This window comes from Pyrgilauda ruficollis, unplaced genomic scaffold (genome assembly GCF_017590135.1).
Source record: "Pyrgilauda ruficollis isolate IOZ18807 unplaced genomic scaffold, ASM1759013v1 scaffold8, whole genome shotgun sequence".
Classification (NCBI taxonomy): Eukaryota; Metazoa; Chordata; class Aves; order Passeriformes; family Passeridae; genus Pyrgilauda; species Pyrgilauda ruficollis.
Window position 1 is genome coordinate 3873004 of NW_024529932.1, and position 122214 is coordinate 3995217.

Consider the following 122214-nt stretch of genomic DNA (forward strand, 5'->3'; position numbering starts at 1 on the left):
CCTCCTCCTCCTCCTGCCTTCATCCATCCTTCCTCCGAGCCGCCGGGGGACAGCCCAGGTGATCCGCCGCTGGGGGTGCGTGGGGGATCTGTGTGTGTCTGTGTGTGTGCGTGGTGTCCGCGTCGAGTTTGTAAGTTCTCAGAGGATATCGCCCTACTCTCCCCCCAGCCCGGGCGGGGTTTCCTCACTGGGGGTCGGTGAAAGATATTCCGCCTCCCCTCCTCCTTCCCCATCCTGCCCGCTCCCTCCGTGGCCAGCGGAGCCCCGCGGCTGCAGGCTGGCGGGGTTCACACCGCCCCGCAGCCCCCACCCCGAACCGCGGCGCTTGGAGGGGCTGCAGCTGCTCCATGGCTTGCCTCCCGCGCCCGTGCCCCCTCCCTGGACAGGTTACCCTAAGGATCACCCAGCCTCCGTGCATCCGTCCCTTGGAGGATAATCTCGGGCAGTTTTAAATAGCCCCCCCCCCCCTCCCCCCCGGTTTTTTGGGTTTTGTTTTTATTTTCTATTGTCACATTTATGTAACAAGTGCCTGCCTGCACATCAGGCTGGTGTTGCTGTCTAGGGCGTTGCATGCTCCGGGGGGGCGATGTATCCAGTGCTGTGGCTGAACATTAAAAACAATGTCTTTCTGTTGAAGAAGACAGGGGTTAAAATGAATGAAGATCTGAAGGTTAATTTGAGCTGGCTGCCTCAGGATCATGTAGAAGCCAGCTCTACAGAGAATGCCTCATCTGCAGGCTCCTCCCTGGTTCCTGCCGTAGACCCTGAGCCAGAGCTTTTGGTAAACCCCTGGGACATTGTCTTGTGTACTTCAGGGACCCTTATCTCCTGCGAAAATGCCATTGTGGTTCTGATCATTTTCCATAATCCCAGTCTTCGCGCCCCCATGTTCCTCCTGATAGGCAGCCTGGCGCTGGCAGATCTCTTAGCAGGCATTGGATTGATCATCAATTTTGTTTTTGCCTACCTTCTGCAGTCAGAAGCTACGAAACTGGTTACGATTGGACTGATTGTTGCCTCTTTCTCAGCATCTGTTGGCAGCTTGCTGGCTATCACTGTTGATCGTTACCTCTCCCTGTATTATGCTCTGACTTACAATTCAGAGAGGACTGTCACTTTTACCTATGTCATGCTTATATTGCTCTGGGGAGCATCTATCTGTATTGGACTGCTGCCTGTAATGGGCTGGAACTGCCTCAGAGATGAATCCACCTGCAGTGTTATCAGACCACTCACTAAAAATAATGCAGCTGTCCTTTCGGTCTCTTTCTTGCTTATGTTTGCCCTCATGCTGCAGCTCTACATTCAGATCTGTAAAATCGTGATGCGCCATGCCCATCAGATTGCCTTGCAACACCATTTCCTGGCCACTTCCCACTATGTGACCACCCGAAAAGGAGTCTCTACTTTGGCCATTATTTTGGGGACTTTTGCTGCTTGCTGGATGCCTTTTACGCTCTATTCTTTAATAGCAGATTACACCTATCCTTCTATATACACCTATGCCACCCTCCTGCCAGCTACCTACAATTCCATCATCAATCCTGTCATATATGCTTTTAGAAACCAGGAGATACAGAAAGCACTTTGGCTCGTCTGCTGTGGCTGTATTCCTTCTAACCTGTCTCAGAGGGCAAGATCACCCAGTGATGTCTGACTGGCAGCCACGAGGACGCTCCTTAACATGTTACTTTCCAGACATTCTGTCTTTGGTTTAGATGCATTCATTAAATGGTGTGGGATGGGTTCACATAAAAACCACAGGATGGACTGACCTTTTTGTAAACAGAGAAAACCCCAGCGACCGAAATCAATCGAGTGGTTTAAGGAAGATTTCCAAAATCAAAATAATCAGTGTTCTTAACAGATTTATAATGTTGCTCAGGGTCTTTTTGTCATATAACCCAGACTTTGCCATGTTTGCCATGATTTTACGTTAAGTTTTCTAATTAAAATTAGATTGAAACAGAATAATTCTTTAAAATTGTTTTATGTGATTGAGTTTAGTCATACTGCATGTTACAATCTGTTGTTTGGATATTTTTTTCCTCTTTATTTTTCTTTTTAAACAGAAAAAAACCCCAAACCAAGTCCTGTAACCCCATCTGTATATCATCAGAATACTCTTCAAAATAATGGCCAATTGATTTATATGGAATTTATTGTAATAATATCAGTGCAACGAATTTGCTCGAAGTGAGAAAGTACTTGTGCAGCTTTTTATTTTACATCTCAGCATGAATTAGGCTGACAATTGTTTTCAAGAGTTACCTGTTCTCTCATGTGTTCTGGCTGGATGCTAAAGCAAGAGATAGGCGTTGCTTTCCTTTTCAAAACTCAGACATACGTTTTCACTTGCATGTGGGACATTGGAGCTGTGCTGTTGATTTTAGAACTGACGGGGGTATCTTTGAAATTGACGAAACAATATGGCCTCTTTCAGCTATGCATTTGTAATAGATTGAAAACTAGGTTTCTCAGACAAGTTTATCTTTTCAGAACAGTATGAGAAAAACAATCTGTAGATTGCTCACAGCACATATTTAGCACTACATGAAATGGTTCCCCTACATTTTTTACCAAGTCAATACTATTACCATTTGTTTTCGCTGTTCTCGGATGTAATTTTAAATACCGACATTTATAAATTCTCAAAGCATATCTGGTTCATAATTATATGCAACCAGGACTGCAAGATGAAACAGTGTTTTCTCCTTTTCTGGCAGTTTCATTTTTTGCACTGTACACATGTCTGTTCACTTCATTATAGGACTTCATTATAGTTCTGGTCTAGAAAGCAGAGCTTCCTCTCGTGAATGGTTAAATTTCAAACTGCTTCTAACCTTCCACTGAAGCCACATTAAAATGCACTAGAAATAAAGCATTGTTTTCTGATTGGAAGCCTACTCGATTGTCAGAGAGAAAATCTTCCCTGGCACCTGTCTGCATGAAACTTGTGTACCCTCATGTCAGCACATGGGAGGTTAGAGCACCGCTTCCATTGGTGCTGATGGGAGCTCAAAGTGTTCATGCCCTGGCATCAGCAGGAGGCTATACTCCCTCGAAGTCAAAGTCAGCATATTGTATTGTTGCTTCAATACCTTCCATTTGAAAAAAAAGATAAAAATCCAAAACTCAAGTGTAAAAATAGCAATATTTACAGTTCGATGAAAAAATATACCTGTGTAGTAGAGATAGTAGAGACAACTGCGCTGCTGGTCTGGATTTTTCCAAATGGAATCTGTCCTTTCCACATGGACGTTTGGATGACTGTAGCTTTTTGTGGCAAAGTTTCTGTGATGTTAAGAATCATATGCTATACACAAAGCTGAATCTCAGATGTGAGTTGTCTGTAAACAAGGCTCTGTAGAGATTTTTATGAGCAATAATTAATTTTGGTTGCAATGCTGGGTTTAAATTCCATTATTTATTTGGTTCATGATATTTGGTTCTTAGTTGGTAATCTGATTAGTTTAATAATAATTGCATGGCATGACCCAGTAGAGCTGTGAATTTGATGCTCCCCTGGCTTCCCTGTGATTTACAGATGCTCAGCAAGTTAGACTATGACCTCTGCTCTGTGTAGGATATCGGTGTTCTTTATCTACTTATGAATGTTACTGAAACGCTAGTCATTGAATTTTCTTACAATTTTTGTATAGGAAATACTCACTTCATAAATATCCATGATACATATGTGTGCAGATTTCCAAGTATGCAAATTATTGGGAAATAATGGCAGTAAAAGTCATGAGATGAATAATGTAGAGAGGTTGAATCATGTAGGATGGCACTTAAAAAAAAAAAAAAAGTTAAAGTAATGCAAACTTTGCTCCCCCTGCTTTTTCTCTTGTTTCTTCTTCTGTATCAAATTCCTAAAAGTATGATGTAGATGAGCAGCTACAACTGTGACCAAAATTCAGTCCTGAGGGCAACTGTTGTTTTCCTTATGCAGATGTGTTCTCATCCTCTTGGATAACCTCATAGGTATTAGTGCTTTTCTCTAGGCAGCACCTGTGTGGTAGGGAAGCCAGAGAAAAACAGCACAGAGGGAGATAATGTCATTCCCTCTTCTCATGCAGTTTCACCTCGTGTCCTCGTCATCTTCCTCACTCCACAGACTGCTCAATTCTGCAGAGGCTCTCCAGAGTGCCGGGGGAGCCGACCTCTTCCTTGTGCCAGAGCAGAGAGATTTGTAATTGGAAGCTTCTCTCCTGAGGAGCAGAGCAAGTCAAACGGAGGAAAGAAGGATTAATTATAGCAATCCCACAAAGCTGGCTCGTAGGGATGTGATTTGCCCTTGTTTGAGGAGTTGTGCATGGTTACCTTCCACCACAAACAGATGAGAAACATGATTCTGCCTCCAAAGATACTGCTGTGACCTCCAGTAAAGATTTTGCCTCTTCTAGAAATATGTTCCAAAACTGAGGCTGTGCAGCATAGGCTGGAAAATCTTACTGGATTTAGGTTTGCCTGCAGCTGCCAGGCCAAACTTTACTATAGTCTGCAGCACCGGGATGGGTGCTACATAACACACCTCTGAGTGAGCTCTGGGAAATGGGGCAGAGCTGTGGTGCAGAGCTGCCTACCTGGCTCACACAGAAGAATTGCTTGACAGCCAGCCACCTTTCAGACCCTGCAGAACTAAGCAAGTCTCTGCTGTCCCCTCAGAGTGACAGTGGAGGCCCCCGTGCTGTATGGTCAGGTGCCAGCATCCATCCAAGGTCCTCCTGGAACTGGCAGAAATCCAGCCAGCTTGCAGTTTCTGATATTTTGTTGTCCCATTAAACAACAGCCATGCATGAGACCAGAGGGGTTAGATTCACCATTCTGTGTACAGTGAAGTAGCTTTCATATCTCCATTGTAATGACAAAAGGTGTGGGTTTTTTTTTTTCTTTAAGATGTAATTTAGTTTAAAGAATTGAAGTTCATGTTTATTTATTAACACACTTGGCCCAAAGTTAGTAACAGGTTGTATCCTGATGGGAAAAATTTATTGTGGTCAGTTTTTTTCATATATTCATCCTCAAAGCTTAGGAGAAGATTTTTTAAATTGTCTTCTTTTTTCTTTTTTTTTTTTTTTTTTTTTTTTTTTTTAACCATTTCCCCCAATAGTAGTATTTCAGCAATAAGGAGAAATATGTTTTTAGGACAAGAGCAATAAAAATCCTCCATGATGTGGATACTATAAACTGCTGAGTAAACTCAGAGCAATAGAGAGGAAGCAATATGTACTTTAGACAAAAAAAGCAACTTGCATAAGGACTTTTAGTAAGCATAAGTCTTCCTTTGTTAAGCAGATCCTATCAGAACAATGTGAGACATTATTTCTGGTTGATTTGTTTTATAAGCATTGAATTCCTGAATACAATTACACAGCAATAACATTTTACCTAAATTCTTGGATCCTGAATTTGTGCTATTTGCTGGAATAATTATGTACTGCATTGGGGAGTTTTATTCTTCTCATTTTTTGGCATTTAGTTGTACAGCATTCTGTGGATAAATTAATGGTGTTCAAGATTTCCAGTTATAACTTGATCCTGAGAATACCTGAATTGGTCATGCTCATCAGGGTGACTGAGAAATGGTGCTAGCCTGTTCTGCAGCGAGCTTGATTATGATACCAGTGAAGAAAACCCCTGCCAATACCCAGGCTCTTTGGAAGCAAGCTCTGATATTGCTTCTGTATCTTCCTACCATGGACATTCAGTGACATAAGCAGTTGCATCCGTCCTTTAGTGTTCAGGGACCAGCCTTGAGGCATCTTGGAGTCGCTAAAACTCCTCCATGGACAGCAGTGAACTTTGGCAGAGACCTGTGCTCATGCTGCCCCCAAAGAGCTATTATTCTCTTGCCTTGTTTTCTTAGGGATTTTTTAGCTTTTAAAAATAAAATACATGTGACTTCATTTCCCCAAGGTGATAAGCAACCTTATAAGCAAGTGTGACTGGAAGTTGGGGTAAAATAGCTTTGCTACAAATCAAGCCCATGAAGCATAACTACACACTCATTACTTTAAAAAAAAAAAGGAAAAGAAAAGAAAAAAATGATTCTGTAACATTCAGAATAATGTTTCCAAAATGTTGGCCCTGACTTTTATGATGAGAAACTATGTAGGGTCTGTTTTTTCTATGTACAATAAATAAATAAAAATAAGAATTGGACAGAGCAGTTGCTATTTAAAAACCCAGCAGCAATCCTGTCACTTCATCTGGGATACTGAATGGTTCTAGATGGGTTTAGTGGTAGTCTGTGGAGAAAAAAAAGGTGGCCATAGGAATACAGGTTGGGTTATTTTTCTTTTTCTCCTTCACCTCCACACCACCCCAGCCCCAGCAATAAGATGTCTGATACAGGTCCTTTTGTTTCAAGGCAAACATTGGTTTGCAGTTGGACTCTATGATCCTAAAGTTTTTTTTCAACATAAATTATTCTGTGATTCTAAGTACCTGCCTCTCATAAGTACAGTGGTGCATTCCCAGGTAAAAGCTGATTTACAAAGTTTTTAATAGTTTGTTAAAACCCTTTCAAACATATCAGCAGCCCTTTTTCATTGAACAGTTCAGTGAGCATTTCCCTTACACAGGAAATGTCTGATTCACCTGTGATAAGGGAAGGCAAGTGTCCTGCTGTTGTTTTCTTTACACTGGTAATATTCTTTTTCCTCTAACCACTTGATCCCAACCGTATGATCTACCATGATGCCTGAGTACAGGCTCCTGTTTCTCAAGCACAGCCTTCTTGGTTTCTCAAGGAAAACGCAAGCCAATACCAACTGCACATGCTGAAGACTGCATCCTGCAATGATTTACCTTAGAAAATGGAGAGGGCTTTCCCTTTTAAGAAACAGATGCCAACAAAATAAATTTTTAAATTTTTTTCTTTTAAGTGTAAACTCATTCTTAAAAGGAAATAACATACTAGTTATATTACATGCTCAGTAGAAAAACAGTTTCTTGGAGTATTTTAGTATGCCATTAACTTGATTAAGTATGATGAGCTATCACTTTTAAATAGCATAATTACATATTTAGATATATATATATTTATACATAATTATGATTATTTAATTTAGTTTCTATATGTATGACATGCCATATATCATGCTCTATACCTTCATTGTGGATGTGGTTAAACTGTAACTTCTCTGCTTGGCAGTTTCTTATGATCAAACAAAAATATTGCCCAATTTGTATAAGTCTTGCAAACACTGAAAGATTCAGCAGTAATTGATATTTCAGCAAACAAAGACAGGCAAGAGCTTTTGGAAGGGAAGCAAATTCTTATGTCTTTAATTTGGACAAATCCCACTGCCATCTTTGAGATTACAGGAATGTTTTCCATGACCACGGATGGTACAGAATGCAGGAAGGATACCTGCATGGGCCTCACAAGCATGAGCCCATAAAGCAGTTATAACTTTTTCCACACGCTGTTCCCTTTTCTCTCTTGCTCTTTTTCTGTCTTCCATAGGTGCTTTGCTAACAGGACTGCACAGATCATGATTCCACACAGTTGTGGGACACAGGTGGACATTTTACACTGGCTGATGCTAGCCTGAGGAATGTTAGAATACCTAAAAAAATTTATGCATTCATTTTTTAAAGGGCGCACAAATTACGTATATGCTTCAGGGGTTTTCTGGGAAAAAGGCCTAGGACCTCTAAGATTTAGGGCTGAGGTATATAGCTCTAATGCATTGATTACTTATGGCCACCATAGAATTTTCCTCTTACTTCAGTGTTCACTAAGAATAAACCCATCAAAATAATGAGGAATTTGGCTTCCCCTGCTTTCAAGGGAGAGATATTTTATAGCATGCAATTAAAAGCAGCATGACCTGGCCTTTCGAAAATGGAAATACCCACATCCAGAAAAGGGCAAAAGGGTTGTGTCCCCGTGGAGTGTGGGCAGTTGTGCTCCATCCGGGGGGTTTTGTGTTGCCGCTCTTTGGTTGCCCTCTGACAGTGTAGTCCCTCAGTATATGATCAACACTCAGTCGTCCTTGTGGTGCCTCTGCCCCAGAGGGTTCAGGAGAAAAGAGCACAGAGGTGAGGCTTTTCTGATGGGTTTGGAAGGGAGCTCTGCTCTCAGCACAGGGCTTTCTGAAGACATGATAGAAATCAGGGAGCCTTCTTCAATCACATTCCAGCCAAATCTTTTCTTTTGTATAGCCCTCTCAGTGTAAGCAGAGACTTTCCTTAGTCCAGGAGGAGGAGGGTGAGTGGTTGCTGGGAGTTAGCACGCTCCAGCACTCAGCTTATGACACGGCAGCTATCCCAGAGCTGAGCAGCTGAAGGTACAGTAATGTGGTGCTGAACTCAGGCTGGTCCCTCTAGGAAGAAAATGCACTTTTCCAGAATGCAGGAACAGTGCGTGTGATTTGTGCCAAAAGTGTGGAATGAGTATTGCAGCTGAAGAGGCAGGTAAATTGCCTGGATTACACAAACAGCAAAATAGTCAGGCAGTCTCTAGGGTTACTTGCATGTGCTCAGATATATTTTTTGTTGAAGCTGATAGCAGTCCCATATATGTATGAAGGAGAAGAATATGGACTTTCCTGTTGGGCCTCAGCCAGAGCCAGCCAAAGGAAATGGGCATTCTTGGTTTTGTCGTTGTTTCTGGAGAGACACATTACACCTCTGTCCATTTTGATATCTATAGCTTTTTACTCTCTGGGGCTAAAGCCCTCCTTTGTTTGGTCTGAGCTTTACTGTCACAGCCAAAATCTACAAAAGTTGATTGTAAATGTGTTTACAAATGGAATTTCATAGGAAAAGTGCTATAAGTGTACCTCTGAAATACAGCTGTAAACTCTGTCTTTCATTTTGGGCCATTAAATTTGGAATAGCTGCGCTAGTAGAACCACTTGTAATTTTCTAGACTTACTAACTAGACCCCCACATTTTTTGTTGCCAAATGCTATTAAAAATAACCTGTAGTTTACCATGTTCATGTCATCAAATCCTCAGAGGGAACTTTTCCTAGGAAGCATTGTATGTTTCAGGTAGACACCTGATACTGCAGTGTAGTTCCATGCTGAATTCTAAAAGCTTTAGCAAAAGCATCTGCATGGAGGATGGTTCTCATGCTGTACATCTCACTAGGAGCCAGGTGGATTGAAATCCTGCATGTTGTGCTTTTCATGTGAGAACCAGTTACTGGTTTCGTACATAAAGGCCTGTGGTTATTTTTTATACTAATTTAGGTTTTTGGTCTGGTTTGGTTTTGTTTTGTTTTTTTTTTAATTTAACTGTGGTTGAAGTTTGAACCATGGCTTGCCAGTGTATGAAGTGATTTTTAAAGGAAGTGAAACATCTTTGCCTCAGTTTCCCTTAAGCTTAAAGCTTTGAATTGCAACTACAGAGCTTCTTGTTGTATACAAGATAGTAATTTAATGCACTTTATTTAAAAAAGGCACAAATTATTTTCTTTATAAAATGTTACAATTGCACTATGCTGTAAGAATTGGTTATTAAATATAAATTGTACAGTTTTGTAGTCAACATTGTGTTTAGTCATAAATGATTGAAACAATTACATGTTTCAGTTAAATGTTAATTTTATATGTGGTGTGTGTAGCCATAAATAAATTTTCCTTTTTAAAAAAAGAATGGTTGTTTGTTTAATTTCATTGAATTCCCCATTCTGTTTCAAATAACAAAATTATATCCTTCTACAAATATAAGATTTAAGTGTGTTCCAGTGCAAAGAGATGACAGATGACACTGACTAAACTTGGGGGATTAAATTCAGATGTTCAAACTTTAGTTGAATTTCTGTAGATCTCCTGCATTTACAACACTGTAGAAGGAAATACCAGGCACTACAGACAAAAACTCTGAAAGAAGAGCTGACAGGAGTTCTTGAACATAGAGTTTCAAGAAGCCAGAGTAACCTTCCACGTCTACCCTTCTTATCCAAGTTAATTTATCTATACTGCACTCTCTTCTGACACACTGCCTTTTATTATCATTGTATGCACTCAGTTTTGGGGAACAAAATGCAGTATGGGTTATAAGAGGATCTGCATTTGGTCATGCTGAATGGATGTAAATACTTAATATTTGTGTTAGCAGCCATTAACTGGGAGAGGTAAAAGTTCCTATGGAAGTAAGAAACTGTGTTAGCCTAGATGTTTTTCAAAAGTTTAGTCCTAGTCCTTGAATTAAGTAACTGAAAAATCAGATGCATGATCACAGTTCTCTATTTCCACTTTGACTGTTTTAGACAGGCTAAAAGAAAACGGCAGACTGTCTCCTTTTCCAAATTAAATTTTTGTATAAAATGTATAACTTGATTCCTCTGAATGGTTTTCTTGCATACCCATCTTATTTCCCAGGCACATAAATTGATGGAATGAGTTACATCTCTGACCATAGGAGATTGTCATGCACCATAGCCACTGAAATGTGGCTTCTGAAAGAAATGGGACAGTGACTGACAGATATCCAGGTTAATCAACAGTGAGACTGCTTCCTTTATACTGTGTAGGACTACAGTCCCACATGTCAGATGGATCCTGGAGGAGATCTTAGGGATGTTTACTTCTACCAGACCTGTCCTCTCCACCTCTTACATCAGCATTAGGCACCACCTGTTTTGTCCAGAGAAGAAGAAGCTGGTACCATGGTGCAGGAGTAGAGACCCAGTTTGTTTCTCTGAGGTTAAACAGTATCCCAAAGGACTGCAGCACAGTGGTGACCAGAACGTATTTGATAAAGGTAACAGAATTATGAGTAATGGGTTTGCCACTTATGTGGCCAATAATAAATGGCCACTGTACTTAGAAGGATTAAACAGTTGAAAGCTGTCAGGACATGGAATAATTTCCATGCTACAGTAAGCAAAACAAAGTTTTGTTGTATGAGGCCCACAAGTGGAAATGAAAAAGTGTAGTTTCAGTGTTCTTTAGTTCAAGGATGCTTGACTGCGTCATTCCAGATGTGCATGCCTGTGCTTGGGTTCATTTAAGCGTCTGTGAGTCACACCAGAGATGAGATGCTGAGTTGGATGGACTTTTGGACATGGTGCAGCACATCTTACCTTCTTACTAAATTCGTATGAGTTGTCTTAGTTATAGCAGGATGTCAGAGTGTCTACTACCTCACCACTGTCCTATACCATGAATCTTTGATGTCCATGCAAAGTGTGAGGCCAGTGCAGTTAATGGAGATTTTACATTCATTGCTGAAAACATTATAGGAGAAATAACCAATCTGGCATATATGACAAAGAACAACTCCATTTGCAGATATTTAAAAAATCCTCCATTTTAAAGTTATTTTGAAATTATCTATAATCATACACATCCAATTTTTTTTCTCTAAATTTGCTTTTAAAATTAGCAGCTCAAATCTATTTTTTCTTTTAAGTTTTTTTTTTTTTTAATTGAAATGTCATCCTCATAACAAAACTGCTCCATGGGGTTGGTACTACTTTGGATTCCTCTAATGTGGATGTGAGCTGAGCAACCCCACTGCTGTACAGCACGTTACACCCAACACTTGGTTACTGCATGCAGATCAGCTCTTACCTGAGCACATTCTGCTTGTGAATTTTATTGGGATTTTCTTTCATATCTGCAAAAGCCTTTCATCCCCATATTTTGCACTAATTGTGAAGCTGGTGGCCCTTCAATGCAGACATTCTTTATCTGACAACAAAAGATATTTTAATGTAACCAGGACACTGCCTTCCCACCAGTGGCCTAGCAGAGTTGCTTTCACCTTCATTTTTATCATGATGTATGGCATTTAAATGGTGCTTGACTGAAAGCCTATATAAACACATTTTCTAAGATACATTGAGTTTGCCATCATCATCATTTTGAGCTGTCAAGCTCAAAAACACAGTTTCCAGAACAAGGATCAACACATTCCAAATCATTCAGCTTACAGGGGGAATACAGAGGATATGGCAAACTAAGGCGGGAGAGAGCCCTCACAGCTCCAGTTTCAGGCATTAGACAGGTCTAAATGGCGGCAGAAGATTCCAAAATCTCAAACTAACCTCAAGATTTCCTTCAATCCCTGGCTATTCCTACTCTTTCACCTTTACATGAGGGGTGAAAAAGAGGGGGCTGGTTCTTGTTTCCCCTACCCCCCTCCCCCCCCTCACTTGGCATCAGTGGCTGCAGCCTCCAGCTCCACTTTTGTTTTTTACAAGAGCTGGAATTCCTCAATGGTGCCACTGGTGATGCAGTGCAAGGACCTACATGGAAATTAGCATGGCAAACCATGAATCTGTAAGGGCGTGAGGCTGGAGAAGGAAGTATTTGCTATTTGTTGGTATAGCCCAACCAAAAAAACATTCCCTGACATCCAGGCAGGTCAGATAGCGCCACTGCTTCCAGTGTTTTTCCCACTGGCCCTGGCCTAGAGGCAGGGACTGTTGGGGTGGAGGGGCTGGTCCCTGCCCAGCCTGCAGACACTCGCTTTGCTCTGTAACTCTGCTGATATGGTTGAGTTCCCTGCCTGGCAAGACAGCATATGTTACACTGAGCCAGGGCCACACGGCAGCAGCTCATCCCTCCCTTGATGCTTTGGATCTTTCTGCACCTTTGTTTCTTGCTCAGATGGGCTCCAGGACTTACTGTCAATGCTGGATTCCCAATCCCTCCACAGCATTTTGTGAGAACTAATGAAACAGTTTTTGTTGTTTAATTAACCAGCCTATATTAGTGTCCCTGGAGCTCTCTGTGCTGATGTCAGTTTTGGTTTGGGTTTTTACCCTCTCCTAGAAAGATGTCACAGAAAAATAGTTTCTTAATGTTTGGTCCGTTTCATTCATCACACCTTTTCTGGAAAGTGTTTGTTTGCCTTCCACCCAGCCACAGCTTGTGCACAGCCTTTACAAAAACACAGTCAGCCTTGCCAATAGATGACTGTGGTGTTAGATCTGCAGACCCCCGTGTCTGCCATCACAGGGTCATTCAGGCTGGCTCCCGTTCAGCAGCTGCGTGTCAGTTGTGGAATCACGCTCAGAAGCTGCCCCTTCCCCAGGAGCAGCAGCATTTGCTAAGATCAGGTGTTTCTGCTGGCAGAAGGGGTAGCCAAGAGAGTGTTCCTTGGTGTGCTGTTTGCTGGTGCTGTGGTCACCACATCCCTGGCGTCTGGGGAGGGTGGGTGTGCAGGACAGAGAGCAGCAGGCAGTGTTCAGGGAGGCTGATTTCCTTCCCTTGTGATCCCAGGTTGTAGGAACAGACATTTTACCTGTCCAGGATATGTTTGCTGCTCAGCCATCCGTGGTGCATCTTCTCTCTAAGATTCACCTGGCTAGCTGGGTGCTGATAGACACCAGCCCTGCCCTGTAGACATGCAGCGAGGCTGTGCTGTAGGAGTGTGTGCACAGAGCTTGTTGGCTTCCCGTTCATTTCAATTCAGGGTATTTCCTTGCCTTACCAAGGAATGTTGTATTCTTCTTCAGAGATGAGATAACGCATTCCTCAGAGCTCGGTAGTTTCCCTTCAGTGTTTTTCTGCTGCTCCTTGATTCTATTAGAGGCTGTTTTAATGAGCAGTCGTTGATCACATACATCTGTCTCCAGAGATCTAAACAGCAGAATCTCCATAATTTCCTCTGCTTCACAAAATGATACAGTGTTTCATTAAAGACAAGTTAAAAACAGAACAAAATGCTGCTCTATGTCCCTTTCAATCACCTCACCTTCAGCAGTCATTTGCAAAAAGACTGTTTCTTTTTCCTCTGCTTAGAAGTTATTTTTTACACCATTTAAATGACAGCTTAATCATATGATAAAAGGACTTCCCCGAGCACAGGTCTTCCCCTTGTGTCAAAATATCAGTGGATTCCATACTTAACATCAGACACAGCTGCATTGCAGCCGTAGGTAAATTTTCCCTGTGAATAGCTTGCATGATATTGCATCGCTGTGGAGTGCGCTTCCTCTTGGAAAGCTGTTCAGAGACAAAAGTCAGCAGGGCTCCAGCCCCCATAGTGGAAATCAGCAGCAAAAATCCTGAGCAGCAGCTAAGTACCTGTAAAGATGTCAGTGTTCCTGGAAAGGTGAGGCGTGTATAGAATAATTCAGACCTTTTATGATAAAGTAGCAATCTTGTTTTGAAAGATACAGAAGGCTTGACAAACACCCATAAAGTGCTTCACAACAGATAGCAACTTGAGCACAGAGGTCATATCAAACATGTGGCAAACACAAATATCTGCTGCTCTTCCTTCTTGCTTCCCTAAGTGTTTGCTGTGAGAATGTGGCAGATAAGACTAGTGCTCTCTGTCACTGTGCATTTGTGGGATTAATGTATAAAAGAAATTATTACAGTGAATTTAACATTTACTTAAAAGTTCTGAACAATTTCCACTCCTCAGCTAGGCTACATCACATTACATCACCTGTATGTCTCCCTATCAGTAGCTTTTATCACCTGGAAGAGCACACCACCACACAGCAGTTGTAAAGCTTAACATAATATTGTCTTGTTTCAGTCTTGGAGTGTAAAACAGGCTGCCATCAGCCTTCTGCTGATGCAGAAGCAAATAGCAGTGTAAAAAAAGAGACGGCAATTTGAAAGGCTTCCAGTAATGGGGCAGGGGAGAGATAGGGATACTTCACAGATTCTGTAGAGCTTTGGGCACTGTGCCTCCCCTTGCACGCTGCAGACATGCCTCCAGTCTGAGGCAGGGAAAACCCAAGGGGAGAGACAGCAACTGAGAGTTTCTGGGCAGTGCATCAGGTTAGAACCTATGAGGCCTAAGGTTTATTTGACCCATTAAAAGTTACTAAAAGCCTCGCTTCTAAGAGGGTTTTACCAGATGCTTTTCTTTCCTGGTGAAGCTGGAGCCCTAGAGATATTTTGCAACCAGCATCCACTGGTTCAACTGCAGCAGAGGTACAATTTCCTGCAGAAAGGTCACAGGCCATTTGCAGCTTTCCGAGTCAAAAGCAGTCCTTAAAACTCCATCTAAAAACCACCTGGCAGCAGTTGTCAAGCACTGTAATTGCCCCTGTGTTGTAGCAGCTGACTGTGAGAACCAGAACTCGAAACAGAATCCTGCCCAGGAGAGATTATGGGTTTGTCACTGATGGTAAAAGCAGAGCAAACGTGTAAGTGGAAGAGCAGGATGTTGCTTTTGAGTGCACTGCATCACGGCTGGAATAAGGTGTTCCAGAAATAAGTGGGGTAATGAGCTGGTGTTATGTGAGAGCTCATCTTATGTACAGTGAGCATTGCAAAAGAATTCAGGAAGCAATGCAGAAACTTTTTGATAGCTCTGCTTTCCCTCTGTTTCTGCATCAGGAGAAAGAGAGGTCTGGGTAGCCAGTGAGGTACAGAGATGGTATTTCAGATCACTGTGAGACAAAAAAAGCTTGGAAGCCAGCAGGGCAGCTGAGAGGGATGCAGCTTGGACCAGCCTGGAGGAAAGGATTTTAATGTTGATGCCTGAGATTTGATATAAAATCAAATTTAGCAGATGAAATCACTAGAGAGGAACTGATGGGAAGCTCTGACATTTATGCAAAGCATACAGACATCTGTCCTTTAACCTGCCAAGGGTTTATAATACCTAAATTGTCATCAAGGCAACAGAGGTCAGACTGCTCAACAAATTGACACCATCTTGTGCTGCATTTGGGTGTTTAGAGGTTTGTTTTATAAACACACACCCCTACAGGTAAGTCAGAGGTTGCACAACAGTCTGTGAGGAGACACTGGGGGAGCTTGGCTCATTGAGCCTGGAGAAGATCTGGCTTCACAAACACCCAACAAAGCTTGTGAGGGAGTTATCAAGGCAACAGATCCAGGATCTTCACATGGTGCATGCTGAGAGCCTGCAGGCCCAAGTGAAACAGTGAGGAGGAGACTGGATATAAGGAGAAACTATTTCCCCATCCCGACAGGAGGCAGTGGCACAGGTTGGCCAGAGAGGTGGTGCAATCTCTCTTGAAGGTTTTCAAGACTCACTGGATAAAACCTTGAACAACCTGGTTTGACCCTGCTTTGAGACAGAGGTTGGACCAGAGACCTCCCGAGGTTCCTGCCAACCTGAACTATCCTGTGGTTCTCATGGACAGTGAGAGATGCCTGTGGGTGTCCACACCATGATCTGGAAGGTTTGAACCTTGACAGATCATTATCATAGAATTGTAGAATGTTAAGGTTTGGAATGGGCCTTAAAGATGATCCAATCCCAACTCCCTGCCATGGACAGGGACACATCCCACTCAGCCAGGTTGCTCAAGGCCTTATCCAACCTGGCCTTGAACACTGTCAGGGTTGGGGCATTCACAGCTTCTCTGGGCAACCTGTGCCAGTGTCTCACCACCCCCACTGTGAAAATTTTCTCCCTAATGTCTAACCTAAATTTCCCATCTTTCAATTTGTACCCATTACTCCTTGTCTTATTTTTAGTTCATAACAAGGAGGTAGATAGAGATCAAGCTTTGGAAGATACTCCCTAGGAAATGGGGGATCTCCATCTCCTGCCATGTAGATCAGCTACTGAAATGGCTTGAGCCAAGCACAAACCACTGGATTTAGTAGAAGAATAAATGACTAGCAGATTAAAAGAGCCTACAAAATACTGGTGGTCTGGCTCAAAGATCTAGTGGACATTTCTGGAGTTAAACAATAGGAGTCAATGACCATGGTCACAGCAGAGGCCTTGACACAGCCTCCACAAGTTACATATTGGATCTTCTTCCTGTACCTCTTGGTATCTGCTGCCTTGAGCAGTGACAGACAACTTTGGTGCCTTCCAAAGAGGAAGGGCAGAGAAAGAACAGGCCCCCAGCCTTTTCTCTTTTTTTTTTTCACCTTTTTACACTATGCCCTTCGTAATTTTAAGGATTTCCCCTATTACTGATAACATTGGGTGCTCACAGAAGGTAACACATTTTAAAATTTCAGACATTACAAAAAGATCTGCCTTGGGGCATGAGCATTGAAAATAAAATTAATTAAAATTATACCAAAATCTTCACTGGCCCACAGTGGGTTTATGTCATATCAGAGACAGTATTTAAAAGAAAAAGTTAACACTTGTGTGTCAGTCTACTCAACAGATAAACCAAAACAGCAGAAAGATCAGAGTTACAGCACGAGGCAGCATTGGATTCTGAGTGGGAAAAATTTCCTAACACCATTAAAACATCTTCTTTGTCAAACCAAACAGCTCACAGTCACTCAATTCCAGCCCAAGCTGTAGGCAGATTTCAAGTCTGCAGGGCCATATCATCTGGAAGAGTTAAAGCAGAACCTTGTGTCTGCAGGGTACCTGGCACAACATACCTTGGTCCTCACCTTAGAATAATAGATAACCTGTGTTTAATGCAGATTAAAAAATACAACTTTCATTTATGAGTTCACTGTGATTTATTTATCTACTCTAAAATAATTTGAGGGTATCAGTCTAGTTGGTGGTGACTGATCCATTATTCCTTTGATGTTTGACTCTTGACGGACTGGAAAAGAACCATGAACACAAAACTTAAAGACATCCTGTCCTTCACAGGACTGAGGTACAAGGAAAAGCTTGCACAATTTCTGGATGGAGTGAGCCTTCCAGTCACCAAGACTACCAATGCTGAAGTCACAAGGGGGAAAAAAAGGGAGGAAAAAATCTGCTTCTTCCAGCATTACTAATCAAGTACTAATGGTTATGACATGAACATTTTCTATGGCAGCTGGTGCATTGCTAAATTAATATATATTCCTTAATATATTTTCTGTATGTCTGGCATTATCTCTCTAGATATAATACAATTTTGCTGCTATAACAGAATAAAATACTACACATCCACTGTTTATAGAAATTCCTGTTCCTGCTCTGTCTTTACAGTGGACCGTACCACCTGAGTAAAGGAAGTAACAGCTTGTTTGTCAGTGTCCCAGCCACCTGTAAAACCCCTTGCTAGGAATCCTGGTCAAGCTGCTTTTAGGCTTTTGTCCTGTTGAAAAGATTCATTGAAAGTCTTGAATCAGCAAGAGGAACTTTTCCCTGATTTATACTGCATGAATATTTAAGAAACGTTCACACACAAAAAATATCTGATGGAAGTCTCCAGCTGGACCAATTACAATGGGCCCGCCAGCATCCTGCCCAGCCAAAACCTGCTCACCTGGCAGCTTCCATCTCCATCAGCCACAGAGAAACTTGTCCCCAGTTCATTTGCAGCTGGTCACTGAAAACCCCAAGTACTGACTCCTGAGTGACATTCAGGGAGCCCACCCTGAAAGAGAGCAGAAGGTGCCCTACAAATCCTCAGCAACTCAGCCTTGGAGGGTGTGAGGCTGCCAGGGAGAGTCATCACTTAGCCTGAGGATGAGGGAGGATGGGGGAAGGCTTGTCTTTAGGAGAATGTGGGTTATAAACTGTGCCAGGTTTCACCTTAAAAGAAAAGCATTATTTCTTAATTTTTCATAGAAGGGGGAAGAAAATACACCCACACAGAACTGGGTGAAAAAAAATGTCCCTCCTTGCCATATAAACCTGGGCTCTCTGACCTGGCTTACTCTACTGACCACCAAAGGCCACCATTTGGGTAGGAGGGAAGTTCTCAGGAAGAAAGTGAGACTTGTGGGACCCATGCTCACATCATTCCCTGAACACTGTTGGAAATGAAGGTGTGTGGACAATCTCTTCCACATGAAGTGCATTCCACAATGGAGACTAGCAACACAGAGATCATGAAACTTCAGATGTACCAAAAATAATAGTGTCACACATTTACACCCATCCACAAGGTAAAGCCTGTCCATCATCACTCTGCTCCCTGACAGGAGAAGGAGCAGCTGAGGCAAGTTCCTGGGGGAACCTGCTTGGCATTGGTGTTTTCTCAAGTGGGGTCTGAGCCACAAAATGAAGTGGAGCTTCCAGAGCCCAGCAGAGCTGCACACAGCTGTGCAGGGTACCTGCCCCCTACCTCTGCTACAGCACAGAATCGTGCGTGAGCCCTGCCAAGAAGCTGATCTGAGGTGCACCAGAGCACATTCTCACTTGAAAGACAAAGAAACTGAAATAAACAAAGAAAGAAGTTTTGTCTTTATGCGTACAACTCCCCGGACAGCAGTGCTTTCCCTCAGCTCTATATAACCAATAAAATAGAATTACAGAAACCACATTACTAAAATTTTCTTAGGCCCATGCATATTCCTGCAAGCATTAGGAACAGATTAAAACCAGAGCAACTAGTAACAGTGCTATCTCATCCAAAAGATTTGCCTACTAATGAGAGACTGCTTGTGCAATGCTCTGCCTTCTGAGGAGAAGCCAAGCACCAGGAGCTGCTGCAAGGCAGCCCTGGTGTGAGCAGTGGGGCAGAGGTGGTCTGACTGAAGCCCAGGGGGAGCTGCAGTGCCACCTCCCTTTTTGTCCTGTTATTTTTCCCTGCCCCATTCTAGCAAGGTATGCTCTTCTCCCTTTCTGCTTCCTCTCTGCCTCCTGCCAAAGTAGTTCAGGAATTAGCAGGGGATGCTCTTTGGCCTCCTTGTCATTACATTTAATTAGAAGACACCCTCATTTGCTTTGCTTTTGCTCTCCTACCTGGCAGAGTAATTTGCATTTCACAGGCCATTCTTGAGTCTTGTTCTTCCTCTGCCTGAAGTGAGCAGCACAGAGGGTCACACTGAGAGGCGCAGCAGCAGCAGCTGTGGCACAGGCAGAGTCGACAGCTGAAAGAACACCTGGGAAGTCTACAGGACTGGTTAAAAATTAATGAAAAGGGAAAAATGCTGAACATGCAGTAGGCCTGGGCTGTCTAAGGTCAGTGCAGACATAGAGAGCATCACAACTAGGTGGCACACGGAGAGCAAACTGAACCCTAAGCACCTCTCCAACACAGAGTGATAAGAAATTCGTAGCAGTTGTATGATCTACGCCCTTTGCATGTGCCTGGAATATCTGGACAGCAAATATAGCTCTGGAATGCCCATCTCCTCCTCGAATGGCACTGCAGGGAGACAGCAGTTCTGTTTCCAGGTCCCTTTGTTGTCAAGTTGTGCCAGTGCTGCTACCAAGAGCAGTAACTCATACCAGATCCAGTGCTGAGTCATTTTTTGGCTTCATTGCATAATTTGCATCAGCGGTATCATAACAAACCATCTGCTTTCAGAGACCAGACATCTTTGCAACACCATGCCCCATACCATAAGTTAGTAATACGGCAACTCTCATGGGTGCCCAGATGAAGATAATCACAAACACTTCCATAATGTTTGAAATAAATCAAATCTTTCAGGAACAGTCACCTTCTCAGTGAATGCTAAGAGCTTTTCAGATCTCTGCTATAACAGCACAGATTCAATTGAACCATTTCAGATTGCTCTTGACCTTGCTTTTGTCCCAGCCATGCTTCCATGGCTGAAGCTTCCAGCCTTCAATACTTACAAGTGAAATTTGAAACTCTGGATGTGCATAAGCTTTTCCTCAGGCCCACTCTTAAACTAACTTGGAATTATTAAAAATACTAGTGGGCCAGGAAAAATACGTATGTTGCTACATCGAATCCTAAAAGCGATTCACTGCTGAGGAGGCAATCTAGGAACAGAATGATGAGAAGAATCCTGTCTGCTCTGTTTCTTGCCACCTGTTCACATGAGGCTTTTTTAGTCTGGCTCACTTAAAGAAACAGCAGTCATCTGGCAGAGCTGAAATGCAAACACAAATCAAAATGCCAGCCTTGGAATTTGTTTTGCCTAGAGATCTACAGAGATAGGAAAATATGATAACTGTACAATTCACAAATTCTAGGAATTTCAATAGAATTATCTATAAGCCATGCTAATTACCTTGAAAGAAATAATTCAGAATCTGCTCTCTTTCCTAGAAAATATCACTAGGTTTAATAAAATTTGCAGTATCTAAAGTTTTCTTCCATATTTTTTTGCCTAGATAGGGCACAAGCAAAGAAATCAAATTAATCCCTCATGACAGCATGGGAAATAAGGAATGCATAGTAGATATAGGCTTTAAATGCTGCAGTAGAGAGGCAGTTTTATAGGAAAAAAATTGTCTGTCTGTACATGGTTTTGCTGTACACACAAAAGCAGCTGCATTACAGAAGGTTATTAATCAAATAGGCTCAGCACTTTAATTTCTAATCCCCAAGAAATTCTAAGAAAACCTCAGTCTAAAGAAGTCACAGTTTTGAGTAAACTACTTGGAAGCCATTACATGTTCTCTGAAAAAGGTAATTTTTCAAGCTATTAAATCAGCCCATCTGAAAAGCCACCTATTTTCCTCTCACTCCCACAATTTTGTCATCCTCCTCCCCCTACTTCAGTCCTTGTGCACCTGCTGGTTCTTCTTGCACCTTTGTAAGCACAGAAAAATTAAGACAGACCTAACTTGGTTGTGCAAGCTGATTAAAACCAGAGGAGGAGAAGTGATGTAAAGAACCTGAATAAAGTTAATCTTGGACTAATGGCTGTATTCATCATACAGAAGAAGAGAGAGCATTTATGGGCGGGCAAAGGGGGTGAAAGAAAACTAGCACAACTTGGAGAAGGTGCAGAGAAACAGCCAGGGAGTATCAACACTCCAGCACATCGTGTTCACCGTGCTCTGCTACTGTGAATCACTGCACAAGGTTTTATGTACCAACCATGGCCATTCAGCCAATTTAAATTGTATTTCCTGTAGTGACATGCCTTTGAAAAGAGACATTGTTCTGACTGAAATGTTTTCTTTCACTCTCACTTCTCCCATCTATTCAGAGTCAAAGCAAATTATAGCAAAATAGAGCCTTCAGAATGGCTGAAGCAGATTGTTATATGGCTCCAGTTAGCTCAAAGAAAAGAACAAAAAATATATAGTGGCAGCACTGCCTTTCCAAGACACAGCAGAGATGGATGCTGGACTGGGAATTACACCATTGCTGTATGTATGGAATGCACTGGCAAGGGGTTCTTTGCAGAGAAGACTGGCTTTAATCTGAATCCACCCCCTGCTTGGTATCAGTATAGTGTTAAATTGAGTATGGCTGGGTCCATAGCAAATGGGTGGGCTTTGAATCAGGAAAAAGCCAAGGTTCCTGTTCAGATAATGTGGCTGCCCACCAACTACCCCTCAAATTCAGATTAGACTGCAGGGACCACTTTTTCTTTCTGTGTTTATGCTCTACCTGCATTGCAAGCTTCTGGCTGTAACCTCAAACAGTAATAAAAAAAAAGAAAGAACAAAAACCCCATCTGGAAACATGACGAAGACTGCAACACATTTCTCATTCTGAAAGAACAAAAACCCCATCTGGAAACAGCAGATATGTCAAATTAAGAGAGGATAAAATGATAAAACCTTTTATGCTATTAGTACTATTGACTTGTAATCTCTTGATGCAGTTTAGATATTATGGAATTTCAGACTTAATATTCTACCCAGAGGATGATATAAAAGCCATTATTGATTTCCACTCCCTATAAGCAGACTTCATCTCTATGTAAATTAAAGACTGTATAATATATTTCACAATATAGATTAGTTGTCATTCAAGGGTTGATCAATTCTCATACCAACAGGCAAGTTCCAGGCAATAACCAGTGAACACCCAGCTCTTTCTTCTTTCTAACACCCAGTGAAATCTGGTTAGGCCTTTGCCCATTAACACTCACATCTACAGGCTCATCATCAAACACCATAAGGAAAATTTGGGATGTATTTCTTGTGAGAGGAGTGGTGTACACAGCAGTGCTGCAAAAAGCATCACTCACCATCATTGTCCCGGGGGAATAATTACCCCCCTTTCTATTCCCCTGAGGAGGACAGGGGAAGACAGCAATGTCTTTCACCTACCAACTACACAAATTCTTCAAATATTTGGAGAACTTTCAGAAGAGGGAAAGTAAAGCAGCAGCATCCACATGATAAGTTCTCCCACGCAGCACCCCAGCCAGCTTCTCCCCTAGCACACACGTGGGGAGCAGGGAACGTGGGCACTGCCAACCGCTCTCCCTGTACCACAGCGAAGTGTTTCCTATGTGCTCTTCCCTTAGTGACCAGGAAGAATTTGTTTTCTCCTCCTCAGAGCGATGAAGACTGTGGTCTCAATCATTTGGCAGGGGAAAGCTTAAACCCACCATGAATGTCCTTGTCACACACTGGAGGGAAAAAGCCAAATGTTACTGTAGGCATCGGGGGCCACATCAAGCCTGGAGCAGCTTGGTTTGACCCTGCTGCGAGCAGGACACTGCACAGGAGAGATCCTGAGGCATCCTCCTGCCTGAACTACCCTGTGATCCTATGAAAGAGCAGTGGAAAGGCTTTCTGTAAGAGTGGCTTCCACCACACAAAGAAGCAGCACTGGAGTCTAAGGAAACAGCATTAGCTCTTGTTGCTGAACATGTTTCCCTTCCTGACTAGGGGATGGGTTTCAAATCACCTCCCCATCCAAACCCGTGCTGCACACAACAGAATGTGGGGAAACTTAAGTCTGCCCCCTTCTGACCCTCCAGTCCTTTGCTAAAAGGCAGCCACAAAACTCTCACCTCTTTGAAAAACAGCCTTACCAAAACCAGCAAGGCCCTCAGATTATTTCTCATTAGGCTGCTGATAGGCTTTAGAAAACCTCGCTGCATGGTGAAATTCAAAGCACATCACCCAAGTAAAGTTGGAGAATAATCAAGGTTTTCTAGTTTCGTATTAGGCTCAGCTCCAGCCATTGGAAGCCTGATGAAACTTGCTGTGCAACTTTTTCTTTAGTGATTTCTATGACCTTGCCACTCAGAAGCTGAACAGCACATCCACTTCTAATCACACATCATTTTCCCTGTAAAAAGACTCATGATTTTTAACTCAAGCACTGCATTCACAGCAACACAGTTATTAAGCATTGATGGGCAGTATCTGTAGAGCTCAAGCACCCAACTGAAAGCAGTGGGCACAAAATGACACACAAGAGGATCCCTCTGAACATCAGGAAATGCTCTTTCACTGTGACCCTGGCTGGGCACTAGCACAGGTACCCAGAGATGCTGTGGAGTCTCACTCCTCGGAGACAATCAAAAGCCATCTGGACATGGCCCTGGGCAAACAGCTCCTGCTTCAGCATGACCTCCAGAGATTCCTTCTCACCTCAAGCCCCCTGTGCTTCTGGGAATGAAAAGTTTAATACATCCAACATTAAGCAATTCATATCCCTCTCCCAACTTCCTTGGAGGCCTCCTCTTCATCACCTCACAACCAGGGCAGGCTCAGGGAACTTGTGACGACATTTAGAGGAATGTCTCTCCCTCTCTCTAACTCAGACTTCTTCATCTTCTCTCTGTCTTCATACAGTTAAATTTTAATTCGAACAAGCTCTTAAGATTGCCCCGTTTGTCCACTGGAGGTCAGTCTCTTGCTACGAAAGACTGTCCCTCTTACCTGGTGGGCCTGCAGGGGACAAATCTTACAGCAGCACCTCATTTTCCTGTCACATGATCTTAAGGCTTTGGGTACAAGATGAGAAGTCCAGTGCAGTCCATAGTGGAAGGTTGCTCCTGGCATGTCCTTTCCCTGTCAAAGTGACACAAAGAATTGCAGGAAGCTCAAACATAGTGTTTTCCCAGCTATTGAGTAGATTCGATCCAAAAGCTGCAAGTGCCCTCCTGCAGCTCTCCCACCACCACTGCAGCATTGCAGGAGCCAAGTGCCAGACTCCTCTCTTGGGTAAAAAAAGCATCTCGTTGGGCAGGGAATTCCTAACTGACAAATGAGCATTTTGAAACATTTTCACGCTTTCTGCATTACCTGGCTTTGTATGTAAATCAAACACTAAAGTGCAATTACCAGCCAACAGATCTTTACTATCTAGTAAATCCGACTTGGCTCGTGTGCCAGGATGAGCTCCAGAGAAGGCGGCTGTTTCGGCTGCTGCTCAGGCTGCGTAGGAGAGGTGCTGCACCACGCTGCTTTCAGCAACAGCCGCTCATTAGCAAGGCTTCCTCAGCTACTGCCAACACTTTGCCAGACATTCAGCACAAAGATAGGGATGTTTGCCTCTCCCAGGCTGAGCAACAGATGATGTTGAAGGATGGCAACAGCAGCGAGCGGGAGGCAGGGAGTGTGGCAAGGAAGGGTGAACAGCCACGAGAACGGGGCTGTTTGGCAGTCACACGCAGAGCACACGCACTGGAGCCCATACCAGTACTTTAGCTTGGATCAGAAGCACTTTGGAAGCAAATCTGCTCACTGCATCTCTCCATGCTGTAATTCCCATCATGGAACAGCACGTGAATTCAATTCCTGCCAGATGCAGGCAGGCACAAGACCTGCTCTCACTACAGCTCCAGGCATTCAGTTTGCATGAAGCAGAACTGAAGCCCAGCACCTGCCGTGCCCTGGTCTATAGAGTGGCTCCCTTTGAGCCCCACTTCTGAGTCACCTGCACATGATCTCACTGGCCAGCTGACAGCAGGGCTGTCTAGGCTGCACTTTCAGCCATCAAGACTGATCAGATGAGACAGTCCCCAAGCTGTGGATTGCAAGACCTGGAGCTTTCAAGCTCTATTTTCTTTAACTGCCATGCTAAGAAATGAATGGTGCCTGCTGTATCTTCAGTTCTGTTCTGTCCTGCCAAGAGCACTGATGTTCTCAGAGCGAAATTTTGTTTTTTCCATCCCACTAGCTCTCCATTTCATTCCATATCATGTTTCCTAAGGCAACAACATTTTTCTGCATCCTTTCGACAGCTGATACCCCTGTTAGCATTCAAGCAGTCGGGTGAGAATAAATGGTTGCAGCCCAAACCCAGAAAGAAGCAATACCTGCAGCAGGCTGGTAATTGCAGCAATTGTGCAAAGCTCACATCTGGAAGCCTTAAAACAGAGCAGCACTTTAGAGATGTCCTTTAGCCACACATTCTTTTTTATATATCCTACCACCCTGAGTATAGTATGTTTTGCTTTCTGAGCAGAACACATTATCAGCTCACTAGACTACTTAAGCAATTTTTGTATTCATGAATTTTAAAAAAGACCTATTTACTATTTAAAATGTCAGCTTAAGTCTATTCATCCTAATCAGGTACCGAGACCAGCAGTGCTGCCAGTGCCATTTGTACCCTCATGTCTCATCTGATCAGTGAAGGAAATAAAAGCTGAGGCAGGCAGATGGCTGAATCAAAGAGAAAGGTCATTGCATACTGCAGCTGATAAGGTGAAGAGAATAAAATTGGGAAGGTGATCTTCAGGGAAAAGGTTAAAATGTAGCCTCACCATTTGGAGGCTTCTGTACGGAGATAAAACAAAGAGAAGTATCATCAATTTCACTGAAGCACTTTCTCCTCTTGTTTAGAACAGAAAAAAATCTGGACCTTTCTCTTCTTCCCCATCTCTGTTATAAAAATCTTTATTTTCTACCTCCCATTTAAGAGACAAAAGAATGCCACAGATCTGTGCTGTTATTCTCCCCATGTAAGTGAGGCATCCATGCTTAAATGCTTTTTCCTGGCTAAAACAGTAAATAAGCATCAATGTTATAGACAACTCCCACATCTCTTCTCAAATAATTCCAGCTGTTGGCAGCTGCCTCACCATTTGGTGTATTTTAACTAGGTTTGAAAATCCCTAAAGTAAAGATTTATTATCTCTTTCAGTTAAGTATGAAGTAAATCTATCAAGCCATATAAATTATTCACATAAATTCTAGATACATAGCAAATAATATAGGACAGGAAGGGCACCACAGAGAGGGATGCAGCATTCTTTACTTAAAAGCCTGTGGTAGACTTAAATTCAGTTTTCTAAGCAGACCATGTCAACTTATAGAATAAAGATAGCTCTTAAAAATTTTTAAAAGCATGGGTTGTCATGATAGTCACTGGGGGTTTTGAAGAGAATACAGGAGATGATCAAAAATGGGAGACTCTTTCAGGTGAGCATTTGGCTGATGGCAGTCGGTTGGGTTTTAACCCAACTTTAAGTTTTAACTTTCATATTTTTCAGATTCTGTACCTCCTTAGTGTGTGACTCTGAACTTCATATAAAGTGTTAGCAAGTTCTCACAGTTTAGTTAGACAAAATTATACTTTTCCAGCCCAAAAACCAAGGACACCATTGCAGCTTCAGGCCAAAAAGGTATAAACAACAGCAAATTGAGGAGAGCAATCTGGGAGGATGGGACTTCATAACCTGAAGCTGTAATTGGACAATGAACCCCAATATGTAAATGGACCAAAACTTATAAAAGTGTGAAGACTTGTGACTTGGGGTCCATCTTGGGCAGAGCCTTGGCCTGCTCTTGTACTGCCCAAGGTGTATCCTTTGAAGGCCTTTCAATAAATACCTACTTGATTTCTTTAACACTGTCCAGCCTCTGCTCCAGGTCAGCCTCTCAAGGCATGAGTACAAGGCAGCAGTCTGGCTTATCTTTCTGTAAACATTTGTAAAATGTCACAGTGGTGCTTTGCATCACTTATGCCAAATCAGTGACTGGTACTGGGAGGAGCAGTGAGCCGGCAGAACCCAAGTATTTTAAGGTAAACCCCACATGCCCCAAGGAACTGCAGACATTTATAACTAATCAAGCTCACATCAAGCACTGCACACATTATACATCTTAACAGTCTCAACACAGTCAGATTAAATATTCTTATGAACCTAGACAAAAGTATATAAAAAAGTATATATAAAAGCATAAAACCTATACAGCAATACAAAAACTTTACCATCTGCTGTAAGGAAAGCTTCTAAACCTTTGTTACAGCAAAATGTGCCGTAAATACAAATTATATAGAAATAAATTTGTGGGGAAACTTTAACAGCCATCCTTGAAAGCATTACTTTGGTTGTCATTCTGAGCATATGAAGCAAACAAAAATCCTTCTTCCTCAAAGACAGAAATAATGATTACAACATAATGGCAACCATAAGCAGTGTACCCAGCTGTGTGAAGACAACTTAAGGAGAGTTTTGGGAAGCATAGTAAATTTGGAATGAAACACAAACAGAACAGAAAAACAAACCACTCCAGGTGATGCCTTGTGAAGGCTGACCTAGTACAGAGGCTAGACAGAGTTAAATAATAAAGTAGGGATTTATTAAAAGGCCTCAATGGATACACCTTGGGCAGTACAAGAGCCCAGCCAGGACTACATCGAAGATGAATCAAAAATGGTCACAAAATGGACAACTGGTCATGGGATCCCTCACTTTTGTAAGTTCTGGTCCATTAGGAAATTGTCTAATTATAGCTTTAGGTTATGAAGTCCCATCCTTCTTGGTTTTCTTTCTTCAGTCCACCATTGTTTATGCTTTTGGGCCTGAGATTTGGATTAGTTGTCCTTGGTCCCAAGCTAGGAAAGGAAATTGTTTTGTCTACCTACTCTGTGAAGAGAGTTTACCATCCCCTAATATGAAGTTCATAACTACACACTAAAGCAGTACAGAATCTGAAAAATACAAAAGCTAAAACCTAAGGCATCACAGGTATAGCTGAAAACACCCCAAAACCAGACCGAGAAAATAAATACAAACAAACATGAAGGAGCGTCTCAAGTGAGAATAAGGTGAGGCCTCACATGGTTCGGATAAGCAGCAACTTTAGAAAGGCTTAGCTTAGTGATAAAGTGTTACTCTATAATAAATCCTACTTCCGTCATGCTCCTACTACCGTCATGCTCCCCCATGGAGAGGAAAAGCCCTGTGCCTTGAATCAGCACCCTTTCTAACACCCATTTGTACCAGTACACTCACAGAACGAGGATCTACCCAAGGGAAAGACACCATGGCCATCCAACCAAACCCAGGTCCTGCTGAAACAGGGAAGGGGAATATCCTTGGCTGGTAACGTGCAAACCATCTACTGAAAATCAGGAGGACGAGACTCACAAGAAGAGGCGGCAGAGGGACAGGCTGCAGGTGACAGCCCATGCTGGGCTGTGGAGTTCAGGAGAGCAAGGACACTGCCTCCATGGCTGGTGACTGCATCCAGTTTGTGAAGGGTGACCGGCCATGGTGGGCATGGGCCGCTCAGAAAGGAGAGAAGGTGACTGGTAAGGGTCTAGAAAGCTAAACTCACTAGAGAAATCAAATATTAACAGCAGGATGACTCAGGAAAACGTCACTAAAAAATTCATCAGCACTGGCAGATACTAAGAGAGCACCTGATTTCCAGGAAGAGAGGAAAGAGATGAGTTCTGCCACCCCCCTCAGTGTAGTTGACAGGACTTCTGTTTAGAGTTGCTGCCCCAGACAGAGAGGACAGGCTGTCCAGTATGAACTGGCATTAGGGTAACTCAGGCAGATTCCCAGGCCCCTCTTCCCTCCTCTACCTTACACTTGACTGGCAACAAGTGACTGCTGAACAGAGCCGTTTTCACGTGGTGCAACAGCACAGAGAGACTGAAATGCGAGTGACTCAGAAAGGCAACAGCTTGAGACAAGCTGCTGAGACATCTGAGAACAGTGGCCCTCACCTGTAATCTCCAAATCACTCTGCACATAACCCCTTGACAAGAGAAAAGCACAGAACTCCACCCTACTCTGGCTAATCAGATAAGAAGTTCTCTATTTATCTGCAGCAGTAGGAATAATCTCCAAGAGACTACTATATTTAGCTAAGAATCTTAGGGGCAACTTGTCTTCTTACGTAGCTGAAAAGCTCAGCCCAGCAAAAACCTGAGAGCACTTTCCTCTTGTAGGAGTGCACATCTATGTCACCCGCAGATGAGAACACATTTCTGCAGAAAAACTCACACAGACTTGACAGCACATGAAAAGAGATTCTTTGCATTTTAGTAGACAAAGCAAGATACGAAATTCCATCTCCCTGCTTTATACCTAAAGGACTTCTTTTTCTCAGGGTTCTTGTTCCTTCTCTTCATCTTTTTAACAAAAGATGGGCAATTGGGAACCCACAGTCCTTCTGGAGTAGCCTAAATTCTTTTCAAGTCCAAGGAAACTGGGAAGGGTGTTCAGTGATAAGCTCAAGTCTCTCATGACTGTTCTGCAGCAGACACCAGGGCCTGAGGGATTCTAGCAGGGATCATAATTTATTTTTATTCCCTATGTATCACCTGCATTCAGGTTTTAGCACCTGAATGCAGATCTGCCTCAATATGCTAAAAATCCTTGGACTTGAGTTCATGTATGTATGGACTCACTCTTAGCAGGAATGTTTCAGACTCAGAAGTAAAAATCCACACCCCCACAGGGCAAGCATTTTTTCCCAAAGCAGACTACAGCAGGCTGAATTTCTGTGTGTTTTTTCAGAAGGAAAAGGTGTAATGTCACCTTGAAGAAAATTCACTGTAAAAAAACATCTCTGGATAAGCTGTTCCAATATTTATTTTACTTCTTGGTTAGGAACTAATACCTCAGCTCAAAATTTAATTTGTACAACTTCAGCTTCCAGCCACAGGATTCTAATGAAGTCTTCATTATTATCAGGTTTACACTCAGTTCAGTTCACAGTGAGATTTTAAACACTTTTAGAAATTACATCTTTGCTGTACCCTTATGTTGTTCCAAGGGGAAAAGAACACCTCTTCATTATTAAAACAGTGCCCAGCACAGGAGAAAGAACACAGCTGAAAAATACATCAAACACCAATGTTCCAAGGAGACATTTCCTTTCCTCCCAACTCCATCTGCATACTGCAAATGAGCTCAGTTTGGAGCTTCTTCTCAACACCATGCATCCCCTGTTACAATAAGGTGTTTTTCTCCTCCCTTCATCTTGGTAAAGAGAAATCTCAAATACCCAAAAATCCATTTCAGTTTAGTTCCATGAAAATTCTTTAAAATTGAAAGAACAACCACAAAAGCTGTAGAAGCAGCATGCTGAGCATCAGTCCTAACTCAAACCAAGCTACAACAAGCACTTAAAATGCTTTATTAAGAGAACCTTTGAACCAAAAAATTTCAAGTTTGCATATTCAGTTTCTATGTAGAATTGCTGTCTAAGAATTCTAGTCTAAATTATTTGAATTAAGTTCAAATCAAAAAGTGGGAAATTTGAGAGAAGGAAGAACTGAGAACCAGAGGTACTGGGGTTTTTAGTTGAACAGAATAAAGATTAATTTATTTTCCCAAGAAACAACCAAGTCTAAGATGCATAAACAAATCTGTTTAATTTACAATTAACCTACTATATTGCACAATTGGTTTATGTAAGTTCTTCCCAGCAGGATGAAAAGCCTCTCCTGGCTTTAATCTGATCACAATTAAAAGATTAAATTTAAAGTATTTTTCTAGTAGGCCTACATGGGTTTGTATTTTAAAGTATTGTGCTGGGCGTCACTAACCTACAAAGACAACTTCTTATTAAAATAGTGGGCAAGAAGATTTGCTGATGTAACCTGTGTTTTCTGCCTTATTCTTTCTGGAAGCAGAGCTGGCCTTTAACACATTTCACTGGGGAAAAAAAATCCCTAAAGCTACCTGTAGGGAAATTCATACCTGCTTAGACCAGCCACGAACTTGGAGCCTGAATCAAGTCTGCAAAAGAACCAAGTATGGATGTTAGCAGGAGCAGCAGTACCTCAAGGGAATCTGGTTTTGTAGACTCCATCCCTCATCCCAGGAACATCATGCTTTGGGATCAGAAATAGCATTTGGAAGTCTAACATTTTCACTTCTGTTACTGGTAAGTTAAAATAAAGATTAACAGCAAAATCTTACTAATCTAAGGAAAGAAACACAGGCTCAAAAGTGAGATTTTATTCATATTTGTTACTTATTCACAACCCAAAGTATGATAAAACTGATAAAAACAGCCTAGAATAGTGTTTACATCACTAAATTCAATTCACATTTCTTCCATAAAATACCAAAAGGAAAATGACAACATTGCAGGTTCAGAAAAACAGGTTGGCTACTATGACTGAAAAATCTACACTATCTTCACTGGTCACAACTGATCGCTTGTTTAATGCTTATTATTTAAAATAAGCACAAATTACAAAATTTCAGACACACCCAACTTCTGTGCTCATAAAATATATCTTCTGTCATATCAAATTTCAGTAGATTGGAAAGAACTTTCTGCTGAAACATTTCATTTCAGCATGTATCAAAAGAACATCGAGAGTGCTCTCACCACCTAGGCAGTGACGTAACACTGAGGTCCCAGTTGCACCTTCAGCTTCCTCTCCCAAGAATCATTTTGCAGGGCCACTGTGCAAGCACACCGTGATGGTAAGGACAAGCCATGTCCCACACAGTGCTGAAAGCCACCATCAGGCTACAGACTAAATTCTGTCTTCCCTGGTGGACACACAGACCTCAGACGCCAGGACACAAAATAAAGCACACTTCAGCTCTGCATTTTAAGGCAAAGACAAAACCAGCTGCAACTGGGACAGAGATTATCAAGTACCTTCAGCTGCCCCTGGTTACCAAGAGCAGTGGTTGCTCACCACTATGCAGAGATTGGTCATACTTTGTGTGATAAATTTTAACACCAGCCCTGAGGCAGCACGTTATCCCTCTACCACAAAGGCAGCCACCAAGGATTGAAAAATCATATGCAGATTAAACAGCAATGCAGTAGCCAACAGTTTGCATGCAAACATCGTGTTAGACTGTTACATTCTCAGGACTAAAACTGTTAATGGTGTAAACACAGGTTAGATAATCACCTTCCATTTCTCTTTTTATTTTACGTACTTCTTTTAAGAACAGATGGGGTTGCCTCACAGAACAAAGGAGGTTTACCAAATGTTAGACCTGGAATTACACAGACTTCTGTTACAAAGATTAAAACTCTAATCTGGTAAGGAAAGAAATCTTCCCCCGCTATGAATAAAATTTAAAAGCCTCATTAGGCAGAGCAGCAGCCTGACTCTTGGTCCAGAAAAGAAAAAAAACCAAAAAACCCAAAACAAACCAAACCATTTTAATACCATACAGCTGATAAAAAAATGGAAAACAAGGAAAACAGAGACAGTCAAAGCAGGCTTTATGGCAACAACTATGCCTAGGAAAGGACAAAGAAAGTGATTGTAAATATATATATATATATATATGGCACAGTACCTCAACAGCCATCAAAACTGATTTAACTGCCCCTGTTTTATCCATGGGATGTACTGGGAAAGAAATACATTCAAAATAAGAGTTCTGAGTCAATGTGCTACACAACTACACATGTACAAATCAACAACAACAGAACTTATTTACACACATTTATACCTACAGGCGTAAAGACCAAGTTTAATACTTGTGAAATGTATCTGATTGCTAGATCCAGACTGTTCCAATCTTTAGTAATAGCAGTAGCATTTCTGCACTGCAACAGCCACAGGGTTTCCATCAGGTCTATTCTGCATCCAGTTGATCTTACATTAAGACTGAAAAGCTTTACAGGTATTTTCATTTCCATTTATAACACAGACATGCATCTGCTACCCAGCAGAGATCCCCCAACACTCTTCCCAACAAGCAGCCAGCAATTTAGAGCTGGTACTGTTACAGACATATCTGTCTGCTCACCAAATGTTCTTTTTGGATCATGTGGGGTCATTCTTCAAAGTATACATTTCATCATCTGCTACATTTTTAAGATAAAAAGGAAGATAGTATAAAATCAATTCTGTATGCATAAAAACTTAAGCCCAAAAGTGGTTAAAAATAGACTAAGGTGGGCATAATTAGTACCTAATAAAAAAGCTAGAAGTCACATTTATGAAACTCAACACTTCACTCAGCCATACAGGTAGCTGCCCTCAAAGACTAACAACCAGACCAATTCACAAGTATCTAAGTTGCTTACATAATTAAAAGAGTAAGATGTAAAGTCAAAAAAATATATTTTATCCCTTCAAGAACAGGAAAGTAAAATAAAATGCTGGTTCTGTAACAGTGCAACAACTGCATCATATTTTGCACGCAGCACAAGAGTTGCTACATTTAGTGGCACTTAAGTATTATGCAGTAAATACTGAAAGTAAGACAAGTTTCTGATCTGCATAAGCATAATCACATCATTATTACCAGAGTTGCTAAGCTACAGCATTCTGAATAATACCAATTCAATTTTAGTACTTCCCTCACTAGCCTTAACACATGTCAACGTCCTGCTTTACATCTTGCTAACAAAGCAATCACTGAAGCCAAGTATTTAATGTAGTTGCCAGCAGGCTTGGACCACGTTCAGTCTGACCAGTCGTTCTCATCAAACTCGGAGTCGTCGTCGGAATCGCTGTACTCCACGGCAATGCGCCTCGACAGGATGGTGGCCACGTCATTGCCAACGGGCTCGCGCTTCGCCTCCTGCTCACGCTGCTCCTGCACCTTTTTCAGCTGAATTCCTGCAGAGACAATTACTCTCAGACAAAGCTTTCCAGGCAAGAGATTTTATATTTGACACCGTTATTGGTTTGTTGTATCCTTACAAAATACTCAGGAAGAAGGAGGGGGAAAAAGAAAGCAAGCATTGAGAGAAGAGAGCCTCCTTGAGTAAGGAAGAGGGAAAGACAAAAAAGGCAGATTGGAAATAATTCTCAGAGACTGAATACTTTTGGACTTCTAAAACTGTCAACAATATGCTGAAGCTAAATATTCCAAGACTGCAGAGGTCATTTTGATCTGAAGATGAAAGTTTTCAAAACTGTATTTGGAAATACTGTTAGACCTATAGCTCCATATTGTAAGCAAGGTCAGGAAGAGCTCTGGTTAAGAGTAAGTCACTGGTTAAAAAAATCAGTGGGCTGAAGCCTGGTGTTGGGTAATTCAGTTCTTCTGAACAGAAGCAAAAATCCATGTACATGTACTGGCACTCTACATAATGAACACAAGTGCTGCGTTCATTAGATTATGTCCACACAAATACTAGAACACGCTTGACAAAGCTGTGCAGCTTTAGGTGCTAGAAAATGATCCAACCTCATGGCTGACAAGCGTCAGAATAGGTGTGTGGTACCTGTGGTTAATGAAATCTTCCCAGCTGGAAAAAGAAGCCATAAACTCATTTCAGTGGAAAACACTGTGCTCTCACTGAAAAAAAAGGAATACCTCAAACTCAGTGTGCACCTACCCATCCTGATGGCAGCCAGCAGATCGCTCCGTGCATCGCTCATCGGTGCCTGCTTCGCCTCCGACACCGGAGGAGCGTGCATGGGGGAGGAAGAGAGGGATGCACCTGCAGCAGGAGGGCCTGGAGGGGGAGGAGGTGGGCCAGGAGGAGGAGGAGCAGTGACAACAAGCCCACCAGAAGGAGGAGGATGAGTAGCTGCATATGTAGAGCCAGTCACCAGTCCGGAATGGGAAGGTGGCACAGGAAGCTGAAGGGGACTAACAAATGCAGTTTGTGCTGAAGGAATCATAGGAGGGGGAGGAGGAGGGGGAGGACCTGTAGGATTGTAGTAATCCACCATCTGAGCTGGGAGCATCCTATACAAAACAGAACAAAAACATTTAATGCATTCAAAGTTAGAACTTACAAAATTATTGCCCCTTAAACTGCACTCATCCAACCTCAGGTAAAACAAAAATCAAAAGCAATTTAAACTGGTGACTTAAATATGCAAGTGATTATACACGTAAGAATAGTCAAATATTGCTGATATATTGAGATTTAAGCCAAATATTGAAGTTAAAAGCAATGTCCTTTCAGCACTCTACGAAGTGAGCTTCTTTATCTTTATTCTCCTGCCCAGTTAAGTATGAAGCTTCATTTCTTATTAAACATCTACTCTGTGGGACTGTTAAGCACAAAGTCTTTGAAGAAGAAGGGACCAAGAAAACTGCAGACTATATCCTTCAATTCCATAGAAGGTCAAGAGGTAATAGAGGACACAGACATGGAGAACAGTGCAAAGTATGAAAGGAAATATTTACCCAAAGGTAAATGTATCTCATGTGCTTCTTCGGTCAAATTTAATGAGTTTAAATACCATTTAATTAAATTGATACATTTGATTGGCTCTTTAAATAGGAGGCACAGGGAAGAGCTCATTTCTTTGTTAAAATGTCATTGAAAGAAATCTTAATCAGAAAAAAAAAAAAAGAAAAGAGAATTGATAAGCGTTATGAAGTAGGTAAAGAACTAGATACAGGAGACAGGAGCTGAAGCAAAGTGACTGAAGACATTGAGTGGCACATGCCAGTGTATGACAACTGCAAGACCCCGACAACAGTCATGGACCTGAGGACTAAGCACCGGGATGTCTTACACACTGTAAACAACAGAGAAAGGGCAGGCTGGAGCAGTCCCTCCTAATTGAGTCATCTGCAGCACGATAGCCATGAATCAGGCAAAGGCTATCCCAGAATCAAGCAAGGATAACAAACCTTGGCTTGAATAGCAAAAAACAACACAGGCAAGAATGACTACAACTTTCCTGGGGTTACAACTTGAAAGTTTAAGCTATTTACACAAAAGAACAGACACAGATTTATTAGAAAACAGATGTTTTCTTGCAACAGGAGAACCAGAACTCTGGAGCAAGACCTCCTTCAGAATGCATTCAGGCAAAATATCTACACGGGCATCTCATAAATCTCTGTCTTGAATTAAGAAGCAGCATTCCTCCTGTGGCAGTACGGAATTTGTGTCTGAGGAGACTCCTTCCAATTCTGTCACTAGCTTCTCTAAAAACGCCTTTCAGGGATTTCAGGGATGCAACAAAGACTGCCAGATTAATCACAATCAACAATGCTCCTTCTGCACATTTCCTGAAGTTTAAAATATTATCCAAATTATCCTGTAACTGCTTCCTACTTTAAAGGAAAATTATCCCTTCTTCGATATTGTATTAGGCACCCTTAATATTTTACAATCATACTGACTTCACCAATACATGCTTCATTTAATACAAACTTGGTTATTTCTGCTTTCACTATTTCTTCACTTAAATTCAGTTAATACACAGAAACTAAACCAATTTTCTTCTGTCCTCCCCAAGGAGGTAACTAACGTATTTGGGGTCTCTTTCTTTGATGCATTACACGTTACAATGGTTATGAAAAACATACATTCCTCTGCTTTTGCCAAGAATCCACTAGAATAAATCAGACTTACCCATATTCTGCTGGTACCACAGGTACTGAGCTGTGCTGGCCATCTGAAGGCTGGGGTGGAGGTGGAGGTGGTTGCTGAGGTCTGTTTAAAGTGGCGTGTCGTACAGTGGTGGAGGGTGGTCTGTATTCATGCTCGTGGCTTTGGGATGCTGCCATGTACTGTGGACCATCTCCTGCTCCATAGGAAGGCATTGCTATCTGCTGATGGAGGGAATGATTCGGAGTAGCAGGATAAGAATAATCTGTAACATCGGATGCGTGGGACCTAAAATTAAAGTAAATTGATGCAGAAGAACAGATTATGTGAGTGTAACAGGACATTACCTAAATAACTGACAAAACAAGCAAAAAAGAATATAATCAGCATTATTTTTCTTGCAAGAGGATTCCCCGATATATCAAGTAAATTTATGACGTTTTCCCTTTTAAGTCCACAGAAAGCACAAGAATTTTAGTAGCCATAATGAAGCTTATGGTTTTTGTCAATGATTTTGACAGTCCACTGTTTGAAATAGCAATACTTACCAGCCTGCCTCAAGTTAACAGTGGCAGCAGAAAAAGAAAAGCAATACTACAAGCACTTGCAATTATGCAGAAGAACATATTTTACCAATGCAGAGAAAAACAATTTTGAAAGTTAGAAAATGCTTTTTATTTTGTTCACACAATTAATTTTGTTGGAAAGGCTTAAAGAAACTGGGAAATGTAAGTATTAGTTGAGCAGGGAGTTCATAAAGATACAAAGTCTAGGATGTTCTGTCAAATAAGCCCAAGAGAGGGAGCAAAAGGATCTTTTCATCCCATTACTGTGAAGACTTGTTTTAGTAATGAACAATGGTGCAGCCTGGCTTTTAGTGAACACAGTGAACTGATGCACTTATCTGTGAGACTGGAAGCAAGGTAAGCAACAAAAAGCCAGGGCTTTGAGCAAAACAAAATAACAAACCCTTTGGGCATTTTGTCCTCTTTCATGCTTCCTGCCTGTTCCATTTTCTTTGCGTCACTCATGAACTCAATGCCCATTTTCCTTCTCTCCCACTCTTCTTTTCTTGTTCTTACTTTTCTCACATTAATTTGCTGGTTTCTGTTTGGATTCAGCTTGTGTTTCTCTCTCTAAAGTACAATAAGTATAACAAATACATTGTAAATTGCCACAGTCCAAACACGGGGATGTCAACATTTAATGCTTAAGTCTTACAATTAGTAAACTAGAAGATATACTACCAATTTTATTTTTTTTTTTTACTTTAGCAGTAGAAAAAAATGACAGTAAAACCAAATGCACTTCTTTGGAACCTGACTTACAGAACACTGCTCATGCAGCAGCTGGCAGCATGAAAATGTCTCTCAAACCATTACATATTTCTGTATGTGTGGATTTTTTATAGCTTAAGACTACTCCAAGGTGAAAAAATAGAAAGCCCTCCCTCCACCTCACTACCACTCTCAGAATTAACACTTCATGGATGTAAAACAGATTTCAGGATTCCATCTCAAATGTTTGATTCACTGAAATGTAAAATACTCCATAATTTATAAAATATAAAAGGCATAATATAAGTACAAGGTATCTGTCACACAAACAACATCAAAACCCAAGAGACGCATCCTACAATTTCTGCTTAAAAAATTCCCACAGATTGCAAATACCACATATCTGCAAACAGCCAAATACATGTTGACATTGCTGGAAGATAAAAACAAATAATTGCAATATGATAATTTAAACTCGGGAATCTGGAGGCAAAGTGTTAAACCTGAAAAAAAGACTCAAAAAGTGTGAAACAGAACTCCTGATGAAAAAATCCACAGCTTTTGCTAGATCAACCTATGTAAAGCTTAGTCAGTCTGCAGTGTTTCATTAAGACTAACAGGAGACAAACTTTTGCATTAGAAACTGTAAAATAAAACTAAACAAACAACAGTTTTTAGACAGTGAGGGAGTCTGAATACATTACTGAAAGACCAATAGCAATATCAAATACTGTGTTTCAATTACAAGTTCATTACTTTTCACAAAGACCACAATACTGCAAAGTTCTGAGCAGATTTTTATCTTTTAATCTCCACTGTACAGTGGACTAAAGGCATCATTCCACACTCTTGCGGTAGCTGCCTCCTCAACTTAGCCATTCAACAATTTAAACACTTTTTCCAGCAGACCCTATTTATTTCTATGCTTACCGCTAGTACTTAATCACAACAGACAGAGGAAATAAGTGGGAAAATCCTCTGGTGAGACCAGCTTAGTGCAAAAACTAAGACTTGCACATCAGGTAGCTCCCACTGAGCTCAAAGGGAATCTCAGTCAATGAAGACAAATGCTGCTGCGTTATCTCCAAGCAGAGATTTTTGTTATTTCAAGCAGTAGCATCTCATCTGGTTTTGTAGCTTGGTTTTCAGACTAATATAACATCAAAAAGCTGAACTCTTCTTCCACTGAAGTATTCCTTACAGGCAAAAGTATTCTCGACTGAGTAGATCACAGAAAAATATTTATTAAGCTACCAGCAGGGCACCAAACAACAAACTAGACACTAAGGAAGAGCTACTGACATTATCTAGTAGAGGCTCAAATGCTTTGTAACTACAGCTACTGAAGATGAAACACAAAGCATGCAGCAAACACTTCTTTCCCTGCAATACATAACATTAAGAGGACAAAATGCTCATGTGAAGCTGAGGAAGAAAAAAAAATCATTACAGAATTTGTTATGTCGTTTACACTTCAAAATAAATTTGAAAAGAGTGTTTTAAACATGCATTGTATGTTTTGTCTAACTATTCCCATCCTGTAAAAACACCTAATTCTACTCAGTATTGCTGAACATACAACTGTGGTATAACAAACAGCTTTGCTGTAAACAGACCTAGTATCTGGGGACAGTGATCCCTCGGAAGATGCTCCATGGTACACACTTTGAGACAACCTGTTGTCAGGTCTAAGCTCTTTGTCATATGCCATCATATTCCACTCCTGGCGTCTGTTCCTGGCTTTTCTAACCTTTTTCACCTCACGGGTGGTGCCATCTATACGCTTTTGCTCCTAATGTCCAAACAAAAGAAATAAAGCATGCAAAGAGAGAGAAAAAAGGAAAGGAAAAAAGCTGGTTAAAATGCAGTTAGAGTGCATGAAAATAAGACCAGATTTACAGATGAAGCCAAGTCTTCGTAAAATTTCTCCGCACTAAAATAAGAGTATGCCCTTATGCTATGAACCTCATTAGTAGCAAGACTTTTGATTTGCCTTTGTTCTGTAAGGATGCATGTGCCACTGTCATGCTAATCTCCTGGTTTTCCTAATACAGAAATGGGACCAATTTCAAAAGCCAGAAAGTTGAACTTCTTTTGACATCATGTCTTTTATTTAGACGACAATGAAGCACTTTTAATTTTCATCTCCTGAAAATCAAGCTTCTGAGAATGTTAAATAAACACAGGGCTATTCTGGTTATTCATTATGGTCACAATCAACAGGGTCAGGGGAAGTATGGAGAAATTGGACACACTTTCCTATTCCATAGTCTATGTGAAATTATTTTTGTTTGTCTTAACTTCCTCTCTCTTCTTAGATTTAATTAACTACTGAAATTCCTCCTAGTTTCTCCTCATCATTGATATAAAAATGAATTACACTAATTCTGTCTGCAGTGAGTAGGCAATACTCAGGCCAGCAGAATATTACAGCTTGATAGGTTCATGACAAACTTGGCTGCTTTTATCCTTCAATATAACATCAGGCTCAACCAACATCAGTGTTTATCATTCCTGTTTATCTCTACCTCACTGATAGCAAGATCTCCTCATATTGGGACCTAATGCTTTCAAACCTTGGAAATGTTGTACTCACCTACTTCTGACTACTCAGTATGAATATAAAACTCCTACTGGTGGTTCTACAGAAAAAAATGAACAAGATTGCTCAATTCAGACTGAGAAGGGTCTGCTACTCCTTTTCACAGTATTCATGGGAGCATAGGGGTTTTTTTCAATCAGCTCTGGATCCTACACCTTTGATCTATTAGTAGATTGGTGTTAGGCTTTTGGCTGCTAGAAAAATAGTTTCTCAGGAAAGAATTATATTGGTATTCTGAGAATGCAGTCAGTGAATTGTATTAAGAGAAAAGCTTGGTCAAATTCTGGTAGGCAAGCCTTTTACTGGGGAATCTAGACCCATGAAATAAGGGATAATAGTTGGAAAGCCAGCTCAAGAAAAAGTTAATCACAGATGAACACAGGTTTTTTTACTCTGTCAAAGAGCACTGAGCAAATAATTCTGAAATAATGTGTTTGGCATCATGTAACTAACAAAAAAACTAACAAATGGCTTCCTTGTCCTTGTTTTGGATCTCTTGCTCGTTCATGCATATTTGCATGAGGGACCTGCTGACCCTCCTAACATTTAGAATGTCAGAAAAGACTTCTTGAAGTTCAACACCCAAATGTTTTGACAACTCTTGCTCATTTCTACGGTAAACAGATTTTTGGTCTGATTTATGTTTAATACCAATGATCATCTTGGTTCTTAATCAGTTCTCCCAAAATATTTTTCCTCCACAAACTTTTTAGAATCACACCCTTTTTATTTCTGATAACCACTTTTTCACATCAAATTCTGCCAACAGAAGATTTGGAGCAGAAAGGACACAAGATTTAGTCACGCTTTATTTTAAATATATATAGTTTTGCTAATTGCCATGGCTGAATATATGCTTGTTAAAAGATTTTCATCTGTCTTTTTCAATTATTTGCTGCAAATATTTTGGGTTTCTTTTAATTTTTGACTTTTATCCTGATTCCTGAGTCATGTTATATTTCAGAAGAAAGCTCAAGTAAGCATTTTCACTGAAAACACTTCATTTTGTCTTCTTTCAGAACAACAATTTGTCATCTGGGGATCACAACTATCTATTTCTTGCAAGATTTTAAATAAAATTAATATTCACCTTTTGACCAATATATGATGCTACTGGGAAGACAATCATTTTGATACAACTCCTGTACAGTCATGAATGTTTACATGACTGCTTACAGTTGTTGCTTATTATTTAGAAGTTTAGTTTTAAAGAGATCAGCTTTTTTTATGAAAAAAAGTATATAAAAAGTTTTAAAAAGTTTAAAAAATGTTTATACATGTGGATGTATAAACAACGAAAAATAAGCACAAAGCTTAGCTGGTTTTAATTGGATCAGATTTCAGCTGGACAGGTTGTTCCAGATCAGCATCTGTAAGCAGGCTAATGAATGCACTTGAATCCTTTTTACTCAAGCAGTACTAAACCCTACTGGTAGCAATATTTTGATTAAATATTATATCAGTACATCTCTAAAACATTAAATGTCTCCAGATCAGTGGGGCAGCCCTATTACTAGCAGCTGACAAAGCTACATGTACCTCCAAGAGTAGTTTTAGGTTGTTCCAGTAGCAGTTTAATTCCCTTGACAATGGTGACAGCTCTAGCTTTACAACCCAGGGCAAAGAGACAGAGTTGTAGGGGAGCTGAAGCCTTTCTAGATAATTACAGCTGGAAATATTTCTCAGAAAATTAAAGTAATATTAAGAGGAGTTACTTTTTTTAAACTAACTGAAATAGAAGCTGTGGCAGACAAGTGGGTGCTGTAGATTAGGCCAGAAAACAAGTCATTCATGTTGGCAGGAGATTATTTCAGCGAACACAAAACATATTAGAGCCTTCAAACAGGGATGAGTTAATTGTAAGTTTGATATTTGCATCAAGAATTAGCAAACAATATTTCAAGCATCTTAATAAAGAATTAAGAGCTAGTAATAAAAAGCAGCTTTAGAAAGTATTTGCAATACTTTCAAAAAACTGGAAGCACGACACTGGAGTATTTTCCTGACCACAAATTTATATAAGCCTATCAAAACACAAGTCATCAAGAATGATTTCTGAAATACAAGACTTCCAATTTAGAAATTTTTACTTGCTAGAATAGCTAGTTATTCTCAGATAAAAAGCCAGCACAATAAGAGCAAATCAGAACAGCTTATCCTTTGTTTATCACAACTGCCCTACCTACAGTCATTCAATTTAGAATACTACTGGTAAATACCAAGTCAAAACTACACTGAACTCTCAGACACTGATCTACAGAAAGAAAAAAATAGACTACACTAGATTTTAAACTTAAAGGATTAAAATTATTTTTTCTTCAGAAAAAGATTGCCTGAAAGAGTCAAATCAGAGGATCCCTGTCAGATATTTTCAATTAAACTGTATACAGAAACAAAAAGCATGATATTTGAGGCAAGAAAATTAAACAGCTCATAAACCTCCCGCTGCAACAGCTCAAGCACTTAGGGCAAATTATCAAAATAATACTGGAAAACTGATTCTCTGGTGCAGGGACTACTCTCAGATTTCACCAAGCACATAAAAAGTTGAGGTTAAAAACTAGCTGTATTTGGTCAGCTGAGTAAGATGGCATTTGGATATCTAGCTTGTACTTTGCTTGAACTATACACATTTATTTCATCTGCACAGTTTCTCAACAACTATCAAGTTTTGTGCTTCTGTAGAGCACAAATTGAGTAAAGAATTCTCATTTAATAGATTGAAAATTTAAATTCAGCTATCATATTGTTAATAAATGCTCTGGATTCATTTCTGGTTACTGCTACCACAAGGACAAGAATAAAAGAAAAAGGGCATTTGGTTCAGCAACTTGTGGAACAAAGTGCCTGGGACACATTTCACCCAAACCATCTTGCTCTCCAAAGGACACAGGACATGAAATGCTTGAAAACCATCTTCTGGAAATCTAAACCTGAGATTTCTTCCCATCACAAAGTGAAGTTTATCCAGGCAAACTCAAGTCTATGCTGCTTTTTTCTTAGTTGGACTTGGCATATATTTAATCAAATCAAATAGTACTCCAGCTAGAATTTATCAAGGGGTATTTCTGTGATGTATGGCTATAATACTACATGATTGGAATTGAGCATATTTGCATTTGTAGACTGTAATAAGACAATTAAAATCTACAAAAAATATACCATGGATAGAAATAAGCAGGATGTGTTGCCTAAGTTAAAGTCTAAAAGTAACTTATAAAAATATAAACTTATAAAAATATAAACTACTTATAAAGTAGTTTTGTAGAAATCATTCTATAGGAATAAAGAAATGCTCAAGTGATTTTTAAAATTCTTATAAAGGCATCTGTATTTTTTCCTTTTAAATCAGAATGGAAAAAATGGGACACTGGAATGGAAAAAACTCTAATTCCAACTCCTTTCCTCTCTCCATTACAATGTCTTTTTCTGGAGCATAAGAGGGCCATTTCTCTGGGTACCAATAAACAGATACTGGCAAAGGAGTCAAAACAGCGTCTTGGAAGATAACCACAGCACTCCTAAAATTCAATTTGCTGCCTTCTTAAAATAGACAGGACAAGCTATAAAAATGGAATGTACTGAATCTACAGCCACACAAGAGGAACAATCTTTCCATGCACACAAACTAAGTATGACCTGGAAATTTTTACGCTTGGACAACTGCACATAAAATTGTAATGTACAAATGTGTTATTATGTTTCTGCTTTTACCTTTTGTCTCCTCTTTTCTTTTCGCTTATCTTCAGTATCTTGTAACATTTTTTCTTTCCAAAGATCAAAAAAATAGGAAGGATCAGTATAGAACTTCAATCCATCTTTCTTATCATCCCTGGAAAAGCAGCAGAAGAAAAGCTAAAAATACATGAACTAGTATCTTTTAAATCCAGAAAACGTACCTTTGATGATCATCTGAGCCTCAAGCTGATCAATAACAACCCTTACTAACTGAAGGTCCACAAACAAATACCACCACTGTCTGTAGCAGCAGCAAAAACACGTCCTTTGGTCATAAATCCTACACATTTACCTTGCACTTAAAAATTCTTATTCTTAAAAATAAAGTACACTGAAAATGCTGTGCTATACCATTCTTAAGAAAGAAATAAATTGTTTATTGCAGATTGAGTTTTATCAATCTTGAAAAATCAAATCTCAATAATCAATATAGCTTTTCCCCTCCGTTATAATTATTAGGAAATACACTTTGGAAATAAAGGGTAAAGCACAAGAAGGTAAACAATCAATATTTCCTTACCTATAAGGTGAAAGAATATTCAGAGGTGGTGGTTTGTCACTTTGATTATAAATATCAGCCACGGGGTTCGGAATGCTGTTCTTTGAAACTACCTGCTGGTCTTGAACTGTTGAGCTCTTGAATGCTTTTTTCATGTTGATGTCCTGTAAGGATACTATTAGAAACAGAAATACATTTACCATACATCTGAAAGGAGTGAAAGTGGATACACAACATCCTTTTTTCACTAATTATTTGAAATATTTTCAGCAAGTTATCAAAAAGACAGGTTTTTCCTTAGTGGATAATCCTGATATTTAAGTGCAAAGGCATATAAGAATTGCCATAATGAAACAAATTTAAGTTTCACTTGGTCCAGAACCTCACTTAAAATAATGGGACCACTGACTGTATCTTGGAAGATGATATAAGAATACTGTTGCATACAGATGTCCAACCATTTCCCATTTTTATAAGGTTTATCCTGGAGTTCTAACAGCAGAAACACTGGCTTCAAGACTGACACAGAAGGCCTGGTATTCCTCTGGCACAGTGTGTTTTATAATTGCACATGCTACCTATACACATATTCCAGCCCATTCTAAGTATAATTAAATTACAGCAGCAGCAACCTCCTGTGAGAGACAGAGTTCCTCTTATCTCACTCTCTTTCAACTCCTATGTCTTTCCATATAACTAAACACTCCTTGCTCTTAAGTTTTGATCAAATCTTTACAGAGAGAAATACTTGCACTCTCATACTTTCAATTTATATTTTCACATACACAGCTCTGGGGAAAATGACACCAGGCTTTTCATTCTTTCTTTTCAAATGAAAGGTTGAAGTTGGTTTTAATTGTTCCTGTCACTTTTATCAAGGCCAATCACAATTTAAAAGCGGCAGTAAGCGTTTGATGTCGTCTTTCACCCCTAAGCACACTGAAATACAGCTTTTAGACTGCAGTTGAAGAGGATGTTGAAGTCTTCACTGGGTTGTCTACAATGACACTGACCACCCCTGGATTCAATCCAAGTGTTTTATAAGAATGTAAGCTGTAGGACTGGTGCAAACAAAATGCACCAGCTTAGTCTCCTTTTATTCCCATTGGCATTTCATCTAATACTTCTTCCCATACATCCAATTTATTGAGTCTCAAGGACAAACTGTGAGAAATTTCACAAGGTAAATGAACAGTCACAGCCAAAAATGTAGTATACTGATGACCTGAAAAAAGACAAAGGGATGAAATTTTACACTGTTATTGTCTGTCATAGTGGACACCAAATCCCACTCAGACTTCTCTGCCCAAATATTTTTGTTATCTGTGCTGAGGTCTTGCTTCTCATTCCAAGAATTAATTAGTTTCTTCTGTAACTTCTACAATAACAAAAAATTAAAAACAGAATATTTAATGTCTAATACTCATTCCCCCATTCACATCATCTGAAGTATCAAAACATCTGGAGTATCACTTCTGGAAGTACTTTCCATTTAAATCTGCCTGTAAGTAGAAGGTATTTCAAACAGATTTTTTAGATGTATATATCTGAATTGTTTCATTCTTGTTTGATGGAAGACACTCAAAAGAACAAAAAAAATTCTGGAGATTTTTTGAATGAGTTATTTCTATAGTTTTGAAAACTTAACCTCATTCATTTTAAAATACACTGCATTAGTTATAGCTAAGAATATAAGAAATCACTGATGCAATCAAATCTGAAGGGCTTTTTAAAACAACCTTGCAATTGACATTTTGCTTAAATGCTGAAGCTATCCAGAAACATTCTATTTCTGACAGTACAATAAATTATTATAAAGACTTCAACTTCTACAGTGAAACAGCTAATAAAACTTACTACTGACACTAAGGTGACAGCAGTTTGTATATACAGCTTATTAATATGAAGCATGATTAGTAATGCAAGAGTAACAACTGCTGTCAATTTAAAATAAACACTGATTAAATTCTCAGTCCATACACTAGTTTCCCCTTCCAAAATATTGCTTTTAATTATTCTCTAAACTCTGAAAACTAGCTGGGTGGTACTGCATAACACTAATGAGACATTAATGAGGCATTTAAAAAAAAAGGGGGGGGCGGGGGGGAAGCCCCAGCAAAACCAAAATGAGAATTAACATCATCTAGTTTGCTTATAGTACCAACATAATATGCCTCAAAAACTAAGCTGAATAGTGATCCCATAGGAGGTTAGTTTATGTTCCCATATAGCTCTTGACTCCTAAGACAGCAAAATGCAGGTGCTTGTACCAAAAAATCAGAGTGGTTTGCTTTGGAGGGGATCTTAAAGATTATCTCATTCCAATCCCCCTGCCATGGACAAGGACACATTTCACTTAATCAGGTCTCTTTGGAGACAGGGCATCTACAGCTTCTCTGGGCAACTGTGATAGTCTAACAGTTAACATGTTCCACAACCATAAAAATGACAACATGTAATAATTTCCAGACAGTGAGCAGCTAAAAAAGGAAGGCTAAATATTACACCATTATACTATTAAATATCAACACTAAAATTTAATGTTGGCACTAATAATTTGCACTATAAATATATAAACTACAAAAATCTGAATGGCACATGAAATATATAAGCCATATAAATAGCACTATTAAATATATCACAAGCAGTATTAACTACTACTAAGTCAATATTACACTACTGTACTGATATAAAAAGCTTCGACATTTTAGTAAATGTCAGGAATCATCTAAACAGGAAGTACAGGCATTGCCTGGCTCAGACATATAGCATGGAGGCCAAGATGCACGCTAACAGCTTTTAAAGCTAGACAGAGAAATGCTTTATCTACCCAAATAAGTGCTTTCAAACAGTACAATGAGGTTACTTAAATCCTTTGTTTTTACTGACTATTTATGAAGTGAATGACCAAGCTCATAAGTAGAAAATATTTTTAAAGGAAATACAGTTTCTAGTGAGTAGAACCCCCTAAAGAATTTCACCTAGCTGATCCAAACACAGTGCCTTGTTTAGATAGAGTATTACACGATCTCTGATGACCACAGAACAGACTAATGCACTAAGGCAGTTTGCGATTACCCTACTCTGAAACTGACAGGGACACCCAGTCCAAACTTTTTCCAGTATTCTGACTTACTCCCAGTAAGGTCTATATTTATTCATTTATGATTTACTACACTCACAAACTCAAAGTTTTCCTCATGAAAAAGGCAGCTTAATGACTCCGTTACTACAGGGCTTCTTGACTCAAGAATACTTTCACTTGCTCTGCTAAAGTGATTACTCCCAGCTTGCCTTACTGAGACAACGAGATGAAATATCGTTACAGGATTACTTTGAAAAGACAGAGGTTATTGTGCAATTAAATACTGTGCTCTTGTCAACATCACTTCTGGCTCAATGCTTTCATGCAATTACCTACCCTCTTCCACTGTTGAATCCAGCTGGGTGACTTTGACAGCAAGGCGATCAATTCTGTCTTGGAGGGAATTTGCTCTGATGTAGAAGCTGTTGGCCTCATTAAACAATTCACCAAATATGTCTTCAGCATGTTTGCCTGTGTAAGAAATAGACAAGGAAATCCTTCTGCTAGTGACTTACAAAACACAAGACAAAAGGCTTCAGTATCATGAAATATAATAAAACACAGTAGCTGTAGGATTAGAACAGCGCAGTTTGTCATTCAGCAAAATTTGAGGCATAAGATTTGTACAAAAAAGTCAAAATATACCATAAATTCTGCCTGAAGTCTATTCTTCTGGACATTCTGGTTAGCAGTCTTCTTAAAAACACAGGGAGACTTACAAATTCTAATCCTTATGTAGCTGAGCTAGTGCCAACTGACAGACAACTGAGCAATAAAACCTGCCTCTGTGATGAAAAGGCCTGAAGTTACTGCAGTCAATAAAAGCTTCTGAAGTAGATTTTGAAATTAAAATCTTGCAATCCACAGTAGCACAGGCCAACATCAAAATTAAAACACCATTATTGAACAGATAAAAACAGCAGCCCACTTACCTCTACAAATGCCAACTGCAAACGCTGCGGTCCCTGGAATCATTTGAGAGAGGGTCAGAGGCCACTGACCACATTTACCCATGGCCACACTGGACTTGGTGCACAACCTTTTCAGCCTCCCTTTCACCTGCTGTATGTTCTCAATCACTGTGACAGTGGACAATGCAGTCCAGATCACCAAATCACTGAACCGATTAGGTTGGAAAAGACCTCTGAGATCACTGAGTCCAACCTATGTTCAAACACTATCACATCAACTAGACCACGGCACCAAGTGCAACATCCAGTCTTTCCTTAAACACCTCCAAGGGATGGTGACTCCATAATCTCCTGGGCAGCCCATTCCAATTTCTAATCGCACTTTCTGAGAAGAAATTCTTCCTCGCATCCGACCTAAACTTCTCCTGAAGCAGCTTAAGACTTTGTCCTTTCATTCTGTCACTTGTCACCTGGGAAAAGAGGCCAACCCCCACCTGCCTACACCCTCCTTTCAGGCACTTGTAGAGAACAAGAAGAACTCTTTTTCTCCAGGCACAACACCCCCAGCTCCCTCAGCTACTCCTCAGACTTGTGCTCCAGACCCTTAACCAGCTCTGTTGTCCTCTGAATCCATTCCAGCACCTCAATGTCATTCCTGAACTGAGGGGCCCAGAACTGGACACTGTACTCAAAGTGTGGCCTCACCAGTGCTTGGTACAGATTTGCAGCTTCAGGCCCTTCCCTGAAAGTGCTACAGTATACAGATTTGGTTTATCATGTGGACAGAAGGTGCCACATGATAAACCAAATCCCCCCCTGATGCACACAACATTGTCCTTGGCCATTCTTCTCCCAGTCCTCCCACAGGACTAGGCATACTCATCTTTGACTCTCTTCGTGCCCTATTCCACCACTTTCATCCAGTCCAGATCAGTGGCTCCGGATCACCAGTTTAATAGTTCGCCTGTCCCAGAACTTCCCTACAAATTTCAGATTTCACCCAAACTCATTGCTCCCACTTACTGAACTGATGGTCCCTCCTACCCAGATACTGATATTTCATTTAAGATGTCTCCCTCTACTATTTCAGCAGCCCAACCCACTCAAGAAATCCTTGTAGAAAGAAAAGTCCTGCCTCCTGCATTTAACCATGCTTTTTAAACAAAGACAAATTTTAAAACCCTACTTCTGAATTAAGCTCATCTTGTTGTGACCTGTATCAAGAGTCTGAAGAGCAGAAATGGAAGGGGATGGGGTGGGGGGTGAGTAAAACTTTCCAATTAGTTGAAAGAATATGGACTATGCCTAAAGGACAGGGACTTCCGAAGCAGCCATTATTGATATTTTAAGTCGGTCCAATAAGCAACCTTAATACTTGACAAAGAAAAGTAAAAATACAATGAAAATTTCAGTTAAGATCCCATTCTGTGAACATCTGGAGATAATAACTAATTGTAAAAAAATGGCCACACTGAGGAAATCAACAAGACAATCTGGCCTTTTCTTGGTCACTTACCTGGGAGGGAGAGGAAACAACTAGACTAAAACGTTATCTGAAAACACTGTGAATCAATCACAAGAAAAAAAAAGTGATGGCCTTTGAATGAAGAACTTTACCAGTAATAGTTTTCATTACTACGTGTAAGATCAGCCAATAACTAACCCAAAATGTTAAGATATGTCAGTGTATGCAAGCTCTGCTTAATATATATATTTGGAAGGTGGATAAGAAAGGTATGCTATCTACCTGCGCCTAATCTCCTACCCCTCCAAAACAGAAGTCACACACAGCCACAGAAGAGCTGAAGTTCAAAATCATCTGGTCCAATTCCAGGCTCAAAGCACAATGAGACAGGACTCTGACCAGCTGGGTTTTAAACATTTTCAATGATGGAGGCTCCACAACTCCTCCAGGCTACCCGTGCCAGTGAACTGCCTTCACACTAGAAGTGTTCTCTAAGTGTTCCCAGCAGCTAGTTGAAATTTACTTATAATCCCCACTTGATTTAGTTGCTTCAAATGAAGATGTTATTCCAGGCTATGGAAAAAATAAGCTTTTCAATTCTACCGCTAAATAAAGCAGTTATTACATTCTTCAGCCACCAGTATTCAGAGCTCAATCAATTTTAATAGATGTTAGTTTATGTTAATATATTGAAATCAGCCTGCTGAGAGAGGACTGCCACATCCTAGAATTAAACACATCACCCCTAGAGAAGTCAAGGAGATGGATGTTTGTCAGTTATCTTTCAGAAGGCAAAGTGGGATCATACTTCTTTTAATATTTGATTTTTTTTCAACACTTGCTAGCCCAGAACATGTGAAAGACAGATTGTCAATCTCCTGTCTGTGAAAACAGTGACATGGTAAAGCAGTATTGGACACGCTGTTGTGATTAACATGATGCAGGAAGTTTTAGAAATAAAATAATACTTCAAGTGTTTTCTGTGTTGCCATTGTTTAAATTAGATCGTTAACGAAACAAAAATAAGCAGGAAAAAATATGTCTTTCAATTTAAGAGCTGATTTTGGTACTGTAAGACAATAATTTAAAAACAATAGGTGTTGGCCAACCTATACATTAATTTAAAAACCCATCTAAGAAATTATGCAGTCTTTCCTTCTAAGTTTCCCTCCAACTACATAACACAGTGATTCCACGAGTGGGTGGAATCACTGTAACTGGATTAACTAGCAACATAAGAATCATGCTTTACCCCTCCTCTTTTTTTAAAGATGCAGAAATGGTAGGGTGTTACTGACTAGGTCTTGATTCCCATCTCCTTTCTCACAGCACCTCTAGCATGATACTTAATGGCAAAAAAGCAGCCTTTCCAACCCAGCCTGGTTCAGCAGCACTACAGAGGAAAGTGACACAGGAGGATGTAGTGTACTCAGGTCTGCACGAAAACTAGTGAAAACAGCCAATGGCCAATCTACCCAAGGAAATACTAGGAGGCAAGTTGGTGAATATTGTTCTCTGCATGAAAAAAAATGTCTTCCAAGTCTCCACAGATTACACTTCCTCCATGCCACTTAGAGGTACTGGCTGCAAATGCTCCCTGTCCTTCCCCTCCAGCAGATTCTCTCTTCCCAAGTGGAGGTGAATCCCCTAGACAAGATTCTGCCTTACATAAAAGTGCACAGCGTCATACAAAATGCTGCTCACTCTGCCTGTGCTCTGAGCCAGCTGGCTGGAAATGAACCCAAATCTGAAAACATAATACAGAAAAAGCTCTCCTGAGAGCACATTCCCTTTGGATAGGAACTTGTTCACGTCTCCCAAACAGAACAGAGGCAGAAGCAAGCCAAGTTTGTATGCAACAGTACAGACCTGCCAGTTTTTAAAATCCACACTCAACTCACAGTGCAACACTAAAAAAACGAGTGTGACTGCAAGATAGACCTGAACTTGCTTGCTCTACGCCTCAAGCTGTGGGAACACCAACCAGCTCTGATGCAGCCAGCAGGACATACTACTTCAGCTCCAGCACAGCATTTTTCTGTGATCATTTCCTTGCTCCCAGTTGGCTCAAAAGACAGGCAAAGCAAATGCTGTCTGCAGAAAAAAACCTCTGCAAACATGACATATTTCAGACTGTGGATGAGAACAGTGGTACATTTCACTTGTTAAATACCACATAGTCATCTGTTAAGACTAAGGACACATCATTTATTTGCACAGATCTTTAACTTGACACTAACAGAACTTTAGGGGCTGTCTACAAAGACTTCAGATGACCCTAGAAATCCGCTAAGGGAAAACTGCCGGATTTGAATATAAGTAGTCAGTTCCTCGGCAACAATCATAAGAGGATCTAAATACACTGTATAACAGATTAGCCCCAAGACCAAATCTGGATAAATGAAAGCTGTACACATTCATAGCAAGTCAGACAAGTAAAAAGTGTATTTTCCACATCTGGACAATCATAGCACAATACCAAAATGAGGCCTTATCATTCAAAATGAGGTCTCCTTCACTATAATTAGAACATCAGCCATTCTCACTTTTCTGAAACTTAAGGATGGCACTACTGAGCAACTGTCTGAGAAAACAGTAAATGAAACCCAATGACAATGCAAACACAAAGTAACTCTACATAACATTAGACATTAAATTATAAGGTGCTGTTCAAGACAGATCAGAGGATCACTTGCAAGCTTATCTGAAAATAATAATTCAATGCTTAGAAACAATCAAAATTCTACAAATTCCTAGGGCAATAATGATAAAACAGAAGTCTCTTTTGAATATGATTTGAAGTCCTCAACACTCCACCTTAAAAACCCACAGCATACTCTAACTTACATATTCAAAGCAGAAATAACAGTGATCAGAAATACAAAATGGTTTTTATTCAAAAAGATCACTTATCGATCAGGATACTTCAACCTGGAAAAGATATCACCAGGAGAACAGGATAAAGACTTAACAAAATCACAAATTATTATGAAAATGCACAAGATGAAAGCACCTTTCATTATTTTTCATCACACTAGAATGAGAAGGTATCAAAAGGAAGAAACAGGTCAATTTCCATTGTGGGATATTCTGCCAAAGGTCATTGGTCAAGAAGAAGGTGTAATCCCTATTTCAACAGATCTAAGCAATACACAGTTTTACAAATACTCATTACATAGGATGATTCAGATGGACTTCCAGCTCAGAAAAATCCCTAAATCCCTGACTACTGCAAAGAGGAAATGCTGTGTCTCTTGTCCTCTTTCCCTAAGCAAAGGCTTTTTCCTATCATCATGAACTAGACACCAGTGGGCCCCATAGTCTGAGCTCCATACAGACTCTCAGTTTTAAAACCACGTCTATTTACAAAGAGAAGCAACTGATGAAGCAGTAATTTCTTTTCTAGGAGCAGCGTTATCAGCACAAACAACAGCTGCTGATTGTTAAAGACTGTCTGAAAAACATCTCTTATCCCTTTCATCAAAAATATTGTTCATCTTGCAAACGCTCCAGTCACGCTTCTAGAATTGCTAGTGGTGGTGTCACCTGACAGGTGTGGTGTGTAGGCTACTCTGAACAGAGCTGATGTTAGCCTGCCTCAAGAGTAGCCTGCTCAGCAAACGGCATCCTTTCAATGTGCTTAATTTCATTCATATGAATTGAGCACACATATCTATAAAGGAGAAGGCTTAAGAAATACTAGCACACTACGAAAAACTAAAATTTCAGTCAAATGTGTCATTTGATGCCAAGAGGCAGAAGAGTTTTCTGGCTCAATCCTGTAGAACTCAAGTGCTGGTCTTGTTTCTTGCACTAATTTCTCTCACTTAGAAAAATTCCTGGTCTTCTATGTTCTGGTCTTTTGGTTGGGGCTTTTCTTGGTAGTTGTTTTTTTTCTGCTTGTTTTTTTGTTAATTTGTTTTTTAGAGTGGGGTTTGGGGGTGGGGGGAGGGTTGGGTTTTTAATAAACTTCAAAATATAGAAGAACATAAAGGCAATTACTATTACAGCATATTATTACAATATATAAATGGTAATGTCCCATACAATATTTTTGCTATTTAAAACAATCCATCTCAAAGCTTTTCATCATGAATCAAATACTTGCAGGAAGTTACAGATACTTACTTAAGCTGCTTAGCTGGCGTATGATAGCAGCAAGGGTGCTATTTGTTACACATTCCAGTTCACTTGTAATTCCCTCTGGCAGAGCTCCTCGGCAGAGATGCCGTGGTTCAATGTTCCTTTTCACCAAAGGCATGGCTCACAATCTGGAATTTACAAACAAATACGTATGACATTTACAAAAATGAAATTAAGAGCTCTGAACCAGTGTAGCACACATTCAGGCTTTTTTCTCCAAAAAGTACTTCACCTTTCTTGTTTTAAAGCCTTGCTCCAGCCTTCCCACTGTAAGATACTGTACAATTCCTACCAGGGCATCGGAGTTGTGCACTCCTGCCAGAATATGACAAGAGTGCTGCAGAGCAGCAGAGAGTAAAGGCAATATAGGCAATGTAGGCTTTCTGCCTTAGATTCGGTGTAAGATTTACTGTATGCACAGACTTGTGCTGCAGTTCCAGAATCACTGGACTTCAGTGCACATTTGCATTTAGAAAAAACTGGCAGTCCCCACAGGAGTGGCAGGAAAGGTCACTGTCTGGAGCAGGCTGGCATCCTGCCTTGGCAAGCTGGCCACCAACAGACCGACCAAGCACTACAGCCCCCAATTACGTCAGACACCGACCTACCCCAGCTCTGACAGTTTTCAGTAAAAATGATAAATTCATCTGACACGTAAGGGCAAGTGCCTCTCAGAATCAGGCTGCATGAGGAAGAAGATGGTTTTCCACAGGTGGAGCTGTATGGCATTCTAAATGGGATAAGGGCATTCACTGAAAAGCTTTTGAGAACATGCCAGATGCAGGAAGACATTCATCTGAGAAAACTAAGGTTGTCAGAACTGGTTTTCTTGGAAAAATGAAATAAATGAGGATGATGTCTTGCTCCCAGCCCAGACCAAGGGGAGGGACCAAGACATTTTGTTATTTGATACCATCTCACATCATTGACAGAGGCAGGGAAAAGGGATTCCTCTCCAAGAGCCAGTTTCCAAGAGTCAGTGCATTCCTCTACAGTCAGGAACAACCTGGCTTCTGTCAAGTCAGGCTCTGCATTTTTTGAGCATTTTTGCACGTGAATAATTATCTTTTTATACATTTTTCTTATTAATATTGTTGCTGCTACTGTTTGTTTTCTTATCTCATTGCTGTTTCCAGTAAATTGTTCTAATCTCAAGCTATGATCTTTGCCTTTTGTGCATACCCGGGGCTGGGGGGCAGAAGAGGGGGAGAAGGGGAGTGAGCGAATGACAGTGTGCTTTGGAAAGTCTCTCTTGGGAGGAGAACTAAATTGTGGAGCACCATTCCTAAACCACGGCAGATGGGGAAAACAAACACAAAAAGAGATCTCAAAGCATCACAAAAAGGGCACAATGGCATGGAAAACACTGTCCTGCAGAGAGCAGCTTTGAGAGCAAGGATGCTCAAGACAGAATTATCCTAAAAGGGAAGCAATATATAACAAAAACATCTAAAGCAGTTCTTTAAAACTATACAAACACAATAGTCAACTTGATTACATTTTTTAACAGCAACAATTCAATCTCCATGTACTACTCATGAATAATATTCTGTTTAAAAGCATGTGGCATAGAAATTTTCTGGAACAAGAAGTTACATTATTACCAAGGACATAGTCATCTGGGAAAGACTTAGCTGAAAATTTCTTCTTTGCTGTATTAAAGCAATTAAAGTAGCCTTTCAATTTCTCTAATTAAAATCACATTAGTAAATTAAAAAATCCTTTTGTCTTTCAAATGTTGCACAGTAATTTTTGTAATGACTTCCGCCTGAAATTTAAAATATTTTATTCTCAAGAACATTTCTAAAAGCTTAACAGCCTTAATGAACAAAAAGAAACTATTTAACTGTAAGACTATTTCATAACAGTTCAGGAAGGAACAAGCTCCTGACTTCTAAGCAGTAGTCTTGAATTATATTGCACTTCTTTCTTAATATGAGACAATTTGAATATATTAGAATTTAAGGTTAGCTGGGTTTGCTAAATTTTACACAACACATCAGAGGTAACAGATGAACAACTTCTGTATTTGATAAAAAACCTTCCTGTTTCTGTTCTATGTTTTTGTATTCCTCTACAAACACATATATTTCAAAATACTACTTCATATCCATTGCAGACACTTTTCTGAACAATAAGTCAAAACTGGAAATTCACTATTACTGAAGAGCAACATCTAGCACCAACACTCTGCAAACATGCTAGCGCAGTGGAGCTGTGAAATAGGAATCATTATGAGGAATTCTTCCACTGTAATGTGAATGTTACAGTGAAAATGCATTTCATATAAACACAATTTGTAAGAAATAAAAGGAGCACAAATCAGTGCTAAATTAATTATATGACAAGGCTGGTTTTCCCATGGCTTTCTGTCTAGCACTCTCAGAGCTGCCCCCTGCCCTTAGCTCTTGCAGTTCACCCAACTCCTTCACTAGCCCACTGGAAGCACCCTGGGCCCAGCTGGAAGCTGGCTGCGCACTGCCCAGCTCATCGTCTGCTCCCTCCTGAAACACCTACCACACTGGGTACAATCAGAATGCCTTCCACCAGGAGCTCTTATTTCAGTCCCTTCTCCACACAGTGTTCTTTCTTGCCTGTAAAAGCTAATTTGAAGAAAACATACAACTGCAGTTTGAGCTTTTTGTTTTCTTGTCACTTACTGACGAAATGGTCCAGAGTATGCTCAAGAGCTACCAGGGGAGCGACAGACCAACACAAGAAATCCCATTTCTCTAAAGAGCAGGCTAAAGCACACACCACGGCTGAGGGCAAGGGAAAATAAACAACTTTCATATTTGAATGCATGATTTAAATTATCATGTAGCAACCTCATTTCAGTTTGACGTTTAATTCCAAAAGGTAAACTGAACACCAATGAGTAAATATATTCAACAAATTAAGCAATCCACTACCTACTCCTAATCAGAGAAAAAGAAAAAAGAACTCTGCAACTGCATTAAGTTTATTCTAATTTAAACCCTTTACCTAACTGAATTAAACACTTACAGACCACCTATTCAGATATTAACCTATTACTAAGTAAAAAGCTTGTGTCCTTACTACTAAAGCACAACCACCTTTTTCTTCACCACACACAACTCAGATGAACTTAATCCTTTTTAAAGAAGTGAGGCTAAATTAATTTCAAAATCTAGGTAGCAAGAAGTCAGACAAGGAATCAAGACAAAACAGCCTCTGAATTACAGGGTCCTCATGAGAGACATGAGAGACTGATGGGAGTGTGTTACCAGGAGCAGAAATCAAGAATTTGCAATGGCAATTCCACTGCCTTCCACATTCATCTTCCACCTGTTTTGAGTCACACTCAGTCCCAGTTTCTTTCTAGACAAGAGATACACTGTGATGTCACTATATTAAATACACTGGCATTTAGAAATCATATTCAATTTGGCAGTACAGAGGTTTAATAACTTCCCTTCTGCCATGGTTTAACCCCAGCCAAGAGCCAAGCCCCCCAGAGAGTTGCTCTCTCTGTCCCCCACCAGCTGGATTAGGGAGAGAATCAAGAGAGTAAAAGATAGAAAACTTATAGGTTGACATAAAGACAGTTTAATAGGGAAAGCAAAAGCTGCCCACACAAGAAAAGCACACCAAGGAATTAATTCAATGGGCAGGCAGCTTTTCAGCCATCTCCACTAGAGCAGGGCTCCATCACACATAATGGTGACCTGGGTAGCCGAAGTACTGCACCATCACTCCAAACATCCCCCCTTCTTCCTCCTTTTTCTCCTCACTTTATACACTGAGCATGATGTCACATGGTCTGGAATACTCCCATGGTCATTTTGGGTCGCCTGTCCCAGCTGTGTCTCTTCCCAAATCTCCCAAGCACCCCAGTATTCTCCTTGACAATGTCTAAGTACAATAAGCAGAAAAGGCTATGGCTCTGTGTAAGCCCTGCTCAGCAATAGCACCTCTTAATTTATCAACCCTGGGTTGAGCACAAATCTGAAACACAGTTCCCTACTAGCCACCGTAAAAAAAAAAAAAATAACAACTCCACTCCAGCCCAAAACAGAAAAACTTCCATCCACAAATAACTGAAAAATCTAATGCAAATAAATTATTATTTTCAGAAATTATGTCAGTGCAATAGATTGGTCCCAATCCTAAGTTTGTAATTTTTTTACTCATTTTACGCCATCTAAGTACACAATGAAACCAAAAACTTATAGTTTGGATAAAGGGGTTCATCTCCACTGTGAGGCCACCTACACCTGACAGCTGCCTTTAAACCATCAGCTGCATCAAGTACAAGACTCTGGAAAGATGCTATATTGCACATATACAACTGGCTGAAATGGAAATGTATGAAACATTAGTATCAGACCAGAAAAATTAGAGGAGTCAAAAGGGGGGGAAAGAAAAACTACGAGGGTGAGATGTTGCTTAACAACTCACTAAACCCATGAGTGCCTCACTGGACATGGATCAGATTCGACATCTGGCTGGACTGAACTGTGACTGGAGTACAAATGGACACTGCCCTCCAAAGCCTCCAGGCATCAGCAACTCAATTTCCACACACATTCTGAAAGGACAGGGCATCAAAAGCTTGAATTAGCTTAGATCAACCCATTAAAATTCAGATTTTGCACACTTCCTCAGTATTCTCACCTCTCTTTCTCTTCTTTCTTGTAACAACTCCATAACAACTTGCCTTTTGTCCTAAAATTAGAAGGCACTTATCCCAGTACTCATTGCTGTAGAGGCAAGTGTGCTATGGGAAGACTTAATCAAAGCATTTTTGCTTTTCTTTGCATGCTTCCCCCACAGCCACAGAAGTACCACTCCAGGTCAACTCAGTCTGCCTTGCCCTGGACAGCAGCTGTTAAACTGCTTGCAAGAAGTCTGACACTGCCTTGGCAAGTCAGATTCTTAAAACATCATGTAGAGAGCAGATGTACAGTAACAAACTTGAAAGATGAAAAACACCATGTGCAATCTTTCCAAACAACAGCAGAGCACAGCTATTACAAGAGACAAGATGGATTTTTCAAATATTTGAGCTACTGGCAAAAACTTGAAGTACCAGCTGTTCCCCAAACCTGCCTTTTGTCCTTTCACATCCCCAAAAAGGCACTGCAATTTACATGAGTGCTAAAAATAACGTACCTGAATTCCATGGTTCTTTATTTTAAGTTCATTAAGTTCATTACATATTCACTAATACCACAAAACAAATTCCAATTAATTAAACAGCCTCCATACTTGTGAATGTTTACTTATTACATTTTCTCAAAGACACTGTTCAATCCATTTCTTAAACTCTTCAGAGATTTCTTCTTATATCCTCTAGTAAAATATGACAAAGCTGAACATTTTACCATCAAAAAGAGCTTACTATACATCAATTCTAAATTCTCCCTGAATATAGTCTATTCTTTTCAGAGAGCTCTGGAGTTTTGCATTGATGAATCTCCCAGCTCTCTATAAAAAGAGAACATACCATAATTCTCTTTCTATGGAGAAGAAAAACGAGACAGACTGAATACACAGCTTGCCATGAGTAATGTACCAGATGGGAATCCATTCAGAATTAAGCACCTCAATTTGTATGACTACATATATATGAGCTCAGCAGAAGCCCAGAGAGCAACCAAATCCCTGCATCTCTTGACAGATTCAAGAATGACACAGTGTGCTCAAACACCTCATGTGTAAGCTCTGATAGGCACTCACCTAAATTTCAGTGTCTCAATCTAGAACTGCATTTCACCTCATCAAAACCAGAGAAATACCAATGGTTTGCTCACATCAAGCCACACAATCAAGTTACACTACCTCCTAATCACAGTCTCCATGTCTAGGGCATTTCAACATTTAGAACCTTTATAGACAGTTAAGTTTTCCCATTTCTGGTGTCCTAACAGTCAAATCAACACACAATTTCCATCTCTGAATGATACCCAATTTAGTAATACTGCCCATTTTCCTGTTCAGGTTTGTAATTCTAGATAGCCTGCCATCACCCACCTTCAAGATTCACGTTATGTGCTAAATTGGAATAGAAGAGAAAGCAGAAAGGTGAAAGACCCCAAGCACCAGCTTTCAAGATGCTCTCCCATTCCCTTTTTTTCCCCCCAAGGAGGTGCCATTATCACAGATCTCCATGTCCTCCAAAGGCCCTTCATCCTTCATGAGATGAAAGAAAAGGGCTACATGGAGAATAAACACTGCTATCCCTCCTATTCCAATGGAAGGAAAGGAATAAATATGCCTGTAATGCATGCTCCTTTCTGGTTTTTCCTTATCCTAAGCGACCGAGAAACTGATGTTTGTGAACATTTCCTACTTGTCATCTCTGAATGTCATTTACTACCTGATCAGTAATAACAAGTTAAAAACAAACCATAACTAGAATATATTATGGAAATTATTGAATTCAAGATTCCTGTAAAGGCATTTTTCTGTACTTTTTAAAGTTTTGTGTTTTTTCTTTTTTTTTTTTTTAACTGGCTTCATTCTAACAAGAATCTGAATCCACATTTTGTGTACTGCAAAACAATGCAGAATATTTAGCCATCAGTTATTGTCTCACAGTGCTCTCTAATACCACAGAATTATTTTTATCAAAAGGCATCCAAACAAGACTAATTTTTAATAGTCTCTTCTAGCTATTCGAATTCTATCAAGTATGCAATTCCTCTCTCAGCCACATTACTATGCAATTAGTATCAAAACAAAATATTGTTTTACTAAACCACCATCATTCTTTAAGTACCAAGTACTTTACTTTTATTAGACCTAACCCAATCTAAGGGACATTGTATTTTTTAGTTAATATACATATTTTTTCACATTTCACATAATTTTTAATGCAACTCTCTTGATTTTGATAGGAGTTTGGTGATGCAAGGGCAGACTTTTGATATAACTATGCACAATATCTAATAAAATTCTATTTCCTAAGGACAATCAAAAATCAAGAACATTTCTTATCCACAATAAACCACATCTTTCAACAATATATGTAAAGTGAAGTGCCTAGAAAATGTCCTCCTCACTGCAATTTAATATACAGCCAATTCTATCACCATCGTTTTCACAGATATTCCTCGTGATTGCCAGGTCTGCGTGAAAGGGACAAGAGGCGAAGCTGGAATGAAAGCAGGTTTTTTCCTCTCAGCATCAGACCACCGCTTCTCATCTTCCTCGCGCATCATACCAATCTAAGTACTAGCAATGATGAAAAGGGCACAGAAATTCCTAAAGCTATTTTGTTTCTTTAATAGAGCTCTTCAATGTCCGTTGCAATGAGCTGTTTCTGAAGGTTCACCAACTTGGACGGTTGTTCTGTTTTCTTTTCTTTTTTTGGCAGAATTTTTGTCTGTGCTGAGATCTTCAGGGCAGATTTTATGGTCCAGTGATATTATGAAGGAAATCAAGACATTACTTAATGACAAGAGAAAGGACAACAGGAAAAGGATGGTAATTAGTTTTGCTTATCTGCAATCTAACATTGTATGGATGTACATTTTCCTAGTCATCCCTTCATATCTCCAAAAGACTTGTAAGAAGCACAACAATAGCTACCTCTATTAACAGAGTGGGCCTGCAACACGAAAGTTTGCAGAACCATTAAATGGTGAAGGCATTAATTCAGGAACTTCCATTAATTAAAAAGTTGGGAGAGAAAAAAGTGAACAGATCTTCACAGTAGTGAACATTTACAGGTACTTTACATTTATTCTCAATATTTCAGATTAACTATAAACATGCATAGAACAGATAACATTCACAAATGCAGGAAAAGAGGCCCTGAGGATTATTCAACCTAAAATTTTTAAGTAGCTATTCTTTCTTTGACACTACAGACTGTAATATAAAAGGCTTTAAAATAATATCAACACCTATGATGTCAGAATTTGACTTATTTTCTCTACAGCTTCCAGGATGAGTATTTTGGGGTCTTTTCCCATTTGTTCTACAACCCATGTTTGCATTACCTGCCCACTGTAGCTCAAGATGATCTTTGGTCACCTGACATCTTTGATAGTGTCAAAATCTCATCAGCTCCTACTTAAATACTTGTGTCTACAGTTTACTGCCAAGTAAGAGTCCCCCAATAAGACTGAAGGACCACTTCAAAGTTATTGCATTAACTTTTTCCTCTCAACAGAACTGTAATATTTCAAAACCACAATCCCAAGAATAATTCTTCCAATTCACAGCACTTTTCACAGCAGTTTTTAAGAAAATAAAAAGCTTATCATCAGGAAGTACAGATTATGATGAAGTTTCATCTCCTGCTCCAAAATAAGGGATCACATACATCTCACCCAATTAAATGGCTTCATCCTTGTTCAAGGAAGAAATAAAGGTATTTCTCACTCTGCTAATGAAGTCACTTAATGAAAAGTTAACACTTCTTTATCTCAATTTCCAAGTAGGCAACTTTTCAAGCCCAACTGCAAAATAACTATGGAATACAGAATGCATCTCCTGTATTAAGTTCTCACTGTTCAAATTACTGGACTTTGCCATTATACTCACAGCATTTTTTCCACTGTCCAATATGCAATTATCTTTGCCAGTAAATTGCATTGGATTTTTTAACTCCTGTCACTTAAATCTTTATACTTTTTAAACATGCCTTATCATTTCCATAAAAATACAGGAGAAGCATATACACAGTATATTTGTCATACTGAAGTACTTTTTTTAAAACATGAATATTTACTCAATTCCATCACCCCATTTCTTCATAGAATAAGCTTTCCCCAGAACATCTATGCATAACCCTTAACTAGTTTTACCGTCTTACTTTTCTCATGCTTATCTTTATGCTGAAAACAGATCTGAAAGCTGGTATCTTGAATTGTGTCACTTTCTTCTGATTATCTTCTCCCTTAGAATAGCTTACAGCACTACAGTAGTAGTTTCAGATTTTAAGCATCTCATTTTGAAATAGCCTTCCTGAATCTGATTTCAGATTTCCATTCCTTAATATTCTCTTCTTTGAAAGAAACACAAAACAATGCAAGAAATACACTGTGGTACCACTGAACCTACGTAGTAAGCTTTGAAATCCAATTTCTCCTTCACTAACACATTTTAGTCTTCCTTGACACTCAGTGTTACTCAGATATCTATTCAGAAACAAATCTGCTTACCTGAAATCTAACAGAAGTTCACAGAGTGCACAAGACAATAGCTTGCTGCACTGAATCCAATCACTCTGTCAGCATCAGATCCACCCACCCTTTTCTACTCATTCTGTTTCAGAATACAGATGATCCAGGGCACCTTCACACATGACTACAGTCCCTTGCTTCTAAACCACAAGCTGTCTTTTCTCCAACCAAAACTTTGTTCATTAAGCCAGAACATTTACACTTTGCCTCAAAAGATGTAAGGCTAAAGGGTACTAAAGAAATCCAACTGAGTAAACCGAAAGACATCCACACGTTATACTTATTTCTGTAAAAAAGAAAAATTCAGGGTAAAAAAATAAAGTTCATTAAGAGCATGAACTGAAACACATGTACAGAGTCTTTTCCCAAATAAGTAAATTTGAATCTGTTTTAACAGAATGCTATTACTTGACACTGAGCTTAATGGTAAAAAGTGGCCATCAATACATCAATACAGCTGAATGGGAGAAAAGTTGGTTTCTGCCTGTATGGGTCTAAGTCCAGCCTGACTACCATTAAATTTATTAATTGTTCAATATAAATGACATTTTCTCTTCTGCCTTCTTTCCATAGCCACGTGAATGATCTTAGCACACAGGGAGTCATGAGACCTCCCATTGTTTCTTTCCGCTGAACAAACAGTGACCAGTTTAAAGTATCAACAAAAGATGCCGACACGTTAATCTTGTTCTTAGCATGATGGCTGCTCATCCTGCTCCTAGTCCCTTCCAGATGGCTCAGTGTGAAAGAGATGGTGGGATGGGGAACAAGGAATATTCCATGCTGTTCTGAACATCTGCTCCACTGCATTCATACATTTAAAAAAAATAATAAAAACCTTACCACCACTATCAATTTTACAATTTCAACCTAACACTGCTAAACTAACACCAAATACAGTGTAAATGTTATGCATGCACTTGAGAAAAGAAAAAAACCTCTTTTCAAATCATGTAAGAGCATTTGTTTCATTCTTGCTATCTTAAGAACGGACTTGTTTCAATCACAAAGTACTTATGCCGCACCGAAAACACGGTTTTCATTCATATGACCTTTCTGTCTTGAACTGAGTCACCATTTGTTTCCCTTTAATTTTATTATTTGTCTTTACAGCAAAGATGCACACTATGCATTTGCTGGAGCTTGTTTAAATTTCATTTGTCCAGTTTGGTACAGCAACTAAAAAATACTTTCCTTGTGCATATAAAGAAACAGTAGTAGCCTTTTGTTTTTTAATCAGGGTTGGAAGAAATGAAAATATAAAATACCTTACTACACTATACTGTCTACCTCTCAAGTGGCATTTACCCTTTAAAAATACCAGCTCTTTCTTGAAAAGAAGCACCCAGCCAGAGCTAGGAGAAACAGAACAGAAAGAGGAGGAAGCTGTGCTTTGTCCTACAGAACAGGAAAGAAGACTTAGATTGATCACCCCCCCTTTTGTATCATCTTGACATGTGCGAGCCATACGGCTGCTGAATTATTCAGCTCTTTGTACTTGGAATACCTAATGATTACATGTATGAAAATTTAGAAGTACCGAAACGCTGACTGGAAGAGCAGCAGATTGTAAAATCTAATTTTATTTTGACCTTTAGTACCCTACATGGTAACATTCAGTGAGTAGTGTAAACCAGATGAAGTCAAAAGGAACAAAATCACAAAGCAGCAGAGAGCTAGTTATACCACCAAGCTAATTAGGTCAGGAACAGCCCTCCACTAGCAGGTCGAAATGTTTCCAGATGTCATCTGTAAACAGGCTTGGATCTTAATCAGATGTGAGCAGAGTTTGCTATGCAGACAGAGCCACACCGTTCTCACTTTCCACAGCAAAACTCAGCAGCCCAGACAGTTGAGAATATGTCTACAGGCCACTATCTCAAACCCCAGAAGTATTCCCATGAACTAGCTAACATAAATTAAGCCTTAAAAGTAAATAATGGTTGAAGTAACTTGCTGTGTACTGCCACACTATTGATTCCCACCTGTTTAGTACCTCTTAATTTTTCTAGCATAGTAATACCACAAAGCAACAAATAATAATTTAAAAAGAATATGACAAAACCAAGAGAATGGCTATTGAATAAACATTGGTACTTAATTAACAATCCCACCACCTGAAGAAAATTTCTTTGCTCCTACCCATCTACTGCAGTCCAAAAAGCATCATTACAAATGAACACCTTCTTCAGCTGACAATTAATAAGACAAAGCGTGGCTTTTCATGTCTCAGTTTAGGATACACCACTAAGAAACTACTCTAAGTATTACTCTTTCAACAGTCTCTTGAATGATGGCATTAAACTCCTTGCAATGCTTACTTTAAGCCTGTTTTGGCTATCTGATGCACATTCTTTTAGGAGTTTAGAGTTATATACAGTTGCATTCTATCTACACTATAGAAATGGAAAAATTCTGTGACAAGAACCATTACCCTATAATTCCTTTACACTGCTTCAGACAATTTGATGCTGGAAGAACTCAGAATATTGAAACAATTGTAAACAAACCTTTTCTTAGTGTTTCAGACTACAATAACATACAAATAACTCCTGCAGACCATTTAAAGTACATTTGTCCCAGCCTTCCTCCTTCACAAACAGCAAGGGTTATCAGAAGCAAATGCCTTGACTTATATGAGGAAAACCTAAGTTGCAGCTAGGCTTGCTGACTTACATTGATCCCATTTAGCAGAGCCTTACTGGATTTAAAGTGCTCGAAATAACTGTCTGGGTCACAGTCCATGTGATAAAGGCCACCTGGTGAGGCCTCAGCAGCCCTCCTGCAGGGACAACATGCCATGCAGATCCTCCAATGACCTCAAGCTAAACCAGAAGCACATTCAGTAATTTGTTTCTCAGAACTCCAATTAACCTTAAATTGGAAGGGAAAGTAAAAAAGGGATCAAGGATTCAATTTTTTGTAAAACAACATCCATTTTATGGCAATACACAGTGTTCCCCATTTCCCATATCTAATATTCACCATGAAAAACCTTTTAAAACAGGATTTTTCCAGAAAAAAAAATTATGTTCTTAAACTCTTTTATTCTCAGCAGTTGCTCTAAAATGTCACATGGAAGGAGGTGTTACATTTTCACATAATTCAGTTAATCCAAAATTTAAAATATCACAGAGAAGTGTCAAGTTTTCTTATAGTCCTTTTCTGTACAAGAAACCCTCTGGATGTCATATATGCATATACACAGAAGTACACTTTGTGTACATTTATGTTCTATATACACACACAATTTATACACATTTATTATACATATGACACACAGAGATGATGAAAGAGACCAATAATGTAGGTCAAACAGCAAAAGAAAAAGCACTTAAGATTAATGTTGAATTGCCATTATACTTTCTCCACCTCTACTCCTAACAAACCTCCTCCACTCCCAGTTCTCAGCAGGCAGGAAAGACTTTACCACTGGGAAACACCTGCAATGATGCTTTTCCAGGCTACCACACTATGTATCACAATCCTTAAAATATTTTGCAGTCAAAGCAACTTTAATATCCATCTGAACAGCCACACAACAGCAGCAGAAACTTCCTGGTATGTGTCAGGAAACACATGGACAGCCCATGAACGTTTAAATTTTTACAAAATAAAGCAACATCCCTGGAGTTCCTCCAGGTGAAGCTTTACACCCACACCAAAATTTTTCATGATTTTGACACTCCTACCAACACCTGACTTTACCTATATACCAGAAACCTAGAAATGGCAACTAACCTGTGTGAGGGAAAGCCAGATTTATTGTGGGTGCTTTCGTGGAAAAACTGAACTAAATATTTTGTGTCTGTATTCAACAGCTGAGTCTAAGTGAATTGAAAATTCCCAACTATTTTTATCCTGAGCCAAGTGTGCCATCTGTTCCCACAAAGTCCATCTTCTGGTAGCTACTGTACTACAGCATTATCACAAAGTGCTATGTGATCAAGGACTGGTATATAAATCAAGAAAGATACTATGAGTGACAGAAAGCAACACTCAAGACAGTCAAAAAAACAATTAAAAAAAATAACAAAGAGAAACAACACAAAAAAGCCAACCCACCACCTCCCAAAAAATCACCACAAAGCTCAAGCAGCCTTATCAAGGTCCCCTGTTAAGACAGGGGTTTTTGTGTTAATACAAGGGGTTTTGTGTTGTGGTTATTTCACTCTGATGCCTAAAGAAGGCTGAGCTCTAGTCAGAGATTTTCCCAGGGTGTGGACATATTTTATGTCTTTCTCACATATTATCTGCCTGTGCACAGTAACCTGAGCACTAAGGATGATATTTCCCTCTCCCAGCTAATCTTCCTCGCTCTCCTCCACACAGTTAACATCTTCAAGTTAATCACAGAAACCATTCCTGCTTGACACGTGAGAAATAAGCAATGTGTAATTTTTCAGTTCATAAAATGAAATAGTAACAGTTACAGATGATAGCAGAACATCCAGTTACCAGAAGTACAGGAGCTCCCTGTACCCCAACAACTGAACCACAAGCGAGTAACACGGGGTCCAGCAGAATTCAAGACAGACCATACTCTTTTTTTCTGCCCTTATCAGTACTGAAGACATTTTCTCAAAACTAATTTACATGGGCAGATATCTATTTATACCTCTCAGCAGAAAGAGAATACTAAGAGAAATAAAACCACAGTAAAAAACTTAAATCTAAATACACTTGATATATTTGTTATTAATATGTAAGGCACACTAAGATTGTAAGCAGGTACAAAACATCACATCCTCTCTTGGTGTTTCTGCCTCTTCTATGACAGATCCTCTCTTCTGCTAGAACCACAAATTGAGTCAAGGTTCTGCCCACCATTACCTTCTTAATAATTCAACACATAATGTTTGCCTCGGATTTTTCTTTTTCTGCTGTTTTGAGGTTTTAATAGCATTTTGTGTTGGAGTTTTGTGGGTTTTTTGGTTTTGCTTTTTTTTGTTGGCGTTTTCTTGGGGGGGTGTTAAAGCCAAAATCAGTGTCAGGCAGTACTACAAGTAACATGCTTTGATACAGTAACACTGGCATACAAAACCTCGTTTTCAGCATTAAAGAGATTTCCTCCTTACACATACAGTAACTCCCATTGTGAGACAAATAAGCTACTGTAAAACCATAGTGAGTCTCAGACAGAATTCAGCAGTTAGTATTCGGTAAAAATCCCCTTTCAACACTTGAAGGCTGGAAAGAAAGTTGTGTTCCATGAAATCTGGCATTGTATCAACACATCTCCATGGAGCTGGCAGGATAGAAGTGCTCCAGAAAACAGCTTGAAAAAAAAAAAGGCATTCTTAAAACGTACAAATAATCACTAAGAAGAGGCTTATGCAACTTTTTCTCCTAGCTAAAAATCATCAAATCACAGCTAAGATTACTGGGGATGCAGAGGTTATCAATGACAACACTAAATTCTTTAAGTCTGCTTTATTCCTGTATTTCAAATCAGCACATTAAAATACCCCTTGTGGAAACTTTTGTCTGTCTTTCTTCAAGACATATATATATATATATATATATATATATATATATATATATATGGCTTGAAAATGTAAACTTAGCTTTATAAGGAACTATGAAATTTATTTCAGAACCTAACACTGAGTACTTGAAAGCATCACACTAATTTATAGTTATGTCTGTAATTCTCTTCTTTTAGTCAATGCCAAGTGTGGGTGAATGCTAAGTGTGAACTTGGAGGAAAACAGTCTTACATAGAATAATAAAAGCACAAACCATCAAAATACATGGAGTCCACAATAAAGAACAACAAGAGCCATCAGTTTTTTCATCTGTGAGCCTCTGGGGATGTTCAAAGACTTCACAGAGACTGCATTTGCATTAGCAAGTTGTGTGGTACAATAGGAGCATAAGCACCTTCAGAGCAGAATAGCTGCTGGTGATGATCCTGAGTCCATCTTGCATACACTCTTTTTTGTAGGGAAACAGGAATATTTGTCCCAATCTAGTGCTCTCCCAGTCCTTGGACCATCAGATGCTGACACTGTCACATATGTCCACACATACAGACGTTTTTTGTTTTACACGCATCTGAAAGAGTTCATATACTTCACATCTGGGGAATTTGCATCATAAATATAATCCTGGATCCAAACCAAACCTACAGCATAATACATCCTACAATGTTGTTTCAGCATGCTTTAATTTACTATATAAAGGCTGAAAAAGATTAGTTTTATTTTGTTTTAATTTTGTCAGGACAGGATGTAAGAAGAGAGACAAATACAGGTTAGAAAGAAAAAGAATCATCTTAGGGCTGAAACTATGTCACAGTATTTTTTAATTATGCTTCCCTCCAATACTTACAAATGAACATTCCATAGAAAAGGGAGGAATAAAAAAAATATACACAGGAGTCAGAGTTACCTTGATCCTCTCACTCCCCATAATGCACTCAGCCTCCCAATCCTTTGGGAAGGATCTCATCTTCCTCACTAACTGTCAGTCAAACACACAGCAAAATCCTGGCCATAGAGCCAACTAAAACCCACTGAAAGAGGAACACACTGCCTAAATCTAGCAAGGCTGCAACTGCCAAGGAGTGTCACCAAGCCTATTACAGTAAGGTTACCCAACACCTGCACTCCTACAGTATCTGTACACCCTGGCATTAAACTTACTCTCCAAACATGAGAAAGGCAAGAAAGCAGCATCTCATTTATACTGCTGAGAGGCACTAGAGCCACTTGTGTGCTGGTCAGCATCATCAAGAGCTGTAGAAGGATCAGAAATTGGACCTAGATCACATCAATACTTAGCAACAAATGTTTCAACCACAAGATGAATCATGTTTCCTTCTCAGAAGAAAAACCCAGTCATTGCCTGAAGATCTGCTCCATTTAAAGTTGTGCTTTTGAAGACAGCTGTACGCCAACCGCTCCTTGATTTAATTAAATGGATTCCTTTTCCCATTCCTGTTTCAAGATTTGTGCTGTTATAGCTGCTGCTCCTGGCTGAGCTGCTTCTCACGCTGGAGTCAGATTGGAAGTCAGCAAAAATCTAATCCAGGGGAAAGAAGTCAAAGCAGTTTATGGAATTACTACCCTTATATCTGAGAGCATGGAAGTGATAGTGAAAGCACACAATCTACTTCAGGAAAAAAGAAAAAAAGAAAACCAAAAAACAAAGCAATTCAAGCTGAACTCCCATTTCATACCCAGTTACAGTGTTTAGTTGTGTAGGGGAACAGCAAGCTAAGCACTAGCTAACTAGTGACTAGCTAACAAAACTGAAAGACTAGCAACTGCTTCCTACAAGAAATGGCACCAATATTGTCACATTAAAAGAATTTTGCTTGAGTCATAGAATATGCTGAGTTGGAAAGGAACCATGAGGATAGTCCAGTCCAGCTCCTGACCATACAGGGCAACCCCAAAGTTAATCCAGCTACTTAAACTGTTGTCCAAATGCTTCTTGAACTCTTGAAGGGTTTGGGGTCACAACCACTTTTCTGCAGAGCTGGTTCCAGTGCTTGACCACAACTCTCAGTGAACAACTTTTCCCTAACATTCAATCTAGACCTCCCTAATGCAGCTTTTTATGTCATCCCCAGGCGTCACTGGACACCTGACACAGGCTGGATCAGCACCTCCCTTTCCACCCCCCTCACAAGGAAGTTGTAGACAGAATAATAAGGTACCTTCTTCCCGAAGATTACACGTAGTACCCTCACAGCTGGTTCCTCAGAAGTCATTCTCTCTAGTCCCAGTCCGTCTTATTAGTAGGAACACAAACCAATGACACTAAAGAGCTCGGAACTCTTGCAATTTTCAGGAACTTTCTGCTGACACATTTCCCAAAACCACGTAGGCATCTCAGCAAACTCAGAGTAGGTCAACAAAAAATTTACTGAACAGAAGAAAAACAGATATCCCATGTGTGCATTACAAATTCTGCTTATCATGTTAGCCACATAAGTCATTTATGTCTGTATCCTTTCCATCTATTTCTGAAAAACATGCTTTTCATGAATGCTAACCTGGTACACATTGGTTTCTGTGGTTTGTTTATAAAAAGAAACAAGGAGCATATACTTATAAATATTTAAAACCAAATTTATTTTTAAAGAATGAAATATTAAATATGTACTTTTTAAATAAATACACAGTTCTCTGAAACAGAAGCATGGATAGCAACTCAAGACAAAAATTAGTATCCTCTTCTCAGGAACAAGAAGTCTCTCATCTAATGAAAGGTACCATCACATCTCAAGTAAAGTAGCTGCCCTTAGCTCCTGGTAAATTGTGAAGGTCCCTTTTTTCTTTCCAAGAGACTAAGATAGAATCAAGGACAAACCATTAAAAAAATTTAAGGAACCGTTCTCCCTATGTTTTCAATCCAAAATCCAAATTAAATCCAAATTGAGTTTATAATTCACAGAGAACAGAATATTTCTTTACCTGTTCACCATTAATCACTAGTCATAAAATGCAAACAGGTAGATTGCATGTTGAACTGATCACTTCCATATTTCCCAATTGCATCGATCAGCATCCCACAGCCAAACACCTGAAGCCACTCAGTTTTATACTGATGATAAGATGCCCTGCCCAAATCTTTGAGCCACAGTCCAACCGTCTCCTTCTTTACAGAAGTCCTGCTGCTAGTGCTTTATCTCCTCCTCCACATCCAGCATCGCTGCTTTGTGCATAGTTGCTGACACAGCAATCAAGATTTGTGTCCTTCACACGCCCTACAGCCACTTTACTCACATGGACTCTGCTCTCCACACCTCACTTCTGCCATGCCATGTCTCACTGTTTCTTTGGAAGTTGCCAGCTGGTGCAACAAGAGTTGGAGGCATTGGTAGCTAAGAGGAGAGATACAAACTAATCCTTTTGACTATCCTTTCACCCCTGCAGTTTTACAATCCAGTGTTTGCCCTATTTGGTACAAAACATTTTTTTTTTTTTAACTACAGAAACTTTTTACTATTCAGAGAAAGATTTTAAAGACTGTTTCTTATTCTTGGAAGAAAGAGTCCAGTAACTAAAAGAATGGGATGGGATATCTACTCCTCCCCCTTTACCATCTACTCCCGAGACACATTCCAAACTCCCCTCCCACTGTCACTGTTCAAAGGCTGTGTTCTTATTTGACTATCAAAACTCTTCCAACACACCCCATAACATGTCAACTCTTTCCACAAACCCTCAGAAGTAAATGCTGCTTCTCCCCACACAATAAGGAAAATGCACCTAGCTTACTAAATGCTGACAGATTACAGACCAGGTAGCTACCTGCAAAGACTCAGTGCTCTATTTTTGAAGAGTAAGGAGCCATTAATGCCTCATTTTACTGTTTTAATGCAAAGCTGAGGCTACCTTGTAGGTGCAACCAGATAATTTCAGGGCAGTCTGTTTTATCTTGAAGGCTCTTCTCAGTGGCACCAAACAATGAGACAAGAGGCAATGGGCAGAAACTGATGCACAGAAAGTTTCACCTGAACATGAGGAAGGACTCCTTCAGTGTGCAGTGACTGCACACTGGAACAGGCTGCCCAGAGAGGGTGTGGACTCTCCCTCACTGGAGATGTTCAAGAACCATTTGGACACAACCCTGTGCCATGTGCTCTGGGATGACCTTGCTTGAGCATTTTCATGAAATGACCATTTCATGAAATACACAAACCGAATAATAAACGAGGAAGCTTTAAATGTTAATGTTTTATTTACAAGTAAAAGTATAACACTGCAATGAGTATTGATGAAGTATGTTTTAATTTTATTCCTGAATTTAAAAAAGAAAGGGCAGCCATCTAGATTCCGATGATCACAGCAGTCTCTTGTAAACTTAAAGAAAGCAGTTGGAAATCAATTAGGGCACCTATTTCCAAAGAAATTAAAAGCCAACTGATGTTTTTCACCCCTCCAGTTCCACAAAGGTTAGTAGTGAACCTTGCCTCAAAATATTTTGCATAGTGGATCAAAACACTTTCAGTATTTCCTATCATTAAATTGCTTTGAACCAAAAGACTTCCTAGATGTTCATTCTTAACACTAGTAAGTAGATTTTGAACCTAAACATGCTGAAGTGAAAACAATGCAGGGGGGTGGAGGGGAATTAAATCCTGGCATGTTAATGTTCAGGAAGCTTTTGTTTCTCTTTAAATATACAACAGAAACAAAGAAGGATGCTGAATTCTGAAGTGAACCTACTCCAAACTTGCCCCCCTCACAGCAGTGCTGTTTCTGTTATATTGGTGATAAAATCTTCTCCTGTGAAATGCAATTATTAGTTTAAAACCCACTGAGCTGATGAGATCCCCCAATCCAAGAGGAATAGATTTCTTAACTACAGCTGTGACCAACTGGCTGCTAAACAGAAAAAGGACTGCTATTGCCATCTCTGTGATGAGGCTCCAGGGAAAATGTTGTTGGCACCCTTCCTGAGGCTGAGAATCCCATCAAACCAAGCAAAACGCATTGTGACTGGAGACCAGTTTGTTTTTATGGACTGACAGGGTGACTGTAGGCACAAACACATTGACTCCAGCTCTCAAAGACTGTAATTTAAAGTTATCTGTGATTACATGGATCTTCCATACACCTCACCAAATTATGTAACAAACCTACCAATACTTACATTGCTCTTAACTACGCTTCAAAATAATCAGTGTAATCTACATAGACTACAAGCACATATGGAAAAAATGAAGCCATTAGAGATTAATCTACACACAGTTCAAGAAGTAATTTAACTACATCAGTTAAATTTAGAAGCTGATTTATTTAATCATTGCACAGGCAACCAAGATTTAAACCTCATCTTCAAGCAGATCCCTGTGCACTAGCTGCATAATTCAGAGGGAAGTTATTATGATGCCAATCACAGAAAAGTTCAGAGAAGAGGCCAATGACTGCATTTATTTGCAGAAATGAAAATTTCCCAGTCTCAGACAGTGATAACAAAGAATATTTCTATATGTGATGAGCATGCTAAGGCTCTCACAGTGCAGACACCAGTTTTAATACACAGAAGAAATTTGCTAACATCACACCCATTTTGCCAGGCTGCAATTTAATTCAACTCCATGCAGTCAAGTCCAAAATGTAAATAAGTGCATAATGAAAAGAGTTTAACCCCAGATAGGCAAGAGCTAAGCCAAAATATTCAGCCTCTCCTAACAACAAAATCTGATAGAAACCAAGAAAAGCCTCATCAAAAATGCATGTACCTGAAGATCAAAATCTGTGATCACTTCTCTATCCTGTTTTAAGTTAGTCTCTCCCAAAACCAGTTCCACCTCATTTTGGCTTTACCGTTTGCAAGGCAAGAATTCTGCAGTACTTTTGCCTTTCTCATAGGTTTTTTCTCACCCCTGGGAGGCCACTGGGAAAACACTGTCCTGCTACTCCCCCCATCCACCACTACACAATTAGTGATCCGCAGTTTTTGGCTGGTCAAGTAGTCCAAAAACCCTCCACCATTCTCCAGAGAATATTTCTCTCCTGCCCAACCTACTTTTCACACTCAGTCTGCCCCATTCTGAAACGCTTCTTGCTTTCAGGGGACTATTTTAATGGTTTGTTTTAAATCAAACATTTAAGTTACTAAATAATTGTATAATTTAGCAGCCAGATTATATGACTGAAAAGTCAGACAGTACAGGCAAAAGTCTTGGCACATAAATTTGGTTTAACCCTGACTGAAAATATCCAAGCTGCTTTCCCAATAAAAGTATTTCTAAAGACTGGAGTATTATCCACACAGCAATCACAAACATAATTTTAACTTTTTTTTTTCCAAAAAACGTAACTGAATACACAGTATTTTTATCTGCCAAAATAAGTGTAAAGGTGTATTTCTTAGAATTGCTTGTATGTGATGACAAAAGAATCCTTCTGGTAATCTATTGAATTGACAGCTGGGGCTAGTAAGCATCAGAGGCTGTTTTCAAGCCTTGCATCTGGTATTTCATTCCTCACTGCATGCTCTTTAACTTTCTTTGTGGAAACTACTTTTGTACCGTAGTGTTGTAGGTTTATAATGGACGTTTAGAAAAGCCAGTGCATGCTACTCACACACTATGGCATTTTAAGCAATCTGCAACTTTTACAAACATTTAATATAGTGTTTTTATCAACCTGACAACCTTTGGGGGCATTTACGTTAGCAAAACACAGTAGGAAATCCAGAGAAGCAAGACAAGGCACAACTATAATCCAAGAGATAAAATGAGTGACTTAATTTCAAACTCAAATGCCTTACTACACATGCAGGTGAATTAAGCTGTTTAATATTTTTATTATGATTTGCAAGTGAAATTCTTTGAATAGAAATTTAAAAAGAAAATATATTACATTTCTGTAGAAATCAACCATTTTTTTAAGTGTCACGTTTTATTGATCAGGTAGTTTCCAAGTTGTATGTCCAATCCAAACGTTTGTGATACATGAATCATCAATGTTCAAGCAAAAATTAGAATTTGTTTACTAGAATTAAGTTTTAATATTTTTTTAAAAACTTAAAGGTTGATAATATTTTCAAGTATGTTCAGCATTGTCCTTATAAACCCATCAGTTACATTAAACTCCAGACTAGTTAAACACTTGACACTTCAATTAAACTCTACATGAAAGCTGGGTTTAAACTGCACAAAGAAACAGAAAACACTTGATAAAACTGCACTAAAAATAAACAGCAAACAGCTCAAAATAATTTTTGAAGTTTTATTATTATATATAACCTAGGTAAAATACTCCAAAACCAAGAGTCTTATTCCTGTAGTAACTAATTTCTATAGCTCCCTGTAAATAAAAGAGATGATGTTCCCATGCAGCATCAAACGCAACTGAAATGTAACAGTGCTGTAACATTCACTGCTTCATTAAATAATAAGTAATATGCTAATCTAATAATCTAGTAGTGAAGCATAATTTCCATTTTGGATACGTCCATTTGATTTACCCTTTTTTATTTTCTACAGACTACTTACTTTCCCTGACACACTTCCTCCACTTTTGACATTTACAGCAAGAGATCTTTTTTCCAAACAATTTCAGGATCTGAGTGTGGCAGCTGAGACAGACGTAACCTTTGATTTACCTTTCCATTTAATGGGTAATGCAAGAGGGGTAAAGAGGGAAAGAGTGAGTTTTCTTTCACCCTTCTCCTTCAAAAGCTATTGCTGTATCTCTCCACTGCAGTGTGCACCATATTGCTTCCTTATTCTCTCATTACTCAAAATAGTTTCCTACTTGAAATTGTGAATGCACACATTTTCCAGAATTCTTCTTTTTCCTAACTTAAAGTACAATATCTTTCAGAACATATATGCTGAAAAGCACCTTGAGTATCATCAAGCATATCCCCAGAACTCAAAACTGAAACAAGCATAAGTGAATTTCAGCTGAGTGGGAAAGTGTTGCAAAGGATCATAGCCAGGGATATAGACAGAATCAGCTCTAGGACACAGGAGAACAGTATGCTAAACAACAGTGTCCTAAAGCACTGCTGCATACTTTGCTGTTTCTCAGAGACCTTGAAGCAAGGCTGGCCATGGTTTCTGGCCAAGGCAGCACTGTAGCATGCAATGCAGGAAGTCTCTCCTACAGGCAGCTAATACTACTTTTAACCTCACCCTTTCAGGTGAGGAAGAACAACAAATCTGCTCTTCAGCTTCTTCCCCTGCTCTCTCCCGCTGCAGATACCAATAAGCTGCAGCTCCCTGTAAATACAGACATGCACACACTTATCAGCTTTACTCATTGTAACAAAATTGTCTGCACTTTGCCCACAGTCTTTCATTAGCACCCCCAGGTGTGTCCCACCTCTTATGTCACAGTGAGGGAAGTGCTACTCTTCCAGCAACACCAACAGATAATCCTTATCTAAAGGTCCCTGGTGTTGAGTGTGGCAGCTGAGACAGACTGGGGGCAGGGAAATATTTCCCCACACAGCTAGTTTAATATCAATAAATACAAATCTTTTATTATCCGTTGCACTTTGATGCCAACAAACATTCAACTTCAGCAGATTTAGTTTAAATCTCTTAGAAAATACATCAACAAAATACAGATTATACAGGGTAAAAGTAATTAACAGATGCAAATTTATAAATCCAGTAGCCCATGAACAACCATGAATAAAGTAAATTTATTTTGCTTTCTACACAATAAGATTAGTATTTAAACGCTACCAGTCTCCTGGGTGAACAATGCTTTTGACATGTTTTTCAGGGCCTAATACAGCACATCTTCAATATCACAAAAATATCAACCTCCTTCCAAAGGCTAACTCAAAACCTTCTGGACAAGTTTCTAAAATTCATCACTGGTCTTCAGTTTGAGGGACTTATCACAGTCATCCAAGCTATTTGTAATAGATTTACACAAATGCAAAGGAAGTGACAAGGAACGTTCAGCAAGAGCTCTCTTGAACAACTTACCATTTAAAAAGGAGCGTGGAATATCCGTACTGTCTATGCCTCTGAGAAGACAGCTGTTCTCTAACTTCCTGGCACACTCAGGTGGCTTTTTCTGCAAACAAGGAGAAATCTAACTCAGCCTTTCAGGACCAGAATAATTAAAAATATGCATTAAAAGTGGGGCTCGGTTCAGTGATCAGCTAAAAAAAACTTAGTAAAATATGCATGAGTAGAATCCAGCCAGTTTTAACCATTTTGTGCTAAATATTTCATGATACAGCTTAGTTTTTTTCAAGGTAACAAAATAGCTTGTGTTATTTCATAATCAATTTTTAAATAGAACTATCAGCAGAGAAAGTAACATTTACCCACTTGAAGACTGTGGAGATGGAAAAATGATGTAACAGACTACAGTAAGGCACAATAAACAGCAGTCTTAAATCCCTCTGAGATTTTTCACAGCAAATTAAATACTACTGATCAGAAACCCACTAAAACAGACTAAAAAAAAGCAATGAGAATCTCTTGCAAAAATTAAGTAGCGAGATGATTCCATGAAAATATTCCAGTTCCTAGCACCAAGAGAACACTGTGACTTACAGATTAGCATTTAGTCATACAGTAATTTTTTATAAATCAAGGGGGTTTGCATAAATGCCCTTTCTGCAAGAACTATATAAAAATGATCTCTAAAACAGATCACTTGCTTAGTGGATGCTGATACTATAGCCAGAATTTTAAAGAGGCGCTACTATGCATTTTTTTTGCCAAAATATTTTAGACAATTAAAATTTACAGGAAGAAAAATACTTCTTTATCTCAAGGACACAATTATAAACCGTGATGTATAAGAAAAACAAAGCATCTAGAAGAGCAAGACACTGTTAAAGTCACCACACAGATTTCTCAAAGGCAAGACAGCAGTGTCCTGCTTGTTCACTGTCACCACCTGCCTTGCTCACATCCCTTCATTCTCCCTCAAAATACCACAGCTTTAAGGTGCCCAGACCTTGATTCCACTAACCACTGGTGCAGTAACCACCTAGCCCAAAAAAAAATACTGGCCTCTAGTTAACCTGCTCGCAAAATCTACCAGTTGGCCAAGGTTTTGGTCCTCACTTAAGCGTTTATATGCTTAGAGACAAATTAAAGAGATACATTATAAAGGCTCACCTACATACAATTCATTCATGGTCTCGTTACCAGGACAGGTGTACTATATGGGGAAAGCTATTTGCCTAAGTTAGCATAAGATGGACATGGACCTGCTGAAGGGTTGCCAGGAGGGCCACAAAGATTATTAGAGGGGCTAAAGCACCTTGTCCTATGAAGACAGGATCCTGGACAAGAGAAGGCTCCAGGGAGATCTTACAGCAACTTCCAGTACCAAGAGGAGACCAACAAGAGAGCTAGAGATGGACTTTTCACAAGGACATGTAACGAAAAGACAAGAGGGAATGGCTTTAAACTGAAAGAGGGTATGTTTAGGTTATATATTGGAAAGAAATTCTTCACTGTGAGGATAATGAGACACTGGAATGGGTTGCCCAGAGAAGTTATGGAAGTGTTCAAGGGCAGCCTGACCCAGTGGAAAGTGCTGCGTCCATGGCAATGGCATTGGAACTAAATGTTCTTTACAATTCCTTCCAACCCAGGCCACTCTGTGATTCTGTAAGTGACTTCAACCAGCAGTGATGTAAGCATGCCTGTGGCTCAGGAACAGTAAATCTGCTTTAGAGCAAACAGCACTACATTAACGACATGGAACAGACATCATAGAGCACTTATAGCACAAGGTGACTGGAACTTTACACAGATCTCAAACCCTCTAGTACTACCAGGGTTTCTGACAATGTATTTACACATTACGTTATCCTCAGCAGCAAAGGCACTTTAGGAAGTTCTCAGTTCCCCACACGAGCGGCACGTTTTCGTCCACATGCTGCAGTTTACTGCCATCATTTACATTTACACACTGTCTGCATTGCTGCACTACATAAATAGGAGCCCTGAATTTGTGATGACAGAACTCCTCACTCAGATCAACAATATAGAACCTATAAAGTGATGGAAAGAAAGCTGAGAACTACCATGCTGTGAAGACAAATCTCAGCTTTCACAGTGAAAATCAAATCAACTATCTTGACATGTATTTCAGTATAAATCCTTACCTGGCTAAATAAAAACATCAAGACATGGTCGATGTCAAGAAGTTTTAGATCTTTTCTTTGCGATCAGATTTTTGATTTTTTTTTTCATAGTATATTCAAAAAGGCCTAGGATAAACCAAAGACAAAGACCAGAGACAAAGTGTTGGACTCTCTTATGTGTTCCACATTTAAGATACATAGCTATGATGAAAACACAAGATAGAGGAAGGAAAATATATTTTGGTACACTGTTAACAGTAGTATCTACTACCCAACTGTGAAAATACACACATTCCCTTTTGAATGGATTCTTTCTTTCCCATGAAATCCCCAAGAGGGACTTCCAGTACCAAGAGGAGACCAACAAGAGAGCTAGAGATGGACTTTTCACAAGGACATGTAATGAAAAGACAAGAGGGAATGGCTTTAAACTGAAAGAGGGTATGTTTAGGTTATATATTGGAAAGAAATTCTTCACTGTGAGGATAATGAGACACTGGAATGGGTTGCCCAGAGAAGTTATGGAAGTGTTCAAGGGCAGCCTGACCCAGTGGAAAGTGCTGCGTCCATGGCAATGGCATTGGAACTAAATGTTCTTTACAATTCCTTCCAACCCAGGCCACTCTGTGATTCTGTAAGTGACTTCAACCAGCAGTGATGTAAGCATGCCTGTGGCTCAGGAACAGTAAATCTGCTTTAGAGCAAACAGCACTACATTAACAACAGTATGGAACAGACATCATAGAGCACTTATAGCACAAGGTGACTGGAACTTTACACAGATCTCAAACCCTCTAGTACTACCAGGGTTTCTGACAATGTATTTACACATTACGTTATCCTCAGCAGCAAAGGCACTTTAGGAAGTTCTCAGTTCCCCACACGAGCGGCACATTTTCGTCCACGTGCTGCAGTTTACTGCCATCATTTACATTTACACACTGTCTGCAGTGCTGCACTACATAAATAGGAGCCCTGAATTTGTGATGACAGAACTCCTCACTCAGATCAACAATATAGAACCTATAAAGTGATGGAAAGAAAGCTGAGAACTACCATGCTGTGAAGACAAATCTCAGCTTTCACAGTGAAAATCAAATCAACTATCTTGACATGTATTTCAGTATAAATCCTTACCTGGCTAAATAAAAACATCAAGACATGGTCGATGTCAAGAAGTTTTAGATCTTTTCTTTGCAATCAGATTTTTGATTTTTTTTTTTTTTCATAGTATATTCAAAAAGGCCTAGGATAAACCAAAGACAAAGACCAGAGACAAAGTGTTGGACTCTCTTATGTGTTCCACATTTAAGATACATAGCTATGATGAAAACACAAGATACAGGAAGGAAAATATATTTTGGTACACTGTTAACAGTAGTATCTACTACCCAACTGTGAAAATACACACATTCCCTTTTGAATGGATTCTTTCTTTCCCATGAAATCCCCAAGAGGGGAAAAAAAAAAGCCAACAAAAGCATTATAAAAAGATTCTTGCTCATTATCAAGAACATCACTGACTCCTCTGCCAAGTGCCCCATTTGACGCATTCACTGACTAAATTACAGAAAGTACTAAACAGTTTCAACAGGATAAGAATTTAGACACACAGAATGTGGAACGCTGACTTCTAGTAAGAAATTTATATCCAGCTGAATTTTGTTTAAAGTCAATGTTTTAAAGCTTTCTAAACAAAACTCCTAGAAATGAGGATATTATAGGCAAGCAATTTGAAGAACAAGCTATATGGCACACAGAGGATTACTTCAGAAATCCACAGGAAAAAACCATAAAGGATTTAATGCAAGACATAACTTTTACACAGATTGAGGATTAAAAGTATCCAAATGGCAGGTCATCATGAAAATGGTGAAAAGGGGATTTTATTTTGAAGTCTGCTTTCTGGGGTAGGGGGAGGGTTTTTTAATATGTTTTCATATATGGAGAACCAAAGCTTACCACTATAGTTTGAATTCAAGTAACAGCATTACCAATGCACGCATACAAAAAAGGAAGTGATTTAAAACTTCAGTACTAGTTTGCCGTGTTAAATTTGTGCATGTATTCAATCTTAAAAGCATGAAATTCAATCTTAGAAACTACTGTAACTCTGCAACACACATTTGGAAAACCCAGACAGGTTCTGAAATCTTCAAAGAGTAGAACCCCACATCAGTTAGTGGTTAGATCCCCCTTGATCTTATGTACTTCTAGAGTGGCATGGGGGCTTTTCTGTACAAGAGCCATACAATCAGTTACTTAAAAGTGAGGGGCCTCTCAGTAGCACATCTAAGCAGCTTTCATAAGATTGATCAAGACAAGTCAAAAGTTTCTTATCTTTAAATCTCTAAACTAGATTGTTCCATATCCCAGTCTTAAATTTGAGCACAGAACAGGAGCAGCATAAAGACATGGCAACTCATGTTTTCCAGGTGGTCTTTAATTAAAGATTCACTTGCTGTTGTCTAATCCATGACCCTCTGCAGCATCCAGAAATGCAAAATTACTTGGGATAAACACTGTACTTGGAGTGCAGAGAGCAGTCTGCCCTTTGACAAGCCCTCAAGGGATACTTTCCCACTCTGCATCTTCTTGAGAACCACTCTGACAGTCAGACTTAGTCACCACACCCAGTGTGTCCTTTGCCACCAATTCCTTCCAAGGAACAAACAAGTTAAAGTTCTTTAAATTTTTCTTCAGAGCACAGGCAGATAAAGTAAAAAAATCCAACCTGTGTGGAGTACCTGGTGACTCTTTTATTCCATTTCACACACTGGATTATGGTACAAATATTCACTACTTGACTGCGTATAGAAATCCTTCAGTACTGGACAGAGGAAACCCATCTAAACAGCAGGCTTGCAAAATCCTACACATCCTGTGGAATTTATCTGAGGTTAAACACTTGGTCTTCAGAGATTTTGCAATCTACAAAAGCCAACCCATCAAGCCTACAAGCCAGCCAGTAACAGCAGTGGTTTGTCAGACATTCTTTGCTGGTAAGAAGCATGACCATCCCTACATCTATCACCTCTTTGGCATCTCAACAAGAGGCCTGTCCAGGACTACAACACTCTTCTATGGTCAGCACTGACTCTTTACTGCAAATGAAGCCAAACAAAGATTATACCACAAATCACTAGTACCAACCACAAGACACAGGAAGTAGCTCTCTTGTCTTTGATCCAAAAAGAGAGGGTTCTTTCACCACCAGGAAAGACAAAAGGCCAATACCTCTGAAAAGGAACAGATTTCAGATGGGATATCAATATCAAAATGTTTTCAAACATTTGAAAAGGTTTGCTGGCAGCATTCACCATCCCTACATTCTTCACAGATAACAACCCTAATATCACAGTACAAGTCTTCCGTGTATCAGCCTGCTCCATCTCCAGCACAGTCCTGCACTCTTCTCCAGAAAGTGAGAGTACACATCTTTACAGAATAGCAAAGAGCTCCCTCCTAGCCTGTAGAGATTGTCTCTCTGAAGCCTCACAAAAGGAATGCTGATGGCTTTACTCAAGTGGATCCCCACTCTCATGTAACAACTCTAAAAATGGGTCATCCTCAGCAGACAGCTTCTCTAATTTCAGTTGTTACCCACCCAGCATTACATAGCACAGTTTTTCAATTACTAATATTTAAGAATATGTTTCCTGAAATAGAAAGGTCCCTCAAATTGTACTTTCTGAAGCATTCAACCTCACTTCTTGTTGTTACAAGGCACTGCTAAAAAGCACGAACATCTAGACAGATGCTTTGTGTAAGTACTCCAGACAGAAAACCTGTAGGTTCATTAAGGGGATTAGTCCAAGGCTAGGTGATGTGACTTTCAAGCTAAATGCTTCATTAAAGTACCTGAATTAGGTGACAAAATCAATCCAAAAATGTTGTCAGGTCATTAACAGCCAACATTCAAATCAAATAGCAGATTTCACCTTGTGCTGAACAAAATATTTTCTTCACTTTTACATCTCCAGAAATAGTAGAAGGTCATGCAGGTTGTACTCTACAGTTTCATAATGTTAGAGAGAAGTGGCAGAGTAAGAGAAATATGAATCAGCACAGGCCACAGAACCCTGCTGAAAAGCATTAGCCAAAAATACCATATATACACACACATAAACCACAAATGAGACACCTCAAGATTGAGAAATAAAATCTAGTAGGTTTCAGAATGTCCAGAAAAAAAAGAGAAATTAAACAGAACTGATGTGGTTTTTAAAAAGGGGAAAAAACACCACACCAATAAAGAAGTTCAACAGGGAAGGAAGCAGCACCAAGGTCCTACTAAACGACTCAGCACTGCTGTAGCTGACAGCCAACTTGAATTCCATGAAATCAGAATTATGCAAATGGTCACAGCCTGGATCAAGCAAGCAGCTGCTCTCTCTAGCACATCCCATTCATGGCCAAGACATATTTTTACATCTGGATCTAGCTGAAAGCAACAACTCACACCACTCCATGGCTAATTTCCCCACAGCTTGGTGGTGAAAGAGAAATGAAAAAACATAAGTGCACTCAGATTTAATGTTTGGAGACTAGAAAGCACATCCTTTACCCTAGCAGAAAGAATAATGCTTTGTAATGTAGAGCTGGGTATAGAAAAAATTTCACCTTCCCTGTTATTATGTTCTCCTAAGAGGCCACATCCTTTGTTTAAAAACCATAACTGAGATATGAAGCTTGCTTCCATTGGGAACTGCTTTATGATCCCTTAAAATGGCTTTTTAAAGTACATAAATAGCAAGAGGTCTAAAACAAAACATTGGACTTGCGGGAGATGATTAAGCGACTGCTAGGGGTGAATTAAAAACAATGGCGTTCAGTGGTTTTTTCCATTACAGAATGGCTTAGGTTGGAAGTGACTTTAATGATCTTGTCCCAACCCCCTGCCATGGGCAGACACCTTCCACTATCCCAGGCTGCTCAAAGCCACCTGGCCTTGAACACTTCCAGGGATGGGGAATCCACAACACTTCTGGGCAACTTGTTCCAGTGCCTCACCACCCTTGAGTAAAGAACTTCTTCCTATCTACTCTCTGCCAGTATAAAGCCCTTACCTCTTGTGCTGTCTCAAAAAAGCCTTCTCTTCCCCAGGCTAAACAACACCAGCTCTCCAAGCCTGTGTTCACAGGAGATGTGGTACAGCCCTCTGAATATTTTCATGGCCTTCCTCTGGACTTGTTCCAACATGTCCACATCCTTCTTAGGTTGGGGGCCTCAGAGCTGGATGCAGCACTGCAGGTGGGATCTCACAATAGTGAAGTAGAAGTTGAAAATCACCTCCCTCAACCTGCTGGTCAGGTTGCCTCAGCCACAATACTGATGGATCTGGGGCTGCCCAGTCCCAAACTGGAAGACCAAGAGTGTGGCAACAGCGAGTTTCTATTTGTGGACACTGAAATTCTAAGGGACCAGCTGTATCAGCTGAATATTTCCAATTCCATGGGGAATGATAGGATTCACCCCAGAGTTCTGAAGGAGCCAGTGGATGCTTCAGCAGCACCCTTGTCCATCACTTACCAAAAGTCTTCAGAGTTGATAGAGGTCCCTGCTGGTCCAGATCTAGTTTTACTCCAATTTACAAGAAGGGTATGAAGGAAGATTCAAGAAACTACAGACCTATTAATGTAGCTTCAGCTTTTGGAAAAATTATGGAAGAAAAATTATACTGGGTAATACTGAAAGGCATTTAAAGAATAATGCAATTATCAGGCACAGTCAATATGGGTTCACAAAAGGAAAGTCATAACTAATAAACTAATTTGGTAACCTTTTCCAATAAAGTCACACATCTAGTAGGCAAAGGGAAGGCAGTAGATGTCTTTTTCTGGGTTTTTAGGAAAACTTGATACTCTCACAGCATCCTTCTGGACAAGTTGTCCAGCTGCAGGACGAGTGGGTTCATGATGTGCTGGGTGAAGGACTGGCTCAGGGACAGAGCTCAAAGGGTTGTAAAGTGAAGGGGGCTACATCCAGCTGGTGACCGGTCCCCAGCAGTGCTCCTCAGGGATCAGTTCCAGGGCCAGTCCTGTTCCTGTACTTCCCAATGATCTGGATGCAGGAGTGCAGTGCACCTTTACTGAGTTTGCTGGTGATACCAAACTGGGAGGTGCTTTTGGCTTTTTGAGGAACAGGGAGCTTTGCGGGGGGTGGGGGATCTACAGAGATTGGAACACTGGGCTATGATTTATAGCATGAAACTTAACAAGTCCAAATACCAGATTGTGTTATAAACAAAGTAATGCCAGACACAAGTATAAACTGGGAGAGAGTGGAATCTGGATTACACGGTGGGCACAAGCTCAGTCTGAGTCAGCAGCAAGACCTGGCAGACCAGAGGGCAAACCCCATCCCAGGATGCATCAAACGACATCACCAGGCAGGCAAAAGAGGAGATTGTCCTTTTGCATTCAGTGTTGCTGTGGCCTCATCTCAAGGACTGTCTACTGCTCTCGGCTGCACAATTTATGAAGGTTGTGAAAGTGCTTGAATGTGTCCAGAGAGGTTCAACAAAGCTGGAGAAGGGCCTGTGAGGAAAAGTCCTGTAATGAGTGGCTGAGGACTTGGGGTTTGTCTAGTTTGGAGAAACAAAGGCTGAGTGGTGACCTTATTGCTCTCCACAGCTTCCCAAGGAAGGGATGTGAAAAGAGAAGTATTGAGCTCTGCGCCTTGGGACCCAGTGACAGGATACCTGGGAATGGTTCAAAACTGCACCAGGGGAGGTTCAGTCTGGACAGCAGGAAGTGTTTCATCACCAAGGGAGGGGTCACACACTCAAACAGGCTTTCTAGAGAGGTGGTTGAGGCCTCAACCCCTGACAGTGTTTAAGAGGCATTTGAACAATGTCCTTAAGGACATGCTTTAACTTCTGGTCAGCCCTGAAGCAGTCAGGCAGATGGACTGGACAAGGGCTGTAGGTTCCTTCCAACTGAAACATTCTGTTCCCATGAACAGCTCTCTCACATGCACATACTTACATATGCATGTAGCTAATGCTGTAGTTATTTCATTTATAAAGCCCTGTGTACCTACAGATACAGATCTCTCTATATTCATAAAACCAGTATGTTTTATCATTAGGAAGATATTTGTGAAAACCATGGGGTTTGGGTTTTCCCGCAATTTTAAAGTCTTAAAAACCATATAAATTGTTTTCAGATATGTATCATACAGATTAATCATTAAAGAGCCACCATTTATAAAATTAAAACACAATGCAATTCAACAGTTAATGACTCCTTACAGCTGACCTATGGGGTTCAATCAAGGACATTGTTATGTAAAGAAATAAGGTGGGTGAGAAGGGAGGGACAGAAATGAAAGCATTTTAACAGGTGAAACTTATGTATTGAATTACTCCTTATTTCATCCCAGCTGGAAAGCTGTTCTTGAAAGAAACTGGCATATTTTAGCATTAGCTACATGTTTCAAGTCTGTCCCAGTTTCTCGAGGGTTTTTTTCCCTCCCTCCTCCTGTTTTTAAAGGGCCAGATGCAACAGACAGTTTTGTTTGTTTCTTTTGGGTCTTTTTTGTTATAAACATTTTTATTTACAAGCCAGTTAAACTAAAGCAGTTTTGCATGGATCTGTGACCTCAAATCTCACTCAATGTAGAGGAGCTTAGCAGTTTAGGAAGATCAAACAAATCACCAGAAATCCAGAAGTATGTGAAATAAAGTCCACTTTTTCTTTTGAAAAGAAGGCTGAAGTGGCTTAAAACAATCATGCCTGCTGTTACCATGGGATTTTTATGGTTTTAATTAAGACCTGTTTTCATAAAAAGGAATTTTAAAACACTTTTTTTAACATGGGTAATGAAAAATATCTACTCCATTATCCTAATCACATAACCCATCCAGGTCTGCCTTACCATCAGATTCAACACCACACAGTTGATACTAACTAAAGAGACTAGTTTACCTGTTCATACTACACATTCCCATAAATTCAATAAATCTTATCCTTCAGATTACTTCACTATGACATTCACAGCCATGTTTAGTATTTTCTACTGGGGGGGAGAAAGAAGAGACAGTCAGCTGCCACAAACCCAGCATCTTACAAAGTAATTTCTATTAACAGATTTCAAAACAATAACTAAGATATGATGTGACCACAAAGAAAACCTAAATTACTTAATGCATACAAGTAATCTCAGATACATCTCGGATATCTCCATAATAATGTGATTGCAGGTAAATTATCCTGTTCTGGATTGGTTTCTTGTCTGCATCCCTTCCTCAGTCTTCTAAAAACCCATTTCAATTTTGCTTTCCTCTATTAACATTTTGAAAACTATAAATAATTTAGATTTCCAATAGTTAAATACAGATTTACATAATGTAAGATGCAAAATATCTTGACTTTTGGGAAAAAAAATAAACATTTAATGTGGAAACTGGTGTCTGAAAGACATGGGCTGCCAATAAACATGCAAGAATTTTTTTCATTTGAAGAGCAGCTATTCTGTTTAATCCTATGTAGGCAGGAGTGGAGGCAGAGGATGTGCCAGAGGAAAGAAGGGATGCCATGTCCCAGGGCAATGTCATGCCTGCCCAGGCAGCAGCTGACAGCTCCAGAGCAATATGTGGCTTACATTTGGAAATGGAAGCAACAACATTCTGGATATTACTGACCACTTCCTTCTGGGATGGGAAGAGAGAAAAGACACAAGAAACCCGGCACAGCTTCAAATCCACCTCTTCCCACCTCCATATAAAATACAGAAACCACACAATGCTTTAAAGAGTAACAGCTCCACTTCCCAAAGGGCAGGACCAGAGCTGCCCAGCTGTGACACATGGCTTCCTCTTTCCCTCTTTATTTAACAGCTGCTTGGTGCTGGCCAGAGAGCAGTGCAGGAATAAAATACAACCAAACAGGGAGGCTCAGTTACAACTCCTGATATGCCGTGCATTAAGCTTTTGTTCAAAGAGCACCAGCACATGCACTGCAGATGGGTGGAAGGTTGCAAGTAAAGCCACAGCAGATGCAGAACTTGATGCCTTTACTCTTCTACCACACCTGACCTTGGTTTGAAATGCTCATGTAGCTCTTCAGATGTGACCTCTATGACCAAGGAGTGCTCAGGAGGTGTAAGCACCACAATCATTTGAGCTGACCATTCATGTTATTACAGGTTATAAAACCTCTGACAAACTCTGCATCAAGTAAAATGAACTATAACAGCTCATCCAAGAAGACACGGAACCTTGTTTGTTTGGAGGTTTTGTTGATGTTTGGGGTTTGTTGTTTTTTTTTTTTTCAAAGCCTCCTTTATGAAGTACCACTTAAAGCTATCATCTGATCCCAAATGATACAGTGTTTCCTTCTGCACAGTGCAGATGAATACTGGCTTTGTTATTTTAGAAAACCTTGCGGCAGATTATCATGGGAATCACACTTTTTTTAAAGAGATGAGTGCCCTCAACACTTTCAAGAGTCGATGTTTTCACAACTACCTCATTTTCAAGTATAACAACGGCACAGAGATATTTTGCCCTTGAGAAAGACATTTATTTAGGCGTAGCCTATTACCAAGTTAACATGTAAATAAGTCTGTTCTGCAACAAAACTACTTCTTATAGGCCAGCTGTTCCACAGGTCACAATCTCTTATATGCAAAATCACCAAAAGTTGTTTCAAGCCTACAAAAAAACATACTGCTTAAGGTTCCCACTTTGGCCAAGTTTGTTCTTCTTTTAATATCCAATAAGAATCTGATTTATATCATCAAGTCCTATATGCTTTGAACAAGAAAAGAGGATGAACACTTCATTATACACCTGCAGAAATGAGCAAAATAAGTATGGAAGGTGTATTCAGAGAACACTACTAATATAATGCAAATTAACTAATCCACAGTAGAATTAAATTATTTCTACAGTCTTATCTTCCTACAGTTACATTTATTTTAGTATTTTGTTCAAAGTGGATTTAGAAGCCTCAAAAATACACTTCTGACAAAAGAACTCTTGTCCTTCAAGCTTCATATTTCAGACAAGCTTTTGTTTGAAGGTTTCCACTATATTTTAGCTCTAAAATATCAGGTTAAACATTTTGAAGAGATTATAACAACTCTCAGTAACCTAAATTAAATTCACTAGTTTTATTCCTCTAGATTGAACATCCATACTTCTCACCCTAACAGTTCAATCTCCTGATGTTTCCCCACCCAGTGCTAAAACACGTCATTCTTCTCCTTTCTTAGCCTATCCCTATAAGTGAATGAACCTACACAAACTCATTTGAGTAACCCAGACTGCTCTATGCTGTGCTTATTGTTCTGAGGCATGAACAAAGTGATCTTTGACCAACAAATCAAAGCTGTTCACTATTTAGACTGTCATCCCTTAGGTTCACAAAACCTAATTCAGTATACTTTCTAATGCTTCATATTCAAAAACACTAACAGCAATAATTCCACCAAGATGAATAATAGTGGGGATACTCAAACTACAGATTTGGAGTCACAGGTCTTGCAGTCAACATCATCATTACCAAAAGTATAAAATAAGGCTGTATTTTTAACAACTGAACCTCAAAATTTAAGTTCACTTTAAAAAACTTGATTATTACAAGCTGCCTATGTGCCTCTCCCACTTCCTCAGCTCAGTTGGCTGAGAAAAACACTTGCCAAACTTGGATTAGCATTTAGCAGCTTTGGGGCTAACTGTGCTTGTTGTTTCAACCTTGACAACCCACTGTATGGACACACTATTATATTTAAGCTTCCAGAAGCATTTAACATTTGATTCTGCTGAAAATACAGTTCTACTACATGTTTTAAAAATAAAATCACTTTTTCCTCTTTTAGAAGTCTATGATGATGCCAAACATATGCTTGTTTTCCAAACAACAACTGTTTAAAAGAAAGAAAACTCTTTCTGATGTTCCTGCCAAAACCAACATTCTGTGGCTTAAAGAAATTTGATAGTAAGCAGTTCACTCAGCTAAGGGAAGAAGGATTTACACTTGGCAAGGATTTACACTTCATGTCTTGCATCTACTTCCCTCCATTTTAAATTTTTTCGGGGATGCATGTGGCAACTGGGAAGGGTTTTTGTTGTGGTTTTTGCTGGAGATTTTTTACATCTCCAAGTATTTCACTATCTAAAAATAAGACATCAGTGGGTTTCACTAGAAATGACACAAAACAGAAGCTCATCATAATGTTTGTCTTTTTTACGGGGAATACTAGGATATAGGAGTGAGTTTCGAAGGGAAGTAAAAGACTTCAGAAAAAATGCATCAGCGAGCGTTTGCAGCAAGAGGAAATGGAACAGAAAATGCAAACGAGGAAGTGGCACACAAAACATTTAACAGCTTCATTTTAAAGCATGGAATAGGGAGAGAAGGAAACAAATTTGGGGTTTCAGCAGTCGCTGTCACAGGCAGCAGTAATACATACCACCCAGTAAAGGTGGTTATTTCACTGCTGCCCCATAGTTTCAGATTAAGAGACAAAATGGCTAACAGAAACATGCAGATTGGACTATATACTATGTAAGATTTATTTCTGTACATTTCAGAAAGCCAGAGGTTTAAGATGAGAGTTCAGTCTGTTACAATATTTGACTCTGTCCTTCATTAATAACGCACAGAAATAGTAACTGGACCAATTTACTAAATAATGTAAAATATTTAGTCCATTCCAAGCAGTTAAGACAACAGAAGTTCTGAAATTTTCCCCAACTGTGGAGTATTACCTCCCTCTCCCCAGTTTTTGCAAATAGAGTTCTAAATCCCATTGAACAGAAACTTGCCATCACCCTCCAAGACACAGAAATTACTGAAGATTGCTAAACCCGCTCCAGCATCAAGCCAAGCAGTCACAGTGCTTCAGCCAGCTGTGTGACCAAGCATGACAGCAAGCTGCAGATCCAAGAACCTCAGAACTGTTAGTACAGCAACCAGAACAGCACTTCACAAAACACACACCTTCTCCCCTAAGATGGTAAGTATGCTAGAAAAAAAAAAATCAGAATCCCAATGATGTTACATGAGTATTTCAGATGCAGCTATTTCAGGATGACAAAAATCCTTAAAGCTAAAAACTTAACCACCTACTTAACTTAGTCCACCAACACAGAAGCTTCTCTTGTCAATACCAGTGCAAATCCAGTACAGAAATTCAGCAACTAGACATGCACATCTGTCTTTACAGCATAAATAGCTTGAGCTATAACTAGGTGTAGCTCCTAATATTCACTATGTGCTTGTGTGGAGCTACCCACCCTGAATCAAAGGACACCTGAAATTTCAGCATAGTCTACAAGAGCATGAGCAGTGCTTGGAGACAGATGCAAATGTTATAAATGCTACACTTCATGCGAGGGCTGAAAGATTATACCTCGGTGTGTTCTCAGGCATTCCTCTGGAAGGCACTTGCACCTCCTCCTTTCAACCTTCAGATATATCACACTTACCATGCCCAAGCTTCACAACTCTTTACTAGTTATAAACATAGTGACTGCTACAGTGAACATGCACAAGACCTGCAGGATTGGAAGGGAAAACTTCAAGAGAAGCAAGCTGGCTGAGCAGAAGGAGACAGGATCTCCTCAAACTAGGGACAAAAAAAAAAAAAAAAAAAAAAAAAGCTGCTGAAATGCTAGTTCCTGGTTCCTTCTGCCAAAAGAAGAATGGATAGAAAGCACATGGCTTGCACATCTGCTTGTCTAGTAATGCAAATACCCTTCTCCTACTATTCAGTTAAATAACCTGACACTGTAACCAAACCACTTGTATAACTGTACCAAGACGTCCTCTTTAAATATGACCTAAGATTTAACTGCAGCTCCTCTCCAGCTCAAGCTGGCAGGCAGAGGTGAGAAGAAACTTCAATATTCCATGTGCAAAAAACATTGATACAAGAGTGTCTTCAAATTCAGCATGAAATCAAAGCCTTCATTTGAAGTGATGCATTCTTGTCCATGTTTGCAGCTGTTTAAGCATTCAAAGCAGCAGCCAAGCTTTATAAAGAAAAACACTACTTTCCCAGGAAATAACTCTGCAGTAAATCTGTGCTGATATAAGTTCCAGAGAACTTCAACATTCTATAGAAAACTCATCAGCAAGACCTAACTGCTGCAGAAAAACAAACTAAAAAGCCACATTGCCACTAATGCCCCCCTTCTAATTCACAAGTTCAAACTTCATTTATCCATTCACATGTAATGAGGCAGAAGAACTTCTTGAAGAAGTGTTTCCAAAGGCTGTTTGAAGTTTCAAAATAAAACAAGCTTTGCAGGCCTTGTCTTCTAGCACATTAGTCTCCACAGCTGCCTGTTGCTCTGTTACAACAACACCAAGTCCATAGTAAATGAATGGCTTTCCTCAGCATCACTCAATATCAACCTTTTCAACTATGGGATTTCAAAACCAACATCAAGAAATTAATTCCAATGTTCACTGGATACTATTAGCATGTTTTGATGTATTATGCATCACTCATTACATACACAAGCTCTCCAACTATTACTTGTTACAAGCAAAGTAGCTTGCCACTGTGAATATGCCCAAGAAACCTGGGATCCATCAGCTGAAGTACTGAATAACACTTAATTTTTTCTGCTTCCAAAACATATACTTGAAAATGTAAATCAGTTCAAGCATGCAAGTGACATGAGTATAACGAATACTCAAAACCAATATATTTAATAAATGTGGCATGCTATGCTTTATACTCAGTAGAAACTCATGCTGTTCCCTATCACTGAATTTGGCTACCAAACCTCTGTTAGAATAAAGAGATGATATTTGTTAGATGGGAAGGAGCTCCAAGAATCTTGAAGGAGTAACTAAAATTCTGCTGAATTGGGAGGTCCACAAAAAAAAAAAAAATCTTCATACATTCTGGGTCATTTCTTGATGCAGAAAACACCATCAGTTCAATAGCAGAATATTTCAGTACGTGAAAAGAAAAACTAATTCACAATATGTTGAAATTCCAGACACTTATAAATCCTTAACACAAACAAAAACCAGCAAATCCAACAAATATTTACCAGTGTACTTAGAAGTCTTCAAAATAATTCTCCAGCTACCTCACCTGCCAGAAATGAAGAAATCAAAGATAAGCTCCAAGTTTGCAGCTTAAATCAGCACAAAGGCTGCCATTTTGATCTCCAGCTGTTTGTACAAATTTCTTAATTTCTTCCCAAGAAAGAAGAAATTGTGGCAGAAGAAATCACATCCATCAGTAGCTAAAAATATTTCAGTTATTTGAATTTCCAAAAGAGGGGTAAAAACCAACTGTGCTTTACAGTTAAGAAAAGAACCCAATGCAACATTTCAACAACTTTTATTAAAGGTTGGCTTAGATCTAAACAATACTTAAATGTGAAGGAAAACATTTGGTTAAAATGTAACAAATAATTCTGGTGTAACTCGAGGTTATTGTCATTATTACCTCTAAAGGCAGACTAAGCTCTCCGGAGAGAATGTAAGTGCTGTGGCAGTTCTGCTACAGAGCAAAGGCTTGAGATGCTTCAATTTAATTCTCAGCCGACACACTAATTTTTCTTAGATTACAGGTATTCTGTATGTGAGCCTTCCATAGGGAGAAGTTAATAGCCACCCTCCACCTCCACCTTTTCTTTTAAGAGAAGAAGCAGTGACAGCCTGTGACTCATCATGCTCCTTGTACAGGGAAGCTTCCAAAGGCGAAGTACAGTTACATCCTACACTGGAAGACATTTGTAATCTGATCTTATCAATGATCTCCACACACTGCATGCCATTAAGATTAGAGAACTAAGAAATTAGCCTGACAAAACCAATTGCTCCCCATCAGTACTGTATACTAATGTATTTCTGCTATTGAGATAATTAACAAAACTTAGTATCATAACCCACTGGGCACGCACAGCCTGGTCAGTATCTTACACCAGCAGTGCAATTCATGTGATACACTGCCTGTGGCTCAGGATCCTATGCAAGCAAAAATAAAATAAAAACAATTCAAAAGTAATGACCACAACTTGTCTAATAATTTTAACTGGAGCCACACATGAACCAGGAAGTAATAACACATTCCATTTGAATGGAAAAGTCCAAGCAGAGTTGTATTATACAAGACTGCAGTGCAGTTACAAGACAACATTAAGTACACATCAGCTAAAGACAGGCCTGCCTGCAAGAGCAGACTGAAATTACCTGCAGCAGTATTTTTTGCTTCTTCCTCACACAAAGCACTCAAGAGAACTCTGGAAGACAGTGCTCTGAGACTGCTCAAAAGAACAAAGAGTACACGAATATGTGACTGCTCATGCAGGAAGTTTAATCAAAAAACAAAGACTTGCAAAGGCATGAAAGCTAATTCATGTCCAGGTCACACTGATACAGTGATGGAAACACTCAACTACCATCAGCTCTTCTGGAATTCTTCACCAAAGTATCTGCTCTGGTTTGGTTAGCTTTCCAGAAACCCTGTCCTTCTCATCACTTTATAAGACACTTCAAAACACTATCATCTGTCAAATGATGGCTTTTCTTTCTCCTTCCTCCATGCAGCAATAATGCCCACAGACAGTGTTATTCTTGGTTCAGAAAAATAAATGGCATGTACCTTCTCATTGAAGAATAAAGTAAATAAACCTGAGCTAAAGTAGGCACACTAAAGAGTAGCTGACATACTAGGAGTTTATATTGCTACTCCTAAAATCATGATCCCTTGAGGCATGTTTTGCACATAAGGTATATACTGAAAGACAAAACAGGTTTATGCTGTTATTAACTATGACATGTCATATGTTATACCATATAAATAAAACATGAAGCCACAGTAACTCATTCCTGTTATGAAAATACCTTTTTAAAGCACAAGCAATTCTATTTCTGGCATGTAAAGTAATTTTTAATACTTCCATGGAAAAATAGGAAGATTAACAAAGACTATTCAATTTCTGTAACTATTGAGTATAATCAGGACTATTGTTTCAGTATCTGATAAAAAAAATGTTTTCTATTTTCTCTTTATTTGAGGAAAATAGCCATGGAAAACGAGAAGAGGACTGGCTCAATTATACATTATTTCATGTACAACAAAACCTCTGTGTTCACTGCCTAATAACTCCATTCATACTGCCGCTAGCTATATAAACACAAGACTAATCTTCCAGCAAGGGACAGAAAAAGTTTGCTTTGCACAACTCATCCCTAGAATTCAGCTGGAAACAAGTCAAGTTTCCACATCACTTAAGGGAAACATAGTATGGTCCTAGTCTCAAATGAATAGCTACAGATAAAACATCCTAATTCTTACTAAGAATGACTTGGGGCCCGTGGGCAGATAACTGTCCTTCCATCTTAGCATATTTTCTTCTGATGAGAACTTAAAAGGCAAAAAGCCGTAGCATAACAACTGACAAAGCTCAGTTCCACGGCTCAAACACAGAGTTTAATCTTCAATCACTGAAGTTTGCAAGCACTGTAACCACGTAACTTTCAAAGATTTCCAGCTTGAGCACTACTGCATCGTAATTATTTTGTATCAAGTCAGCCTCCATGTATTAGAGGCCACATAACTTCGTATCTGACTACAGAGCACTGTAGTGTGGGACAGCCTACCGGAGGATAAGAACTGCAGCCTTATTCCATTACTTCATTCCTCCCTTCAAGTACACTCGCTATTAGTTTATGGAAAATACTGTATCAGCCAAAGTCAAAACAACAGTCTGTCTCCTCTAAATGTAATATTTTTTGATTCCCTAAGTCAAGTTTTAAAAAAAAGGCCAGTCTTGCATGATAGGCAAGAAAAAACAACCTCCTCATCCCCAGATTTGAAGTTTCATGAAGTTCCTGGCTGCTTTCATCATTTGCCCCCATCTTTTTCTAATAGGAATACTATCCCCTCATTCTCTGCAGTTTACAAAAGAGGCACAAAGAACTACAGCTTTTTCCTATTCCTGCACAAACAGCACACACACTACACCATTTGTGCTTTGAAGTGTTTTCTATCAAGGAATCTCACAACTGCATCCAATCACTCAAGTACTGGCCCCACTTCACAGATTACTGCTCAGCCTAAAACTATCAGCCCTTCTCCTGTTATCTGCAGCGAATACTGAACTATATCAGAAAGAAAGAGAATAAACAAAGCATTTTTAACTGGTTTTAGGTCAGTGCTAGACATTGAGCAGTTCAGATAAATCCCTGTCTTCGCAAGCCTGCACTCACTCAGACTCCAGGCTTCTTCTCAGCGACACATTTACTTAAGAGCCAAGTAGGAAAAAAAAAAAAAAAAAAAAAAATTAAAAAAAAAAAATTAAAAAAACCCCAAACGTGGTACACACAGGAAGGGTTTAAAACTTACCGAGCTGTCAAGGACTCCCAGCGCCCTTCAAAGCCAAAGACGATTATTTCTTAAACACTTGAAGAGCGCTGGACACCAGAAAGCGCCGGCGGTGCCGCGGGGCCGCTCTGGGGGCGAGCACGAGCGGGGAACGAGCCCCGGCGCGGGCGGCTGAGGCAAAGGGCGCCGCGCTGCCGCTGCCCGAGCGGAGCGCTGCGGGCAACACGGGCAACACTTCGGGGGCCCGTCCCCGACCCCACGCACGGAGGGCTCCGCAGCCTCCCCCCGAGAGCGCGGGGGGAAGGGGAACGCGCCCGCGGCTCCGGGGACCGGCGAGGGGCCGAGGCCGGCGGAGGACTCGGAACAAAGCTGAGGCGAGCGGGCCCGAGAACGGGCAGCTCAGCTCTGGCCAGCGGAGCACAGACAGCAGCTCCCGAGTGACCCACCGGCGCCCCCGCCGTGGCCGGGAGGAGAAAGGGGGCTCCCGCAGGGCAGCGCCGGGATTATCCCCGCGGGCTGGAGACCGCTAAAAAGCGGCTGCTCCCTCTCCGCGCTCCTCGCAGGCGGGGAAAGGACCCTGTGAGAGCCGCCGCCCGCCCTCCTGCCCTCCCTGCACAGTGGCTACGAGGGGCTGGAGCGGAGCCCCGCACCCACCTGGCGCCGCGTTCCGTCCCATCCCGCTCCAGCCGCCGCCGTTCCAGCGCTCCAGCCGCCGCCGCCTTCGCGGGCTAAGCCGCTGCAACCCCGCCCCTCAGCCGCGGGCCCCGCCCCCTCGCCGCCCTTATGATTCCTGCCCGGGGGGGGGCGGAGCCCGCCAATGGGAAGCAGGTCCCGGCGGCGCTGAGCGCTGATCGGCGTGGGGAGCGACTAATGAGAGTGCCGGGGGGGCGGTGTCAGCTGTCAATCAGCGACCCCTACCTGGGGCTGGCGAGTGGCCGGGCGCGAGGGATGGCGATTCTGTCCCTCCTCCCTCCCTCATCCATCCCTCCTTCCCTGCATCCTTTCATCTCTCTCCCGGCCGGCGGGCCGATGCCCGCCGCTTCGGCCCCTGCCCGGCCCGGTCTGGATCCCGCCTGGCCCCGTGAGGCCGCCCAAGCGCCCAGGGTGTGGCGGCGGCCCTGGGGCTCCCTGACAGCCCCCGAGACCCACGTGCCCCTCGGGAGCAGCTGCCTTTCCCCTCAGTGCCCGAGCCGCCCCTTCCCCGCCCGGCCCCGGCTGCGGGACAGCGGTGCCCAGTCCCTCGCAGTCCCCGAGGCCATCTGGCGCCTCCCCCACGTCTCCCGCGGGGTCTGTGCTGTCATCCACGCACCGCCCCGGCCCCTTTTCTGCCCGCAAGAGGCCTCTGCGGCGCTTCTGCCCTCGTTCCCGACTGCCACAAGCACGCCCACCCCCGCTGCCCTTTTCTTGCCCTTGCGACCCAATTCCGCTGAATCCAGCTCCTGGGCATCCGGGCCCCCACGGGATCCATGTTTATCCAGACGGGCTCTCGCCCCGCTGGGCAGGTGCACTGCGGGCGCTGCAGCTGCCGACCGGGCCCCAGCGATGTGCCCCTTCCAGCCGGGCCTGAGTTGCCGGCCTTTGTGGTTATCCCTGTCGCGGGGGCTTTTGTTAGGCGCCGCAAAGCCTTTAGGAAAAAAGTAGTATCACGTGAATCAGATTTTGGAGGGGCAGGGTGGGTAGAACAACTTAAATGGCCGGGCGGCTTCAATAACTAATGATAGCAAGCACAGGGCACCCAAAACCAGCGAGCTCATGAAGGTGACGACCAGCTGCTCTGCCCCTTTCAGCAGGCTATCCAGATCGACAGAGTCTCTGCTTGGCCTTTATATGGGACAAAAAGGTCAGGAAGACCCCCGTGATCATGGAATAAAGCTCTGCAGAGGAGGAGCAGGCGATGATGGGTAGCAGCCGATGTAAGCAGCTCAGCAGCCTGCCCTCATCCATGGGGGCTCGGGCTGCAGGCACTTGGACCCCGAGGAGCGGCAAGGCAGTGGTGTCTCAGGCTGTGGAAAGCTGAAGGGGCAGCCACTCTCTCTGGAGTCATATTAAATAAATACTGTTTAGTCAATAAAAATAATCACAGCTGAAAGTAGAGTTTTTTAAACACCATCTCCAGTCAATTAGCAACCAAAAGTTTACTGAACTCAACTCAGTTGAACCACTTCACTTACCCACATCTTGCCTTACAGCAAAGTTGCACGTTCAGAAACACCTCCTTTTCACAAAAAAAAAAAAAAAAAAAAAAAAACAACACACACACACACAAGGCAAAAAAACCAACCAAACAAACAAAAAACACACAAAAAACCCACAAAACCTCAATATGTGGGATTCCTATAATTCTCAGAAAAAAATATTTGTATTTGAGGTATTTGTGTCAGTCGTGGTAAGAAGCAACAGCTGAGAACCACTGCTGTGCTGTAATCACTCCAGGTTGCACGGCAAAAAGCAGCAAGCCAGCTTTGAACTGCTGATGGTGACAGTTTTATGATCACTAGCAAAGTAAACAGAAAAGAAATCTTTAAGTAACATAACCCTAAAAGAAGGAAGCAGCAGGCTTTTTACTCAGCATAAGGGCTTTGTGGGACAAAAATCCTAAAAGCAAAATAGTCTCAAGGTTTTCAGAAAAATTCATTCTCTATCCAAAAAAAGAGTATTTTTCCTGAAACACATATGCAGCAAGTGGAAACTCTTCAAAGACTGTAAAACAAAACAGAAGGAAAATTACTTGCTATTGTTAAAATACAGCTGCACTCATGCTCATTCAGTGGTTCTTTTTTCATGCTGAAAATGGGATCTTGAGGTTTTAAAAATATTAATTTCAAACAGACCTATCTCTACCAGTACTTTTTTTCTACTCCATCAATACAAGTAAGTAGCCTGTGAGATGCAAGGTATTAATTAACATTTATTTCTTTCTGGCTGCTTCCCAGTCTCCTGGATTACTTCTTAGCTTTCATTTTTCTCCTCTGTATTCATGACATTTTTAATGCCCTTTCTAATAACATCTAGATCTTGTAAGAAAGGAACTCAGGCACAGCTTTATTACTGCTGCTTTGACCTTGCTTTTGAATTTGCAAATAAGGCAAATCTGCCAAACAATTTGTGTTGAATAGGTATTGAGTTTTCATTAAGAGAAAAAGAAAGGTGGTTAAATTAAATGCAAGGAATAATTGAATCAGCATTTGTATGAACCAATATTATTTTTAAGTTAAATCATTCTTCAGAAAAGCCCTCTGAATGCAGTAAATAGAGGTTTGGGCTGGCACGCCAAGAGATATCCAGGATTGATCTTCTATTAATTTCACTTGAAGGAAGAACCAGACTTCAGAGGGTAATGAAAAGGGAGGGTTATTGGGCACTGAAACCAAGATGGGTTAGTGGAAGTGAGCATGACATTTTCTTAATGTCTGCATATAATATCACTGGTTTAGATCAAGTTTATAAGGACCTCTTCTTCTTGAATAGTTGATTTCACACACACACAAAAAAAGATACAGCATAAGAAGAAACAGTATTTTGAAAGCCTGTTATACAGCTTGTTGCTTCCTGCTGGAGAGTGTATTTCATTATATGAAAACCTTTTTGTCTTTCAGGAAACAAAAAATTGCTGAATAATGTTAAAATAAATAGTGTTGTGCAAATGATTTACAACGCCACTGATAATCATTACAACATCTCTGATTATTAATGGTACATTGATAGGCCCCTGCAGAGTTTCTTGCTGAATCAGCTTTTGAAATAAATTGCTTTCCCTCCATCCCCAGCCTCACCCCAGAGAAAGGGAACCATGTCTTGACTGAAGTAATTGATTTAGGATATCCAGCAGATACAGACACTGCACAACCTAAGATGCTCTATGAATTTCTACGTCCCTGTTAATGGAGTTTATTTTCCTTTTTCACAAAACTGTTTAGCCTTGATAAGGCTGCATATGTATTTCTCCTACTATTCATATTTTCAGTGTTATTGATATTACCACATGACTCACATTTTTCAGGAATACTTTCCTGACACTATTAATTATTTTGCTTTTTCTTTATTGTTTTCCTTCTACTATCCCTGGATTGCTGGAATTCTGAAAGACTAACAAAGAATATGAAACCAAGAAGCAAGCAGATCCTCAAAGGAAACATTCAATGTAAGTTCAAAGAGTCACTGTGTAATCAATCTTGAGAAAAAAAAAACGCAGGGAAGCAAGAACAAAAGGAAGCCTAATAACTTTTCAAGACAGCTACTTTCATCAACTAAACAGGAGTTGTAATTCTGCCAATTAATAGTAAGGTCCATTAACTGTAAGTCATAAAAGCTATTTGCTATGCAAAGCACTCGTTTTTCTTTGCTGCCCCTGACATTTTGGGAGGGCAGTGTAGCAGGATATCCTATGAAGCAAGGACTGGTGATCTATAGCAGGAGTGGATAGACTCTCTTAATGGTTTTACAGCATTGCCAGTTGAACAAGCTCCCTTTATAAAAATAAACACAGGAAAGACATGATGCCAAGTTCCCTGAGAGATTTAAAAATTATATGCAGAAAGCTATAGTTAGTAGTCCAGTGTCGATTTAGCGTGGCACAGCTAGGACTGATGGGATGGAACTAAAAATTGGGAACCAGGGTGACTATTAAGGGGAAGGGAAGGTCACAAGGAAAGTTTGGTTTCTGCAAACAGGACAGTGTGAAATGTTTCAAAGAGTACTGTAACAAACACTTTCCCATCAACTAAAGATGTGCTTTTTTTTTTTTTTTTCCCCTCCTGGCTGGATTCACTATAGCTTTTTACAAGCCCAGCAGTCCTTTCCTAAACTTCTGTGCCTCCTTGTGTTATGACCACCAATCACAGCAGGGGTGTAATGTCACAAGAAATCTCTTATATAGGTAAAAATGGGCTTCTTGGAGAAAAAATAAAAGGGTAAGGAATAACATATTGTTCAGTGTCAAAGGATTTATGCAGTGTTCTGGGAAGTCCCTAGCTGCTTTCTCACTCTACTAAGCCCATAAACAGACATGGATATTGAAAGATTCATGATAACTGTGTTGGATTGCTCCCAGCCTGATGTCCAATAGTTACTGGTAGACTCACTCCATCCTATTTGTCTGTCCCTCTTGTCTCTCTCAAGGGTAAAGTTTACCAACAGAGATTGCAACCATCCATTTCCCACTGACTTTCAGCAAGAGGTTATCATCTAGGTCCCTTAGGGCCCCTTAGAAATCTCTCTTCTCATCCATAGAAAAGAGTGAGTGCCTCAGTGTTGTACTCCATTACCATCTCTGACTTTGGGAAAGTCAAGGGGACAGAGTGAAGATAAGCTGTCTGAACAAGAAATGGCTTTGTCTTATTTTTGAACCCCTGTGATTTGCCTTAGATATGAAAGTATTTTGAATGACACATGGATGCCCAAAACTGCAGGGCCAAACCCAAGCTTGTTCAAAACCTTGGAATGTCCCAGTGGCATCCCACTTTGGACAGATATCAGCTGCAGTCTAGTATGTGAGGTAAGGTGAGGGAGGAATAATGAAGGAGATGGCTGTGATGAAAGGATGAGTTATGTTAAATTATTTTTCTTTTTTTAAATTAAATTTTAAAAATCATAGCAGGTGCCAATAAAAAATATGCTTCTGGCATATCCTGGAATTGTTAAGAGGAATCTTACAGAGTAAACAAACATGAGTAGTACAGTAAAAATGAATAAAAATAGAAAAAATATAAAATCCATCCTTTTCAACCATACGTATCTCATGGGAATAAAGCTGTCATGGGAGCACCCTGATTACTGATCTCAGTGTCTGCCTCACAAGTATCAGCTTCTTTTTATGCACAGCCATTTAGATGGCAGGGATCAAATGACCATGTGTACAAGGATGCACAACAGTGAGTACAAAATGCTTCTGAACTTTCCCTGTCCCACTGTAAACAGCTTCCTCTTAGGAGTGTTGTGACAAGTGAGCTGTTATATCCTGTTATGTGACAGGGGAGTGACACAAGGCCAATGAGACTCTCTCCTTCCAGCAGCTTGACCAAGGAGTTTATTTTCCAATTGAGATGCATCTCTCCAGCTCCCTGTCCCCACTTTCTAGACACAGTAGAATCACCAGTTAAGCTTGCCCAGTGGACTTGGCATCTGGTTTCCCAGAGTGGAAGAAGCTGAGATGTAAAGGATTAAGGCATGAAGGTAGAGGTAAAAGTTGGAGAGCACCAGAAGAAAATTAAGTGTATGAATCATAGAAGTGAGATGGAGTTTTATTGAGAACACTTTTCAAAAAGGTATGTAAATTAACTGCAAATAGAAAAGTTAACACTAGAATTAAATCATGAGAGTAGTGATAGAGACATGGAAAATGGGGCCAAAATGGCAGAAAGAGTTATCTTAATCCACCTTTCTCTGCCAAGCCTGCATAAATGAGAGTGATATGGTTATGGACTGATGTCTGCTTTATTATTTTAAAGTATTTAATCTAAAGCAGAGAGCTTCACCATTTCCTCATATATTCTTGCCTAGTTTCTATTATCAAAAACTGTTTGCTAATATCTAATGTAACTCTTCCATGATGTAATTTTAGCATATTCTTTTCTCCTGATATCCACAATGGATACAGAGAACAAATGACAACCTGTGATTATTTGAAAGCTTCTCAGTCTCTCCAGTCATTCATTCAATAAGCTAAACTCTTTCTTTCTTGTCCCATTGGACATGTTTTCTTATTTCCTGGTCATTTTCCTTTCTTTCTTTTGAACTGCCTCCACATATGCTGAAGTTCACTGTCCAGAGCTAGACATGCAGCTCTCAATAGCAGAGCCTCATGTTTGCTTTTACTTTAGCAGTGTGACAGTTGATACATATCCCACTTGTGACTCACTGCAACCTCAACATCTTTTTCAGCAAAGTTGCTGCCTAGTCAGCTGTTTCCCATTCTGTGTTAATGCACTTGATTTTTTCAGATTAAGTGCAGACCTTGCGTTCTCCTCTTTGAAGTAAGTTCATCCTAGTTTTTTTGGCCAGCTGTCCCATTTGTCAGGATCACTTTGATTACTACTCCACCAGCTTTGTGACATCTGAAAATGTGCTAAACATACTTTCTACTTCATCATCCAGGTCCCTGAAGTAAATACAAAACATTACCAAACTCAGGACACATCCCTGGAGAATCTCAGGCAACAGTTTTCCACTGTAGTGAACCTTTGCTAACTATTGCCTGATCACTGCTTTCCAAACAATCTTCTCCAGCTTCTTAAAAGAACATCTAGCAATGTTAAAAACCTCTCTCTATACCAATGTTTTAAAGGCAGCCAAAGTTAAGAATTTCCTTAAATTCATGAGTATATTAAATTTGATTGCTTATCTCTTGTTTCTGTTATGGAACACTTAGAATTTTCATGAGAGACACAAAACCATATTTCAGAATAGACAGTGAAAGCTAGGCATTTTGGATACCAGGCAGAGAAAAGTTGGATTTTCACTCAAAGTCCTTAGATTTTGAGCATCAGCAAGTAATTTGTATGTGACTGTTTGCTGACATGACTGAGGGTCCACATCACTATGATTGATCTTGAAAATAACAGTTTTCTTTTTAACGAAGTTTTAGAATTCTGTATTTGTTAGTTTCCTATTTTTGAAGCTTATTCTTTATTGTCCTTAACAGCATAGCTTTGGCATGTGAATTCTCTAGCTTTTATTCTTTTTGGCTAGAGCTAATACAATTTTGCTACATTTTAGACTCAAAAGCAAAGGAAATCATGCTCCTCCTCAAAGCACAATGCACATGTCTTTATGCAGAGTTGAAAAGCAATCACCGCGATGGGTTTCCATCTTGCACATTATGTTCTAAACCTCCTGTTGTCTCCAATTAGACTTGTGTACCCATGAAGCATGAAGCACGAGTCCCTTCAGATATCAGTCATGAGCTCAGTCCTGCAAGGCTCCCTTGCCTTTGCGTTATCATAGGCCCTTCTGCCTGAGCTACGTGGAAGTTTTGAAGTTCCACTGTCAGAACCCAGGGTGTGCTGGATGGCTCAAAATCCTGGCAGGGACTCGAAGACCCTGGCAGGAAGCCTAAGACACTTGGGAATTCAATCTCAACCCATGGAGCAAATTACCAACTTTATATGAAGAATCACAAGTCACAAAAGTTTAAGTAGCATAACAGTAGTGGTAACAGGGTGAAAGGTGGAATTTTGAAGAATTTTACTACGGGGGTCTAGGAGGCAAGATGGAGGGATTTGGGCATTGTCCTGTTCTTCTCCCTTCTTCTTCCTAGCCTCCGTCTTCTTGGTGGTGGTGGCACTTTGGGATTGGTGTAGAGTAGAAAGTCACTGTCTAACATAGGTGATAGGTATTGGAACATAACTGTAAATATTGAATACGTAGTTTGTAGTATAAAACACAACACCAGCCCCGTGGGCGGGGAGTGTGCCTCGGACTGACCTGAAGAACAGACCTTGGCAGGCCAGACAAAAAATGTTTTAGATAAGAAATAATAAACAATCTTGAGAACGACAGCCAAAGACTTCTGACTCCTTCTTCGACAGCCAGGTTGGGAAAAAGAGACTTTTTAACATTTCTCGGGGTCACCTTGACCAGAGGAGATTCCACCTCTACTTTCTGCATCAGCACACTCATTTCTTTGCAAGATGAAACCTGATATGAAAAGAGCATGAAAAGTATCGCTTTCTTACATCTTACATCTGCCTGAAAGCTGCATGGATGCCTGGGGCCTTCAGGGGACATGCCTGGGCTCTCCTTTCTCATATACAATTCATATTGTATTCACACGTGCCCCAGTGCGCAATCAAATCTCATCCGAGTGCATGCAAACTGGAATAGGCAAGAGGCACTGGCTGTACTCTGAATGCTCGCTGTGTCAAAAGGAACAGGAGTCCTTACTCCCAATGGTAATTAAGCCTTGCTGGGAAATCAAGCGTATGTCATGTAGAATAGGCTGCCTCTTCCATTTTCTTTCACTCCCTCCCCCTCTCAACCCCATTTTGGATAGGAAGGAATAAAAAAAATTGGAATGATGGGGAGATTTTAAGTAATCCCTAACAGCAGTTTTTCAGTTGTAGGAAAAGATGTTGTTTGGATAACAGCATTACAAGAGGAATTCTTAACTGACATTGGAAGGAAATAACAAGACACAATAAAAATCTGTCAGAATAAAGAAATCTTGGTCAACCCACAGAGAGGGCTATTGGGAGACTCTGTTGCAGAAAGAGAATAGCAGAGCCTTTATGCAATGTAGATGCTCAGGGAGGCGAGGCAGCAAGGAGAAATAGAGGCTATTTGCTCGTTCAGTTTTAGCTGGAATGGGAGATGGCTGTCTTTCCTATCATACATTAAACCAAGCTCCAGAACTCCACAACAAAAACAGTTCAATACAGACTGTCTGCAGCCATGTCTTTTTTATTCTCCTTTCTCAACCAGTGCTGCATGGGAAACCATACCTCATACATGCTCCCCCAGCTGGAAAAAAATAAAAAAAAAAGTCAGTTTAGAAACAACTGTCATTACATAGCATATTTTCCTCATTTATAAGGCACTCAAAGAACAAGAAAAAGCCATCTGCTGTAACTTGGCTGTCCTTTCCATTTTAGGTTAATCCACATTTCTAGCTTTTTCATCCTCATTCCCAATTAAATCTTTCTCAAAAAAAAAAAAAAAAAAAAGTTTGGTTTTACAATTTGTATTCAAACTTTCTTATTCAATTCCAGTTCTTCTGTCAGAGTATCAGACAAAATCATATCTTAGAGAAAATAGTTCTGCCTAAACTTTGAACATGTAACTCATCTTCCATTTTTAGGCAGATCTCTGGGGAAAAGGACTTAAGATCCCATGGGATTAATAGTCCTAGCTTTGTGCTAGATGCTGAAGTATAATGGCATCATAGCATATCTTGAGCATTAAATACTTCGTTGTACAGAGTTCTTGTGTGGAGCATTCTGTTCACTTCCACTTTACATTTCTAGGAGTTTGCTAGAAGAAGCTGTTTTATTGTGCTTTGTACAGTCAGAGAATTGCACCATGTCCTGTCTCTTGGGGAGGCGTTTGATTTTTGTTCTGCTTGGTTCTGTCTACTGTGCCTTAATCTAATACAAAAGTATCTGTGTGGAGAGCAGAATGATGGGAAATGTTTGCCCTCGAGTTCTAATGCTGTCTCTCCTATTTCAGTCTTGTTAATGAACAGCAAAATAATACAACACACCGACAAGTCTGAGCTTCTCTTTGGTATCACAGCAGGCACATGGAATGGCTTCTCCCAGGCATACTGATCGCTTTTACCACATTTATAGTGCTCTAATAAATGCTGCTTGGAGCCGCTCCAGGCAATTGTAATTAATTCTCAGTGGGATGCTCATAGTGGTCACCCCGGATCAGAAAGGTCAGGACTTTGTCTGTGCCTTTACAACATCAGTAAAAATTAAATACCCACTTTCCCCAAAGGTCATCACAAGCCAAATACACAAAACGATCAATCTCAATCAGTTTCTCATTCCCTGCTGTTTCTCATTATTTCTGCAGATATCCTAAAAATTAAAAGTAAACACACAAACAAATCAAGTCAGAAGGCGTTTTCAGTGTTCATCTAATCCTCTCTCCTGTGCAAGCAACTGATGAAGATACAACCAGGGAAAGCGAGAGAGCCCCCCGAGCGCGTGGGGAGCCAATTCACCTATGGGGACTCTGGCTTTAATTAATCTCCCTGCCTTCTTAGAGTGGCTAAAGGAGGAAAATCCAGGCTGGAAAACATCTGTTGCACGGCGGAGGCAGCAGCAGCTCAAGGTAGAAGCCTACGGAACCTGAAGGAAAAATGCTTCCCGTGCTGCCGGCGCGGGCGAGGAGCGAGGCTGGAGCCGCCGCTCAGCACCATGGACAGAGCGCGCCGGGAGGGACTGGGACACGGAGGGCTGGCAGGGAGGGGACAGGCAGGCACGGAGGGGATGGGCAGGCCGGGAGAGGAGCTGCCCACCCCATGGAGCCCCGAGACTGCCGCCCCATCCCCGCGGGACCGCTCGGCAGCCGGCGGGAGGGGAGCCGGCTTGGTGAGACGGCTTTCTTTGCTGCATGCGTTCATATCCAGCGCACTGCTGTATTTTCCGTAACTCGTCGTGTCCTTTGAAAAGGGCAATGTGAAATTGGTTGTCAGTTTTCTTTCTGTTATTTTTCTCTTCTTTCCTCTTTTTTTTTTTTTTTCAAAGGAGGAGGAGGAGAGAGGAGGAGACCTTGATGCAAGCAAAGCACAAAAATGAGGAAGAGAAATAGAGCAGTGTGCACTTCAGCCAAGAGAGGAAGCACCAGCCAAAATCATGCACAAAATAAAACCGGTTCTAGACCATTCTAACCCCACAGCTACTCATAACCATGGCCTTCCTCAGGGAGAGAACATCAGCCAAATGTTTCTCATTGACACTGGTGTAAATACTCTTCCAGTATAACTGTTTTCTCTTTACAGTGACAGCACAAATTTGACCTTGGTGATTATATTAAAAATATATAAATTTTAAAGAATAAAAATCTGCTTCTTCCACTGTATTGTTTCTTTATCTGGCAAATGTTATTTTCTTTCACTGGCATGGTGGAAATCCTGAGCACATTATCACTTCTTTCAGAAATCAGGTAATTTTGCTTGAAAATGTCAAGTCCTGTTGTTCAGTATGGGAAGTGCCAGCTTCAGAGCCAAGGCAGCCAGGTTGGCTTAAACAACTGTAAGAAACAGTCTTCAAAGGCTATCAGACACCAGGTTTCATTACACTGCTAATTTCCCTTGGGACACTCAATCCCTGCTCATAGGCTCCTCACAATCCCCTGCAAAATCTTCATCTCAGCCTTACTCTCTTTACAACAATCTCAGTCTCACTCTCCTTACATCAATCTCTGCCTCCCTCTCTTTCACTGTATTCTCACTTCTCACTCTCCTCCACTTTATTCTCAATTCTGTGCATCATCTCACTCACTCTGGTTTTCTTTTTAGTCGTTGTGCACCACCATTAAACCAGCCAAGGAAGAGAAAATGTTCCAGCCTCACTGCCTTTTCCTCAGTGCTCTACTTCCTTCAAAGAGCCAGGCAGCCAAATTAAGTGGGATACTACCACAGCATATAGGATGTTTTCAGGGTCTCTCTCTTATATTTTACTTTCTTTGACTGCAAATCATTGGGTCAAACTCTGAACAGTACAATTTCAGTTATCTTTGGCTATTGAGTATTTGTACTGCTTTGAAGCACTAAGGAGAATAAATTATCTGCCTTCAGCTTGTACACAAGATAATTTCATTTCCCATCAAATAGTGTGTCTTGTAAGAGATGCAAACACGGGATGGACTCTGGCTGGTGTTTACTATATGAAGTTCAACAATTCCTATGATGCAGCCCTCCTTTTCTGCTCTATCTCTCTATTGATTCCCATCACATAATTAAATTGTGAACTCTGAAAGGGAAAGCCATCTTTCATTTCAAGTACTGCTCAGCATCTGGCCCAGCAGGGCTCTGAGCCCTTATTAGATCCCTGGCAAGGCTGCAATGCAAATAGCAAAGGGACTGCATCTGCCTGCTCACCAGCCCCAAGACTCCATGCTTGCCTAATGCAGGGGTCTTACACATCCACTAACACAATAGCTGGAGTGACAGATCACTACAGTGCTATTGTGCCAAAAGTGTTGTTATGAACATAAAGGATTGAGCCAGTTATTAATCATATCAAAGCACTTTACACGGGCAAACATAAATCACAGCATTCCATCCAGTTGGGTAATTACATTCTGCCACAATAAATTCCTTCTAAAATTTCTATCAATAGTAGTATTTTTCACTTACAGTCCTAAACTTTGTTCTTTGTTGATGGCTTATACCACTAAATAGCTTATGTATTTCTCTTCTGAGGTGATCAATTGCTTCCTATGGAAATTCAGATGTCCGCAGAGCTGCAGTATGTTTTTTATGCAGCTGTCAGAGAACTCTAAAAAGCTATTTCTTCATATTAAATTATGTATAAATGCACAATTTTTTTACTATCAAGAAAATGCATGAATGATGTTAAGCAACAGAGTTCTTCAAGCAGCCTTTTTAAATGCCAGAAGAGTAAACATCGATTCCTAAATTATATTTATTCCATTATGTCATCAAATCAAAAAGCATACAGCAAAGAGAGAAAATACTCTAATATCCTCCTAATGCACCTTTCAAAATCTCCACACAACTTGGACAGTTCTGAATATAAAATGGCAACTTCATTTGCAACTGGCTATTTATTATTTAGTATACAGTCTATATAGCTGTGCATTCCTTTATAATACATGAGGGAAGCTTTTAATTAGTAAAGTAGGGAAGATTTGACCCTTTAGGCAGCCATGCTGGAGAGCATTTGGAAAGCCTTGTGGAACAGCAGTTTCTGAAGCCTTGCAACTATTCATAGCTACCACTTAGGATTTGTTCCTCAGAGAGAGCAGCTCCCCCTGAACACAGTGAGGTGTTTGTGTACAAGTGGAAGTGGCATACTGGAGCATTCCATGCTGGTGACTGTGCAGATCGTTTCCTTTGTTAAAAAAATTAAATAAAAATCACTTTCCAGCTGCCTTACACAAGTCCCGATGCACTCTTACAGCTTCCAAATAGAAGATAAATGGACCATCTTTTCAAAACAATGTCTTTGAAATGATGTATTACACCTGATATCATCAGTTTTGCAGCTATCTTCGGAAGCTTCTCTGGTTTAGCAGCAAACTAAAAAGATAAGCCAACACATACAAGGATCTGCATCGTTGCTTAGAAACAATCAGTTTGGGAATGGCATAATCCTATTAGTCTGAGGAAGACCAAAATTTTAATAGACTTCATGCAATTCAGATGCAAACTCTTCCTCTCAAATCAAATTTTACTACTCATATAACAGCTTTCCTCTTTTTTTCCCCTCCCTACTAAAGGGCATACAAAATGCCTCATGGCATCGCCACAATGAATAATGATGTGCTAAACCTTTATTGATTTGCTTGGCATTCTCATAGACTCCCCACTCCCAAAACATATGCACTGAATTACACACCCATGTTTGCAATATTAAAAATGCATTATATTCAAAAGAGAAGATTGGAGAACTTAAAGGACTGCTAATGGAATATAGAGGTCCAGATTATTCAAGCTGGGCTTGGCACAGGAGCACATGTGGGAGCACAGGAGGGATGTTGACACCACAATTTTAGGCAACTCAATCAGCTGGCACATCTGATTAGAGTCCTGCTATTGTGAATGGAGAAACGCCAGGATCTCCTGTGACTGAGCCAGAGCAGGGCTCACTTTACTGTTCTACTCTTTCTCTGCTGAGTACGGAGGAAGCCTCATCACCTGAAAAGATGGTTGAAGTTGAGCAGAGCCTCAGGCCTACTCTGATGTATTTTCAGCTGTCTCAGGAGTCAAATCAACACCCTGGGGCTGCTGCAGCACGAGGAAGACCTGTGCTCGTGCTGTGGTGCCAGCATGGAGGGTGCTGACTCCTTTCCTCAGCTCCAGGATAGAGATAGTTCTAGTGATGACTCATGAAGACAACTTTCTGAATTCTAAGTGATGCAGAGCATCAAGAAAGATATAGAGGTTGAAGTCTGTAGTCTTGCATAGCTACATTTCCAGTTTCAGGAATACTGAACTAGGCACCGAAATCCATCTTTATTCAGAGGAGCTCTCATTTGCACGCTGAACTCACTTCCACTTCAGTGGAGCAGAAACTTGTGTAAAGTGCACCATACACACAATGCTTTCCCAGTGGAATTACTTCCTGCCTCATGGTTGTGGCTGCTGGCTTCAACCCAGCCAAGAAGGAGAGTTATCTAACCTTACTGTGTCAGTGTTAAATGCACCTATTGGCTGTGGACAGCTCCTTCTCAACAAATATGATGATCTGAGCTGCTATGACAACCCAGATTCAGTTCATACCTGCTCAGCCACCACACAAAGGATGGGAGCAGCCTTACCAACAGAACTGCTCTTCACCCCGAGACACTTCTCTCTAAGGCAGGGTTGAGACTTTCAGGACAGGAATAATGCTGAGATGCTACTGATGTTGCCTGAACTGAACTCCATTATCTCAGGCTGTCAAGCAAACTTGCACTTTCAACATTAAAAGCATGAATTGCAAAAGTACAAATGGGAGATGATTCTCAAAAGGCATTTTTATAGCCAGCAGAAAGCTTCATGCCAATTGCTTAAAAAGGCTTTGAAAGTTTTCCAAGACAGCGCAACACAGGCCCAGATCACTTCTACTGTTTTAGCTTCATAATTGCCTTCTCTTTCCATGCATACTTTTGTCTTTAGCTGAGTGTCTCCTACCCTGCTGCCCAAGTCCTTTCTCACTGCCAGTATCCTTCAGGAAGGGATGAACAGAGCTTCCTTTCCCACCCCACAAACGTGACCTGGCTGTGCCGCAGGTTGCTGTGGGCAGAAGCACAAGGTGCACTTAGCCAGCTGTGCCCAAAAATGTTTCCAACATTTTCTGCATGAAGTATGAAGGAGAAAGTCCAGCTCTGAGGCACAGCACAGCTGACTGCCAACTCCTAAAACCTGGAGTGATCCTGCAGCATTTGGCAATTCCTGCTTGGCCAGCGCAACAGTCATGAACCTTAACCTATTCTGTCACCAAGAATTACATAGCCAGCTGAGAAGAGGAAGTGTGTGTGTTTCAGCCAGCCCCTCCAACTGCTGGGTTTTACTGAGACAGGTTTATGCAAGTAACTTGAATAAAAGATTGTACTCTGAGCTCTTCTGGAGGTTCCCAGCCTTTTTTCACCTGCATAATGTCTGTCTTCAGCCAGTGCTGGAGGTCCAATGAATTTTTACATGCAGCATTTGGATCAGAATTTTTCTAACCGTCTTTGCTGCCATTTCTGCACAGGTTGCAGAAGAGCTAGTCTGACCGAGCTCTCTGAGACTATCCTAGACTGTTCTGCTGTTGTCTAGACCATCTGGGCACTTGTATTTCCACCTTGAGATCTCCAGTGGTGCTGTTTTCACTCCTACATCCAAGCACTGAGAAAATTTTGAGCTAGCTTCTTCAGAAATGCAAAGCAATGGATAATAACTTCTTCTCACTTGTGTTCCTTAACTAATTTTGTTCTTAGTAAGAAATCTGCCTGTTTTCTTGTCTTTTCTAAACCTTCAGCACTTTAATGATTGGCCTATTTCTTATTTCTCACTCTTTGGATTTTTTTAGATATTGCATTTTTATCTTGGGTTCTTCAGTGTCTAGACACATGGTTCTTCCTTATTACTATCTTATTCTTAGCTGGCTGACATTATATATATATATATATAAAGCCTTCATATCTAAACACAGTGAACTGGTGTAGAGGAAGGCAGGATGACAGGAAAAAAAGGCAGAGTCTGACGTGGCAGAAGCCAGGGCTGTAAACAACTCACCAATGGGCAGTTACAGAAATGAAGATCTGGAAGCTGCACAAAGCACATGTCAGGGGTAGCAAACAGCAAAGAAAAAGCATCTAATATAAGCAAGATATAGTTGCAATGCAGAGCAGGAAATCAAGGTGTGAACCAAATTAGCAAATTTACAGAAATTATCCCAATTGTGCTCCTAAAGTGAGGAGGAAGACAATAGCAACCTGACAAGGTACACAGGGATGCTGTTGCTCCCCATTCCCTTGGTATAAACCATCAGTCTGAGCACCCAGAAGGGCAGTGGAAAGGGTAGCAAAACACTGGAAGAAGGGCACTAGGAGAGGATATAACTATTTCAGCTGTATTGTTGTTATTGAAACTTCTTCTATAATAGTATTTTTTGCTTTTATTTCCTTTCTTTTCTACATTAATTAGATCTGGATTAATAAGAACTTTTTTTAATCAGATCATTTAGATTTCAGTTATGCTAACAGCAGATTCTTACCCCTAGCCAGAGTGCTTCCTTTTTGTCCATAACAAGATTTTGAGCTTAACATATTCACTAAATCCCTGATACTTTGGGGACTGAGAGAATTTCTGATTTCTCTCTCTGCTAACAGCTACACACTCCAGGCACCTGAAGGCACTAACATTCTCACATTTTTCCAGAGCAATGTGAGTAAGAGTGGGAAAGTGATGCTCAGCAGTTGAGAGCATCCATTACAGTCACTGGGCTGGAGTAGCACTTTCACTGAAGCCCTACATAACCTCCCTGCTAGAAAGGATTTCTAATTCCTGTAAGAAACCTCACTTTTCCCCATGGCTCTGCAGTGGAGGCAGATAATTCCCATCAGCTCCTAACAGCTCTGTGCTATGTGTTTTCATGTGCTTTTCTGGGTATGACAGAACAAGGTCCTGGGAAGTGTGAGATCATCCCCAGCACCTTTGGTTTTGCACTGTAGCAAAGGGGCTGTAACACTGTATTGAGATGGTTTTTAGCCAAGCACCCCACAGCAGAAGAAATCCCCAGCTGGTATGGGATGTGTAGGATCCATTATCCCTGTTCCTTGCCCAGAGGCACAGTCATCTCTTAACTATTCTGGGTTTACGGTCATTTTGCCTGAGGAGAGCAATTTAAAGCAGGTGCAGCATCACCAAGAAATGAGGCCAGTGACCTGGAGTTTCAAAAGGATTTGAGCATCTGGATACAAGTACAACCTTGCTGAAAATGCCCCACACTCCTCAGGACAGTCCTCCCTCTACTACTGATTACTTGGAACAGTTTTTCCCCTGGTTATTTCAGCCCTTCCAACATTTGATAAAAAATTTCCAGATCTCTGATGGAATTGATTAATTTAGGAGACAAAATGCCAGCATTTCCTTCTATAAGCACTGAGATAATTCACTGAATTTCCAAAGCTGCTACCTGCAAATCTCACTCAATATCAGCAGCTCCAGTGGGAATTCAGTGCCTCTGAGAGACCAACAAGGAACAAAACCACAGGCTAAAGACAAACTGCAGAGGATATTGGTGAAAGAAACTGAAGAATAGTTTTCTGAGAGATGTGACATTCCCTGGAGAAAAGGCTGTCCAACCTGGCTATAGATTTTTAGGTTGCTTTTGTGAGGAAAAAAAAATTCTAATTATGAGTGTGTACAAAAAAAAGTTTTCACTGGCAGATTATCATCTAAATCCTTTGTAGAAAAAGTGAATTAAAGAGTAATTTGATTGGGGAAAGAACAGTGCTTGGGTCAGGAGATCAATCCCTTATGCACAGTGCATATGCCTTTACAATGTGCATGCATCTTCCTTGTGTTTCCCAACTTTCTTTCTGCCCTTTAATTTAAGGTTGCATGTTCTGATAGTAAATGTCACACAGCTGCAGAAAGGAAGTCGCAGACAGCCTGTAATTTACTGCCAAGCATCACTCTGAAGAAGTTTGCAAGTTGTGATAATGGTATTGTTCCTTCAATTCTGTTCTTGTAGCTCATCCTTCATTACACACAACACTTTACAAAGCCTTCTGTGCTTAGCAGCATTAGCCCCTCAAGCAAGAGATTACAGTAAGAATATTTAAAATTTTATTACTGCAGCTTTTTTTTCAAGTCCCTAGTGGCAATAAGTACAAGGTATGAGTGGGTGGTGCCAGGAAAAATCATCCTTGTTTGTGTCAGGCAACAAATAAACCCCACATGTATAATACAACTTGACATGATAAACCGTCAGTGCAATTAGCCCTTGGATTAGTAATTTTATAATTCAGCTGTTCAGCAATGACTCAAACCATTGTGTGCCATCTTTCAAGATATAAATAGCGTTAGCAAGCAAAACAGACACCTGCAATTAATTGCTTCAAAATGCACTTTTTCATTCCAGATATCTGATTTTTTTTCCTGATGAAACAGAAGATGATTTGAATTAAACGGATGGGCTTTACCCAAAGCAGACTGAGGCTCAGATAGGAGTGTGTAATCTGTGTCAGCCCTGGATGGACTGGGGAGGTGCACCTTTGCCCTACAATAGGCCATTTCTCTGGTAAAGAATTTGCATTTTACGGTTTTCCCAGGCAAGAAATGCATAATCTCTTACCTCTAAGGAGGGGTGTGGGTGTGCACAGAGAATCACTGCACAGAATCACACAGGTAGGATTCAAAACAGACAGATGTGCTGTTTCTTCAGGTTAAAGCTTTGGTTATTATGATACTGGTCAAATCCACATAGGATTCAGATTGGTGAAACTCAAATTTATTTTGATGTTTGATATTGGTCTTGTTGAATTTGCCCATCAATGACTCTCTCCAGACACATTAGTTGGTGCCACCAAGGACCTCCCAAGGATGGGGAGTTCTCAGCTCTGCTGCAGAGCCATTATCCACAGGCCACATGCAATTGCCCAGGATCTGTGACACGTGGCACTTGGCTCACAGATTATTCTGCATTGTATCAGTACCCAATGCATTCTCTCAAGTGCTACAGTTAAATAGCTAAGCTTTTCCTCTTCTGTGTTCCAATATGATTTTTTTCTTTTCCCCAACTTTTCCTCTAAATAAATCATATCCGGTGCCTTTTGAGGAGTGTCTGGTTTACCTTGTTTATAAACCCATTTTATACCATAACTGAAACCCCACTGCCTTATAACTTCTGTATTTTTTCTCACCTCAGTACAATGAGAAAGAGGGAATCATGCAAGCAAGATCTTCATGTACTTCATGAGAAACTGACCCAAAACATGGCCTGTGTTCAGACAAGAAAAGTTTTCCAAACTCTGGTAATATATATAAAAAGAAAACAGAAAGAGGAATATGAATGATCCACCTTTTCCCTACCAATCATTAGCTATATTTAATTGAACACCAGGTCAATAAAATCTTGTGATCTGATAATTCATTGAGTGGAATGGACTCAGACTAGGCAGTCAAGTTGATATGGTGTTTGTGAATTTAGATTTATTTTTCAAGACCAAATTTTGTAAGGTTTTGTAAAGCTCATGTGTTCCTAATGAGGTTAAATATAGAGGTGATATAATTAGAAGGTAGCTCATAGTTAATCAATATTATAAAGATCTCCAAATGCTTTGGTGGATAGATCATCATATATTGCTTTAAATACAAGTAAGATTGGTTGAGAAAAAGTCATATTTTCAGAGAGATTCTTTGGATTATTTTTTTTTCAAAATGCATTGCTGTTTTGACAAGATGAGAAATTCAGTTGCAGAAAAAAGGAAATACAAGACTTTATGAAAAGGCTGAAAAAAATCTACAGAAAATGCTTCCTTTACTTTCTGGAAATCTGTAGCCTCTGCCAGTAATTTTTGTGTGATTGGTCAGGAGTAAATCTAGCAGAAGTTTTACTCAGGCTCTGATTCATTGCAACATAACAGAAGTAAGAAGTGTCCTCTGTGCAATTTTTTCCTCTTCTAGTATTAATATTTGCCTACTAAAGTAATTTCTTAAGTACATTACGCTTTCCTGTGCCTCTAGCATATCCTAACATAGAACATTTACTTTGATTTCTGTAGGAAGTGGTACCTGTGGTTTTCAGAGACTTGTGGCACATGCAGCTGTGCAGGTATGAGGCATCTTTGGGTAGCAAGGTCTGTTTTGGCAGCCCTCATATTCTAGTTATTTCCTCAGTTACCAAAGAGCTCCACAGCAGCAAAGAACCCCAGAAGACATCATGAAACCTGTGTGAACAAGACATTAAACACCAGTTGCAGAATAATTACTGTCTTTACTGTCACCTTTGAATGGCTGGCCACATGCAGCTTGACCAGCAAGCCATGACTTCCATCTCCCCTGCAAAAGAACACAGTTACATGGGGTGACACTTCAGGCTGGCTGTGAACAGTGGGAAACATTTCACTGACTAGTCCCTAGAGGAGAAGAGAGGCTGGGAAAGATGTTTCTTCTGCTTGCTGAGGACAGTTTACCACCAGAACTCAGCATTAAGAGATACCATCCCTAGGAATAGCCTTTTCCAGATAGTCCATGAGTCCTTAGGGACTTGATTGTATCCCAGAGTGAAGACTCCCTCACATCTCTCCTCTCCTTGTCAAAGTGTTTGTGATACCTGCAGATTGGCACCTCACCCTCATCAGGCCCCTCTGAGCCCACCCCAAGAGTAAACACAGACACTGCTGCTAAGACAAAGCCCCATTTACCCACCAAGAGATAAGTTCAGGTTTCTGTTAGATGATTTGCCAGCAAAGCATAAATACAGTTTTAATCTCAAGCCTGCAACACAATGTGTCTGTTTGCTTAGGCTCTCTTACCTAAAAAATATCTCTGCTCCCAGAAGAAAGGGTTAGAGGCACCATCCCACCATCATGGTGTCAACATCTGCAAGCCAGAAGCAGAAACCTCTTCCCCAGTGTGGAGCTGGTTTATAGACCTTAGGACTGGAGTCAGATTTAAAAAGCTTTAAAAAGAAAATGCTGAAAAGGATATTTAGGAGTCAGACTAAGGACTACTTGAAATACCTACAGTATCTTTTCCCTGGTCTCTGGACAAAATAATGCAATACATTGCTATAACATCTTATGTCATGTAACTGATCACAGGGGAGAAAAAATGGGGAAACTCATATATTTTGCTGTCTACTTGCATCCCAGATGCCCGTTTATATATTTCCTTATTTCCATCCTTCTCCCTCCAGCAAATGTCACAGTCAGCACAACAGAGCTTCTGAAGGCCTTGTTTTCCTCTGAGAGCATGAAGTAACCCAAATAATATCACAGGGTTGTGGCTAGAAAGTTTCACGAGGGAGGAGAATTAAGCCAGTTGAATAAACATGGATCAGCTTTGGCTATCGCCCCAGGGTGAAATCTCTAGGTCACTTTGGCAGAAAATGACAGTGTGAAATGGGTCAGACATTCAGGCCTTGGCTCCCCATTTTGCAGGCCCTAAAGTCAGTCTTCACAGACAAAGCAAGCAGGGAATTAAAATTTTCAGACCCACTGGAGTTAATGGGCTCTGGGGAGGGGACAGGGGAGGGATGGAGCCTGCAGAAAGAAGGATGGGGACAATCCCTGCTCAGGGAGGACAGAGAGGAGGCAGAAAGGGAGCAGAGCATTGTTGCAGCAATGGTGAGCTCCTGCAGCACCATCCTGCTGCAGCCCAGTGCTCTGCACAGCCGACAGAGAGGAATAACTGTGTCTTGAAAAGGCTGGTTTAAGAGACATGATAAATTTCCTGCCTGACACCTCCCTGGTAAATGTGTATAAATTCCCTTGGATAACATGCCACTTGGAGAATTACAGGCTGTGAGTGCTTGGGTAAGTTTTACTACTTTGGTTTCAGTGGGCTGGCTAATGGCTGTGAAATTCCCACCCAGCTCCTAGTGTGAGCACTACATCCATAATTTAAAAGCACTCGCATGTTTATCCCTGTGTTAGCTAAAGAAAAGGGCTACATGGACTGTATGTTATGTTATACTCCTTGATGGAGCTAGAGGGATACCAGAAAGTTCACTTCAGCAGCAAAGCTGTAACTTTAAGTGAAAAAATACATAGGAAACCTTCTTCAGCAAAGAACAAACAAAAAACCAAACCAAACAAAAAATTTTAAAAACCAAACAAACAAACAAAAAACAAAACCAAAACCAAAAAACACAACCAAAAAAAAAAGGAAACAAAAACCCCCACAAAAACAAAAAAAAAAGGAAACAAAAACCCCCACAAAAACAAACAAAAAAAAAAGTGCTTTGAGACTAGGAAGAATAAAGTCCTAATTCTGCGAAGATATTATCAGCAGCCACTGCAGCACCTATTGTTTCTATTCATAAGCTCCCTCCCGTATCTTTGTCTCTTTTACTGCATCAGTTTCTGGCTACTGAGAAATTCCTTGGTTCCCAAATCAGGCTGAAGCCACTGTAACCCCTGGATGCACTTGAAAGCAGCTGATTCTGATTTGTTTTTTGCTCAATTATCTCACATTTCCTCCCTTGACCTCTTGAAGAGATACCATTCAAACACTCTGAAAAGAAGCTCTGACTTGCTAGTTACATAAACTTTCAAACAAAAGGCGTGCATAATGAGATCACCCAAATTTGTGCAGTAGCAGAAGCCTTATTAACAGAGAGCAGCCCTAGAAAGACGGCTTTTTCCTAACCAAAGCAGAACTACAGTGCTCTGAGGCTGAAATGCTGAGAACACTTGGACAGTACTTACCTACTGCAGTCTTGTAGATGACATAATGCTGTTAATTAATGGACTCCAGAGAGTCTCTTTTGTTTCTCTTTGTCTACAAGCTCATTTAAGTCAAAACGTTTCAATCGCTGACTCGAACTCTGTTTGAGGGGCCAATTCTGCATTGCATTTGCAGATGGACAGCCAGCACATAAACAGAGTAAAATAGCTCTATGGCAAAACAGGGCCATGGGGACTTTTCTCCATCCCAGGGAGCTCAGCTCATTTGGAAGGAGTCCAGTGGCCTTGCACAGGCACAGAGTGGTGCCTTTGGAGGGTTGAAGAGCAAGTTTGAGTCAGATCTTGCATCCCTGCAGACACACAGCTTCAGTGTGTTCTGGGTGAAAGCTGTGGGAGCACAAAAAGCACAGCTGGGCCCAGCTGTGTGCAGGGACACAGAGCGTGCTGGCGTGTGCAGGATGGTGGAGGAATATCTGAGTGTTCCACAAGGATATGCCTGCGAGCAAGATGCCGCTCTGCCATTGTAGTCAAGGCAGTCTCTGGCTTCTGGGGACAATTTTACTTCTCTTAAAGTAAACATGAGCTGAGCTGTCTTGGATGGTTGGCAGTTGCAAAGGACGTGTCTATACTATTGCTCTGGTTTGGACCACAAGTGAGCTTTACAAAAAGTGAATCTTCTGATCAGCTCCGTGGAGTTTCCCATGGGCTTTAACCACTCTTCCCAGGATCCTTCTGTATAATTTAGGGGAGCTTCAGGCAGTTAAACAATTGTCAAATTCTGAAGCTTGACAAAGCAGCCGTTTCCCTCCCAGAAGGTGATAAACTTTGTTCTTCCTGAGCAGCAGCCCCAAAGCCTGGTGGATGAAGGCTGTCCAGGACATTAAAGGAGAGCCTGGAAAGGTGGCAGTGGCAGATGAGGTGAGGATGGATTTAAGCCCTCATGAACTTATTTGATGTTCAGTAAGTGCAGAGCTGACTGTTTTCTCATGGAGATGTGATGAATTCCGGGGTCACCAGAGTCCCAGTCCAGCTGATAGACTATTGAGCACCTCCCATCATTCCTTAACTGGGCCAAGGGCACAGCTGGGAAGGGGAATTTGATTGGAACACTATTGTTTTGTGAGGAAGTATGGATTTCTCTTTCTCTTTTATTTCAGGGTAGACATTTGTCACCCAATCCCATTTTTTTCTTAGAAAAGAGATACTTCAATGGATAGTCCTCTGGAAGTTACAAGGAAAATATTTTCAAAAAAAGAAAATTAATTTCTTTGGGCTCAAAACATCACTGAAAATTAATGTGCATCACTGAAAATTAATGTGCAGTGAACAGATGTTCACTGTCCAAAAGCAATCATGTTGAACTTTGACCATTTTTTGGGTTTTGTTTTTTTTTTAATCTGTGTGGGTATTGTGGAGGTCCTCCTCATTCTTTGTCAGAGGTAGAGGAGATCTATGTGAGTGCTCTGCCTGCCTGCACAAAAGGCTCAATCACCCTCTTGTCCTCCATCAAAATGATGATGATGATTTCAACTTTCTGAAAAAGGCAAAGACTGCCCCTTACTGAAGCATGTTGCTCT

General features: G+C 40.3%; 2 protein-coding genes across 2 annotated transcripts; one reads left to right on the plus strand and one right to left on the minus strand.

The window, feature by feature from the left end:
* Positions 1 to 586: 586 nt before the first annotated feature.
* GPR12 (G protein-coupled receptor 12) lies at positions 587 to 1657 on the plus strand. Its single transcript, XM_041487386.1, has one exon. The coding sequence runs from the start codon at positions 587 to 589 to the stop codon at positions 1655 to 1657; it is 1071 nt and encodes a 356-aa protein (XP_041343320.1).
* Positions 1658 to 33730: 32073 nt separating this feature from the next.
* On the minus strand, positions 33731 to 98327 carry WASF3 (WASP family member 3). The gene is made up of 10 exons (XM_041487337.1): positions 98279 to 98327; positions 78189 to 78279; positions 54600 to 54742; positions 48432 to 48566; positions 45032 to 45185; positions 44488 to 44605; positions 39788 to 39963; positions 36919 to 37182; positions 34933 to 35288; positions 33731 to 34207 (listed from the first exon to the last, which is right to left on the minus strand). Exons 3-10 carry the CDS (start codon positions 54730 to 54732, stop codon positions 34050 to 34052), a joined length of 1494 nt encoding a protein of 497 aa, XP_041343271.1. The 5' UTR covers positions 54733 to 54742; positions 78189 to 78279; positions 98279 to 98327; the 3' UTR covers positions 33731 to 34049.
* Between the last annotated feature and the right edge of the window lie 23887 nt (positions 98328 to 122214).

What these genes read in the sequence shown, in the direction of transcription:
- GPR12 (XM_041487386.1), top strand. Translation starts at nt 587, where the DNA reads ATGTATCCAGTGCTGTGGCTGAACATTAAAAACAATGTCTTTCTGTTG.
- WASF3 (XM_041487337.1), bottom strand. Translation starts at nt 54,732, where the DNA reads ATGCCTTTGGTGAAAAGGAACATTGAACCACGGCATCTCTGCCGAGGA. An exon ending in ACGCCAGCTAAGCAGCTTAA is followed by an intron (nt 48,567 to 54,599) that starts GTAAGTATCTGT and finishes TTTCTTACACAG; the next exon opens with GCAAACATGCTGAAGACATA. An exon ending in AATATTCTTTCACCTTATAG is followed by an intron (nt 44,606 to 45,031) that starts GTAAGGAAATAT and finishes CTGCTTTTCCAG; the next exon opens with GGATGATAAGAAAGATGGAT.